This window comes from Esox lucius, chromosome 17 (genome assembly GCF_011004845.1).
Source record: "Esox lucius isolate fEsoLuc1 chromosome 17, fEsoLuc1.pri, whole genome shotgun sequence".
Classification (NCBI taxonomy): Eukaryota; Metazoa; Chordata; class Actinopteri; order Esociformes; family Esocidae; genus Esox; species Esox lucius.
Genome location: NC_047585.1, coordinates 913,198 through 1,057,376, shown reverse-complemented (window position 1 = coordinate 1,057,376; position 144,179 = coordinate 913,198). Strand labels below are relative to the sequence as shown.

At 40.7% G+C, this 144,179-nt stretch overlaps 2 protein-coding genes and 1 long non-coding RNA gene across 13 annotated transcripts; 1 reads left to right on the top strand and 2 right to left on the bottom strand.

Annotated features, from left to right (window-relative positions):
* Positions 1-4,487: 4,487 nt before the first annotated feature.
* On the bottom strand, positions 4,488-4,834 carry LOC109615552. Its single transcript, XR_002196546.1, has 3 exons — positions 4,802-4,834; positions 4,627-4,698; positions 4,488-4,528 (listed from the first exon to the last, which is right to left on the bottom strand). It is a non-coding gene; the product is annotated as an uncharacterized LOC109615552 (long non-coding RNA).
* A 21,649-nt stretch (positions 4,835-26,483) lies between these two features.
* rbpjl (recombination signal binding protein for immunoglobulin kappa J region-like) lies at positions 26,484-78,272 on the bottom strand. The gene is made up of 14 exons (XM_029114070.2): positions 78,227-78,272; positions 76,269-76,483; positions 75,960-76,146; positions 73,020-73,134; positions 63,327-63,464; positions 62,809-62,879; positions 62,609-62,724; positions 62,279-62,453; positions 59,761-59,898; positions 59,319-59,431; positions 43,410-43,550; positions 43,031-43,186; positions 29,858-29,961; positions 26,484-27,179 (listed from the first exon to the last, which is right to left on the bottom strand). The coding sequence occupies exons 1-14, from the start codon at positions 78,270-78,272 to the stop codon at positions 26,906-26,908; spliced, it is 1,989 nt and encodes a 662-aa protein (XP_028969903.2). The 3' UTR covers positions 26,484-26,905.
* On the top strand, positions 72,794-129,968 carry matn4 (matrilin 4). Of its 11 annotated transcripts, none has more exons than XM_020045008.2 (19): positions 72,795-73,066; positions 81,778-81,925; positions 82,036-82,214; positions 82,394-82,784; positions 83,327-83,449; positions 83,566-83,688; positions 89,866-89,988; positions 94,750-94,872; positions 104,184-104,306; positions 104,406-104,528; positions 104,776-104,898; positions 104,999-105,121; positions 105,370-105,492; positions 105,578-105,700; positions 107,621-107,743; positions 107,973-108,377; positions 108,693-108,845; positions 116,953-117,057; positions 128,947-129,968. In XM_020045008.2, exons 2-19 carry the CDS (start codon positions 81,853-81,855, stop codon positions 129,003-129,005), a joined length of 2,718 nt encoding a protein of 905 aa, XP_019900567.1. In that variant the 5' UTR covers positions 72,795-73,066; positions 81,778-81,852; the 3' UTR covers positions 129,006-129,968. The 11 variants fall into 11 exon arrangements, with proteins under 11 accessions (XP_034142944.1, XP_034142943.1, XP_019900572.1 ...); XM_020045009.2 differs by having other exon boundaries at positions 72,795-73,096; positions 82,039-82,214; XM_020045007.2 differs by having other exon boundaries at positions 72,795-73,096.
* Positions 129,969-144,179: the final 14,211 nt, after the last annotated feature.

The window sequence follows — 144,179 nt, the reverse complement described above, 5'->3', positions numbered from 1 at the left end:
ATGTGGCGGGGCCGGGAGGCCACACGCCCCTGACCGCTTGGCCCAGGCACACGCCGCCCAACCGTGGAGAGAGGCGTCTGTGAAAACCTGAACACACTCTGACACCCTGCCCAAGGGGGCGCCCTGAGAGAGAACCAAGAGGTCCCTCAAATAGTTCAGGTCCCCTTGTAGGCGAGCTGGCAGAGACATAGTCTGGTTGCGATGACGCACCAGGTCGACCCGCTGGCGAGCGAACCAGGCCTGTAGGCTGCGCATGTGCAGCAGGCCCAGGGGAACTACTCTGTGCGCTACAGCCATCATGCCCAGCAGGGACATGATGGCCCGAACCGGGCGCCTGCAGGGCGGGCGGCACAGGTTGAAGGCAGAGAGCAGATCGAGAGCCTGCGTGTCCTTCTTCCAATTCACCGCGAGACCCAGTCGCGTGAGAAGGGACACCACTAAGACAGTGTGTGTCCTGGCCAATTCCAGGGACGACGCCAGAATCAGGAGGTCGTCTAGATAGGCCAGAATCCTGATGCCCTCTCTGCGTAGGGGCTCCAGTGCCAGGGCTAGAGCGTAACCGAATGGAATCCTTGTATATTGAATCCTCAGCGGCGAATGCCAGCGTAGCCCAGCATTTGATCTCCTCATAGCGAGCGGGATGAGGAGCCACCACGGTTACGTCTTTAACAACAGATGAACTCACAGGATGCTCGGTAGTCCGCGAACGGCGGGAGAGAGATGAGCCCGGCATTTGCATATGCGGACGTTGCACCCTGAGCGGGGACGCGTTGCCAAGGAGACGCCGAGTAGGGCAGGCAGGACTGGGATGATCAGGGAGGACAGGTAGCGTGACGGAGGCGAAAGCCGGCGGCGTTACCTGGCGTTTGGTCTCGTCACAGCAAGCGGAATGTGAATCCACCACGGTTACGTCTGTAACAACGGTTGGAAGCTCAGTACACGCAAACGTTTTCCCTGACCGCGAGTGAATGTAAACACAATCCTGCCGAGCAGAACTCCGAGAGCGAACACGCTCCTGACTGGCGGGTAGCAGAACAGGAGACGCCTCCGAAACCGCTAGCCGACATTTATGTCTATTATAGGTGGCGGGTAGAGAGGGGAGAGAAGTTATACCTATAACCCCCAGAAAACACTCACTACCCTGAACGTAACTAAAAAAACTCTTATCCTTACACTGCCTAGGGAAAGGAATAGAGCGTGCACAAGCAAACACATTAGAAAACCTACCAGCTGCAGGGCGAGAATGAGGGATAAGCTGCTCATTTGGGCCACTGCTTATATCCAACAAGGCAGGCATGGAGACGGAGAGAGCGTTCACTGAGTCTCTATTAGCCACCGATGGAGGTAAACTAGGGCATGTGGAATTCACAAATGACTTAACAGGCTCAGACACCGCCTGAGTCTGCACAAAAGCACAACTTACGCCCGAGTAATGTTTGGCTTGTTTATTAACACGAAAGGATTTTCGTCTGCGACGCCATCAGACTCGGCCCGTGCTCTGTTAATGGAGGAAGAGGCAGGGGCCTTGAGGGCAACGTTGCTACTCACAGCCCGCTCCACACCTAGTCAGGATGGTCTGGGCTTCTTAGACGGCCATGGAACGTCGAGTCTGGGAGCGGGTTGTCTGCGACGCACAGGAGGAGGAGCAGGAGCCGCGGCAGCAGGAGGAGGAGCATTTGCTGAATAAAAAGGGAGGGAGTTCTCTGGGCTCACAGGTCATATATAGGGGCAGGCGTGCCCTGATTGGCTGATTCATCTTGCATAATGAGTTTTCAGTACGGCCGCGAATGCGGCCAGGGTAAACCACTAGGAGAAAAACCCCCTCTATGGGGCGGAGCTCCACGACATATAACTGTCATATACATGTAATTTCAGAAAGGCTGTAGAGTATTGCATTTCAGTAAAGGGCACTCGTTCAGACAAATGCAGGACCTTGAAATGCTTCTTACGAAGCAACTCCTTCGTTACCCGGGCGGTGTGTTTGGGATCATTGTCATGCTGAAAGACCCAGCCACGTTTCATCTTCAATGCCCTTGCTGATGGAAGGATGTTTTCACTCAAAATCTCACAATACATGGCCCCATTCATTCTTTCCTTTACACAGATCAGTCATCCTGGTCCCTTTGCAGAAAAACAGCCCCATGTGCAATTCGCTATAGCGCCATCTACGGACACGGCGGTGTTAAAACACAGTAAAGAATTGTCCCCCATGAAGCATTAACGTCAAGGCTATAGATGAGTTGAGCCGGTACCATGCAGTGGAAAATGGCCATTAGTTCGGGAAAATATTATGGTAAGCAATGGCGAGATGTGTTTACTGTACATGTCTACACAAAGGTCCTTTACACATGCAATAGTGAAATAGTCAAAATCTATTTTATTTATAAACTACCAATGTTGACCAAAATTCTGTATACTATGATTTTACAATATTAAAATAAATCAAATAATCAGTACAAGAATAAAAGGGGTACAATAGCATCTCTGCTGGAAAAAATGGCAACACAAGCAGACTAAAGCACACGCCCTCTTTTCGGCGGCTAGCCGTCAACGTAACGCAGTCGGGCTACTGGTGGAAGGCCGTCTGAGATGCAAATTAACTTATGCAAATTGCTCACTGGAAAAGTTTTTTTACATGGACAAGTGCGAACGCGTTGCAAGAGCTCTCAATCACTTCCTTGAATTTAGCTGCCATTGTTAACAAAACTGAGTTGGAACAAGTTGTGTGAGAATACTTTTGGGGGGACAATGCCAGGTATTTCTCTCTCAGACTTGGAAGATAAATCAGACAGTGATGAGGAAATCCCAGGCTTGGATACAGTTCAAAAGTTGTCAGAGAACTAGATGCAGTGTTGTCACAGATGTTGACCGAATCAGTGATGGAATCAGTGGAATATCCTGCAGCGTCCCAGATAGCAATGAGTCGGCGGACCGGAGGCGGTCCTCCAAAGACAGTAGAAGCCTCAGAATGTCTTAATCGCAAATATGTTTGTCAGCTCACCGCCAGCGGCAGCCGCTTTTTAAAAGCGGCAGCCGCATTCCTACCGCTTGTGTTCTGCGGCCGGCCCGTGGGCCAACCGCCGTTCCACCGCCGTTATACAGAAGGCGGACCTTCCGCGGCAAATGCTATTTTCGAGCGATCTGCCGCTTTTATATATATATTTAATATTTATAGCATGCAGTTTATCGAGAATAATGATTTCCATTTGGTGTTTTAATTCCAAATTTCAAAGTACAGTAACTGTCATTCAAACAAGATGTCAGATCACTGAAATAAATAACAGGCAGAAATAAATATACATATAAATACACACTACAGAACATGCAGGTTTCCAATTAAATTTTGGTTAAAAAAAAACAGCCATACAAGCAAATTATAACACAAACACAATAATTGTTAATAATATAAAGAGGTCAGCTCTGGAATGAAAATAATTACCAGTAAACATAAGTAATGAGGATATTTGGTACCAAAGAATGTGCAGGATACCAAATAAATCGAGGTATAACATCACATTTTCAAGCCATTTCTAACATTACGAAAAGTAGTAATAATTTTGAGTAAAGCTCTAGAGTAGAATAGACCATTATAATGGCATTGCTGACCTGGAGCACAAGATTTACACCGTGCTGCAATAAGATCTGTGTCTCTTGTAAAGCACACAGTTAAGCACACTGATGAAATGAAAGTAGAATTTTGGTACCAGTTAATGTGCAATATCAAGTAACAGGTATGAAATAGGATTTACAAACTATAATAGAATCGTTAAGACGGAATGAAATAAGCCAATACTAAAGTTAAAATACAAAAAACAAGGTGGATTTGGTAGTCTGGCACTTCTGGCTTCTTGATGTTACTGACTGCAGGATAAAGAAAGTTTTCCAGTTCAGTGATGCTGGGGTGTCAGTAGTCAGCCTAGGTTTAAGGGGTCGGCTGTGGGTCCTTCTCAGCTGTGCGGCGCCTTTTTCTGCCTTCACGGTCAGATGCTCCTTTCAGGTAACGTACCTACAGGGGTTCCCAGAATAAAAGAATAAAGTAGTCAGTCCTGGTCCCTCAAATACTAAACTACGACATTTATATCTAGGTCTACTACATGTACAGGTATTAAACTAACAACCACAGGTGTTGTTTGCAAGTTGTACCTGATTGCCCAGTAAGAGCAAACGTCTTCAACATTGTCCCTACTTGCTTCACCTGCTCTTGAAGTGAGCCGCTGTCATCCGAAGCTACAAAATCAAAGGCATATGGTATTTCTGAACCTACATTACACACAAAAAAATTACATTTAAGAAAGAGTGCCAATCTCACCTGCTTGTGCATTGCATTCCCTCAGGGCTTGGTTCTCCTCCCTCAGAGCTTGGTTTTCATTCTGGAGTCTCTGGAAATCTACATAAAAAAAATTAAAGGAACAATATTTTCAATACTGTTAAAACACTGGACAATAAGACATAGGCCTAGAATATACCTTTGTGCTGTACACGAGATGCAGGGGCGTCCAAGGGCCAATAACAAAGCGATGACTCTCTCCTATTGATAAACATTGACGTAAAAATATGTTTGAAGTAATTGCATACATTTAATTGGACTTAAATGTAAAACTTAGTTTAGCACAACGTATTACATACCTCCAGCGTTTTCACCAATATGCTGCCAGGATAAATCTGCTGCTGGTGGTGTAAAGCTTAGTACTTGACGAGCTGGGGGAACAAACATAACAGCTTTAATTTCACTGAAGAGATTGCATATTCAGTAATGAAACAATAATTGAACTGTGCAAAGCTAATGATGTGTACAACACACCTTGACACCTTTTATCCAGAAAGTCAAGTGCCCTAATGAAAAACAGATGATGGATAAAAGGATTCCTAATCTTAAATAGAAGTAATAGTTTCCAAGACAAAAAACATCACAAATAACATCACTTACTTGCACTCAAACTCTGTGAAGTGGAGTCTGGAGTACTGGGGAGAAACCTGGTTCTGAGAAAGAGGGAACAGAAATTAGAAAATCTAACAAAGTGTATAGTTTAGTTACAGGATCACAAATTAAGCATCACAGCAATACATTTTACATACCAGCTCTGAAGTCTACAGATGGCGCAACATTTTCCTGGTTTTCTGGAATCGTTGCAAATTCTGTAGCATGTAGTGATTCAAGTGAATGTCCTGTTTGTCCCTCTCAACTCTTTTCAATATTATTTTCCTTTTGGCCCAGTAACTAGACATTGTGACTAACAATGCATTTACCTTTAAAGCCAAAATGATCGACCGTAGGTTAGAACAGTAGGTCTCTTGGGTGAAGACAACCGATTATGCTCTGGCCAAGGTATCTGCAAGAAAACGTGAACAAAACCGGATTGTTAACCTTAGGAATATACAGTAGCTATGCTGTGGGAGGGAAACATTATCAGCCAAATGTGGAACAGTGAAATTGTTAAAAATAAAATGTATTCACCGAGTGTTGTGATTCAAGTGAACACAACTTTCCTCAAACATAAAAAGTACAGCAGTTCAGAGAATTAGAAATCATAATCGCCTTAAATCCAGTACAGTAGCAACACAGCACAAAACTTGCTAGCCACAGTGTGAAACAAAGGCAAAACACCATGTGCTAGCTAACACTTACTAGCCACTCTAGCTACTGGACTAGCAGCATACTTGTTCAGGCAAACAAAATAATTTAAACAACATATATACATCGTTATTTTTGTAAGAAAACACTAAAAGTTAAACTTAGTCTTTCTAGATGTAAAGCTTTTGCTACCTATTATAGTTCGTTAAAATTCTACATGTACTAGCAACAGCGTAAACAAGGCTACTTTAGCTAGTTAGGCAAGAACAAAGATGACTACACATTTTAAATATATAAACTAAAAACAATGTAAACATAATATTGCGTTACACAAAAAGGAAACATGTACTTACTTAAACGATGGTAGTCGATGACTTTGCTAGCTAGCAAACTGCAGGCTGTAACTCGCGATTGAGCGACGAACTGATGCGAATGTGTGTCCAAACCAACATGGCTGGTCGATTTTGAGAGTAGCCTTGTATTTAAAAGCATCTTGCCGCCGGACGACCGCGGTCCATTAGACCGAGGCAATCGCCAGAGAAAATGAAACAGGCATCTCGCAAGAAATGGGAGTGACGTATTCGGCGGCAAACGTTTCATCCCGCCAGCAGGACGCACCTATAGCCGACAGCTTAGGGCCGGCGGCAAAAAGAATCCGTGCGGATATTTTTTGCTATCTGGGGTATGAGAAGGAAATTGACAAAATACAGGCATTTCATTGCAAATGCGGAGATGGCCGAAATGAAAACGCTGGTTTGTCTTGTATTAAACAACTGTCTACGGATTACTTTTACAAACAAAAGGCAACCATGGAATCCATGACACAGACAATGGAATTCAAGACCAAACATAAATGATATAAGACTTTGTATGTAATCAGAGGATTATTCCGTCCGCCGCGAAACATTCCTACATATAAGTCAAACGTTTGCAAACTAGCTACCGAATTCCTTTTCAGAAAGTTGTCAAAGTCCTTTGCATTGCTAGTGATCTAGCTACAGCTACTGACTTTACCGTTAACGTTAGCTAGCTAGGTAACGACGTTAACTTACCAGCTAGCTAAAATGTCATGGTGTCTAGCTTTTTCGTTGGGTATCTAGCTTTGCCTGATGATTAGCTATACTTTGGTAAATACTACTGTAACATTTCTTATATGCTGAACCATCAATGCAGCTAGCTAGGTGTGTTTCAGGGGAGGGGTCATTATGCAGAGCTATTGCTATGTTTGCGTTGTCTTCAAAAGTGTGCAAGTCATGTAGGTGTTAGAGACTAACCAGACCAGTTTAGCACAAGGTCAGAGTGTCCCCATTTGAAGACTTAAATAGCTGGGGGTTAAGGCCTAAGAAGGTGTGAACTACGCTGAATGGGCGTAAACAAAGACCCTGTTCTTAGGAGGGATTATGGCCACAACCGAAGGCGTCAGGCCTCAGACAAATCTTATCTATGGTTTAGCTACAGATGGCTCCAAGGTGAAGTTGCCTGTGTCTCCTCTGTTTCTTCCATTTTTGTGGGACAGAGACTAGGGGTAGCTCAGATCAGGAGGTATGTTAACTCTGACCTAGTACTACGGTTACCATGAAAGTGCAGGGTCCTATCTTGTTTTCCTATTAGTATGATGACTTGTTTTTGCATGTATCTTATAGCATACAAGATAATATTTTGGGGGTTGACTAGGAGGGGTATAAAGAGATGAAAGCAATAATGTATGATCAGAAAAATTGTTGATACCACTCTGTACTTGTACTCAGTCTTTGTTTTAATGATTGTTCCCTTGGATCACATAATTAAACTGAAATAATCAACTGTTATACAAATGACTGTTGATTCTCTTCATAATAAATTGCGAACATTTTCCATCTTCCACAAGTGTATGTAAACTTCTGACCCACTGGGAATGTAATGAAAGAAATAAAATAATTCTCTGTACTATCATTCTGACATTTCACATTCTTAAAATAAAGTGGTGATCCTAATTGACCTAAAAAAGGGAATTTGTAGTAGGATTAATATTTGGGAATTGTGAACAACTGAGTTCTAATATATTTGGTGAACTTCCAACTTCAACTCTAAGTGCTTTCTGTCAGTAATTGGTCAACTATAAAGATGCACATATTATAAGCTCTGAAACACCAACTGAATGTTTTTGGCACCTATACATTTGGCATAAATTGCACCTTTACTTGAGCTCCAAGCCCTTTATTTAAACCAAATTGAATTTCATTATTTATTTCAGACTAAACTGATTTTATTAATCTGTTATGTTAAGAAGTTACATTAAATGCTCATTGTCCATCTTCAGTCTTGTTGTAATTATTATATTTTTTTAAAGTCAAAAGATAAAGGTAGGACTTATTCAGTATAAGTAATCAATTCGTAGCTATATGTCAATCAAACATATCTTGTTTTGGTGATCCCTGAATTCAGATTTGTGCCTTTGGGAGCAAGAAAGTGGTGTGTTGACCTGTACTTGACTGGGCTCCAGTTTTAGTGCGCATGTACTAAATTATGGCAGAAATGGTTTTGTAAAATGAAAGCTATGCCTGATGATATGAACAAATGAGATCTCTTCTGCCACTTTACACAGCTTTCTGTCATGTCCTGGCATGCCGCGTTAGTGAGATCAAACACCCTCTCTTCCCTCATTTGGAGCATAGACACCTGTTTAGTTTTGTTAGCGCCCTCACCTGTGTTCATTATTTCTCTTTTTAAGTTCCTCCTTTGCTGATGTACCTTGTTGGTCAGTGTTTGGATTCCATTCCTTTGTAAGGACCTCTCAATTTGCCTGCAATGTTTTTGTCCTCAATATTTTGTATCCTGACTCTAAAGTTTAGTGATAGGAAATCGAGGCTTTCTGAAGCATTTGATGTTTTCGTTAAACGGAAAAACATAAAATTCTCCAGAGGCTTTTGAACTCACTACACAGTGGTAGCACCTGCTGGTCCGGAATAAATAACACGTTTTATGTATTTTTTTTTAACACGTTTTAAATATTATCCTACAATACTTTGTGGCATAATGGTTATCCAAGGGCATTGTGAAGAGGAATAACAATGTGAGGTTTGTATCAGACATTCTTAGTTTTTAAGACAACATTTTAAAACTGTGCATCCATTCTAATGTTTTGGATTATTAAGGAAAGTGTGTCACAAGATACAGTGGACCATCACAGCACAATCATTTAATTGAAGGTGAAAGCGCAAGGTGATGTCTACAAAATCAGACAAAGATAATGTTCTGTTTTTCATGGAACACCAGAGAATAATGGCATGCTGTGCTTTTCTTATAGTTGGACTAAGACTGAACAGCTAAAATTGTAAAATATGGGCTCACTGATTGCAACGTGATAGGTGAGCGTTTCTTTTTGGTGCACATCCTGGGGTTTTCACACTCCAGATGAAAATGTGTTCCCTGAACCATTTTCCCTTTCAGGCTAGGCCCCATTAAAGTGATCATGTGATCTAAGTTAGCCCCAGGAGCTTTAGTTTTGGCCAAACTGGACAAACTAGGCTTGGGATTAGCCTTATGCTATTGGGTGGGTATTAATTTCAAAGAATGTGATTGGCTCATCTAGCAGCATCACACGTCAAGTTTAATCACATACATACACTGCCCATTACACACTGAGTAATACAGGCAAAGGGGCCACATGGCTCAGTGCTCAGAATTAGTTATTTGTCTAATGGGTTTAAAAGTGAGCACATTAAAGGCTCAGAATGTGCCTAAAAAAACAGAAACATTTTGATTTAAACCCTAGCCACTCATGAGGAACACTAGAGGTGTTCTGAGTTGATACTTAATGCACGGCAGCCTTTATTAGCCTTTGTTCGCCCAATTAGCTACAATAATTTAACAGTAAGAACTTTCGAGTCATTGACAGTCACTTTGTGCTTTTAGACTGTTTCTTGAAATCAACGATATGGAATAACACATTGAACTCCAAATTCATTTTTACTTAAAATTTCAGCTCTTTGGATGGGGTTTTCAGGGTGAAAAAAGTAGAAACTTCTTCAATGGCCAAGTAAATCAGTCAATCATAGTCCTATTGAGAATGCCTTTCACATGCTGAATATATGACTAAAGGCAAAAGTCCTTGATGCAAGCATGAACTAAATATGTCTGCAGTACAGGCTTGGCAGTGCATCTTCAGGAATGGTACCCAGTGTCCACTGATGAAATTGCCACATACTGTACTGCAATGGCTACAACTTATGTTGATCAATTAATTGGAGGTTACACATATGCAATTCAGTTTCATGAGCATCTCTGAGAATCACCTAATTTATTACATTTTTGTAATTTATCCTACACTTATTCAAAGTGACTTATAGTAAATGCATACATTTTAACCTTTTCACGCGAGTTTCAAATATTCCTTACCGACCCCCCCAGCGTGAGTTTTTTTGCACGTGACTTCAGTACTCTCCAGCATTTGAACTCACGCCAGCATTTGAACAGTCACCTTGCTAGGTAAGGAACACTACATGCATTGCATTGCAAGCTTCTCTCGTTGACTCGAATTCTAAGAGCTGCAAAAGTTGGTTGATTTATAACTATAGCTAGCTAGAAAACGTCAGCTAACCGCTAGCAAACGTCAGCTGCCCGCTAGCTAACAAATCGTGACCAGTGCAGTGAAAATTAATAAACTATATAAAATGCATACAACGGGGAACATAACTTCTAGAAAGTTTTTGCAATGGTTTTGATCGGTAGTAGTCGCTAATATAATTCACTTTTGTGTATTAGTGTTGGCTGTCTGTTGGTACGTAAGTAACACTTCTTGTCCCGATTTGAATGCTTTCTACCTGGTTAATATCATAGTATGGTCTTGAAACAATTACAATCAGGAAATAAAGTTATAAACACTGTTTGAGCTAAATGTGAGTAAATAATAGCGCCATTGTTTTACCAGCCATTGTTACGTTACTTGTAGCTAGGTATGCTAATGGTGCGTTCTAAACATGACGTTCTAATCACACCGGTGTGATCGTACGCTCCAGGGACCACTCTAGATTGATCACACCGGTGTGATTGTACGCGCCAAAGGGTTAAAAAGGATATGGGAGCTTAGGAGTGAGTGCGTTCTGATCAGATGATTAATTAACAGCAAATGTCAGTTCTGCAAAGAAGATCGTACAACAAATAATAAACATAATAAGCAACGTTTACATAAGACAACAGACATTGGTGGCAGTAGAATTATTTTAGGAACTCCTAAAAGGTACGGTTTCAGATGTTTCCTGAATATAGGCAGAGGTTATCCTGGCCTCCAGCTAAACCTGGTTCCATCATTGGGGTGCAAGGACAGGATTATGGGCTGGTCAGGAGCTGTCCTAATAAGGGCTGGAAAGCCAAAAGCCCAGAAGTACTTGAATGAAGATCTCGGGTATAGATATAGAGTTTTAGTATTGCCTGAAAGTAGGGTGAAGCTCCCCTTGCTGCTACAGCAAGCACCATGGCCTTGTAGTGGATGTGAGCTTCAACAGACTGTGGAATGCACAGAGGGGTTGGGTGACATGGCAGAACATGGGAAGAAAGAACACAGATGTGCTCCAGAGTTTTGGATGAGTTGCAGGGTTTTGGGACATGCCGGGAGTCTTAACAAACAGTTGTAGTAATCCAGATGTGAGATGACAAGTGCCTGGATTATTACTTGTGCTGCTTCCTGTATAAGGTCGTACTCTATGAATGTTATAGAGCCAACAGGATCTCACTTTAAAAACATAAAAACTCATCTGATACTCAGAATGCCTAAAACCACAACCCAGAATGGACGACAGCTAAGATAAAAAGTTGCCTAAAACAACGACCCAGGATGGACTAAGATTTAGAGAGCACTATAAAATACCAATGAGAAAGAAACCTCGATGTAGAGTACAATTTTGCCATTGCAAATATAGTTTTCAGAGCATGAATACTAAGATGTTGAGGTGGCTGCTTTATGTACAGTGGATATAAAAAGTCTACATACCCCTGTTTTGTGATGTAAAAAAAAAGAGACAAAGATAAAATATTTCAGAACTTTTTCCACTTTTCATGTGACCTATAATGTGAACAATTAATTGAAAAACAAACAGAAATCTTTGAGTGGGAAAAATGAAAAATAAAAACCTTACAATAACCGGTTGCATAAGTGTGCACACACTCTTATAACTGGGGATGTGGCTGTGTTGAGAATTAACCAATCACATTCATATTCATGTTAAATAGAAATCATTTCACACCTGTCATCATTTAAAGTGACTGATAAATCAATAATAAAGTTCAGCTGTTCTAGTAGGATTTTCCTGACATTTTCTTAGTTGCATCTCAGAGCAAAAGCCATGGTCCACAGAGAGCTTCCATCAGAGGGATCTAATTGTTGAAAGATATCAGTCAGGAGAAGGGTAGAAAATACTTTCCAAAGCATCAGATATACCATGGAACACAGTGAAGAAAGTAATTATCAAGTGGAGAAAATATGGCACAACAGAGACATTACCAAGAACTGGACGTCCCTTCAAAATTGAAAAGACGAGAAGAAAACTGGTCAGGGAGGCTTCCAAAAGCCCTACAGCAACATTAAAGGAACTGCAGGAATTTTTGGCAAGTACTGGCTGCGTGCTACCTGTGACAACAACATATGTTTGGTGCAAAAACAGCACTGCACATCACCCAAAGAACAGCATACACACAGTGAAGCATGGTGGTGGCAGCATCATGCTTTGGGGCTGTTTTTCGTCAGCTGGATCCGGGGCCTTAGACATGGTGGAGGAAATTATGAACAGTTCTAAATACCAGGCAATTTTGGCACAAAACCTTCAGGCGTCAGTTAGAAAGCTGAAGATGAATAGGAAGTTCACCTTTCAGCACGACAACGACCCAAAGCACACATCCAAATCCACAAAAGCATGGCTTCACCAGAAGAAGATTAACGTTTTGGAATGGCCCAGCCAGAGCCCATACCTGAATCCAATTGAACATCAGTAGGGTGATCTGAAAAGGGCTGTGGAGAGGAGATGTCCTCGCATTCTGACAGATTTGGAACTCTTTTGCAAAGAAGAGTGGGCCAATATTGCCACTTCAAGATGTGCCATGCTAATAGACTTCTAACCAAACAGACTGAATGCCGTAGTAAATTAATTTAAGGTTGCACTAATAAATTAATTTAAGGTTGCACTAACCTAGTTGCACTTATGCAAACAGGTTATTGTGTTAAAATAACCTGTTTCAGTTTGTTTTTCAATTGAATTGTCCACTTTATAGGTCACATTAAAGGTGGAAAAAGTTCTGAAATGATTTAACTTTGTCTCATTCTTTAACATCACAAGAACCTGGCATTTCAACAGGGGTGTGTAGACTTTTTATATCCACTGTAGACCAGCCATTGGTCTACCAAGACCAAACTACAAAACATGATTCATTGGCTGAATCTCAAATTGAATACTACTTACTGCAAATAATTTGTGGCTGATAGTGAAGTATGTACAGTTTAGTATATAGTTAACTAGTATGCCAGTATTGGGAATGATTGCATTTCAGCATTGGATAATTTCATTACGCATTAACACGCCAAGTTTGAATGTTTAGCTAGACACCATTAAGCATTGTTTTAAATTGACTAACGTTTTTCATGAAAGGTTTACTTCCACTACAAATGGCATCTATCTTTTGCCACTGGCTGTTTTAATATCTTATAAGTCAGTAATGCTAGTATCTTACTACTTGGAAAAGTCATAAGGATTGATCCCGTGCTAGCAGAAGATGAACTTTACACCACCAAAGCTATTTAATTTCATGGCCCAACAACGTCAATTTTTCTTTCATATATGAATGACATATTGCATCAATCAATATAGGTGATGATAACTGACTTTTTCCTGAGGTTAAAAGACGAGAGAATTGCACAAACCCTTCCTCTTTTTGTCAGGATTCCCCCATCCACCACGCCTCAATCACCCTCATCGGCAACTCCGCCCACTTGTTCCTCATCACCAGAATTCTAATCATCCCCACCTGGATCCCATCACCAGCTCACCCTTGATAAACCCCCCTCACCTTTCATTCATCGTCGGGTCTCGTCTCTACATAGACTCTCAGACTCACCTCTTACCTTCCTAACGCTTACTGAGATTTCCCGTTCTGATATAGCCTGTTTCCTGATCTTCTTCAACCTAGTTACCGTGTGCTTCTGTTCACCATCCGCTTCCCTTGCTGGAGAGGCTTTGATCATCAACAAGCTAAGTCATTTACAACTGTCATCGTTCTGTCTACTCACCATTATCTCTGGTTCCCGATCCATTCTTCAAAAAAAAACATTTAACCTCATTTACCTGGCTGATTCCCGTTTCAAACGTGACAGAAGACCAGACCGAAGATGCAGAATCCTTCGGATTCCGGGGATAACCAACTGACAGTAATTCCACCTACCGCATCTTCGCCTTCACTTCCGCAATCGTCCACTGCTTCGTTCTCTGTCTCTGCATGTCCCATGGCCCGACCAGCGACATACACTTGTGAGGCGGAGGATTGCAGTGGGTTCCTTCTTCAGGTATCGCTCTATTTCTCCATGCAATCTCATTCGTTCTCCACCGACTCAGCCCGTGTGGCGTTCATCATTTCCAACATTTAACCTCATTTACCTGGCTGATTCCCGTTTCAAACGTGACACTTTTATTGTGCAAGGGGTTGTGGTCTATATTACCTCAAAAAGCATGCAGGATGCGTACGTTCGTAGATGCAAATGGGGATCAAAATAAAAAAATATATAAATTAAGCAAATGAATGAGTAGGAGGAAGGAAGGAGGAGTAGGTTTTCCCCACAATTGGGCAATTTTTAAGGGGCTTGAGAGGGTAAATTTACCAATAGAGTTGTGTAGAAAACATAGCGACTAAGCATTTATTGTAGAGTACGCAGGTTTCACGGTTTAATGTCAATGATCTGGCCCAGTCACATGAGTAACGTTGGAAAAACAAGTGGATCTTAGTTATTTTACACCCAACCATGTCAAAATATTTTAGTGGAACTTGATGCATAATCTACATCCAAAACGCATTTAACAAAATGTAAAAGTTCAGATTACTTTTTTTTCCAATAGGGTTTGCGAGACAGACGAAGATGACTGGTGAAAAGATGATTAAATTAGGGGACATACTGTCGCCAAATTAATTATATATGCAGTGTACAGTGTAGAAAATACACAATTCACCAATAATATGTTAATTGTGTATTTTCTACACTGTACATTGCATATATAATGAATTTGGCGACAGTATGTCCCCTAATTTAATCATCTTTTCACCAGTCATCTTCACTAAGAATCAGTATTGGAATGTTACTTTTAATTACATGTCATTTGATTCTGCATTCATGTGGGGGTCACTTTTGCCCAGAAGATATTTATTGGGTCATTGTATAACTACATAGTTGGGTATTGCATAGTCAGTGTCACTCACCAGCATAAAAGCATACAGCATACAGCAAGAGTGACCAATGCTATTATCTCAAGTAATGATATACCAGTGAGAAACAAAATGTGGTTTTAGTACTTTGATCAAGAATCTGTTAAAGATATTAATTATTTTGTATTGCAAGTGTCTCTAAATTTTCAGGCCTAACTTATTCAACAGCCTATATGTGCAGACTTTAGTGCTAGATAGATCCATTGCAGTGAATAATGAAGAACAAAAGAATTGCTGTAGCCTTCTACACTGAAAGACAAACCTCAAAAAAGAAAATGTTAGCCACATTGCAATTTGAAATCTCTGTATTAAAGTGCATAATCCATTAATGTTTTATGACTATTTAGAGGAAAATAATTACTAAATCTGTTTTGCAATGGTTAAGAATAATCACATTTACAAACCCGATTCCAAAAAAGTTGGTAAAAAAAGGTATGGAATAATTTACAAATCTCATAAACTCATATTTAATTCACAATAGTATATAGATAACATATCGAATGTTGAAAGTGAGACATGTTGTAATGTCATGCCAAATATTGGCTCATTTTGGATTTCATGAGAGCTACACATTCCAAAAAAGTTGGGACAGGTAGCAATAAGTGGCCGGAAATGTACAGATAAGGAACAGCTGGAGGACCAATTTGCAACTTATTATGTCAATTGGCAACATGAATGGGTATAAAAAGAGCCTCTCAGAGTGGCAGTGTCTCTCAGAAGTCAAGATGGGCAGAGGATCACCAATTCCCCCAATGCTGCGGCGAAAAGTAGTGGAGCAATATCAGAAAGGAGTTTCTCAGAGAAAAATTGCAAAGGGTTTGAAGTTATCATTATCTACAGTTCATAATATCATCCAAAGATTCAGAGAATCTGGAACAATCTCTGTGCGTAAGGGTCAAGGCCGGAAAACTATACTGGATGCCTGTGATCTTCGGGCACTCAGACGGCACTGCATCACATACAGGAATGATACTGTAATGGAAATCACAACATGGGCTCAGGAATACTTCCAGAAAACATTGTCAGTGAACACAATCCACCGTGCCATTCGCCGTTAGGTCAAAAAAGAAGCCGTATCTAAACAGGATCCAGAAGCGCAGGCGTTTTCTCTGGGCCAAGGATCATGTAAAATGGACTGTGGCAAAGTGGAAAAGTGTTCTGTGGTCAGACGAATCAAAATTTGAAGTTCATTTTGGAAAACTGGACGCCATGTCATCCGGACTAAAGAGGACAAGGACAACCCAAGTTGTTATCAGCGCTCAGTTCAGAAGCCTGCATCTCTGATGGTATGGGGTTGCATGAGTGCGTGTGGCATGGGCAGCCTACACATCTGGAAAGGCACCATCAATGCTGACAGTTATATCCAAGTTCTAGAACAACATATGCTCCCATCCAGACGTCGTCTCTTTCAGGGAAGACCTTGCATTTTCCAACATGACAATGCCAGACCACATACTGCATCAATTACAATGTCATGGCTGCATAGAAGGATCCGGGTACTGAAATGGCCAGCCTGCAGTCCAGATCTTTCACCCATAGAAAACATTTGGCGCATCATAAAGAGGAAGGTGCGACAAAGAAGACCTAAGACAGTTGAGCAACTAGAAGCCTGTATTAGACATGAATGGGACAACATTCCTATTCATAAACTTGAGCAACTTGTCTCATCAGTCCCCAGACTTTTGCAATCTGTTATAAAAAGAAGAGGGGATGCCACACAGTGGTAAACATGGCCTTGTCCCAACTTTTTTGAGATGTGTTGATGCCATGAAATTTAAAATCAATTTATTTTTCCCTTAAAGTGATAAATTTTCTCAGTTTAAACATTTGATATGTCATCTATGTTGTATTCTGAATAATATATTGAAATTTGGAACTTCCACATCATTGCATTCTGTTTTTATTCACAATTGTACAGTGTCCCAACTTTTTTGGAATCGGGTTTGTAGAAACACAACATGCATTTTTATGTTAATTTGTATTTTTATGTTCATAACCTTGGTTCTTAATGCTGTGTATTGCCCCCTTTAGTATCGATGACAGCGTGCAGTCTTTTGAAATAGTTGTCTGTGAGGCCCCGAATTCTTCCAGGTGGTATAGCTGCCCATTCATCTTGGCAAAATGCCTCCAGGTCATGCAAAGTCTTTGGTCATCTTGCATGAACCACAGGTTTGAGATCTCCCCAGAGTGGCTCGATGAGATTAAGGTCAGGAGACTGTGCTGACCACTCCAGAACCTTCACCTTTTTCTGCTGTAACCACTGGAGGGTCGACTTGGCCTTGTGCTTAGGGTCATTGTTGTGAAAGTCCAAGAGCGTCCCATACGCAGCTTTTGTGCAGAAGAATGCAAATTGCCTGCCAGTATTTTCTGATAACATGCTGCGTTCATCTCGCTATACATTTTCACAAGATTCCCCGTGCCTTTAGAGCTCACAGACCCCTAAAACATCAGTGAGCCACCACCATGCTACACAGTGGGGATGGTATTTTGTTCACTATAGGCCTTGTTGAACCCTCTCCAAACATTGCGCTTATGGTTGTGACCATAAAGCTCTATTTTGGTCTCGTCACTCCAAATCAATCAAGAGATCCCCGAATTTTCAACTTCTTAATAAGTGATTGAACAGTACTGACTGTGTGATGGCAATTTCTAAAGTCCAAATATTTTACAAAAATGGTAGGTAAAACAGCGGAAAACTCAGTTGCACAATAAACAGTTTATTCTTGCAAGGAGAGAGTACACAGGATACCAAGTAACGGTGAATAATCTCTAAATTAATACAGGACAATCAATAGTACTTAAAGGGGAAAAAGGGGTGTGGTAAGATCCTGCACAGCTGTTGTATTTCAACAGAACACATTCCCTTCGTTCTATTACTACCTAGGTTTCACACAAGGGGCAGGCTGTCCTTCCCCACATGGGTAACCACTTCAACTCTGAAGAGGACTTACAGCATCTGGACAGACAATAAATGTTGTGATGAGTTATACAGGGGGGCAGATTCATGAGTCAATGATGCCCCCGAGGGCATACCAGATCCCCCACTCCCACATTCCTTTTCTAATTTGAACATGGGGACTCAATACTTTAATCAGGAAGAATACATCAGTTCGAGAAATGTCCCTGACAACTGGCATTTGCAAGGCTTTGGATATCTTTTACTATCCTTTTCCATCTTAATAAAGTATCATAAACGTGTTTCGCAGGTCTTTTGACAGTTCTTTTCTGCTCCTCATGGTTCAGTATCTAGCCTGCTCAGTGCATCCACATGAGAGCTAAAAAACCTAATTGACTATTTATACACGGACACTCATTGCAATTTAAAAAGCCACAGGTGTGGGAAATTCACCTTTAATTGCCATTTTCCCCTGTGTCTGTAACAAGGCCAAACATTCAAGGGTATGTAAACTTTTGCTCAAAGCCATTTGAATGATTTCTGTTATCATTTTGATTTTAAAATGAGCCAAACAACTATGTGATAATAAAAGGCTTCATGTGATCACTATCCTTACATTTTTTTTTTCATGATCATATTTTCAAAATCAATGCCAACATTTCACAATTTCTGCCAGGGTATGCAAACTTATGAGCACAAATGTATGTATGTCTGTATTTGTAATGTACTGTATATACAGGTCTGGAAAAAATTAAGACACATCCATACGTGCCATTGCAAGAAGGTTTGCTTTGTCTCTCAGTACAGTCTCAAGAGCATGCAGGTGACGCAATGATATGGGCCGTTTCACAAGAAGAGCTGGACAGGACTGTAAAAGGGCATCAACCAAGCAGCAGGACTGGTATCTGCTCCTTTGTGCGAGGAGCACAAAATGTCCTCCTGTGGGCTACTGGTGTGCATATTTCTGACCAAACTCTCAGAAACAGACTCCATGAGGGTGGTATGAGGGCCCAACGTCCTCTAGTGGGACCTGTGTTCACAGTCCTGCACCGCGCAGCTTGATTGGCATTCGCCAGAGAACATCAGAATTGGCAGGTTCACTATTAGCACCCCGTTCTCTTCACAGATGAGAGCAGGTTCACATTGAGCACATGTGACAGACGTGAAAGAGTCTGGAGACACCATAGTGAATGTTATGCTGCCTGCAACATCATCCAGCATGACCGGTTTGGCGGTGCGTCAGTGATGGTGCAGTGGGCTCTGGGTTCCTCCTGATATTCAGGCAAATTGGAACAGCCTGTGATTTCAATTGTTAACTTACATTTTCGGTGTGAGGTTGAATCCAGTCCTCGGTTGGTGATTTTTGGTTTCCATTGACCGTTGTTACATCATTTTGTTCTCAATGAATTACACAATGTACAGTAAAGATATTGATCTTTAATATATTTAGTTCATCAAGACCCAATGTGTGTTTTTAGTGTTCTCTTAATTTTTTGGAGCTGTTTATATTAAGCTCTGTTGCATTTTTAATGCTAGTCAAATTTACAAGAACTTAACGAAAATATACAACAATAGCATTGACTGTGATTAATTACAGTGATTTCATGTATTAGAGTGATTTCATGTATTTTTTATGTGATTCCTAGATCCTCTAATTAACAGAGCCAGTGGTTTTGATGCTCAATGGTTTAATGTTTTTGGGGGGCCCATACATAATGAAGAGGAAATGATATGCTTTGTATGCTATAAGCATAGTGGAGCCAATGTGTTTCGGTGCTTAGTGAAACTATAGGCTGGTTGCACTTAAATCCCATAAAATGTCTACTAGTCATTGACAGGCAGAGGAGAAGGAAAAAAATACATTTGGGTAAAAACCTACAAAAGATAAAATATGTAACGTCTGCCCTCTTTGAGTCAACCAATTATGTTAATTATTACCTTCGGGTAAATGTTTAAGGAAATAAAACTCCAGCATAGTTATTTCAGATCTTACAAGACACGTGTTTCTCTGTGAGCTGAGCTCTGGAAATTATCTGAAAGAATGTGTTGTTTTCCTCAGTCAGTTGAACGCACAGCATTCCGGGTGTTTATGGAACCGTGCTTATGTGAGTAACCTTATTAGCGGTAGGGAAAACGAAACGGTAAAAGGTGATTTGAGAGGGATGCCTCTGCACAGATTAACTGAGGAACATTTTGTGATTCTCCACAAACAACCAGTCTACTTGACATTGTTTGAATATCATACTTGATGCCTTGCTGAACTCTGTTACCTTACTGATGCCTTAAAAGTGAAATGTGCCATTACCTTATTTGACATATCTTCAGTTATTACTTTTATTAAGATATTGCCAATAAGGTCATTTTTGCATTGACAAAAGTGTCTCCCTCTGAAATAGTAACTACCACTGGTTTTTGAAATTATATACAGATTTGTCTGAACAGACATCTCTAATAAAATTTCCATAAATTAATTGTTGTTTTAACATTAGCTTGCTACACACCCTTCTGATTGAGAGGACCCCCCACACACCAGCACAGGTCAGCTTAGACTACTGCACACACACCCATCTGGCCCCCCTGGAGTGGAATAAGTAAAATGAGCTCAGGCTTAAATACCTTGTGGTCTTGAATAAATTTAGATGCTGGAGGTTTCTAATTGTGTCTAATTGTGATCAATGGTTTGTGTTTGTTTTTGCTTTGTGAAACAGTTTTACATGTTGCAATATTTATTTACCATAAATCCATAAAGCCATAACATTATGACCACCTGCCTAATATTGCGTAGGTCCCTCTTTTGCTACCAAAACAGCCCTGATCTGTCGAGGCACTGATTCCACTAGGCCTCTGAAAAAGTGCTGTGGTATCTGGCACCAAGATGTTAGCAGCAGATCCTTTAAGTCCTGAAAGAAGCGAGGTGGAGCCTCCATGGATTGGACCTGTTTGTCCAGCACATCCCACAGATGCTCAATTGCATTGAGATTTGGAGAATTTGGAGGCCAAGTCAACACAACAACTCAACGTTGTTGTGTTCCTCAATCCATTCTTGAAATATTTTTGCTTTGTGGCAGGGCGCATTATCCTGCTGAAAGAGACCAGTGCCATCAAGAAATACCATTGCCATGAAAGGGTGCACATGGTCTGCAACAATGCTTAGATAGGTGGTATGTGTGAAAGTAACATCCACATGAATGGCAGGACCCAAGGTTTCCCAGTAGAACATTGCCCAAAGCATCACACTGCCTCCCCCATAGTGCATCCTGGCGCCATATGTTTTCCGGGTAAGCGACGCACACACACCCGGCCATCCATGTGATGTAAAAGGAAACGTGAGTCATCAGACCAGGCATTCTTCCATTGCTCCGTGGTCCAGTTCTGATGCTCACATGCCCATTGTAGGCGCTTTCAGGAGTGGACAGGGGTGAGTATGGGCACCCTGTCTGGTCTATGGCTACGCAGCCCAATACGCAACCAACTGTGATGAACTGTGTGTTCTGACACCTTTCTATTAGTACCAGTACTAGTATTACTAGTACTAGTTCACTGTTACTCCACTCCCTGCAACTCAACGTATTTTCTTCAAAGTGGGTTTATTGGCATTGTCTGGATGGTGTGACACAGCTTCCACTTCCTGATTATTGATCCAACTGTGACCACTGGCATATCCATACTCCATAAAATCTGTATATCCATACAATCTCGATTTCTATGGAGACGTGCAAATGTTAAGGTCAGAATTTGGCATAACTGCATGGATCCATGCTGCCATACATCAATATAATAGGCTGGTGATGTTGTAATTATGTGGAGAATGTTTTCTTGGCACACATTAACTAGTTAATACCAGCAACATTTAAATGCCTCAGGGTACCTACCTATTCTTGATGGCCATGTGCTCCAGTTTATCATAGTCTACTCATTTAAAATGGATACTTCTAGCAGGACAACACGCCATGTCACAAAGTATGTATAATCCCAAGTTCATTTCACAGACATGACAGTTACTTCAAGTTACTCTTATTGCCAGCACAGTCCCCAGATCTCAATCCATTTGAGCACCTTTGTGATGAGGTGGAATCCATTTCAGCGTCTCCAGCACCTCGTTGAATCCATGCTCTGAAGAATTCCGTTTGTTCTGGAGGCAAAAGAGATACTAAATAGGTGTATCTAAATAGCCGATAAATATATCTCCAAATGTGTTCCTAAAACCCACATGATCAGGCAGATCATAAAAAATTAGAAGCAGCATAACATGGGATGTATCTAATATCTTATGAGCACTACACTTTAAACACTAGGCTATTTGCTGTCCCATCAAGTTTAAATCCCGTTGCTTAGACTGATGGACTGCCTTTTATATTCATCAGTTATGTATACATTGTTTAACAAATATAATACTTATAATACTTCTATGTTTATGACAATAATATTACACAATTACTTGTCATGTTTTAGAAATGTTCTAGTTATATCATTGGACATGGACTTTGTACTGTACAGTATTCATTACTGAGGAGTAATGGTGCCTGGTTTCCTTACTTCCTGAATGAAAAGTATATAGTTATTTGAATGTTGAAACAGACCAATGTTGAAAAGCCATATCAGACCATCTGCCTGTTTTTCCAGTAAAAAGTACAATATATTTTCCTTCCTGAAAGCTCACTATGAGCCCACCCATACCTAAAGGGGACACAAAGGTACCCCTTCACTTCGTCACATCAAACACATAGGAAAAACACACATAGAAGCTACAGTAGTAGCCCTGGAGTAAACCAATTAAACAAGGTCAATAGAAAAAGGTAGATAAAAAAAGAATATCAGAATTTCCAAATTCTTTACATAAGGTATGTACAAAGTTCAGTGAGCTTCCCATTTATTTTACACACACATCTATACATATACACACACACACACATCCCCGCTCCGGAAAGAAATTAGAGACCACTGCAAAGTGAACACTTCTGTTCCTCACTCAAAACTTTCCTTTTCAACTTTATTTGGAAAGGAAAGAAAAAGGTGCAGTGGTCTCTTAATTTTTTTCCAGAGCTGTATATATAAACATTTCTTGTTTTTTTTCTTTTGTGATCTTTAAATAATAATATTAGCAAATACATTTATAATGAACTTGCAGTGGATCTGAAACAATCTACCTATTGATGTCACTACATCCTTATACTAGAACAGGAAGGACTTTGTTCACTCGTGATCACAGTCACTCTCTGTCTGTACAGCCCTGTGTCGGCAGGGAAATATAAAAATGTGGTTTCCTCCACAGCAGCTCCTCTCACCAAACTTCCTCTGTGTAGCTTTAGGACATGGTATAGGATAAGCTAGCAACATTCATTCACAGATATTTCTGCATGAATGGTTTTTCTATACAGTTTAGCCAAATCACTTCTTTTAGTCAAATCACTACTTTTATAGATAGAATAATTGTTTTATTATTTTTGTTAATGAACCAGAATGTACATTAGAAAATGACAAATAATTTATTAAATGCATTTTTGAAAATGTGTACAGGTGTGAAATACTAAAACAAAGCCGTATTATGCCGAATAACATACAGAGAGTAGACGAGAGGCTCCCCTACCCTTCATACAAGTGCCTCCTGACAGCCCCTGCCTTCATTTCTCTGCCATAGATCACCAGATGGGAGCATATTTCCAAGTGAAGAGTGTATAGCTTTGTGTGTATGCCTGTGTTGTGTGAATGTGTATGTGTGTTTTTAGACTATATGAGTGATTGTGTCTCTTCCATTTTTTATGTGTTAAGTTATGTTCATATGACTTTGTATGTGATAACTATTTTTGAATGTAGATATCAACTCTTAGGCATATTGACACTGAAAGGGTCTACTTCCTGTCAGGAAAGGGTTTCCCTCAGGAATACTGCAATGCGTAGGAAGTTACACAACTGTATTTTCTGTGAGGACAGACTTACTTCCCAGTAACTCTTGCAGACAGCTCTATTACAATATTTTGTTTAAATCCCTTTGTTGTAACCTTAATGTATGTGTAAAATTTTTACTGTAAGCACAACAATTTAAATAGATCATAACAATGATTAATGTTTCATAATCTTTTAATTTCCTATATACAACTAACACATTTAGTTATAGTTTAGTGGATACAGTTACTATGTAACTGCCATGTTAAACATTGTAATTACAATAGAATAATTATTTATCGGTATAGGTTAATACTTTTGTGGAAAGAGGTAATTACAAAAGATCCTATATGATTTTATTCCAAATCAATCACTCAATCAAATGTATTTATAAAGCCCTTTTTACATCAGCAGATGTTACAAAGTGCTTTTACAAAACACCTGGCCTTAAACCCCAAGGAGCAAACAACAGTAGTGTTGAGTTTCAGTGGCTAAGAAAAACTCCCTAAGAATGCCAAAAATAGAGAGGACCCAGGCTCAGAGGGGTGACCAGTCCTCTTCTGGCTGTGCCCCGGACAGGGTCCAAAAGGCAGGAGGTCAATCCACCCACATTGCCAAGCATCAACCAAAGGGACACCAACCAACCGCAACCACCCCAAAATGAGGGCTGATTATTGCCAGCAGAGTTCACACCAATTGCACAATGGACACAAAGGAGAGACAACAGCAAACCTGTGATTCTGCCCCCGAATGGCTTGGAGAGAGGGCTTCCCAGTGGTGATGAGAGCCCACCTGGCAAGACAGGAAGGGTGGACCGTATTAAGCCTTTCCGTTCACCTTCACACCCCTGGACCAGACTACACTTAATCATAGACCATGCTGAAGAGATTAGTCTTTAGTAGACAATTGAAAGTTTCCACGAAGTCTGCATTTCTAATCTTAATTAGCAGATCATTCCACAGTAGTGAAGCTCTATGAGTGAAAGCCCTGCCTCCGGCTGTTTAGAATGCTTTCTTAGGTTTTGTATAGGTATGTATGGCTGGATCATTTCAGCGAGGTAATTAGGAGCAAGTCCATGTATTGCTTTATAGGTTAACAACAAAACCTTAAAATCAGCTCTAACCTTCACAGGCAGCCAGTGTACAGAGGCTGGAATAATGTGTTTTTTAGTTCTAGATAGGATTTTAGGAGCTGTGTTCAGCACTAATTTAAGTTTATTTATTGATTTATCAGGGTAACCAGAGAGAAGAGCATTACAGTAATCTAATCTAGAAGTGACAAAAGCATGGATAATTCTTTCTGCATCAGTTTTTTACAGAAAGTTTCAGATTTTTGCAATGTTCTGAAGATAGAAAAAAGCAGCTTGAGATATATTTTATATGTTCATTAAAGGAGAGATCTGGGTTGAGGGTAACGCTGAGATTTCTCACAGTTTTCTGGGATATGATCATACAACCATCAAAGTTCACTGTGAGCAGAGGTGGAAAAAGTACAAATTAAATGTACTCAGCTGTGTTCACCAGTTTTGGGAAGTCCCTAAGTTAGAGCAAAATGACCAGAGAAACAGAGTTCATATATAACAAGTGATGTTAATTGGACATTTACACTCTTCCCTTTTATTTAATTGATCACTGGTTAGTTTTGAACTACCTTTACCTGGTTACTTAGATCGTGATTAGTGGATAAAGTGGTGAACACAGCTGAACCAAGTTGAGTACCTGTACTTTGTACTTTCTCCACCTCTAACTGTAAGGTCTGCCAACAAAACTCTGTTTCTTGGGTCCTAAAATGAGCATTTATGTTTTTATTGAGTTTAAAAGCAAGAAGTTATCCGTCATCCAATTCCTAATATTTGAAACACATGCTTCCAAAGTAGCTAATATTGGGGCTTCTCCATGTTTCATTGAAATATACAACTGTGTGTTATCATCATAACAGTGAAAATTGACATTGTGATTCCGGATGACATCACCCAGTTTTGTAAGGTTTGATATTGGCCTATCACTGTTTAATATTCTGGATCCAGTTAAGATTTTTTCAGAAGAGGTTTTGTTTACGCTATTTTTAGAGAGTTTGGTACACATCTGGAGGATAGTGAGCAATTAATTACGTTCAACATTGGCTGACCTTGCACAGGAAGCTCCTTAAGTAGTTTTGTGGGAATCGGGTTTAGTTGACAATATATGGGTTTAGAACTCATCACTAATTTAGTGTCGCCCAAAACAGGGTCAAATTGACACCTATTGACACCAGGTCAGAAAAGTTCTGGGTAATCCCAAGGCAACAGATTTTGAGGACTATATCTATTTAAGGAGTTAGTTGTTTGTTTTCTAACTGTGATGATATGTTCATCCAAGTAGTTCATCTATTCATTACTGCTGAAGTGAAGACCCAGTTCACTTGTTGTGCAATGCTTTTTTGTTAACTTTGCAACTGTATCAAAGAGACATTTTGGATTGTTTTTGTTCACCGTAATCAGGTTGGAGAAATAAGCTGATCGAGCGGATGTGCTTTTCGATATTGTAGTATACTGTCTATCCAGACTAGTCTAAATACTTCCAACTTGGTGGAGCGCCACCTTCGCTCCAATTTTCTGGAGGCTTGCTTGAGTGCTCTAGTATTGTCTGTGTACCACGGAGCGAGTTCCTTGTTGCATATTTCTTTTGTTTTCAGTGGTGCAACCATATCTAAAGGAATTTGCAGTGTTGAGTTTGGATCCTCAATTAGAGCAAGTTAAATGTCATTTCCACTTACTTTTTCATGTTGAAGCATTATTCAGACAGTTGTTTTGGTCCATTTCTGAGATGTATCTGTCTAGTTGTGAACATTTAAATTGGCGTTATCTCAGTCACTCTGAACAATATTGTAGAAAAATATTATTTGAAACACTAACTGCAGTCTACAGATCGTTTTTGCTTTGTATTTATGCTAGAAGTGTAGTAAAAATCGTACATATGGCCCATTTAAATATTAGTATCAGGGCTACATTTGGAATCGGCAACTATCTCTGGAAGGCTGCCCTTGTACAGTCCTAATGGATTAACAAATTAATTAACTGGTGGTGTGTACCTGAATGCACCCTAGCTCCCTACACACTTATTCACATTAGCCTCTTACTAGCTCTGCATGAACAAGTGGAAGTTGGCGCGAGTGAACTCTTGATGGATTGAGTCTATAAGGGTGTCAGAGTCAGGGGCATTGCGTAGTGCCCCCCTGGCCTGTGGTGGATTGTTGTGTTCGGGTGTGTAGGTGAAGCTATAGGTGCTCCTGTAGATCAGACCATCCAGGCGGATGAGGGACAAAGGGACAGTGATGGGATGCTGTAGCCACCTCCACTCCCCACTGAAGACAGACACATCGGGGACTACACACAACATGGATTTTGGAGACCTGCAGCGAGACAACAGTGAGGTGTGTTAGGCAGCTATAACTATAGATTCCAGACAAGGTCAATTAAAGCAATTTCTACCTTTCAAAGAAAGATTTTTGGGGTTAGAACTGGTTTGAAATATGATATAGAGAACACACTGCCAGGGTCTAACTAATATTATACATAACATTATACAATTTACATTTTAGTCATGTAACAGAGGTTCTAAGCCAGAAACACATAACAGTAGAGATTGTGACAGCATTTTAACTTCTATTACTGGTCCCCCTTAAAAACTCAGACTCTTAAGCCTGATTTAGCAAACGCCATGCCAGCTAACTAAAACAGATTGCAAGGAACTGTGTCTTTAACCATTTCGCTATTTAAACAGCGGGAATGTAACTTTTGCCTCAGCCATTACATTTTTGCTGAAATAACGTGGACAACAGAACGTTTATTATCGTTCAACTAAAGTGTACTCTTGTACAAAGATTACTGTATATGGCTAGCTAATAGCTGGACAGTCTACCTGTAATGAAAACAATGACCCCAATCACTCCATGGCTGGTTCGTTTCTTTAGAAAGAAACAGTATGAAAGGGTCACATAATACAGTTATCCTCTTAATATCATGCCAAGTTTGAATATTCAGATAGACACCATTAAGCACTGTGTTAAATAGTTGCAATATAGCCTTAAACAGTTTTATTTTAGGCTTACTATAATATTACAACTAATGGTTGTAGCCAGCAAAGTTTTTGTCTATCCGGAACAAATCCTAATATAGCAGCCAGCAAAGTTTTTGTCTATCCTGAACACATCCTAATGCATAATTTGTTTTGGCTGTATCAAGGCCTCCCTGCATGTAAGTCTGCAACTCTAACCACTACACTATTTAACAAGGGGTATTTAGTCACTCACTCACTCACTGACTCACTCACTGACTCATTCACTCAACTCACTCATTCAGTAAGAGACATTCGCTCTTCTTGGCCGGCTCCACTTACGTGGTTCGGCAAAAATAATTCCTAGTTTGACAAAAGGCTATGTTCTCACCAAGTTCTCAACAAGGGCTCCAACCAGATTGTTGTGAAGTAGTAGAGAGAGGCATTGAAATTGTCATTTATAAAAGCTTTCCTCAAATTACATGTTGAATCAGACTGTGGTCGTCTTGAAGCGCTATTTGTACATGTACAATGGGAGAATCCATAAACATATTTATAGAAAAGAGGAACAGATGGCTATATTATGCTGGCTTAAGCCATGTGGTATATCATCTTAGGGGGTCAAGAATGATTGTCACATTGATGTTGGGTTGCTTATCACAATTAAACTACCTTCTCCACTATAACAAAGTAGAGGAGCAATCCAACATTTTGTGTGATTTTCTGGATCCGGATTTAATAAATAATATGCAATATCATCTTTTGAATTTTGGTATTATTCTATGCATAACTAGCTATCACCCAAAAGAAATCCAAAGTCTTTAGAATGTCTAAAACGTTCTAAATTGTTTTAAATATTGCTGAAAAACATGGAAAATATTTTGACAATCAACCACACGTACTGTGTAACAATCAACCCAGGGGTAAGACTACTGTAGTTGTCTGAAGACAGTGTGTGTGTCAAATGTTAAAATAAGATATGAGGATATAATGCAAGCCAAAAAGCAAATAGTGTATTCCAATGTTATGCAGACACAAATCTTGCACTGGTCAGGATACTTGCAAAATGTTTTAGAAAGGGCCTAGCATATGATACATCAGCATTTTGGGTGAGGTTTGAGGGCAGCGATGTCAGCACAAATGCTTATGCTTGAGGTCACATGACCTTAAACATGAGGGATACCTGATGCTGCAGGAGGACATTCCAAACACTCCTACAGCGAGCTGAAGAGTGGGAAAACTTAGCCTAGTGATACTAATGGTATTCAGGCCTCATGAGCTCCAGTACAGACCTTGGGTCCTATCCATTGGGTTAATTAAATAATGTTTTTTAAGGTTTAACATAAATCTGAATCTAAAAGGCTGTACATTCTGTTGGCAAGATGGACCCTTCTGTTCCGCTAAATAACCAAATCTGGATTTGGTTATTTCATGTACTTTTCAGATATTCTTTATTATATCAACACTACAAAACACATAATTGTACTCTTATACTGTGCCACGTAACATCTGGAAGTCATGGTACAATTAATTACAGCTTACGTGTTGAATCAGATTGTGGGCTTCTCAAAATGATATTTGCCAGACTTGTAATATTTAATTGCTGACTACGTTCACCTGGATGTGGCCATAAAATGCACCTAGAAAATCCAAATTAAAGTAGGCCAGAGTCATTAGGCTTACAACATTGATTACACAGGTATTATAAATTGAAATAACATGTTTGGACTGGGAATTTTGTGTGTCCGAATATCTCGTCCATATTTGGGCTAGTCTAAATGGCGGCCAGTGCATAAAAGTGAAAATATCTTAAGAGTTAAGAGTTTAAGTACTCACACTGTTAACCATAAGAAATAATAAATCAAGGAGGAAAAGTTCCAAGGTGCAAGGAACCAAAATAATAAAACAAAAAACAAGATAATATGCTCAGTGCCTTCACCCTATAGCACAATACCTTTTGTTACAGCTCGGTTGAAGCATTTACACTATTATAGTATGGAAGAAGAGCAATAATTGGTCAAAGGTCAAATTCACCTTAACATGGTTTCCGCCTCCACATTTCCAAACCAAACTTTCAGATTGGGGCCAAAGTTTTCTCCATGAACTTCTAGCGTTGCTACATGTCCTCCACCATTCACCTAACAGGGCACATTCAATAATAACTTCAATCAAACCATCATTGCAAAATCACAATTGTTTTTAAACAACTACTCTCACACACTTCTTACACCGGAAACTGGAATTATCTACTTGCAAGGGGAATCAATAGTAGTAGTTATATAATTTTGGTACTTTAATATACAGTCCTCATTTCCCCCTTTAATGTATGTTATAATGGCAATTTATGATAGTCTATCCCCATGAAGTATGATAAAGATTGTTTTTGTGGTTTTCCTGGAGCTTGGACCCTCACATCCCCCGGATATAAAAGCAAGGGATGACGCACTTACTGTACATAGTATTGTGTTTGGATTTTGTGTATTTTTTGTATGAGTATGTGTGATTGAGTGTGAAATTATGCATTAGAAAAAGAAAAAAAAAGGGAAAAAAGAGGGTGTGCTAAATTATTCTAATAATGACAGCATTCATCATTGACATTAATGACTGATCTGCACAAAAAACGTACAATTATTATATAAAGTCCACACTTCCTGTTTTGGTTCTATGATAATAAGACTGTGCCATAAAATATGTGAGATCAGGGGTGTAGATTTGATTTCAAATGTGAGGGGGACAAATATTTTTAGCAAAAGCCCATGGTATTGGAATAGGATGTCCAACAAGCTCATATAAGTGTGATGGTCAAGGGATCCACACAATTCTGGCCATATGGTGTACCTGAACTGGGTGGACACAACATCTCTTTGATTCTGCTAGAATAAACATGAAAAATACTACATTGTCATTTCATTTAATATTACTTGTCTGTGATGTGTGCTCTTAGTGAAGCGCTCCTACATATACCTCTGTATTTCAATGTATATGGCTGATATACTTTGATCTACATGTACATTTTGCCTGTACTGTACTTGCATTTCAAAACCTCAACTCCCAAGCTTCACCACAACCCTCTGGCATGACTACACTGGTCAAATCATTCATCCTTCTGGATTTGCTAATAAATATGAAACATTCAAGATATTTTGAGGTCCGTGACGTCACCCGGTATGGTGCAGCCGGGGCCCCACCCTGGAGCCAGTCCCGGGGTTGGGGCTCGTACGTGAGCGTCTGGTGGCCAGGCCTATCCCCATGGGGCCCGGCCGGGCTCAGCCCGAAGGAGCGACGTGGGGCCGCCTTCCCGTGGGCTCACCACCCACAAGTGGGACTGTAAGGGGCCGGTGCGGAGATGATCGGGCGGCAGTCGAAGGCGAGGGCCTAGACAACCCAATCCCCGGACGCGGAAACTAGCTCTAGGGATGTGGAACGGCACTTGGAGTCTCTGGGAGGGGTGCTGGAAAGTGCTCAGACTGGGGACTCTATCGTTCTACTGGGGGAATTCAACGCCCACGTGGGCAACGACAGTGACACCTGGAGGGGCGTGATTGGGAGGAACGGCCCCCCTGATCTGAACCCAAGAGGTGTTCAGTTATTGGAGTTCTGTGCTAGTCACAGTTTGTCCATAACGAACACCATGTTCAAGCATAAGGGTGTCCATCAGTGCACGTGGCACCAGGATACCCTAGGCCGCAGGTCGATGATCGACTTTGTTGTCGTTTCATCTGACCTGCGACAGTATGTCTTGGACACTCGGGTGAACAGAGGGGCAGAGTTGTCAACTGATCACCACCTGGTGGTGAGTTCGATCCGATGGCGGGGGAGGAAGCTGGACAGACTCGGCAGGCCCAAGCGTACTGTAAGGGTCTTTAACTCCCACCTCCGGCAGAGCTTCGACTGGATCCCGAGGGAGGTTGGAGATATTGAGTCCGAGTGGACCATGTTCTCCACCGCCATTGTCGAAGCGGCCGCTCGGAGCTGTGGCCGTAAGGTCTCCGGTGCCTGTCGAGGCGGCAATCCCCGAACCCGGTGGTGGATACCGGAAGTAAGGGGTGCCGTCAAGCTGAAGAAGGAGTCCTATCAGGCCTGGTTGGCTTGTGGGACTCCTGAGGCAGCTGACGGGTACCGGCAGGCCAAGCGGACTGCAGCCCAGGTGGTTGTGGAGGCAAAAACTCGGGCCTGGGAGGAGTTCGGTGAGGCCATGGAAAAGGACTATCGGCTGGCCTCGAAGAGATTCTGGCAAACCGTCCGGCGAATCAGGAGAGGGAAACAGTGCCCTACCAACGCTGTCTACAGTAGAGGTGGGCAGCTGTTGACCTCAACTGGGGATGTCATAGGGCGGTGGAAGGAGTACTTCGAGGATCTCCTCAATCCCGCCGTCCCGTCTTCCATTGAGGAAGCAGAGGATGAGGGCTCAGAGGTGGACTCGTCCATCACCCGGGCTGAAGTCACAGAGGTGGTCAAGAAACTCCTCGGTGGCAAGGCACCGGGGGTGGATGAGATCCGCCCTGAGTACCTCAAGTCTCTGGATGTTGTGGGGCTGTCTTGGTTGACACGCCTGTGCAACATCGCGTGGCGGTCGGGGACAGTGCCTCTGGGATGGCAGACCGGGGTGGTGGTCCCTCTTTTTAAGAAAGGGGACCGGAGGGTGTGTTCCAAATATAGGGGGATCACACTTCTCCGCCTCCCCGGGAAAGTCTATGCCAAGGTTCTGGAGAGGAGAATACGGCCGATAGTAGAACTTCGGATTCAGGAGGAACAGTGTGGTTTTCGCCTGGGCCGTGGAACACTGGACCAGCTCTATACCCTCTACGGGGTGTTGGAGGGTTCATGGGAGTTTGCCCAACCAATCCACATGTGTTTGTGGATTTGGAGAAGGCATTCGACTGTGTCCCTCGCGGCATCCTGTGGAGGGTGCTTCAGGAATATGGGGTCCTGGGTCCTTTGCTAAGGGCTGTCAGGTCCCTGTACGACCAAAGAAGGAGCTTGGTCCGCATTGCAGGCAGTAAGTCAAACTTGTTCCCAGTGCATGTTGGACTCCTGCAGGGCTGCCCTTTGTCGCCGGTTCTGTTCGTAATTTGTATGGACAGAATTTCTAGGCGTAGCCAGGGGCCGGAGGGTGGCAGGTTTCGGGACCACACGATTTCGTCTCTGCTCTTTGCGGATGATGTTGTCGTGTTGGCCCCTTCAAACCAGGACCTTCAGCATGCACTGGGACGGTTTGCAGCCGAGTGTGAAGCGGTGGGGATGAGAATCAGTACCTCCAAATCCGAGGCCATGGTCCTCAGTCGGAAAAGGGTGGCTTGCCCACTTAAGGTTGGTGGAGAGTGCCTGCCTCAAGTGGAGGAGTTTAAGTATCTGGGGGTCTTGTTCACGAGTGAGGGAAGGATGGAACGGGAGATTGACAGACGGATCGGTGCAGCTTCTGCAGTAATGCGGTCGATGTATCGGTCTGTCGTGGTGAAGAAAGAGCTGAGCCTCAAGGTGAAGCTCTCGATTTACCGGTCAATCTACGTTCCTACTCTCACCTATGGTCATGAGCTTTGGGTCATGTGGCAGTATGCTAAACAAAATTGTTTCTTGGAACATTGAGCCCCAATATTTTGTATTTCTGCCATATTCAATTTCCTGTTTAAGTTCCAAAAATCTTCACAGGTTGCAAATCTTGTCCAATCTTCCCGAAATTTAGCAGAGATGATCTACAGGCAAAGCCTAAGAAAACATACTTGGTGGATTTTTGATCTGTAAAATCGTTTGCCCATTGCAGCTGATCAAAAATGGCGGCGAAGCTGCCTTTCAGGAAGTGAGTGAGTTTCACAGTAACCGTTTTGGGATTGTCAGCAAACTTGGTTTCCTTGGTTGGAATGGAGTGCATGAGGAGTCTGCGTATGTCATGTGCCAACAACTTCATGTGTCCGAGAATTCCACAGGAAGTGAGGGCATTTCTCAGCAACCGTTTGTCCGATTGTCACCAAACTTGTTATCCTTGGTCAGAATGAGGTTCCATGGACGTCCGCGTATGTCACCTGCCAACAACTTCCTGTGTCCGAGAATTTCACAGGAAGTGAGGGCGTTTCTCAGCAACCATTTGTCCGATTGTCACCAAACTTGGTATCAGTGGTCAGAATAGAGTGCATGGGTGGTCTGCATATGTCATGTACCAACAACTTCCTGCAACTGTTTTTCCGATTATCACCAAACTTGGTGTCTGTAGTCGGAACGAAAAGCGAAAGAGGCCCGTGGTGTGAGGCGCTGATCAGCCATGTTTCAGAAAATCGGATTAAACGCTCATTACCGCCAAAAATCTTAGAGGAGGATGAGGATATCTCCGCTGTGCTGGACTCCAGTGGGGACAACGATGAGATGTCCGAGGACGAGGAGGAAGGTCCTACGCAGGGCCCAACTCCTCTGAGTCAGAAGGACCCGCTCCCTCCCCACATGGGGTGTGGTAGCGGGTTTCCTGCTCCTTCCTCTCTCCCGGGAGATTTATAGGACGACCTCTCCTCTGCCACTTCCCTCCGCCCGCCCCCTCTCCGTGTGGAGTGGATGGCCTAATGGTTAGAACTCTCTGTTCTCGTTTTGTGGATCCAAGTTTGCCTCCCGGCCCAGCTCTTCTGTTTTCTCATCCCTTTCTCTCTCTGCCCACCTTGGGCCGTGTCTTCCTCTCTTGCTAAGGTGCTAGGCGCTCTCTGAGCCTCCATTCAAGCCCTTTCAGCAGTGTTCTCTTAAGTTGCTTTCCCTTAAGACTGCCTTGCATCTCGCTCTATGCTCTGCTAAGCAAGTGAGCGAGCCATTGATCGATCAATCTATCTATCTCCACCTGCTCTCTGTGTGCCCACGCTGTCTGGCTATCAGAGAGGACTTAAGCTGCGCTACGCTGAGACCTAACCTGTACTTCATGCCTAAGGTTATCACCAGCTCTTTTCAGTCTAGAGTTATGAAACTACAGGCCTTCTCCCATCCTACACAAACGCGTGAGGAGGAAGAAATGCTCCACCCTCTATGCCCGGTACGCGCTCTCGCTCTGTACTTGGATCCCACCAGGTTTATCAGGCTGACTCTTGGGGGGTTGTCCACTTTCTAAACAGCGTCTCTCCCACTGGCTTTGTGACTGCATCACCTTGGCCTACTCTGTCGTTCCGGAGGCTGTCCGTGCACGCTCTGGGCGTGGTGTCGCAGCCTCCTCTGCCCTTTATCACAGGATCAGGGTAGATGACATTTGTGCCGCAGTGTTGTGGTCGTCACCTTCTGTGTTTGTGTTTGTCCGTTTCTATTTACAGGACGTCTCCCCCATGTCTTTTGTTCATTCGGTTCTCGGCGTGGCTGCCCAAGACCTCTGAACTATTCTATGGAATCTTGTGCTTGATTCTATCACTGCTTTAGACGCTGCAGAATTCTGTGGGCTGCTTGGCTCAGGGGTATTGTCGATACTCCGCTCCACTCATATATCTGGAGTTACATTCCCGGTAACTAACGTTTTATACATTAGCCTAATGTAGATAATGTCCTTGGTACGTTTATCAAGAAAACAATGAGATGAGATGTCAAGATTCTATTTAGCATTACATGGGCTAAATTTAGATACAGACAGTTATTGTGGTAAGTTATGTTCTGACTGTATGTACAGTCGAGAGAACAAGTATTTGACACACTGCCGATTTTGCAAGGTTTTCTCACTTACAAAGCATGTAGAAGTCTGTAATTTTGATTATAGGTACTCTTCAGCTGCGAGTGACGGAATCTAAAACAAAAATTCTGAAAATCACATTGTATGTATTGTATTTTATTGCATGACATCAGAAAAGCAGAACTTAATATTTGGTACAGAAACCTTTGTTTGCAATTACAGAGATCATATGTTTCCTGTAGTTCTTGACCAGGTTTGCACACACTGCAGCAGGGATTTTGGCCCACTCCTCCATACAGACCTTCTCCAGGTCCTTCAGGTTTCGGGGCTATCGCTGGGCAATACAGACTTTCTGCTCCCTCCAAAGATGTTCTATTGGGTTCAGGTCTGGAGACTGGCTAAGCCACTCCAGAACCTTGAGATGCTTCTTAGGGAGCCATTCCTTAGTTGCCCTGGCTGTGTGTTTTGGGTCGTTGTCATGCTGGAAGACCCAGCCACGACCCATCTTCAATGCTCTTACTGAGGGAAGGAGGTTGTTGACCAAGATCTCGCGATACATGGCCCCATCCATCCTCCCCTCAATACGGTGCAGTGGTCCTGTCCCCTTTGCAGAAAAGCATCCCCAAAGAATGATTTTTCCACCTCCATGCTTCCCGGTTGGGATGGTGTTCTTGGGGTTGTACTCATCCTTCTTCTTCCTCCAAACACGGTGAGTGGAGTTTAGACCAAAAAGATCTATTTTTGTCTCATAAGACCACATGGCCTGGACATGCGCTGGCTTGAGCAGGGGGACCTTGCGTGCGCTGCAGGATTTTAATCCATGACGGCGTAGTGTGTTACTAATGGCTTTCTTTGAGACTGTGGTCCCAGCTCTCTTCAGGTCATTGACCAGGTCCTGCTGTGTAGTTCTGGACTGATCCCTCACCTTCCTCATGATCATTGATGCCCCTCGCGGTGAGATCTTGCATGGAGCCACAGACCGATGGAGATTGACCGTCATCTTGAACTTCTACCATTTTCGAATAATTGCACCAACAGTTGTTGCCTTCTCACCAAGCTGCTTGCCTATTGTCCTGTAGCCCATCCCAGCATTGTGCAGTTCTACAATTGTATCCCTTATGTCCTTACACAGCTCTCTGGTCTTGGCTAATGTGGAGAGGTTTGAGTCTGTTTGATTGAGTGTGTGGACAGGTGTCTTTTATACAGGTAATGAGTTTAAACAGGTGCAGTTAATACAGGTAATGACTGGAGAACAGGAGGTCTTCTTAAAGAAAAAAGAATAGGTCTGTGAGAGACGGAATTCTTACTGGTTGGTAGGTGATCAAATACCTATGTCATGCAATAAAATGCAAATTAATTATTTTAATATCGTACAATTAGATTTTCTGGATTTTTGTTTTAGATTCCGTCTCTCAGAGTTGAAGTGTACCTATGACCTCTACATGCTTTGTAAGTAGGAAAACCTGCAAAATTGGCAGTGTATCAAATAATTGTTCTCCCCACTGTATGTCTACTGTATGAATGGTACATACCAAAGAATATTCTATGTACATTGAATGTACATGGAAAGACATCCGAGCATTTGGAATGTTCATGTGTGATCAGTATAATCATAGATCAGTGTTGCTAGCTGAGGAGCCTTAAGGCCTGAGGGAAAAAACCTTTGAGTCTGGAAGTGCTTGACCTGATGCTTCGGTAGCATCTACCGACGGCAGCAGTGTTAACAGTCCATCGCCTGGGTGGCTTTCATTTTTTATGTTTTGTGCTTTCCAAAGGCATCATGTGTGGTAGATGTCTTGAACAAAGGAGTGATGGCAGCTGATGACGCTCTCCGAGGAGCCGTAGAAGAGCCGTACCTTTACAGCTAGTAGCTCCAGGTCTGGTGAACAGTGTGTTGAAAGTACTGCAACATCCGTGCCCCAGCGAGAGTTAACCTTAATGCAGACCCCTCCGCCCTCATGTTTACCTGACTCCGAAGTTCTGTCAGGTAAAAGTAATCGGTAGATAGAAAAGACAGCAGGGGTGATGGCCAAGACAGGCACTGTGGGATCTAACTAGCCCCTACAAATGCTAGCACACAACAGTACGTAATGTCCTGCTGAAAGTTCTGTGCGTGTAGTTTGTCCATTTTATTGTCCAGGGATTGAACATTTGAAAGTACAATGCTTGGTAATGGCGGATTGCAGTATCTCATTCGAGATCTATGTAGGATACCAGCACATTTGGCTCTCTTCTTTCTCCTCTGTCAGGGTATTAGTAAACAACTTGACGGCAGGACAACGGAATCACAGCAAGTGCTCCGGTAAGTAGTGTAGATGTCAGTATACAAGGATTTACAAATTTCAAATGTGCTAGTCGATCGTACTGAATGAGCGACAATGTAGCATGAAGAAAAATAAAAACAATATAAAGAATGTACACAGTAATAAGCAAAAAATGGCATAGTGAACACGGATGCGTTGTCATTTTCTCAACAGTGCCCCGGAGGTTCCTTAATGCTATAAAGACATTAGAAAAATTACTGGCCAGAGGAGAATTCATAACACAATTATTCGAAAATGGAAGAAGTTGATGGTCAATCTCCCTCGGTCTGGGGCTCCATGCAAGATCTCACCTCGTGGGGCATCAATGTTCATGAGGAAGGTGAGGGATCAGCCCAGAACTACACGACAGGACCTGGTCAATTACCTGAAAAGAGCAGGGACCACAGTCTCAAAGAAAACCATTAGTAACACACTACGCCGTCATGGATTAAAATCCTGCAGTGCACGAAAGGTCCCCCTGCTCAAGCCAACGCATGTCCAGGCCCGTCTGAAGTTTGCCAATGACCATCTGGATGATCCAGAGGAGGAATGGGAGAAGGTCATGTGGTCTGATGAGACAAAAATAGAGCTTTTTGGTCTAAACTCCACTCGCCGTGTTTGGAGAAAGAAGAAGGATGAGTATAACCCCAACCGTGAAGCATGGAGATGGAAACATAATTTTCTGGGGATGCTTTTCTGCAAAGGGGACAGGACCACTGCACCGTATTGAGGGGAGGATGGATGGGGCCATGTATCGCAAGATCATGGCCAACAACCTCCTTCCCTCAGTAAGAGCATTGAAGATGGGTTGTGGTCAATAACTACAGGAAAAATATAATCTCTGTAATTGCAAACAAAGATTTCTGTACCAAATATTAAGTTCTGCTTTTCTGATGTATCAAATACTTATGTCATGCAATAAAATGCTAATTAATTACTTAAAAATCATACAATGTGATTTTCTGGATTTTTGTTTTGGATTCCATCACTTGAACAGTATATATGATAAATATTACAGACTTCTTCATGCTTTGTAAGTGGGAAAACCTGCAAAATCGGCAGTGTATCAAATACTTCTCCCAACTGTACTTCTGCAGATTGCCTACTAACAAATGCTTCTGACTCAACCTGTTTACAATCCCCTCATAATATATAGTACCAGTCAAAAGTGTGGACATGGGTCATGTTAGCTACATTTAGTAGCTGGCAAAGTGATTCACATTTCTCAAGATAGAAAACAAAATAGCATCTGCATACCAGCATATGGTCTGGCCAGTCTGAATGTAGAGGATACTGCATCTAGCCTGCGAAACATGAGATGGGAAGAGAAGAAAGTAGCCTACCATTTCGCTAATAAGCTCTTGTGTTTTTAAGCTGATGATAAATAGTTAGTTAGCTCTGTTATTACTGATTTATGGTCATGACTAAACCTACTTAACATTCCTAGCCATATGTTTATCGTTAGGTAGTCAATAAAATCCTGAATCATTTTAACCAAAAAAGTCCTTAATACCAAATGGTGGATAGAAGCAGCAGAAAATATAAAAGTATTTGATTTATAGAATCTTGAGTCAAATAGTACCTATTTTAAACCTCATATAAAGCTGATTGTACAGCATAAAAAGTAATTTGATATATATGACATATTGTATTGTTACCTGTTTCTTCATATGTGCAAAGTACTTAATATGATGTCAGTTCCGCTTTAAGTTTTAGATTTTTGCTGTGTGTGCACATGATATTCCAAACATAACATGCTTACACACTGAAGGTTAAATTCTGGCATTAGAACAATAGCAGACTCTAGCAATTGATCAAGACATTGCTAAGCAAACTGTGTTACAGCAGCATATTCTATATATGCAGGTTTAAGGTTGGGCGTGGGCTTCAGAATTTCACTTCATACATAGTACATTAACCAATAATCCGATCAAAGGTGACACTACATTTTTGGAAGGTCTCGCCCCAGCACAACGTCTAATAGCCAATCCATTTCACAGGTACTACATAGAGGCCATTCACAGAGGATAATCACAATTAATTTGAGGTTTCTTGAGTGTTTTGTTCACTCTTAACTGAAGCCATGAGGCTAGCAGGCAATCTTACAGAAGATAAATAAAAATTTTACTTTGAAAATAGCATCTAGATATTCAGCACAGCAGGCACCTGATATGGTCTTGGTCCCCACTCTGGACTGAATAAAAAAAAATCTTATGAAGATTTATGAAGATCTTGGGTTAGCGGATTAATGCAATTAACGGTTTGGTGCCCAGCTCTTTCTAGTTGACACCATCTTCTGAATCCAATTGTAACAAAATGTTGTGTTATTATTGGTGTATGAGGCAATGTCAATTACAAATAGCAATACAAATGTATATCATCTCCTTTAGAGTAGTACAGACTAAAATAACTACATTTAATCCACTTAACTCCACTTGTAGCTTCATTCAGATGATTTCAAGCCACTTTGGTCAAATGTTCCTTGCTAGCCTCTTCCATTTCCTCTTCTCCATATCTGCTTTCCTTTACTCCATCCTCTGGTTCATTGTCCTTCCTCCTGTCTCACTATCAACACTCCGCCTCTTCCCTACCTAGTAAAGTCATACACTTGTGGACAATACACTAACTGAGCTTAAGCTTTTAAATATATTACTTACAATTTCTTCAAAATGTATAGGGTTATTAAGGTTAATTGCTGCTTGTATAATCACACACAGCTAGTGTTAACCTAATGGCTGAAAACGTAATTCAGATTGTCATCAATCTATTTGTTACCTGTCACTCCCCGCTCCCCTTTCTCTTTTGCTGCTGCAGTTTTAAAAATGATCTGGAGAAAGAATATTTTCTAAAACAGGTACATTTGTCTTTTACCTCATGTATGAACACCTGGCTAGACTGGCAAAATAACATCCTACAGCACAGTTAGCTAAGCTTTCTTTCACTAACATCTGTATTTCTATCTCAATATAACTTTCAATGCAATTGTGGCAGCAATATCAACACATCTAAATGAGGTGAGAATAATGTGTATGTTTAAGTAACTAGCTTGTCAAGCAAACAAACTAGCAGCTCCTTTAATGTACGTTTCTCTAGTGACTGGGGTGCTATCTCCTATTTTGCTGCATACACTCTGAATCAGGGAGAACAATAGTTACCAGAATTCTGTAACTCCTTAGTTCTATGAGTGGAACTGAGCCCTATAGGGGAGATCTGCTACTATTGGTTTAGGACACTACCACACCAAACAAGCAATCCTCTGAGAGTGCCAAATTCAGGAATGAGGGCTTCTCATTATCCTTGAGAGCTGTCAACGAAAGCCTAGGAGAGCCTGTACAGAGAGGCCCCCAGCAAAGCCATATTATTTCTGGACTGGCAGCCTAGGCGCCTAAAGATTAGGCCTTGTTAGAAACTGAGAGGTAACTCTGTTCCTAGACACCGGGAGAACTGGCTTATTGGCCAAAGGACAAGCACTGGCTCCTGGCACCAGGTATGCAGCAAGGGGGGCCTCCAACTGAGAAATACCCTCTGCCAACCCTTCAGCCCAGTGAAGTGAAAGTGAAAAAAAACTTTACCGTGGCCTGTACCTGAATGTGGCCCACCAGAAATGAAATGGCATCACCAGAGTGTTCCTTTGCTGTCTGTGGGTGGGTGTAAAAATCAGCGCGCACTGTGTTTCTCAAGTTGTGAATGCAAACATTAGCACACTGAGTTCAATAGCCTTAATAGGGCCCTATAATTTCCATGTTGCGGAGAATGTGGATGGAATCGTGGAATCCAGACATAAATATGTATTTCAGATATATATTTACCCTATTTTTCCTCTCATATGTCGGTGTTGTCAATGAATGAGTGTTTAATTGTTTGAGAAGATTAACACTGTTCATTGGTCATGGGCGTCAGGCGCTTAAGAGTTCAACACATTTCTAATTTTTATAATTATAAAAATATATAATAATTTTTTTTACCAAGCTGAGTGCAGTTTACATTCACATAATTCACTATCGCATGAGCATCAGAGCTGCGCAACAACGTCCTGCACCTCACATCCAGGGTATCAAACTAGCGAGAGTGAGGTCTGAGAAACGTAACTGGCTGTGTCTGTACATGCACACGTTTGTGTTGAACTGTCAATAAGTGGCTGTCACATCGATATAAAAAAGGTATCCATCGTCTGAGCGACAACTTAAGGTAGCTAGCTAGCTGTCACAACTTGATAGTTCCTGCAGCTACAGTGGATTAGCATCATGCAGGGAACATTAGAGATTCGTCCGTAAGACTTCCAATTTTATGGTATTGTGCCTTCAAAATAAATGTCTGCGGTGTATATAGCGTGTATTCAGTACATTTAAAAATTTTTTACAATGTTTCTCAATGTGGGAAAATATAAACGACAAAAAATGACTTTTTAATAATACTTCGCATAATGTAAAGAATATTATAAGGCGGAGCACAATTGAGAAATTGTTAGAGCTCAAGTAAGTTAATGTAGAGGATATTACCAATGTAAATAAAAATATTGTTGTCATTACATTTGGAGACGGATTGTGTATATAAATCCAAACACATTATATTGTTCCTCCCCGCTGTAATATAGAAGTGATCCTTTTTGAGAGCTCGCTCCCAAAGCTCCACCTCCAAAAATAAAATTGAATTTATGTAAGTTTACTAGTTGTACTATATTGTGGTACTTTTTCTGAAAGCACTTACAAAAATAAACTTCAGACTGTCTTTTTTTATTCATTTTTTGTTGTTTGTGTATGTAACAGAATCACACAAAAATTAAATGGAAAAAAATGAATTTGAAAAGAATAAAATGGAATTGGCCAAAAACTAAAACAGATTTTATAGGGCCCTACCTTAGGAACAGTTTTCCTGTTAGATTTTGTAAATACCAAGCAAATGTAATTAATGTGTCTAAAAAAGCATTGAAGCCGGGATTTTTGTAGTGGTTCGCCATTGAATGAATGCTGCAGAAATGCTGGATTGCTCTGCAGATCTGTGGATAACCAATCATAGACTCATCAACAGCGATATTGAAAAAAAACTATCTGTGCCATGTGTGATGGAGATCGTTCATCTACAACCAAGCAGAAGTTGGAGTAAAATGAACTAGATAAACCTGGTAGAGGTCCCCTACTGACTGTAATAAACTTCTGACAATACAGTATAATATGATGATGTTCTGCGCTGTAATTTGCAACTGAAGAGCCAATGTATTTGAAACAGAACTACAACTCTTTAATAAGTCCTATTTTTTTATTATCAGATTCAGCAATGACTCACCTCCAGTCCAGTGATGACAGGAATTGGGCTGACAGAGCCCTGAACACAGGCCAAACCCCCACAGAATGTGTACTCCACTGCCTCTGTACCAATTATGGTCCAACAGGAGCCATCGTTCAGCATCTCTCTGCTCTGTTCCCTCTGACAGGAGGAGGCCTGGGAAGGAAGTTAAATAGTTGGACACAAAGGGTCATTGACAGGCTTCAGTTTTTGGGTCCCTCTCAAAGGCACTTTTTATATTACTGAGCCAAACTCAGAAAGGCCTGGTTACCCAAAACGACTAACTGTTGCTAGAACCGTGATGAACCATGTGATCAGAACATTTCACAGTAATCACAAGGTTGCATCAGCGCAAACGGGTGAACAAGATATTATTAACCTGAAATTGTATGATTCTCTCATTAGACAGACAGAGGTACATCTGGCTGTTGTCCTTGAACTGAAAGGCACACTTGTGGAGCTGGGAGACAGGCTCGTCCACATCCAGGATAGCGTGCTGATTGTTCACCTTGCGGATCACCTGGAGGGAATCCAAAACCCACAAAAAAAACAAGATCCATTATGCATTTGTCTGATCATTGTCCCTATTCTCTATTATTTAACTTGTTTATTAATTGGGATAATAATAAATGTATACACTAGTATTAGAGTAACGTAATGAAATCAATTCAATATGACACTTACACAATTTTCCATGTACTACTGTAGCTTTGTAAGTAGGTTGTGGCTATGGATAGTGAGTTGTTGCCCACATCTCTCCTTCCCCTCTGGAAATGTACCCATGCAGTCACATTTATTTTTCTTGGACAAGCACTTTCTTGAAGTTATTTTCTGACCGTTGGAATGATTGTCTGACAGATGAATAGTGGTAAAGCATAGAGACTTTTTTTGCTACACCAGAGTTTTTGAACCCTGGTCTCCAGCACAGAAACCATATAGGACAGAATTCCTGAAAGAAGCTGTATTTCACATGTCACTAAATTTCAGGAGAGCTGTTTTTAAGTACATTTTGTCTTTTGTGCAGAAATGCCTTTGTGAAGATGTGAAATTTAATGAGACTTAATAACAAATTCGTATGCGAAGTTTAAATGAAACAAAATATATAATTGCATAGCAACAATGGACGGGGTACTCCAGTATAGTGAGTATAGGAAAATTGTCTGGTGGGGTATCTGACACAGAATGAGACTGTGTCAGATATACATTGAGAGCAAGATGTTTTTATGAAGAATTGTATTATTGACAACGTAGATGTCATTGTTCAACACATGACACTATATGGGGAGATGTATGAGGCAAAAGACTAGAGGGAAGTAGATATTTACTAAACAATTAAATAATAAAAACAACAGGACATAGAACACCACAGAAACTGTACAAAAAAGTGTTAAAATGTGTATGAAACAATGAAACCGAATAAAAACAACAGGAAGTGCAACATAGTAGAAACTGTATGAAAGACTAAAAATCTATAGATGAAACAAAATAGAAACAACAGGAATAGAAATATACTACACACTATTTAGAAGTAGTTAAAAAAACAAACAGGGAATAGTTGAGTGAAATTAAGCAGAGAAGTCAGTGGAAAAACAACAGGAAGAATAAACAGAGCGTCTGCAGAGTAACCCCCAAATGGTGAAGTAAGTGGATGTAAGTAATTAAGCAAAAGTAAAATGTGGGCAAACAAACAATATAAAAAGGCAATATAAAACTAGCAGTACATTTCCTGAAGAAAATGTGGTGTGCTTACTAGATACCCAACTCCTTCATTTTGCCTCGATTGCAAAATCAGAATACCATTGAGAATTGCCACTAGTACCCACAGAACTATTTGCCCCACGTGTACATACATTTTCCATTTCCTGTAAATTTGTGAATTTTCCACTGCGCATTTAGAATTTCATTTGCATTAATTGTATAGTGGGGGGAACAAGTATTTGATACACTGCCGATTTTGCAGGTTTTCCCACTTACAAAGCATGTAGAAGTAATTTTTTTAGTAATTTCTATCATAGGTACTCTTCAACTGTGAGTGACGGAATTTAAAATAAAAATCCAGAAAATCAAATTGTATGATTTGTAGCATTTTATTGCATGACATAAGTATTTGATACATCAGAAAAGCAGAACTTAATATTTGGTACAGAAACCTTTGTTTGCAATTACAGAGATCATATACGTTTCCTGCAGTTCTTGACCAGGTTTGCACACACTGCAGCAGGGATTTTGGACCACTCCTCAATACAGACCTTCTCCAGATCCTTCAGGTCTCAGGGCTGTCGCTGGACAATATGGACTTTCAGCTCCCTCCAAAGTTGTTCTATTGGGTTCAGGTCTGGAGACTGGCTATGCCACTCCAGGACCTTGAGATGCTTCTTACAGAGCCACTCCTTAGTTGCCCTGGCTGTCTGTTCTTGGGGTTGGGATTGTGTTCTTGGGGTTGTACTTATCCTTCTTCTTTCTCCTAAAACAGTGAGTGGAGTTTAGACCAAAAAGCTCTATTTTTGTCTCACCAGACCACATGACCTTCTCCCATTCCTCCTCTGGATCATCCAGATGGTCATTGGCAAACTTCATGCCAATGACCATGCGCTGGCTTGAGCAGGGGGACCTTGCGTGCGCTGCAGGATTTTAATCCATGATGGCGTAGTGTCTTACTAATGGTTTTCTTTGAGACTGTGGTCCCAGCTCCCTTCAGGTCATTGACCAGGTCCTGCCGTGTAGTTCTGGGCTGATCCCTCACCTTCCTCATGATCATTGATGCCCCACGAGGTGACATCTTGCATGGAGCCCCAGACCGATGGAGATTGACCGTCATCTTGAACATCTTCCATTTTCGAATAATTGCGCCAACAGTTGTTGCCTTCTCACCTAGCTGCTTGCCTATTATCCTGTAGCCCATCCCAGACTTGTGCAGGTCTACAATATTATCCATGATGTCCTTACACAGCTCTCTGGTCTTGGCCATTGTGGAGATGTTGGTGTCTGTTTCATTGAGTGTGTGGACAGGTGTCTTTTATACAGGTAACGAGTTCAAACAGGTGCAGTTAATGCAGGTAATGAATGGAGAACAGGAGGGCTTCTTAAAGAAAAACTAACAGGTCTGTGAGAGACAGAATTCTTACTGGTTGGTAGGTGATCAAATACTTATGTCATGCAATAAAATGCAAATGAACTACTTAAAAATCATACAATGTGATTTTCTGGATTTTTGTTTTAGATTCCGTCTCTCACAGTTGAAGTGTACCTATGATAAAAATGACAGATCGCTACATGCTCTGTAAGTAGGAAAACCTGCAAAATCGTCAGTGTATCAAATACTTGTTCTCCCCACTGTACATCAATACATTGCACTTGTCCATTATACTTTTTCTGCCCTCCTCTATTTGCACTATTTGCAAACTGCATTTTGTTGTACTGTACTTACACTGTTCAATGACAAAGTTGAATAAAGCTGTTTAAAAAAGTTTTTACGGTTTAAAATAGTGTTTACATATCGAAAGGTTTGGAGTCTGTATTTTTTAAGGTTCAAGAGATACTTTTGGTAAGCGTAATCCATAAGTGTTGCCAATGACAGGTCTTGTGTCTGTAGCTCGAACGGTTAAAAATATACAGCCTAATAGTTAATTAACGCTAATTGCACTAATTACCATTTGCAATGGGGATAGCTTGAACGTGTGAAACATTTTGTTTTCGTGTCTGTCACAAACGGTTCAAAAGATACAGCCTAATAGTTAATTAACACTATTTACGCTAATTAGCATACTTAAAATTGATAAATGTTTTGTCATATGAATTGGGGATAGTCTAAATGTGTAAAACAAAGTTGGTTTACGGTCTGTAGCTCGAGCGGTTCAGAAGATACAGCCTAATAGTTAATGCTAATTAGCATAAATAAAATCAATAAACGTTTCATAATTTGAAGTGGGAATAGCTAAACAGGTGAAACAAATTTGGTTTCCAGTCTGTAGCTTGAACGGTTCAAATGATACAGCCTAATAGTTACTTAACATTATTTACTCTAATTAGCATACTAAAATCATCAAACATCTCATCATATGAACTGGGGGTAGCCTAGACATGTACAATAAAAGTAAGTTTCATTTCTGTAGCAGGACTAGGACCTTTTTGGCCAAGACTGGCCCGCTACAATCGATCAAACATTACCCACCAGTACACCATCCACGAAATCCCCTTAAATACACACTCACCTAAAGGATTATTAGGAACACCATACTAATACTGTGTTTGACCCCCTTTCGCCTTCAGAACTGCTTTAATTCTACGTGGCATTGATTCAACAAGGTGCTGAAAGCATTCTTTAGCAATGTTGGCCCATATTGATAGGATAGCATCTTGCAGTTGATGGAGATTTGTGGGATGCACATCCAGGGCACAAAGCTCCCGTTCCACCACATCCCAAAGATGCTCTATTGGGTTGAGATCTGGTGACTGTGGGGGCCATTTCAGTACAGTGAACTCATTGTCATGTTCAAGAAACCAATTTGAAATGATTCGAGCTTTGTGACATGGTGCATTATCCTGCTGGAAGTAGCCATCAGAGGATGGGTACATGGTGGTCATAAAGGGATGGACATGGTCAGAAACAATGCTCAGGTAGGCCGTGGCATTTAAACAATGCCCAATTGGCACTAAGGGGCCTAAAGTGTACCAAGAAAACATCCCCCACACCATTACACCACCACCACCAGCCTGCACAGTGGTAACAAGGCATGATGGATCCATGTTCTCATTCTGTTTACGCCAAATTCTGACTCTACCATCTGAATGTCTCAACAGAAATCAAGACTCATCAGACCAGGCAACATTCTTCCAGTCTTCAACTGTCCAATTTTGGTGAGCTCGTGCAAATTTTAGCCTCTTTTTCCTATTTGTAGTAGAGATGAGTGGTACCCGGTGGGGTCTTCTGCTGTTGTAGCCCATCCGCCTCAAGGTTGTGCGTGTTGTGGCTTCACAAATGCTTTGCTGCATACCTCGGTTGTAACAAGTGTTTATTTCAGTTAAAGTTGCTCTTCTATCAGCTTGAATCAGTCGGCCCATTCTCCTCTGACCTCTAGCATCAACAAGGCATTTTCGCCCACAGGACTGCCGCATACTGGATGTTTTTCCCTTTTCATCCAGATGTGTGTGATTATGCCTAATCTAATCTATAACCCTATAACTATTCAGTTGCTGTCCACCTGCACTCCAACTGCACTTACATTGCTGCTACTCTTTATTATGAATCCTGCTGCTAAGCTACTTTACTTTTCACTGTACTGTTTATACCTGATGTTTCAAGTCCATTTGAAAAAACTTTTATTTCATTATTTTATTTACCGCACTATTCATGTTTTACTTTTTTTTTTTGAGGGAAAAGAAATAGATTATCTTGTTTAAAATCAGTCAGTGACTTCTCAATAACTACGTGTCAACATTATGAACATATCTAGTAGAAATATAGTCAAAGTTTGACAAAAAAAGGATGTGCTCAGCAGTTGCAACTAGGTTAAGGAAGAACTCTGCCATGGATAATGACAAATGAAGAAACACAAACAATTTTCCGACAGATCAAGAACACTCTTCAGGTGTTTGGCTTGGATGTATCTGACATTACCATCCACAGAAGACCTATCAAGTAGAACTAAAGAATATATACAGCGTATAGGTGCAAAACTGTAGTCAGCTTCAGTGGGGTGGTTACAATGCACTAATAAGTACCTAAAAGAGCCTGCAGAGTTCTGGAAATATGTGGACAGATGAGACAAAAATGATCATGTACCAGAGGGATGGCAAGAGGAAAGTGTGATAAAAAAGGAAGGAACTGATTACGATCCACAGCATACTACCTCATCTGTGAAATTTGATGGAGGCAGTGTTTTTATGTATTGGTCATGTTTTCATGTATTCAATTTAGGTCTGTCAAAGTTGTGATTCATTTAAAATACTTAATAGTTTTTATTTATTACAAAGTTAACGTACTCAGGCGATTAAATAATTAATTGCATTTGCTTTTGTTGCCGTTAATGCAATTTTATTTTTGTAGCATCTAAAACATCTAAAGTCAGTGCTTGATTTAAGCATTAACTGTCTGGATTGCGAGAGTTGCACTTTCAGTTTTTTTGCAACAGTGTACCAGTTACTTGGCTTTTAACCTGTGTTTGAGCTGTACAGAGCACTTCACATGTCTTTTGTTTAATACAGCAATAGAGAATATTAATATTGCAAATTGTACTTCCTCGCTACTTCTCTGTGATTCCTGCCTAACAGTGTGTTATTACACATCCGACAGTACATAGGTTGCGCTGTCCCAACTTGTTAGAAATTGAGTATTCCTCCTTACATCCTCCATCCCGGTCTCCCTCCAAAAACCCAGCGAACAAGGACAGCAGCACATCCACTCTAAACCAGTTCTCTAGCTGGCCCCAAGACTCTGTTTGCATGGAAATCCACCTGCAATCAATTTGCTTGTAGCATAGTAAGTTGTCATTATTTCATGTTTTTGCTAGCCTAAGCTAAGAATTAATCTTGTCGCCACTCGCGTTTCCACCAAAAGATATGCTAATAGTGGAATTAACAAACAACTTCCATGCTCTGCATAAATCACAGATCTCCCCTGATTTATGTTTGTATATAAACACCACTAGTCAACGTATGCCTTTGCCTATCCAAGCAGCCTACCTTACGCCTTTCATTGAAAATTATTTTGGTATAATTTAATGAAGACACAAGTATTAGGTTGTGGCCAAACATCCATCAGGAAATCTACTGTTTACTGTGTACTAGCCTCAACCTGAACCCCATACTAACCACATTTACCCTAAACATCAAAGGACAGTACATTGAAAAGTGTGTTTTAGTGTTGGATCTAATGCCTGCACAGCTAGCAGCTCTCCAGATAAGAGGGGCTGATATATGTTTTATACTGTAGCCTAATGTAGCAGTTATTGGCAGTGGTAGGAGATGGTAGAACTATGTGATCAGACACATGCAACCTTCTATTTAGATTTACATTGGCCAAGTGTGGGGTCACTTAGAAATGTCCTTGATTTTGAAGGAAAAGCAATTTTTGCGCCATTAGAAATACAATGTAGACATTGTTAATGTTGTAAATGACTGTTGTAGCTGTAAACGGACAATGTTTTATGGAATATCTACATAGGCATACAGAGACAAGGCAAGTTTATTTGTACAGCAAATTTCATACACAGGGTAATTCAAAGTGCTTCACATAAAAGGACATTATAGGAATAATAGAAATAAATTTAGCAGAAAAGACATACAAATAAAACCATCACATGGCTAAAAGATTATTAAAAGATTAATTAAATGCAGAAGAATTTTTTTTTTGCCTAGATTTAAAAGTGGTCAGTGTTAGAGCAAGTTGAAGATTTTCTGGCAGTTTGTGCCAACTGTGCACAGCATAATGACTAAACTCTTTTGTCCTTACTCTTATCCTTAACCGTTAGCAGACCAGAACCTGATGATCTGAGGGGTCTCTAGGGTTCATATTGAAAGAGAAAGTCTGGCCCTGAAGCATCTTAAACTCTATTCTAGGAAATACAGGGAGCCAGTGCGGAGACCTAATAAGTGGTTTAATGTGTTCAGCTTTCTTAGTTTTAGTTGGAACTCGAGCAGCAGCATTCTAAATGAGCTGCATGTTTTTTTAGAGAAACCTAAAAACAGGCCATTACAGTAGATAAAATACTGGAGATAAAAATGTGTATACGTTTTTCTAGATCTTGTCTGAACATGAATCCTCTAATTCTCGCCATGTCTTTAAGGTGTTATTAATTTTGTGTGTCTATTGAAATTCCATAATTATTACCCCCAGATTTTTAATTTAGATTTTAGTCTTAAGGGAGGGTGTTTCAAGGTAATTACTATCATCATAGAAAATCATTAGAAAACCTTTTGCAATTATGTTAGCACAGCTGAAAACTGTTGTGCTGATTAAAGAAGCAATAAAACTGTCCTTCTTTAGACTCGTTGAGTATCTGAAGCAATTAACAATTTTGGGTTCGATTACAGGTTCAAAATGCCCAGAAACAAAGAACTTTCTTATGAAAATCCTCAGTCTATTCTTTTTCTGAAAAATGAAGGCTAGTCCATGAGAGAAATTGCCAAGAAACAGAAGATCTCATAAACGCTGTGTACTACTCCTTTCAAAGAACAGCACAAGCTAGCTCTTACCAGAATAGAAAGAGGAGAGGCCCTGGTGCACATCTGAGCAAGAGGACAAATACATTAGAGTGTCTAAAAACAGATGCTTCACAGGTCCTCAACTAGCAGCCTCCTTAAATAGTACCCACAAAACACTAGTATCAAAGTCAACAGTGAAGAGGTGACTCCAGGATGATGGCCTTCTAGGAGTTGCAAATAAAAATCTATATCTCAGACAGACCAATAAAAATAAATTAAGATTAAGATGGACAAAAGAACACAGACACTGGACAGAGGAAGATTGGGAAAACATGTTATGGACAGACAAATCTAAGTTTGAGATGTTCAGATCACAAAGAAGAACATTCATGAGATGCATACAAAATGAAAAGATTCTGTCAAGCATGGTGGAGGCAATGTGATGTTCTTGGGGTACTTTGGTGGTGGTAAAGTGGGACATTTATGCAGGGTAAAATGAATCTTGAAGAAGGAAGGCTATCACTCCATTTTGCAATGCCATGGCAAACCCTGTGGATAGCGCAGGACTGGAGCCAATTTCCTCCAACAACAGGACAATGACCCAAAGCACAGCTCCAAACTATGCAAGACCCACTTAGGGAAGAGGCGATCAGCTGGTATTCTGTCTATTATGGAGTGGCCAGCACAGTCACCGGATCTCAACGCTATCTAACTTTTGTGGGAGCGGCTTCACTGTATGATACATAAGAAATGCTCATCAAGCCAATCGAACTCATGGGCGGTTATTCAGGAAGCATTGAGTTAAATATCTTCAGATTACCTCAACAACATGACAAGTAGAAGACAATTTTTATTTTTTTTAAAGAAACATTTGTTAGCTGGCAGGACACAAAGTATATGGTGTTTTGCTCCACTCAAAAAAAAAATACATTCCCAGTAACTAACGTTAACCGTTTGACGCATACGGTCACACCAGTGTGATCAGGCTAGAGTGGTCCCTGAAGCGTACGATCACTGGTGTGATTAGAACGTCTTGTTTAGAATGCACCATTAGCATGCCTAGCTATAAGTAACGTAACAATGGCTGGTAAAACCGCGCTATTATTTATTCACATTTAGCTCAAACAGTGTTTATAACTTTATTTCCTGATTGTAATTGTTTCAAGACCATACTATGATATTAACCAGGTAGAAAGCATTCAAATCGGGACAAGAAGTGTTACTTACATACCAACAGACAGCCAACACTAATACACAAGAACGAATTATATTAGCGACTACTATCGATCAAAACCATTACAAAAACTTTCTAGAAGTTACGTTACCCATTGTATGCATTTTATATGGTTTATTCATTTTCATTGCACTGAATTACTGGTCATGATTTGTTAGCTAGCGGGTAGCTGACGTTTGCTAGCGGTAAGCTGACGTTTTCTAGCTAGCTACAGTTATAAATCAACCAACTTTTGCAGCTCTTAGAACTCGAGTCAACGAGAGAAGCTTGCAATGCAATGCATGTAGTGTTCCTTACCTAGCAAGGTGACTGTTCAAATGCTGGAGAAAGTACTGAAGTCACGCGCAAAAAAACTCACGCTGGGGGGTCGGTAAGGAATATTTGAAACTCACGCGTGAAAAGGTTAAACATCAGGAAACGTTTGACCAAGGGGTGGCTGATTACAATCCTGCCCCCTAGACCCTAATGAAAAGCAGAGATCCCAGACGCAGAATGTGTTTCTTTTCCACAGGGCAGCAGACCAGATCCACATCCGCACTGTCACACTAGCATACAAACATAGAACATCTGTTCCATTGAGCTTCGAAGTCAGGCCGTTGCTCACACCCTGAATGGTGTAAATGACTGCATCTGACAGCCCACGGCAAATCAGCCTGTCTTGCTACAAGCCAGGCCTTCAGAGGTCTGTTCAGCGTAGGAGGGCGCATGATCATACCCTTCGCCTGAGACAGCGCATCTTTGTGATGAGGAATCGGCCACGGCTCTGAATCAACCCCCGGACGATCCAGGGGGATGAGAATCACATTCAATCGATCCACCCCAAACCAGCACCAACAGGCGTGCCAAACACACCTGTGGGGGAAGTCGTATAGGAGACCTTGTATTTCCCCAAATCTCCAAATTAGGGAGATGATTTCAGGATGAAGACACCAGTCGACATCAGATCTGCGCCCACATTCTGGCTTCCTTGGACATGTGCTGCCGACAGGAAACATAAGTGGTTGTGAGCCCACAAGCGCATCGCCACCTGGTGGAGTGAGGGAGACCTGTAGCACAGGAGCATACTGTGTCAACACCAATAGAACATTATTCAGTTCTAAAGGTTGATGTGGTGGTTGCAGTGAGGCCACAGACCCCTCACAGCTTGATTCTGACACACACCACTCCAACCAGTCAATGAAGCATCCATGAAAACCTGAGTGAATTAGAACTTTCTACCCATCAGAACACCTCTTCTTAGCATGTCTACGTCTCTCCAATAGGCCAAGTCACTTTCCAGGGAACCATAAGGAGATGATGCTGGTTATGCACTAAGAATATTGTGTGCCAAGGAATGATCAGAACATGAAAGTAGGCATCCTTCAGGTCTATGCTTGTGCAGAAATCATCTAGGAGAATGCATTCCAATACGCGTTTCATAGTGAACATGCGAAAAGGCCTCTTGGTTCTGCACTTGTATGTAAATCCAAATTCGCCCTGTCTTCTTTGGAACCAGGAAGTAAAATCCCATCGCTCTCCGGTCTAAAGGAGTGGCCTCGATAGTGCCCTTCTCCAGATGTTCCACTATCTCCGCCACCAGGGCTATCACCTTCTTGTGGGAGACATCGCCGTCTCCAGCAATCCTGATGTGTGGGCTGAGGAAGGTGGGTGCTGATGAAATGAGAGTGGGAGTGTGCAAAATTGAGGGATAGCTGTGAGAAACTCCTTGTATTCCAATCTCGCCCCTACTGCCACTGACCTGTCCATTGATGGTAAAGGCAGTGCCGTTTTTATATGTAAAAAATTGGTGGGGCACAAACCATTTCAAAATAAAGGACACATACCAGTAAAGCTACAAAACACCCTCTTGCTACTGATGTGTTTATTTGACACATCAACAAACAGCATGGCTCCACAAAACACTTTTAATGACAGAGCAGCTTGCTTCTACCAGGTGTTGTAGTACACATACTGGAGAGAGAGAGAGAGAGAGAGAGAGAGACCTTCTTGTGTAATTGCTCTCCTTCTCTCTAACACACGTAAAATTACCACTGCCACATTTACAAACCAAAATTAGTAATGCAACCAAGCTCAGAACCAATGTGCCTACAGGGCCGTACGCGAACAGCAATAAGGTCAACACCACTGAAGGCCACAACAAAGCAGAAATAATTACTTTTTAGGGATACAGATCCATTCTATGACAACAACCTTAATAGATTTGCATGGACACACTGACATTCGTCACCATCTATATCAATCAAACCAGCACAAAAATATGACCAATGTACAGACCAACACCACTAAGGCAGGATGATAAAATATGCTTTCACTCACCATGGCTGAGGGCTCCTTTGAAGAGAAAGGCCATAGTTTCACCACACAGTCAAACTCAGATGTAGGGATTGACAGGACAAATTGTGGGAGGAGCGAGCTGTCAACCAGCTTGGCAGCGATGAAGTGGTCACTTTGTGAAAACCTAGGCTCCACCTGGGAGATGACTGTGTCGCATGCGTCCTTCATCACCGGCGCTGTGTTGGTTACTCGTCGGCCAGGCTCTTCTGTTCCATCATGAATGGTGGCAGCCCATTCATCAGTTTGCTTCCGCATATTCTTGACATTTTCCTTGAAACGGGTGAGCTCACTGCTAATCCCAGATGCATTGATGTTCCATTTTTGCAGATTGTGTATAGAACATCAAATTCAGGCATAAGGAAGAAAAAAATTCCAGCAGCTGCAGAAAGGCTCAGTCCAGGAGTTTTTTTGACAGGCCGTATGTCTCACTTATGGTGGCCTCATCACATCTTGGTTGTGCAGCGCGGTTTTCCCAAACTGCATTGACAGTTCTACTTTTAAAGTTCCATCATACAGCGGGTGGACTTGGAATGAGTCTCTGTGTTGCCTCAGCAAGGGCCGCAACACGTTTTGGAGCACCAGAGAAAAAGGTGGCAAAAGCAGTTAAATCTGCAAAAAACACCTTCAGGATGCTTATCCTTGCTGGACAAAGTTGCTACAAGGTCAGGTTCGCCTGGTGAGCTTAGCAGTGAACAAACTGGGCATGTGGGTATGTCCCTTTCATTAGCCTCTGATGTTTCCACTCATTACAGCTGCACCATCATAAGTCTGAGCGATCAGCTTTTCTCCCAGCTTCAGTGGTTCCAGCACCCCCTTGATGCTATTAGAGAGGCCGAGTCCAGTTTTATCTTTGACTTCCACAAACTCCAAAAACCTCTCTGTCACTGTATTGTTAAGCAACATGTATCGTAACACAACCACCATTTGTGATTTACAGGAGACATCAGTTATCTCCAAGCAAGTGTACGAGACAAAAGATGTCGCGTCCACTTGCTTGGCTATCTCCTCCCTGTACACTTCATAAATGCAGTCTAACTGTTCGTTTTGTACAGTACTAGATGTCCTTCTTTGAAGATGGGCTGAGCGTCATGGTTCCTCTGAAGTCTCGAATCGCCTTCACACATAGTCTTGAAAATGCATCTGAATATTCCAGGATTCAGGGATTTCACCGACTCGTTGTGCCCCCGCGGTGCGGTTTCACATTTTCCACACAGTTTAATACGTTATAATCCAACTGAGAATGTACCTGTTTTCCTCCACCTGTTTGTTATGCTGCTCAATGGAGCGCCTGTATGCACTCTCAACTTGAGCTGCGACATTTACCCTTCCAAGTAAGCCCAATTTCACAGCATTGTCCAGATGACTCCTGTTTTGCAATCCTCTCAGAAAGATGTTTCAAATCTTTGTAACCTGTCCTCGACCAAGTACCATCTACACCAAATAGCAGACATGGAAAACAGAAGAGTGCCTTCTTTTGTATGCTAACCGTTAGCCACTTTTTCTTCAAAACCCACTCCACATTAAACTTGCGGTTACTTTTACCAGCAGTTTGAGTGATGACAATATTCGGTTGCTGTTTGGCACCAAGTCACTTTACTTCAAGTATCTCCTCCAAATTAAGGGTTTCAAACCGATGCTCTAGTATGAAATCCACTTTATTAATTTTCTCAAGTTATCTGGAGTTTGTGAATCTAACAAGCTAGCTAAGACAATCTACCCTCCTCGCTCTTCTTGGCGACTAATGTTGGCGCCAGTCAGCCAGACAGCCAATCATGTCTTAAATATGAAATTATGCTGCAGTGGAGCTGCCAGCTGTCAGCCCCACTTGGCATCAAATTTGTATGATCTACATTGATCACAGTAACATTCTGAGCATGCGTATTAATATTTTCACACGTACAATGTACATTGCATTGTGAGAGAGGGGCTAGCCCCACATTCACGCTTAGCCTATGGCCTCCTACTGCGAACTCGAATCGGCAGAACGCAGTCTGAAGCAGCAAGGCAGGGACCAATGAACATGAAATAAGATCACAATAAGAACACAAACGATATGCAATTTAGGAAGATGTTATATTCATAGATAATAAATTATAGGAAGTAATCTTCGAGAAATAAAATTAACAATTTTGTTGCAGTTCTTTCTGTTGACAACAGGTGAAGCTGTAGAGGCACAGCCCATGGGGGGTCTCAAAAGAGATTACAACAACGATAAAGCCGGGGCAGCAGAACAAACAATTGTCACCCAACCGGGAAAGGAGACACTTCATCTCACAGTTTGAGGTGTGAGAGCAAATCTGTAATTATCAGCCATAGCTTTATTATTGCCACCCTGAGATACAGATATGTGGATATAATGAACGCCCTCACCAAGACTGTGCTTTTAAGTGACAAGAAGGACGAAAGGGACGATGCAGCAGCACCGGGGGAAAAAGGGGAAAATATAGTTGTATTTTTTTTGTCGTTCTGTAGAGAAATGGGGAGCTCACAACGCATTTGAAGACACTCAGAGAAAGAAAGAGAGTTGTCATTTTGATAAGCTATGCGAAGAAGAGCAATTATCTGATGGGGAGAATAGTTTTAGAGTCAACATCTTTAATGCAAACCTTGACATCATTATCCACCAGCTGATCAACAGATTTAAAAGTCTTCAGGCAACATTGAGTCCGTTTGAGTCCATCCATTCTACTACCCTGGCCAACGCAGATGATGATGCACTTTACAAGACCGCCAGCTGGCTGGCTGAACATTACAGCAAGCTTCCCTGGCCAATTACTCTCTTTCAGGGCCTGTTTTAAGAAGGAAATAGCAAAGTACACTAGAGTGGGAGACCAGGCCAAAATTGCTTATTGTGGATCACAATTCAGTCACTGCTATATTTGGGGAAGTAGTTACAGTGATTCTTCTTTTTATGACTCTGCCTGTAACGGTGCCGAGCGCTCCATTTCTAAACTGAAAGTAATTAAATCATACCTGCGGAGCAGCATGGGACAGGAGAGACTGAGTGGGTTGGCCATTCTGTCCATTGGAAAACACCAGGGCCAAGACCATGGATTTGAATGCCATAGTCAACTACTGCACAGAGCGCAAGGCCCATCAAATGCCAATCAAATGATTGAGCAAGATTCCCAGGACAGGCTACCCAGACAGCCAATATAAAATAAGCTTTATTGAGATTAATTTACATTGCTTGTAAATCTACGACTATGCTTGATCTGTCTTTGGAAACCATATATTGGTTGCGATAGGGACCCATCATTTCTTTGGCACCTGGGCCCCTCGTGATTCTTCTTGACAAATATTCAATGGGGTTTAGGTCAGGGGATTATAGGCAATTACAAAAAATTGATGCTGTGGTCCATGTACAGCATTATTTTGTGAATCTGGAGGAATGCTTTGGATGATTATCCTAATGGAGGATCCAAATACAACCCAGCTTTTAGTAGAGGCTTCCCAATTTTGCTCTAACATATTCCGATGATAGTTTCTAATGTCATTTATCCTAACTAGGTTCCCAGGGCCTGTAAAAGCAAAACAGCTCCACAACATATCCACCAATATAAATCAAAGTGAGGAGGAGGGTTTTTTCTTCATTACCCACCTCTGATGCTTGTGGCCAATATCTCTGTCTCACCTGACCAGTGAATCCAGTTCCAGTAATATTTTACAGTGATGTTTGTTTTGTTAAGACTAGAGGCTCTTCTCTGGCATGACAACGAAATAGCTTGTTGGCATGAAGATGCCATCTATTTATTATTTGGGGAGATTTGGTGACCCCACATTTAGCCAAATTCTGTGATCTCCAACTGTGATCTTTGGAGAATGTTTTACCTCACCTCACTGTTAATTGGGGCAAAGTACTGTTGGGTTCTCTGCCAAGCCGGTTCATCACTCAAGTTGATTTAGGGGTCAGAGTTAAAATCTGAGTTTTCTTCCCAGTGTTGGACGTTAGTCATGATTCAGACACAGAATTTCTATACAGACCAAGAAAAGTTTTTTTGCCAATTCTTTAAAAAAACATGCCATATGTACAACTATTCTGCAACCAAAACATTTTCAAGGTGCCACAGTTGAGATATCTCTTAAGGGTATTACAGATTGGGTTCATAAGAATTTCAGTTTATACTTTTCACCTTTTCTAACATCTCCAAAGACAGACAGTTGGCTTACGCAGTAAGCACATTTTGCAGGAATCACAGTTTGAAAGAAAGTAAAGAAACTGCTTGATTTTCTTTTGAAGTACATTTTCAGCATAGCTGTATTGAGCTGTATTAATCAAACAGCAATTTGTGTTACGTAGAAGGGATTTGATCAGCAAATTGCCATGAGAGGCCGTCAAAAAAAAATCCCCTCCCATTTCTATGTACATACACAGGAAAGAAAATAATGACAAAAGAAAGCTGCTGTGTAGCAAAGCATATAACATCTGCTCAGACTTCTTAGAAAAAGACTGTAATTGAGGTGGTCAAACTATTATGGCAGACAATGCCATGTGAAGAACACTGATCTGCAGCTATCAAGGCCAAAGTGTACATGTGTGTGTCTGGAATGTGTGTGTGTGTGTGTCTGTGTGTGTACCATGGGGGGCAGGGCCACTCCAGAGTCGGTGCAGACCAGCTGAATCACACAGCCGTAACAGATGAAGCCCTCACAGACCGGGAACTCCCCTTGGTCAGCATGCTCGTCCTCCACTGCGCACAAAGACATACACGTATACACACACTGTTAATTAGGTAAAACAATCTGAATGAGTAGCAGTAGGATGGAAACACAAAGTACAGATGAGGTACTTTTGGGGCTCAACCGTTTGGAATAGGTTGGAAACCATAATTTGCAAATGTTTTCTCTTTAAAGTTGAAAAATAAATATTATCCTAGCTTTACCACTAGTTTCAGGATTGACTTCTTCCTTTCATGGGGCTCCGATAAGTCATTCTACCCACTGCATGGGGAAGATGTTGAGAGACAGAGTGTGGATGAGGTACTGAGCAACAGCGGCTTAGACAGCGGTGCATACATACCTAGAGTGACCATAAATGCTGTCCACTGTCTGGCACTGGCAACAAATGCCCCTTGTTCTACAGCCAGGTAACGTGTGCTGACGGTTTGGGACCGCAATCGGTTGAATAGGGCCACCCTTGACCCTGCATAAATACACACTGCAAATGGACACACACATACATACAGTCACAAACACAGGCACCCACAAATGTTCAGTTTGGCTAAACAGGGACAACTAAATGTATTTCCCTTCAAAATCTGTTTTCTAACACTAACGTTAGTGTTACACTTTACCTTAAACCTAACACCTTACCATAATTTTAACTTATCCCTAAACTTAACACTCAACCCCCAAAATATTATAATTTTCTTGATGAGGACATTTTAGGACCAATATAGTGAAACAAGTCCACATACATAAATTTCCAAAAAAGTTGGGACGCTGTGTGAAATGTAATTTCACTGTATTCAATGCCAGGCTGGTTCATCACATAGTACAAAGACAACATATCAAATGTTGAACCCGAGAAATGTTATTGTTTCTTGAAAAATATATGCCCAATTAGAATTTTCTGCCAGCAACATGTTTCAGAAATGCTGGAACAGGGGCAACAAAAGACTGGAAAAGTTTTTGAATGCAAAAAAAAAAAACTGGTAGAACATCTCACAACTAATTACACTGAACAAAATTATAAACGCAACACATTAAAGTCAACCAATACAGTGAAACTGCACATTTTAGAGTGGCCTTTTATTGTGGCCAGCCTAAGGCATACCTGTGCAATAATCATGCTGTCTAATCAGCATCTAGATATGCCACACCTGTGAGGTGAATGGATTATCTTGGCAAAAGAGAAGTGCTCACTAACCCAGATTTAGACAGATTTGTGAACAATATTTGAGAAAAATAGGCCTTTTGTGTACATAGGGAAAGTCTTAGATCTTTGGGTTCATCTCATGATAATAGGGGGCAAAAACAAAAGTGTTGCATTTATAATTTTGTTCAGTGTAGGTAAATTGACAACAGGTCAGAGAGAATTGGTCTGTCAGAAGAAAAGATGGGGAGGGGTTCACCAATCTGTGAAAGACTGCACAGGCAAATAGTGCAAACATTTAAGAATAATGTTTCTCAACATGAAATTGCTTTGGGGATCTCATTATCTATGGTACATAGATATAATTAAAAGATTCAGAGAAATCTCTGCACGCAAGGGACAAGCCCGAAAACCAATATTGGATGGCCGTGATCTTCGGGCTCTCAGGCAGCACTGCATTCAAAACAGACAGGATTCTGAAGCACTTCCAAATACCACTGTCTGTAAACACAGTATATCACTTCATCCACAAATGCAAGTTAAAAATACCATGCAAAGATGAACCCATATATAAACAAGATCCAGACTTGCCGCCACCTTCTTTGGGCCTGAGCTCCTTTAAGATGGACTGAGGTGAAGTGGAAAACTGTCATGTGGTCACAGGTGTGTGAGTGCTATGGCAAAAACAAAAACATGCACCCCTTTGGGTCCCGAGGTCCAGGATTGGGAAACACTGGCCTAGATAACAACACATTCTCTCTCTGTAGGTCACAACTCTGCCAACCTCAGGAATGTGGAATATTTACATTGACCATCTGGCATGGGGGTTCTTGTGGAAATGTGATCTGTGATAGGTAGACACACCCTTCAATGTAAATTATGGCTTGCAACCATCTTTACAGTGAGACAATTTTAGAATGTTCTTTTCAGAAGGACAACTCTACTGTATTTTTCCAATAAATACTGAATGATCTCCCTCAATTTTTGACCAAGTACATTCTTACTAAAGTAACCACTATATGAACGATATATTCCAATAAGGCCTTGCTTATTTCAGAAAAATACAACAAAGGAGAACTTGAACTTTTGAGCTGCTGAAATCCTATATCAAACAAGAATGGGAAAACATTTCATTTTCAAAATTATAGCATTTGGCTTCCTCAGTTCCCAAATGCTTACTGGGTATTGCTAAAAGAAATCTAATTCAAAATTGGCATGTATTTTTCCAAAAACAATACAATTTCTCAGTTTCAACATTTGATATGTGGTCTTTGAATTATTGTCAATTAAATATAGGGTTAAATGATTTGCACATCATTGCATTCTCTTTTTATTTGAAATATACACAGCGTCCCAACTCTTTTGGAAATGGGGTTGTACAAAGTCATACTACACAATTAAGCATGCAACCATTTGTAAAATAATACTACTATCTCTCCAGGATGAGTAAACTAGGTATTTTTACATTATAACACAATGCACCTTGTCCATTGTCCCACGACAATATGAGAAATTCGACGTCACCCCACTTGTGATATTAGCTGTCAAACGTCTCTGGTGCCTTTCCTGGGGCCCATGTCAACACAACAGCTCTTGTAGTGTGTTTTTCTGCATCATGAGTTCAAATGTCTGGTGTAACTAGGAGTTGCAACCTGCCCTGGACCTCCACCCTCAACCTACCATGACTAGGGACTGTGGCACATTAAGATCACTTGTCACTCACAGTCAGCATTCTTCATTGACTGCCTCTTCTGGGACGGCTTGGAGATCACTTTAATCAACTTGCTTTGGAAGGAGCCAATTTCCTGCCCACTGCTGAGGAGGAGCTTGAGGACCAAGCGAAAGTGCTTTCTTTTATCTGTGTCGGAGATGTACAGGGACTTGGCACAAGCAAACATCTGAAAACATTTTTAAATCAGAAGATGTTTGGCCTGTCAACAGTTTCCTGTATTCAAATGTTTAGAAATGTTGTCTTGTTCAATTTTGTCTTGTTTTTTTTTAACAAAAAAGGTGTCCCTATTTCCCTTGATCTAATTGTATTTAGATTTCTCACCTTGGCATCAGGTTGGTCCTCAAAGGTAAGTTTGAAGCTGTCTGCCTGGGCAACAGAGGAGCTGTCCAGGCTCATATAACCACAGAGTCTGTAGCAGGAGTCCACTGCACCAGCAACTACGTAAGATTACAGACTTCAAGTCAAATAGTGCATAGAAAATGTGAATAGAAAATGTGGGGAACAAGTATCCTTAGACTCACCATTCAAAAGGTCTTCTTTCAGTTTCCATCCTGAGCCACTGATGTAAACACAAGGAGGTGGGCAGAAAAACCTATGGTATGAAGACAAACAACCCTGTTATATCATTCCTAAAGCATGTAGCTAAGGTATTTCAACAACATAACCTACTAAACCGCATGTGATTTATTTTTATTAGGATCCCCATAACATAATGCAATTGCAGCAACTACTCTTCCTAGGGTCCACATAAAACATAAAAAAAACGATTATCCAGACAACATATCACTGACCATAAAACATTCCTGATGGATGAATTGTGTTCATGTTTTTTTTTTACCAGTCAGTGCTGTGTTACAAACCGTATCATTGACCATAAAACATTCCTGATGGATGAATTGTGTTCATGTTTTTTTTTACCAGTCAGTGCTGTGTTACAAACCGTATCATTGACCATAATACATTCATGATACAGTCAGTGCTGTGTTACGAACCTGAGGAATTCAAGACATTGAGAGGATCTTCAACCTTGTCGACTTACCGTTTCTCATTGCCATATGATTTCTGTGCAACCTTTGCATGAATTATCCGCACCGACTGATCAGAGCGATACTGGAGATACTGTCTCACTGATTCCCTGGTCACTTTTGGCAGAGGAGAGAAACATTGATCTGGTCTGCTGAATGAACAGAACAAGACACAAAAAGAGACATAAACTCTATTGATGTTTTTCTTTAGACTGAAGTACAGAAAATGAATAAGAAGATTAATAAAATGTATTCCAATGTAGGATTCTACTCAGAATTCAAGATTCTTGTACTAAGGGCCTATTAAGACCTATTAACAGGGCTAGATAGTTGGCAGCTTGATTGTAGCATGCCAACAGCCAGTCCAACATAATAATAAACTAAAGGAAAAAGGGTTGGGTGTAACGAGTGCAGCACCTGACAAACAGTTCCTTCCATAAGTATTGGAACATTAAAGTCAAAATGATTTGTTTTGCTGTACGCTGATGGTAAATGAAAATGTGTATGGGTACAGACAGTCACCTTTTATTTCTAGCTGTTTGAACACGTGTTTTACCAACTAAGAATAACATTACTGTCAGGGTTTCATCCCCCAATTTTAAGTGACCATAAGGATTGGGACATTTGGCTCACAGGTGTTTCTAATTTGCCTCTCTGGGAGCCATCACCTTATCGTGGTGGAGAGGTTTGTGTGTTCCTATGAACCTGAGGGCTGTGTTGTCCGGGCCTTAGTGCTTCTGGTAGGGTTTCCCATGGCAAAGTGGTCTCAGGGGATGAGCCAGACTAAGAATGGTTCAAAAATACTCCATGTATAAACGAGGAAGAGGAGGAGTTACCCTGCCCGGAGGAAGCCCGGGGCCCCCGTCTGGAGCCAGGCCCAGAGGGAGGACTCGCCGGCGAGCGCCTGGTGGCCGGGTTTTCCACGGAGCCCGGTCGGGCATAGCCCGAAAAAGCAACGTGGCACCCCCCACTCCATCCTATGGGCCCCATCCTAGTGGTGACTCATGGGAGGAACCGCTGGGGTCGGGTGCGCTGCCATATGAGTGGCAGTGAAGGCCAGGGGCTCTGGGGACGTGGAACATCACCTCTCTGTGGGGGAAGGAGCCGGAACTTGTGAGGGAGGTGGAGCGCTATCAGTTAGATCTGGTGGGGCTTACATCCACTCACAGTCTCGGTTCTGGAACCATACTCCTGGATAGGGGATGGACTTTATTCTTCTCTGGAGTTGCCCAGGGTGTGAGGCGCCGGGCGGTGGTTGGGATACCCCAGGCTGAGTGCCACTATTTTGGAGTTTACCCCAGTGGAGGAGAGGGTCGCCTCCCTACGCCTACGGGTTGTGGGGGGGGAATCTCTGACTGTTGTTTGTGCATATGCTCCGAACAGCAGTTCGGAGTATTTGGCCTTCTTGTAGACCCTGAATGGAGTCCTGTATGGGGCTCCAGTAAGGGACTCCATAATTCTGCTGGGGGACTTCAACGCACACATGGGCAATGATGGAGACACCTGGAGAGGCATGATAGGGAGGAACGGCCTCCCTGATCTGAACTCGAGTGGTCGTTTGTTGTTAGAGTTCTGTGCTAGTCATGGATTATCTATAACGAACACCATGTTCGAACATAAGGATGCTCATAAGTGTACGTGGTACCAGAGCACCCTAGGCCGAAGGCCTTCAGCAATCACTGGACCGGTTCGCAGCCGAGTGCGAAGCGTTTGGGATGAGGATTAGCACCTCTAAATCTGAGGTAATGGTTCTCAGCAGGAAACCGATGGAGTGCCTTCTCCGGGTAGGGAATGCGGCGTTACCCCAAGTAACGGAGTTCAAGTATCTCGGGGTCTTGTTCGCGAGTGAGGGGAAAATGGAGCAGGAGATTGGCCGGAGAATCGGAGCAGCAGGGGCGGTATTGCATTCGCTTTACAGCACCGTTGTGACAAAAAGAGAGCTGAGCTGGAAGGCAAAGCTCTCGATATACCGGTCAATTTTCCTTCCTACCCTCACCTATGGTCATGAAGGCTGGGTCATGACCGAAAGAACAAGATCGCGAGTACAAGCGGCTGAAATGGGTTTTCTCAGAAGGGTGACTTTGCATCGAAAGGAGCCAGCTGAGGTGGTTCGGGCATCTGGTAAGGATGCCCCCAGGACGTCTCCCTAGGGAGGTGTTCCAGGCATGTCCAGCTGGGAGGAGACCTCGGGGTAGGCCCAGGACTAGGTGGAGAGATTATATTTCGACACTGGCCTGGGAACACCTCGGGATCCCCCAGTCAGAGCTGGCAAATGTGGCTCGGGAAAAGGAAGTTTGGGGTCCCCTGCTGGAGCTGCTGCCCCCGTGACCTGATACAGATAAGCGGATGAAGATGAGATGAGATGTTTCTAATTTGTTAGGTACTTCCTGTTGCATGGATTGTTCACACATGAAAGAGTTGTGAATGTGTGGTAGTTCTGTCCTTTGCTTTTGCCTTTGAAGTCTGTGTTTGGTGTCTGTAAATGTAATACAACTTGAAGACTAGTTAGCTGCTTAAAGAAAAGAAAGAAAATGCAAGCAATTTGGATGCTGAAAGAAAAGATGAACTAAATTAGATCTATAACACAGAAGTTGGTCATAGTCAAATCAACAATTTGGAATGTGCAGATAAAGAAAGAAACCACAGGTTTGGGAATTGGAAATTGGAATTGGAAAAGACCAGGTCGGCCAAGGAAAACACCAGCAGTTGACGACAGAAAAATGACTCTGAAAAACCATCCTAAACTAGGTGTCAGTGAAATCACCAACAACCTCCAGTACACTGAGGTGAAAGTGTCACAATCTATGGTTTGCAGAATGCTGGCAGCAGAATTACGAAGTCTACAGTGCTAGATGCAAACCTGTAATCACTAAAAACAGAAAAACTTATCAAATTAGAATTTGCTATAAAGTACAAAGATCAGCTGGTCCAGCTTGGGAACAGAGTTTTATGGACAGGTGAGACAAAAGTGAACTTTTATCATAATGATAGGAAGACAATAGTGTGGAGACATGTGGAACCTCCTATGTCACCACTCACATATCTAGAATTAATGTCATGTCAGCACGCAACGAGCACAAGCCTCCAGTTCCACAGTTTCACAGTTGCCACGATCATTGTCTCCCGTTTATTGAGTGCACCTGTTACATTTGTCTTCAACATTATTTAGGCACACCTTTGTCACTGGTTTATTGTTGAGTATTGTTTTGGTCGTAGCCTAGATCACTCTCTGTTAAAGTAAAGTCTCCTTTTTGTTTTCTTTTGTATTACCACTCCTAGTTATGTTTATTTTGCCTTGTATTTTGCTTATTAAACGTTTGACTTTCGTCAACGAGGTGCTTGGGACATGTTTACACTAGGACCGCCAAATGTCTATGGGAATTTGAGTTTGTAATTAAAATAAAACTGCCATTTTGAAAGCTACACCCTCCTCCTTCCATGACTTTTCCTAGATGAGCGTATATTACATTGATCCAGTGTCAGAATTTTAAACAAAACAAAACAAAATCGCATACACATCCTATCATCTCTCTTTGAATCACCAATTATCAATTCAGCAAATATATAACACGGTACTGTTTTTCATCAATACAATCGACAAATAACTTTTCTATATTTTCATTTAGGCTACTGTAAATCATTCTTTGAAATTGTGTACATGTTGTTCACATTCTTTTTACATTATTTTTAAGACATGTTGTTTACATTCTGTTAAAAGTATATGTCTACTTTGGGAACCTCATTGCTGCTATCACTGCATTTCAGTTGCACATGCCACCTTGCACCTTCAATTTGCACATTTATACATCCCACTTATAACAAACTGTTCTTAATTGTTTCAAATGTAAATTTTTTGCACTCTTCTATTTGCACTTCTGGTTAGATGCTAACTGCATTTCGTTATACTGTACTTGTACTTGTTCAATGACAAAGTTGAATCTAATCTAATGAATAGCAATGAAATAGCAATGACATCAATGGATGAATGGGCAATAACCCCCTGATCAACCCAGACACACCTATGCATGTGACTGAAGTGTAATGATGAAGAATGATGATGAGGGTAGAAATTGTAAATAATCTGAACTCAGTGAGCAAGTCAGACACAACTCAGACACAATTTGCAGTGTTTAGTTCATAATGGCAAACAGAACCCAACGATTTGACACCCTGACAGCATTGCAGATGCTGCAAAATGTAGATGAGATGGAGTCAGATAGAAATAGATCCTGAAATCTATGTGTTGGATGTCGGGTCATCATCTGATTCTGATAATAAGCTGCCACCTCAAATGCCTGAGCCTCCTCGCAAAAAAAAAAGAAATGAACAAACAGCGACCGCAAATGCCACTGTGAGACACTACTGTAAGTTATCCTGTAATGATACTTTTACTCTACTCATTGAATATATATTTGTAAATTTTGTTATTCATGTATGTCACAGTGTGGTAAGCAAAGGAGACCGGGCGCAGGATGAATGGTGAAACAAACGTTTACTACACAAGGGCAGTTATAGGCTGTAGTAGTGAACTAGTGTAGGCTACTGTAAATCATCCTTTGATCATGCTTTTACTTTGCTAATCAAATTTACAAATAGAATTAATTGAATAATACACTGCAATGTTATTTGGAGAGGCTACATATCCTTGGATCTATCAATTTTATTTCTATGAATAGGCTGTAGTCTATGTGTGTTATTCATTCTTTGAAATGTTTGGTGTTCAGGCAACCGTGCTTTAGGCCTATGTACTGCTATTCATGTGCATATCCTTTGATCGTCGCAAACTGGTCGATAATGTCACTTATTTTACCTTGTACATCATCAAAATGAGATTAAAATTATAACTACATTCTAATAGATTTATTTTGAATAATTGATGCGTTGTGTCATTATCATTTTGTACATTTGTAGGGCCTAATAAACAAATGAAAATACTATAGCCTGTGTTGTTGTAAATGATCGTTCTATGCATTCTTTTTTGTCTATTTTTTCTGCAAGTGGTAAGACCTTCAATACAAACATATTCTTTTATTTTCAAATTATTTAACTATTTAAAACTAAAAAAATCTGTAATTCATTATTTTTGACTATTCTATACAGTTTGATGATGACCCAGTAGATGAACAGATGCTCTGGCTGGAAGGTGATAATGCAGAGGAGAATGTGTATGCTAATAGGGCTGATTCGTATGCTAATTACATGAAACAGCGTTTGGCTCTGGCTGATAGTGTTTGTATGAAAGGCTTGGCGGTTCTAGTGTTACATTGGTTTGTGATTGTAGAATGTAGGCAATATACTTGTCTGTTCCTCTACCTCTGAGTCACATGTCCAGCAAGTTAGACAGGTCTGGCTCTGGTTATTACAGGACAATCTTTATGTGAATTTAGAGAAGTGTGAGTCCCATAAGCAAACCATCTCCTTTCTTGGTTATGTAATTAGTCACAAGGGTCTTTGCATGCCGTAGTGCAATGACCACGCCCGTCCACAGTGAAAGAACTGTAGCGTTTTTGGGGATTTGCACATTTCTACTGCCATTTTATCCACTCTTTCAGTTCTGTGGCTGTGCCCCTGACAAATCTCATCAAGGGTGCTTCCTATAGCCTCCCATGGAATCCGTCTGCTGAATGGGTGTTAATGGAGCTAAAGAGGAGATTCACTGAGGCTCCTGTCCTATGTAACCCTGATCCCTCTATCCCTTTCTTGGTGGAAGTAGATGCCTCTGAGTGAGGTGTAGGTGCTATCCTTTCCCAGCCATCCTTTGCCAGGCCCAGGCTTCTCCAGCCAAGCTGCACCCAGCCAAGCTGCACATTTTCACTTAGGGGTGTACTCACTTTTGCTGCCAGCAGTTTAGACATTAATGGCTGTGTGTTGTGTTATACAAGCTGTACACTCACTACTTTACATTGTAGCAAAGTGTAATTTCTTCAGTGTTGTCGTATGAAAAGATATAATCAAATATTTACAAAAATGTGAGGGGTGTACTCACTTTTGTGAGATACTGTATGTGCCAGTGGGTGTGCAAGCCACTCATAACTTGGGCACATACAACTCTGGCGTCAGGCCATCCAGGGACCATGCACACGCAACAAATCCTATCTGCACATTATTGGTGGCCCACTATGAAACGGGATGTTCAAGAATTCAATACTGTCATGTTCTGTTTATGCACACGCGAGAACTCCTCGACACCTGCCCGCTGAAACCCTGGAACCACTACCCTTCTCGCAACATCCTGGGTTCCATGTCCTCGTGGACTTCGTTACAGACCTACCAGAATCAAAAGGTCATACCACAGTAATAGTTGTGGTGGATAGATCTTTTAAAGCTTGTCGGTTAATACCCATACCAGGCTTGGCAACTGCTCCACAGCTGAAGCCATGTTCGTCAATGTGTTTTCCAGCGCTATGGGATCCCGGAAGACAGTGTTAGTGACTGGAATACACAATTCATCTCACAATTTTGGAGGGAATTCATGGAAAGTTTGGGGGTGACAAATAGCCTTACCTTGGGTTATCACACACAATCTAACAAACAAGTAGAATGGATGATTCAAGAATTGGGGAGATATTTACACATTTGCTACAACAATCAACAACTAAGCAAAAAGCTTAGCATGCAGTTCATTGGTTCCTTCAAGATTATCAAACACGTCAATAGGCTAACCTACAGTTGTGCTCAAAAGTTTGCATACCCTTGTAGAATTGGTAATATATGGACCATTTGTAAAGAAAACATGAGTGCGCAGGCAAAACAGATTTTATTTCTTATGGGATTCATATTCAACTGTAGGTTATAACATGCCCTTACTTCTTAATACTGTGTATTACTGGAGGGTCAACTTGGACTTGTGCTTAAGGTCATTGTCGTGCTGGAAAGTCCAAGAGCGTCCCATGCACAGCTTTCGTGAAGAAGAATGTAAATTGTCTGCCAGTATTTTCTTTCTTGCCATCAATTTTCACAAGATTTCTTGTGGCTTTAGAGCTCACATACCCCCAAAACATCATTGAGACACTACCATGCTTAACAGTGGGAATGGTATTCTGTTCACTATAGGCATTGTTGACCCCTCTCCAAACATAGCGCTTACGGTTGTGACCATATGGTTGTGCCAGAAGCTGTGAGGCGTGTCAAGGTTTTGTCGGGTATATTGTAACCAGGCTTTTTTGTGGCATTGGTGCAGTAAAGGCTACTTTCTGATAACTCGAACATGCAGCTCATTTTTGTTCAAGTATCGTCTTATTGTGCTCCTTGAAACAACCACACATTCTTTTTCCAGAGCAGCCTGTATTTCTCCTGATGTTACCTGTGGGTTTTTCTTCGTGTCCCGAACAATTCTTCTGGCAGTTTTGGCTGACATCTTTCTCGGTCTACCTGACCTTGGTTTGGTATTTTCTACTTCTTAATAAGTGATTGAACAGTACTGATTGGCATTTGCAAAGCTTTGGATATCTTTTGTTATCCTTTTCCATCTTTATAAAGTTCCCTTACCTTGGTATGCAGGTCTTTTGACAGTTCTTTTCTGCTCACCATGGCTCAATATCTAGCCTGCTCAGTGCATCCACATGAGAGCTGAGAAATTAATTGACTATTTATACGCAGACACACACAATTTAAAAAGCCACAGGTATGGGAAATTCACTTTTAATTGCCATTTTCACCTGTGTGTGTCACCTTGTGTGGCCAAAACATTCAAGGGTATGTAAACTTTTGCTCAGGGCCATTTGGGTGATTTCTGTTATCGTTATGATTTAAAAAGGAGCCAAACAACTATGTGATAATAAATGACTTCATAAGATCACTATCCTTAAATAAAAGACTGATCATGCAAAAAAAACGGTCATATTTTTTAAAATCTATGCAAATGAAATCATAAGTTCACAATTTCTTATGAAACATATGAACAGAACTTTATATAACATGCATGCTTCTTGTCTGTCCTAACATTCTCTGGATCCTGTTTACCATGGTGCTTTAGGGTTAATTAACAACTGTAGTGCGCTCACTCATCACTGTGTTCTGTACAATAGAGTAGGCTGGCCCATATTTTTGGGACGTTGGCTCTCTCATTGGTCCTTTTTAATTTACAAAACTTTTCTTTGACAACATATGTTTTTGTTTGTTGGTACCCCTCTTTGCCAGGACACTCCTGTAAAATAGATTTTTAATCTCAGTGAGTCCTTTTTCAGGTTAAAAAAAGGTTTTATTTTATTTTTAACTCTAAACACATTTCTCTTTCCAATAATCTTCAAAAGATGAAAGACAGAGAGACAGGGAGAGAGAAAGACAGCGGAAGAAAGTGGGAGGGAGAGAGAACTATTTACTTATTACCCATAGAGCTAAAGTCATGAAATGTGCCTCATAATTTGAAGTGTTGAAAAGGTTCTCTGACACAACTGGAAAGGTGGACATAGAGACAAAAGAAGAGGGAAAATGAACCAAACAGCAGGATACTAAATTGAAATGGGGTATCCATAATTGGCACTGGCACAATCTTGCTCTGACTTTTGTGTAAACGGCCTAAGTAAAATAGTTTCTGTGAAGACAGTGGCACAATGGGCACCTACTCTGTAATTTCTCTGTGAGAAAACTCCAATAGCAGATCAGAATAATGAATGTGTACTTAGCACACTGCACAACTATTATGCATCACGTGTATTTAGGGTAAATTTTTAGCTCTGACTCATATCGTATCAGTAAAATACAGCCTTACGGTTAAAGCATTGAGCCAGTAACTGAAAGATTTCTCCTTTGAATCCCAGTGCCAACAAGGTCATAATCTGATGCTCATGTAAGTCAATCTTGATAAGTGCGTCTTGTTAATAAGTAAAATGTCAAATATGTTGGTTTTATATTCAGGTCGTTTTTGTTGACATATAGTACAAAAAAGTTTGGACACACCCAGTCATGAGTAAGCAAGTCCAAACTTTTTACTTGTACTGTAACTATTCATCTTAAAATGTGTCATTCCATACTAGCATGTTAACTGTAATTGTGGGCTTGCAGACTAAGTGCTGAGTGGAGCTCTAATTTCAGGGAATGTTCAGATCATGGTACTCTTTTTTGACCCTGGGTCGCAGTTGACTTGAGCTGTCTGCCGAAACACCACAGTGCCAGGAGTTTAAATTAGACTTTCTCTTGGAGGTCACTCTGTCAGTAGTAGCACAGATATATTGGTATTTCACACCAATGCTATATAGGGCTGACATAAACTAAATGCACACAGTTATGTTGACTTAAACCAAAATGACTGTCACTGTTGTATTTGGTAAATGTATGTTAATAATATTGTCTATTTAGGAAAAATTGTACCCCAATTAATGACATACATGCAACTCATTGTATTGATGAATCAATGCAAAAAAAAAATAGTATTGACTCTACACTGTAGAAGAGGCAGCCGCAACCCAGTCCTGGCATGTGTGCTTTGCCTTCCCAGCTGTTCTTCAAATGGGGGTAGGGTCTACACTTATACTCTCTTTGCCAGGATTTGAATACCTGCACAACCCCAGCTCCTTCATTCCATGACAGTTGAGATCAGGCTACAACTTCTGGAAAATACAAAAGGAAAAACTGTTCCTTCCCTATTTGTGACTGCACGTTGTTTTCTCCAAGCTGGTGACTGTGGAGAGGCTGGAATACCACTGTTACATCCTGGTTATACATTATTTCTCATTGTGGGTTTTCGTGAATCGCATTTAACCTAGTACCTGTTCCATTCCGACGGCCGAGGTTCCGTCCATAGCAGCGTTCCCAGGTGCGTGAGGGGATCCCCGGGAGGATTGAGGTGAGGCGCATCCAAGGAATCCCTTATCTGCTGTGATGCTGCAAATGGAATATAGACAGGGAGTTTTTATTAACTGATAGCATGTCAGTATTTTTGTTTCGTTTTTCTACTCGTCTATAGACTAATACAATGTTTGGTTAAATAGGTAATACTACCCAATTGGGAAATGGCATATGTCGTATTCTTTATTAGCGTCGCAATCAGATTGGTTGTTCAGATGTAATTATTAATGTTGACACCATAGATAATAGCTCAGTTTCTATTTATGGTTGCTGCTTCCCATCATAGGAAAATATCTAGCTCTGCGCTGTACTGTAGGCTAATTTATATAATGTAAGCTACTGATCAGTAAATAAAGATTGGCATGCGCTGGTATAACTTAATTTTAATAAATTAAGATATATTTTTTTTACTTTGACATCAAAACTTTTAAATTATTATTATTATTACAACTTATCTTTGGAAAGTTCCTTGTAATGGATAAGAAAATAAACTGCTTATTAGCCAAAAATAGGCTATTATTAAATAGCTGTTTTAAAAAACGTGTCTTACACTACATCAATCTGTAGAATTCGTTATTTAGATTTAATCAAACACTTAAACTGACTATTCTGCACCAGGTTCAAACAATTGAACTATTTTTCATTTTATATATTTGTGTTGTATGAATGTGTAATAATTTTGTCTATTACAGAGTGCGAAAATATCTATTAAGTTATTTAATTCAATTGTGATTTCTAGTAAGGTTTCAGAGATTGTTTGTCCACTCGTAACTGCCCCCTAGTGTGAGTTATGAAGATTGTATTTTAAGGAACCAAATAAAATGTGTTGGAGTTTTGTTGGCATGTTCTACAAAATTGTTAAAATCTAATCCTTAACATCCTCCATAAAGTCCATCAAAAGGGATATGAAGCTTACAACACAAACCTTACATGAGATAATCTCTAAACTTTATCTGTAAAGCTAACTTACATCGATATTGTACTTGGTCTACAATTTCTGTTTTTTCATTATCAGTAAACATGGCAGTAAGTAATTTCATATACAGCTCCAGAAAGAATTATGAGACCACTTGCAACTGTTTCTTTCCTTTTCAAAGAAAGTCAAAAAGGAAGGTTTTGAGTAAGGAACAGAAGGGTTAAATTTAAGAGACCACTGCAAATTGAATGCTTCTGTTCCTCCCTCAAAACCTTCCTTTTCAACTTTTTTGGAAAGAACAAAAAGGTGCAGTGGTCTCTTATTTTTTGCCAGAGCTGTGTGTGTGTGTGTGTATATATATATATATATATATATATATATATATATATATATATATAGTTTTTGTTTTTACATCCATTCCAGTTTGTTTCTAAAACAAAAATGTTGAATGGTTATTCATCATTGCAGGTCAAGAATATCTTGTAGGTGCACAGTGGTTACATGGAGCAGAAAAAAATACTATCAGTAGCAAAGTTCACATCTGCTTCCAATTGAGCAGGAACAAGAAGCTGCAGTGTTTCAATGTGAATATTGGCACAAGCTGTCACTCAACTTCCTAGCCACAGAGCCAGACACATACCTTTCTTTTCTTTACTCTCCCTCCCATTCCATCAAAACTACCCCTGGCTCCCCTCTTCTCTTTCCGTCAACCTCTACCTTGCACCCGAGCCCCCTGTGAAACTCAAACAGGGACAAATAATTGTCAGGACCTCATCCATTGGAGATAATGATTTGGGTTTCAGGATATTTTATAAAACATAAACAGATATACTAGGGAGAAATGTGAGCATTAACACTAATGGAATAAAAACCATGGTGTTTGGAAAGGTGGGCAAAGTTAATGAGAAATGGTGTCTCTCTGGATATGGGTGTCAGCTAAATTAATAAAATGTACAGTACTCTGAATGACCTAAAACAAATAAATCCTTGTTATTATCCTACTAATAGTGTTCCTCAGTGAGGCAAACCCAAGTTGTACTCCAGTAATATTTGTGAGCCTACAATTTAAATTAATGAGGCAGTGATCTTTTAACCTCTGAAACCTTAATGGGATCCACTTTCAAGCATTTAAAAAAAACAATTTGTCTCATTTCATCTCTGTTTCTCGTCATGATAGATGGGGGTTTGACGTGTATTATTTCATAATTTATGCACCAGGGAAACAGGCAGTTATTTATACAAACTTAAGAGTTTCCAATGACTCAGATGAACTTGAATAAATACATTAACATTCAAAAGTTTGTCCAGTCCAATTTCTTATTATTGGCCAGTCTGATATGTGGCTTTTTCTTTGCAACTCTGCCTAGAAGGCCAGTATAACAGAGTCGCCTCTTCACTGTTGATGTTGAGACTGATGTTTTGTGGGTACTATTTAATGAATTTGCCAGTTGAGGACCTGTGAAGCGTCTGTTTCTCCAACTAGACAATATAATGTATTTTTAGCCTTGTGATCAATTAGCCTTTTAAAATGATATACTTGGATTAGCAAGCACAATGTGCCATTGGATCACAGGAATGATGGTTGCTGATAATGGGCCTCTGTACGCCTATGTAGATACAATGCCCTCCACCATTATTGGCACCCCTAGTAAACATGAGAGAAAAAGGGTTATGAAAAATTCCCCTTTTGGTGAATTAGCTTAATGTCACACTGGAAAAAAATTAAAAACATCCAACCTTTAATTGAAGTGAATTTATTCAGGGAATTATTTTTTATTTTGAACAAAACTATGTGTGCCACAAGTGTTTAAGACATTTTCAAGCACTAATCCATGACTTCCTTTTACACTGGGGCATAAATATGAGGTGACACATAGGCCATATTCCCTTATTCATAAAGGTAAGAGAATACGCAAATCAAATGAGGGAAAAGTGTGATTGTCACAGTGCCAATGAGGCAGGGGCACCGGAGCTATGCGAGGATCCGCCCCTGAAGTAGGAAGGGGCGCTGGAGCAGAGGGAGGCTCCACCCCTGAAGCAGGAGGGGGCACCGGAGCAGAAGGAGGAGGTGGGAAAGCCAGGGCCTCGTCAGACTGCCACTCCGGAGGCGGCAGTAGCCCATCGTTCCACCCCTTCAGGGGTGGTAGTAGGGGCCCCTTTTCGAGCCACTCCAGAGGCGGTGGCTGCAGTGGCTCGTCATCCCACCCCTGGAAGAGTCTCTTCTTCCTCCTCTTTCAACTCTGGGTATTCCTACTCCCAAGGCTGCAGGGGCTTTCTCAAGAACCCCACGAGTGAGGCGGCAGGGGCTCTCCTGAGCCCCCATGAGTATGGCAGCAGGGGCTCTACCTCCCACCCTACCGAGGGTCCCCATAGTCCTAAAAAATCGTATGGGGGCTCTTCTGGGCTGATTGCTGGGCCTGCCTCCTGCCATCCTCTGGTCGCTGGGCCTGCCTCCTGCCATTCTGCCTCCTGCAGGTGAGGCAGGACATGTGGAGTAGGGCAAAAACGTAACATAAAAGGGTCCAACAAAAATAACAAAAGAAATTGGCACACCGCAAACTGAAGGCTAAAGCATAAACAATGAACCACAAACTAAAGCAAAACCAGAGCAACCTATAACCACAGGGAATGGCTATAAACAAATAGCTACTCACCTGAAAATGCCCATATCTACAAATAGAATGGAAGAGGAACAGGACCCAATTTTGCCTCCATGCACAGTGAGGCAAAACAATCCCCAAAGATCACTATTGGAGATTTACAGAGGAGGGTACCATCTTGGGGTTACAAAGTCTACAAAACTACCATTAGACGTCACCTCCATGCCAACAAATGATTTGGAAGGCATGCCAGAAAAAAGCCATTCCTCAGATTCTCAGATTCCTTTCTCTGTATACCTTATTAGATGTTACAGGAGAAGACTCAGTGCTGTTTTATTGGCAGAGGGAGTTTGTGCAAAGTATTAAATGCAGTGTTGCCAATAATTGTGGTGCATGTTTTTTTCAAAACAATTATTTCTTGATGCCAGATATTTTTTTTCTTGATACCAAATAAATCTACTTCAATTAAAGGTTGGATGTTTCTAATATTTCTCACGGTGACCAAGAGGTGAAATGTTTTACTCATACTGTACTAGGGGTGCCAATCATTGTGGAGGGCAATGTATTCCATTGAAAATTAGCCATTTTCAGCTACAATGGTCATTTACAACATTAACAATGTCTACACTGTATTTCTGATTAATTTGATGTTATTTTAATAGATAAAAAATTATTGACAAGGACACTGACAATCTAAGTGACCCAAAACTGAACAATAGTGTTATGAGGAGTCTTATCTAGTTTGGGTGTAGCCAAGCTCAAATCTATATATATATAGACATTTTAATGGACATTTTAATGTTATTCATTAAATATAATTTTTTTGTGGTTACCACAATACAAGACTCTGAATTGCCTCCATTTGCTAAGTACATTTTCACAATCATATTTACTTGTGTACATTGCTGCATTTAAAGATGCATTTGGTGATGTTTGGCAACTGGTTGTAGAAGTTGGTGAACCAAAACAAGTCCCTGAAAATTCTATACTATGTAATGTATGTGTCCAATATGTGCCGCATGTCATCAAAACAACTCTCTTTCAAACTTTGAAATGTATTAATCAAAGTAGAGTATGAAAGTGTTTCTACTTATAGATAATGCATAAATAACTAACATAAAACACATTGAAATAATAGTTATGTATTTGTAAAAGTCGCATCTTTAAATTAGCAGGAATAACAGTTCATCAACATTTCAGGCTAAACATTATATTTCAATGTCTGGATTTTTTAATATGGCATATTCTCCTGCTACACTACTTTATGTGGCATCCATGGACAGGGACAAAGAAGTAAATAGCCAATAAGCGATACCCACTGAAAAGGAGGGTTTACGGCATATGCACAACTGTGTACTCTCTTCATCCAAATCCCCCACCCCCTCTTTCCCTACACATCTCCCCAGTCCCAGGTTTATCTAAGGCCCAGATCTAGGGACAGACCTTAGGCACAGATCAAGTGACTGCCATGTTTTCCCAAATCCAGATCCTGGTGATTACAGGGAAATACAAATATATTTATTTAACCATTATTTAAACAGGTAAGTTGCTTGAGAACCAATTTGGTTCTCCTGGGAACTGAGATTAGTGTCTTATGAATCTATGAACTCACCTTGTCTCCTCTGTTCCTCGGTTTCTGCATCTCTGATGCTCTGCATGGTGTGGGAGCAATGCTAGTCCTGAAAAGAGGTAATCTCCCTTATGGCACGCACGTCCCAACAATAGGGCAGCAACTGTGCTTCACTTCCCCAGAGAAGCCATTTGTCTACAGTACCACTGCTTCTTTCCTTCTGACTTTCCCTAATATGAATAATGTGTCAATGTTAGTGTGTTACTGTTACCCACATCCCTCACTCCATTCTGGATCTATCTGCCCAGTAGCAGTGTGTCTGTCCATACACCAACCCCCCGCTTGTTTGTCTTGAGAGATTGTCACCTGTTGCTCATGCTCTGGGTTCTCAGCATCTGCTTTCTTCCACAAACACTGCAGGAGATAGCAAGAGAATGCCCAGAGACAAGAATAAGGTCCAACCATAGAAGGCTTGGTTAACTGCTATGCAGTAGCTGCTAACTGCATTAAACATGGAGTGATTTGTGTCTGAACATAAATGGCAAAACAAGACACCAGTATTTTATATCATGTAGGAAGTCAGAGTAACAGTCATCTGCACTTCCATGGAGCCACATCCCACACAGTACAATGGAAATGATGTTTTTGTAAACTCAAGGGATCTGGAGCAGTGTAAAGGAAGTATGGAAGTTGCATTAGAAGCATTGCATTGCTGCCTAAGGGCTATTTTCTGGGCTTGTCTGAAACATATGCTACAGTGGGGAGAACAAGTATTTGATACACTGCCGATTTTGCAGGTTTTCCCACTTACAAAGCATGTAGAAGTCTATAATTTTTATCATAGGTAGTCTTCTACTGTGAGGGACGGAATCTAAAACAAAAATCCAGAAAATCACATTGTATGATTTTTAAGTAATTCATTTGCATTTTATTGCATGACATAAGAATTTGATCACCTACCTACCAGTAAGAATTCTGGCTCTCACAGACCTGTTAGTTTTTCTTTAAGAAGCCCTCCTGTTTTCCATTCATTACCTGTATTAACTGCAACTGTTTGAACTCGTTACCTGTATAAAAGACACCTGTCCACACACTCAATCAAACAGACTCCAACCTCTCCACAATGGCCAAGACCAGAGAGCTGTGTAAGGACATCAGGGAAAAAATATAAGACCTGCACAAGGCTGGGATGGGCTACAGGACAATAGGCAAGCAGCTTGGGGAGAAGGCAACAACTGTTTGCACAATTATTAGAAAATGGAAGAAGTTCAAGATGAAGGTCAATCTCCCTCGTTCTGGGGTTCCATGCAAGATCTCACCTCGTGGGATATCAATGATCATGAGGAAGGTGAGGGATCAGCCCACAACTACATGGCAGGACCTGGTCAATGACCTGAAAAGAGCTGGGACACACTACGCCGTCATGGATTAAAATTCTGCAGCACATGCAACGTCCCAATGCTCAAGCCAGCGCATGTCCAGGCTCGTCTGAAGTTTGCCAATGACCATCTGGATGACCCAGAGTAGGAATGGGAGAAGGTCATGTGGTCTGATGAGACAAAAATAGAGCTTTTTGGTCTAAACTCCACTCGCCGTGTTTTGAGGAAGAAGAAGGATAAGTACAACACCAAGAACGTGAAGCATGGAGGTGGAAACATCATTCTTTGGGGATGCTTTTCTGCAAAGGGGACAGGACGACTGCACCGTATTGAGGGGAGGATGGAGGGGGCCATGTATCGTGAGATCTTGGCTGACAACTTTCTTCCCTCAGTAAGAGCATTGAAGATGGGTCGTGGCTGGGTCTTCCAGCATGACAACAACCCGAAACACACAGCCAGGGCAACTAAGGAGTGGCTCCATAAGAAGCATTTCAAGGTCCTGGAGTGGCCTACCCAGTCTTCAGACATGAACCCAATAGAACATCTTTGGAGGGAGCTGACAGTCCGTATTCAGAATGTCCGTATCCAGAAGGAGAAGGTCTGTATGGATGAGTGGGCCAAAATCCCTGCTGCAGTGTATGCAAACCTGGTCAAGAACTACAGGAAACATATGATATCTGTAATTGCAAAAAAAGGTTTCTGTACCAAATATTAAGTTCTGCTTTTCTGATGTATCGAATACTTATGTCATGCAATAAAATGCAAATTAATTACTTAAAAATCATACAACGTGATTTTCTAGATTTTTGTTTTAGATTCCGCCACTCACAGTTGAAGAGTACCTAAGATAAAAATTACAGACTTCTACATTCTTTCTAAGTGGTAAAACCTGCAAAATCGTCAGTGTATCAAATACTTGTTCTCCCCCACTGTATATAGTATTTGAAATGTTTGTAAACAGAACATCTGTAGATTGCTGTAGACAGAATATAGTGTATTTTATATTTATCCATACTACGCCTATAGAGTAAACACTGCATAAAAATGTTTTCATTGTGCATCAGCAAACCTTATAAACTAATATTTTTTCCCAGAACATAACTATAACAGTTTTATTGCCTTCTTGAAGAAGCATATGCTGTACAATCTGTACATTTTTGTTCCGTGGTAGGCTAAAATAGACTAGAAAGTTCCTTCTAGGAAGAACCCCTATTTTGTGTCTCGAAAATCATTCATAACCAATGTCAACATGGTAATAACGTCCTTCCATCTTTATTGTTGGCCATGTGTGCTATTAATTGTATGGTTAATTCAATTGCATTTAGCATTTAACAACAAATGACATGCAATTCACAGCTAATATATACATTTTAATTCCACAACTCATGTAGGCATATTATCATTCATTGTGGTGGGTTAATAGGGGAATAGTAAAGTGCACTGAATGTAGCGATAATTTGCAGTATATTGTGCAGTGACCCTTGGAGAGTAGGAGGCCTGGTAGTGAGGGCACCACTCTGTCGGGGTTGTGGTATAGTGAGGGACAGTGAGGCTACTTTGTACTTGCATACATGCAGGGATTTAAAGGAGACTACTGAGACATTTGCTTGAGACCCCATCACTTGGTCTCAGAGAAGACTAATCTAGATCACAATGCTGGTCTCTCTGAGCAGGATATGGCCTCTTTGCAAGGGCCAGATCTCTGTCATCTGTACATCTCTCTAAATGAATCCTCTTGTTTCTCTACTGCTAAATATTCTCTCCACCTCTCCTCTCATCTTACCTTTTTCTGTCTGTATCATATTCTACTTTAAATTGCTATCTTGCTGTCTTGCTGTCTTCTCAAATTGAAAAAATGAAACCAATAAATAACAACAATATCTTTTCAAACTGCATTTATCTGAGCGATAATTATAAACCTCACCAGGACCCCACTCTTAGGGCCCAAGAGAAGTACTTTTTATAATGCTCAGCTTAATTAAAAGCATTGCTATCGCATTAACAAGTCCCAGACATTTTCCAGGGATTACTCTTGCATCCCTTAGCCTGTGGTATTGTGAGAGATTATGGGTGGCCGATTAGATCTGTGTGCACCCTTCTATAAGGATAGGTGGCTCCTTTGTAGCTCCACCATCTGTTTTGCATCAGGGCAGGAATGTGCCACTGGGAAAGTGTTGTAGATAACCTGTTTTGTTCTGTGTTCTTTTGTTCCAGTAAACTGTGAAGCCGGCTTAGACCCAGTGTAAGCCCAGCACAGAGACATCCGGCTCTTAGACCATTATCCTGAACATGAGTCCGCTGTCTGTCTGTGTGTCTCTCCTGCTAGCATTGGCGGCCCTGGCTGGAGCTAGACCAAAAGCAGGTTAGCCAAGACCAATTGTGAAATAATTCATGTTTACTTGTCGGAGATTCATGCAGCTAATTCATGCAGGATTTTCACTCTGTCTTCTTATATATTCTTATCTACCAAAGCAGGACTGGAACAGAAGTGCAAGTCTGGCCCAGTGGACCTGGTTTTTATTATTGACAGCTCTCGAAGTGTGAGGCCCCATGAGTTCGAGACAATGCGCAAATTCATGATTGACATTATCCACACGCTGGATGTGGGGATGAATGCCACCCGGGTGGGCGTGGTGCAGTACTCCAGCCAGGTGTACTACCACTTTTCTTCTCAAATGTCATGGGTGTTCATACACATTATTGAAGAACTACGCATGGAAAGGGCAGACCATTCTTGGCATGAAATTTGTAGTTTGCCTACCGCTCCCATTCCTAGTTCTTGCAAATCCATGAACAAGGTCTAGATGACTGATGGCTTCTGTGATTCTAGGTCAAGAACGAATTCTCCCTGAAGACATACTCCAAGCTGCAAGGCATGGTAAAAGGCATCAATGAGATAATTCCCCTGGCACAGGGCACTATGACCGGCCTGGCCATCAGGTATGTTATGAACAATGCTTTCACGGCAGCTGAGGGAGACCGACCCAACGTGCCCAACGTAGCAGTCATCGTAACAGATGGCCGACCCCAGGATCGTGTAGCGGAGGTTGCCGCTGAGGCTCGGGACAAGGGAATTGAAATCTACGCGGTGGGTGTAGCACGGGCAGATGTGACCTCACTGCGTGCTGTAGCATCGACGCCCTTCGAGGACCATGTCTTCCTGGTTGAGTCATTTGACCTTATCCACCAGTTTGGCCTGCAGTTTCAGGACAAGCTCTGTGGTGGGTACTCTAACCCAGATTTACTTACAGATAGTGCATGGATATATTAAGATATGATGGGACAATCACTGAAGTCAGTAGCAGTAAATACTCTTTACTCAAAAAGTAGCAAAGTTACTTTTGGTTATTGATGACCTTCACACACTTCAGCAAAGAGCAGTAAAATGGTCACAAGAAAAACTAAAATAACTCAAACCTTCCTACCCGTCTGCAACTAATGCTTGCAGTATTAATTTTGTTTTCCTGTTGGTGCTCTTGAAGTGTGTGTATCAATGATGAAACATTTGTATTCGTACATTAAAAATGAGTAACACTTTCCCTAATCCTCAAACTCAGAATCGAGCTCAAAGTAGGATTTACAGCTCTCGCTATTAGTTACATCCGTGGCAGCACAAAGTCAAGCATCTAATTCTTATTAACGTGCATCACTTGATTTTGGGAACTTGATAATCTTTCAAAAGAGAATGAGAAAATCCTTGATAATACCAATGTTTTGAGAGGGATTAAAGGTTGATTTTTTTGCTCTTCTGCTGGGGTTCCAGGAATGGATTTGTGCCTGGAGTCTGACCATGGCTGTGAACAAATCTGTGAGAGCTCCCCTGGTTCTTTCCACTGCTTGTGTCGTCCAGGGTACACCCTTAACGAAGATGGCAAGACCTGCACAGGTAAAGACTATTATTGGGGCTGGACATATACAAACTTAGCACTTAGTGCTTTAATTCGATAACAGTACTTCTAAATAATTGTACCTGGTTATGTTTCTTTTTTCTGCCTTATACAGCCATAGATCTGTGTGCTGAGGGGAAACATGACTGTGGGCAGATCTGTATCCCCTCCCCTGGAGCCTTCACCTGTGGCTGCAACAGTGGCTTCACCCTGAACAATGACAAGAAGACTTGTACAAGTTAGTGAAGCTAACATCAGCCTAACAATATGATGTAGTAAAACCACCAGTTAACATCCTATATCCAACATTGCAATCATAAACTTCATAGTATATGGACAATACACACACGCATTCGCACACAGAAACACATTACCATAGTTTTTGGCTTCAGCTTAGATTCTAGAAAACTAAAATCAATCCTGTTAACAGTTTTCACTGTTGCAATGCTAAACAAAATATATATATATTCCTTTCTTTCATTATTTTTGTCAACTGTATTTAAACAATGTCATAGCTTAACAATGGACAGGAGACAATGCTTGTGCAAAGTTTGGTGGGTAACAAAAACTAAATTATTGGACACTACATCACTCACAGTTGATTTGTCCACTCCTATATTGTCACCAACAACTTGGTAGAAAGTCCCAGATGCATAGAAGTGCAGACCAATGAGGACCTGTTCTTCTACAGACAGACTGTGACTCCTTCGGGTTCTCCGTGGAAGTTTTGGTCTTCAATGTACTTAATATCAGCATTCCCCAAGCGAAAGCGAGCATACAGTTCTTCAGTGGTGTATTGCTCCAGTGGTTGTGCACGCTCAACATACACCCTTTGACGGTATCCTCTTCCACCAAAACGGTGGTAGCGATGGACAATACCTGCCATGTCAGTGCCTCTCTCTAAGTCCACTGAGAAAGGCTGAATATAAGATGGCTGTCAAATACCCACACACTAATTGGCTGACGTGCTGTGACTTGTGTTCAATTAAATCAAGCATGCCCAAGGCCTTCAAATACTATGTTCACTACAACAGATGAAGTGGAACCATAGACTCAAAAGGACCACATTTCACTGTTGCAGAAACCAATGCACTGCTGGAGGGTGTTAAGTGCCATTATGCCTCAATAGTAGGAAGTTCTGTTGCGGGTGGAATGGTGACTAACAAAAGGAAGAAAGACATTTGGGTTGAAATCACCCAGAATGTGAATGCAATGGGGTCTGGCAAGAAGAGGACCTTGGAGCAAGTGAAATTCAGATGGAAGAATCTGAGGGCCAGAGCAACAAAGGACCTTGCTGAAGCAAAAAATACCCAAACAGGCAACAAACCCTTTAAGAAAGGTGAATACACTGATTTGGTTCTGGACATTATTGGAGGTGAGAACTCTAAAGCCCTGCACGGGATTCAAGGTGTTGTAGGGGATGGTGAGCCTACGATTGTAGAGGAAAGTGAGCCAGTTCCTCCTAATGCAGAAGAAACATTTATTCTGGATCTCAGCCCTATTATTGAAGAACAACCTGGATCCTCACTGGTAGAGCCAGCAGTCACAGGAGCTCAGAAAAGAGGCTTAAAGCGTCCTTTGCCGAATAATAATGATGATGCCTATGAATCACTTCTTAAACGAGAAACTGAAAGAGCAAAAGCACAGATACTCCTGGCAGAGGAACTAATCAAGCTGACCAAACTGCAGCAAACCAAAGCGAGACTTCAGATCCGCCTCCTAAAAGCACGGCTTGGAAATGCTGGTCTCTCCTCCTCAGATGAAGAAGAACGCTGAACATTCTTTATTTTGTTAACCATTGGAAATTTGGCCTTTTTCTTTTCATTTTATTTTTAAGACGTTTTCAAAATATCCACAATGTATTTGTTAATGTATATTTGTTTTTATTTGTTGTGGCTCAGATGAGGGGTAATAAAATAAATTGTGAATGGAAGTGGATGTTTATATTATTTCTGTGTTTTGTCTCAAAATAAGAAACACTTACAGTGACCCCATGTTGGCTCTTCTACCTGTTCTTTACATAGCTGGTAGCCCACATTGTGATATGTTGTCCAATTTAGAGCACTGGTAATCTTGTGAACTGTGTATCTGGATCAGGGTGATCCAGTCCAATGTTGCTTTGAAAAACCGGCATAAAAGTAAGACGGATTACCTGATTCTGAATAGCAAAAAATGGGATTTCCAAATCTGGATAATTTTGATCCAGATTAAATGTTTTGAACAACTGGCCCCTCAGTTTCATGTGTTGAAGATCTCAACAAAAACAATTACAGTATTGCCTTAATACTAATAAAATAGAAATGATGTCATGATGGGCATTAACTACAGTAATCAATATGCCCTTATTACATGAGTGGTGGTCACAAGTGATTCTACAGATACCCAGCATGAAACCACAAAAAGCAAGCAACAACAATACCTTGAAGCACAGTGGTTAGGAAGAATTCCCTAGTAGGGTCAACATTTAAGAGATACCAAGACAAGAGCCAGACTCTGAGGGGTGGCCAGTCCTCTTCCACATAAATATTTTTGCATGTTCAGATGACCTGTGGATCAAATACAGGTTGGTTGTACACAGAGTCTTTTTCAGATCAGCTGCCCAACTAAGTGGACTGGGAAAACCAGGTGGACAAGGACAGGGAAGACCAGGTGGACTGTGGGCAGTGACACCAGGAATCATCAGGCAGAAACTAGATCTGCAACACAACCAGGAGGACTTTGGACAAGGACAGCCAGGGGTCGTCAGGACAGGTTGTCCTGTGGGGTGGTTGGTTCAAGGGCTCAGGTCCTCCAAAGATTCAACAGGACACCAGAAAATTTGGAAGATCATTCCTGGATTCAAACGGATACCTCAGCATGGAATTCAGGCTGACCCTTGTCCCCCATCACATAAATTAATGGAGAGGACAGACTGACTCTAGTCCCCAGTCACATGAACTAATGGAGTGGACAGACTGACCCTTGTACCCCGTCATACAAACTAATGGAGAGGAAAGACTGACTATAGTCCCCCACCGGCACAATGTTGCACCATAAAACTAGGGACAAAGACCAGGGTGTCTGGACATATTGTGGCCCCATCCAAAGATGAATGACAGGTTCAACCAGGCAGTAAATAGTTCACCATCAGACTTTAAATAAACCATGAATTACTGCCACACCCTGAATCCCACTGCTGGCTGCCTTTTAACTTATGAGGGTGGAGTGGAGAGCAAGTAAGACAAGGTGCAGCCACAATAATGGCTAGAAAAACAGTCACCTTCAAAAACTGTTAATATTGTTTATAGCCTTCATCAGACACGTAATAGTAAGCAGTGTTATGTTTTACGTGTCCTTGTTTCTTTCTTGTTTAACTGAGTCTCTTTTAGTGTTTTCCACAACAAAAGTCTATACCAGGCAGAAAGAAAATTATTAGAAAAATTGAATCTGACAGTAAACTTTAACGAAAAATGGCACAATGAAGCCTGAAAACTGGAATAATGTTTATGTATGCGGGACAGAAGAACTTGATTCCACAACAGTTCAACATGACAGGTGCAGATCACCTATACTGTACAGCAGGGATGTCACTAGAAATTCATGGATGGAGGGCTAAGACTCAGTTTGGGGGGTATGGGCATACTCTCCTGAACATATTTTAATAATGTATTTTGAGAGTAACTGCAAAAATTTTGGTCAAGATTGGTCAAGAAACTTGTCTCATAGTTAGTCTTAGCCACTAATGATCAAATGACTTAAATTCTATCCAAGTAAAGACATTTAAATCCACTCCATCCAACACCAACAAAGAAAGAAACTGGCAAAATACCAAAATACTCTTGTCAACAAGGCCTATAGTTTATAGAAATTGAAGCTTTGAGCCTGGTTTGAAGCGTAAAACGATTCAATCAGTATCTGTATGGAAACAACTTTACCTTGGTTACAGACCATCAGCCGTTGTTGTCCATCTTCAGTCCTCAGAAAGGAGTTCCACTGACAGCAGCAGCACGGATGCAAAGATGGGCGTTGTTTCTTGGAGGACATAGATACCAGATTGAATTCAAAAGAACACATAGACATGCTAATGCTGATGGGCTATCACAGCTACCATTGGATGGGTGTGATTCAAAGACAGAGAACGTAAGCACACCCTCTGATGTTTTTACAATTGCTCAGCTTGAGAGTTCTCCTGTTACCGACGAAATGATTCGAAGAGAAACCAGGAGAGATCCTGCATTGTCTCATGTATATTTAGCTATACAGTCTGGCTGGAATGCAGAGCGCCGTGATGAGCTAACTTTGGATGGTGGTTGCATCATTTGGGGATTAAGAGTTGTTATACCTCCTAAGTTGCGAACTCGAGTCTTGGAGGAGCTTCATGTTGGGCATTTAGGAGTGGTAAAGATGAAGTCACTTGCTAGAAGCTTTGTATGGTGCCCTGGAATTGATCAGCAGATCGAGCAGATCATCATGCATTGTTCAGGATGTCAACATGTGCAAAAGATGGCAAAGACTGCACCGCTACATCCTTGGCAGTGGCCTGCGTTACCATGGCAAAGGATCCATGTTGATTTTGCGGGTCCTTTTATGGGCACCACATTCCTTATTGTGGTCGATGCGTGTTCAAAGTGGCCAGAAGTGCTCGGTATGACCTCCACAACTGCCGGCCAAACTGTGACTTTTCTGAGAGAACTTTTTGCAAGGACTGGTGTACCCGAACAGCTGGTGAGTGACAATGGTCCCCAGTTTATATCTGAGGAGTTCCAGATCTTCTTAAAGAACAATGGAATCAAACATGTGACCTCAGCGCCCTACCACCCAGCTACAAATGGTTTAGCTAAGAGATTTGTGCAAAGCTTGAAGAATGCACTACAGGCCATGACATGTGAAAAGATCACACTGAACCAGAAGCTACACAATTTCTTGTTTACAAATCGAAATGCAACTCATTTAACCACAAATCGAACACCTGCCGTGTTGTTCCTTGGTAGACCCTTACGTTCAAGGCTGGATTTGTTGAAACCTAATTTGAGGAGGACTGTACATGACAGACAGATAAAGCAATCGCAAGGGGGGAAAAAAAACAGAGAGTTGGAAATAGGAGAGCGTGTGCTTGCTAGGAACCACAGAGTAGATCACAAATGGACACCTGCAAAGGTCAAAGAAAGAACAGGACCACTGTCATGTACAGTTGAGATTGCACCAGATACTATCTGGAGACAACACATTGATCAGTTGAGAAGATCAAATGTTCCTCTGGAGAGTGTTCCCTCGAGTGTTCCATTCACCACTACTGATACTGTTTCTAGTGGAAGTGATACAACAACACTTCAAGATGACACTATACCTTCCAGTGAAGTGCCACAAGCACTAACTCCAACCTGTGAAGAGAAACGTTACCCTACAGGTGTACGGAAACCACCAAACCGTCTGGATTTATAAAAAAAAAACAGCGAAGACAGTTTGTGTTAACAGAGAAATATTGTTTGTTATGATTTTCTTATCTAGGTGGGAGGAATTGTAGTGTATTGAATAGAATACACTGTGTAAACTCAGGAATAAGTACTGCTTGGCCACGCTAGATTAACTCGGGGGTTAGATTTTGGTTGGCCAGTTAATTGTCTAAAAGAAGAGAAAGTGTTCACAAGTTGTTTATTCTGATATTGCACAGTAAAAGAAAGAAGAATTGCCATCGGTGTCTCGACTCTAATCTGTGTTGTTTAAACTAGACAAACACAACACCATCGTACAAAGTTTTTCAATGTCATTAGATGTGTTTTCTACTCTTCCCTTTCCAGATGAGAGCTTATATTGTTGTTGCAAACAATAATTGTGGTGGTGGTGTTGTAATGTGTGAAGGCAATTCATTCAGAGAGAGAGCCTACATGATGGTTAGGTCAGTTAGGACTATACTGTCAGTTAGGACTATACTGAGGTATTTCAATTTGAAACATTAAAATTGGTATATGTAAATGAAATATAATTCAACCTTAAAAAATTGTCAACTGATTGTAATGAGATTGAATGGTGCTTAATCTGCATCAGTTCAATATTAAGCATTATAATGTATTATAAGTTGGGTGGTTTAAATCCTTAATGTTATTTGTCTGAAAGCCATGGTACATGAGACTGTATACCATGGTTATGACATTGCTTATTACTATTTTTATTTGGTTGGTAACCGGTTAATAATAGCAATAAAGTATCTCTGTGGTTTGTTGTATAAAACCAATATGCCCCAATTAAGTGCTGCATCCAGGAATAATGCACCATCCCTAAGAACAGATCTTAGTTGTGGTATATTGGCAAAATACAACACCCCATCATGCCTAAATGCTTAATGTAATTTCTATAAGCATAATACATTTTTGAATGAAATATTTCAGTTGCTTTGCTGCATTTGCATATGATTAGCTTGCGTTCTTCCTTCCTTTAGTGATCGACTACTGTTCGTTTGGGAATCACAGCTGTCAGCATGTGTGTGTGAGTGTCCTCAATGGCTATTTCTGCAGTTGTTATGAGGGATACACACTCCAGGAGAATGGCAAGAACTGCCAGAGTAAGTTTTTTACGCTTGAAATGTTACAACACAATGTAATAGTTTTTTGGCAAACAATTTATCTAAAATGTATTTATAATTTTTAATGGTTATTTCACACATTGATTCAATACATACAGGCACACATACAAGCAGACATGAATGTGATTATTTTCAGATAAAAGTTGCTCTAATTAATATGTAATTAATACAGTAATACAAACTCTAGTACCAACATAATACGGTGTAACGAATACAGTAATACAGACTGTAGTACCAACATAATACTATGTAACAAATATATTAATATAGACTGTAGTACCAAGAAAATACTCTGTAACAAATATAATACAGACTGTAGTACCAAGATAAAAATATGTAAAGAACAGATTGTAGTACCAAAGAAATACTATATAATTAATATTTTAATACAGAGTTTAGTACAAGCGGCTGGTTTTCTCAGAAGGGTGGCTGGCTTCTCCCTTAGAGATAGGGTGAGAAGCTCAGTCATCCGTGAGGAACTCGGAGTAGAGCCGCTGCTCCTTTGCATCGAAAGGAGCCAGTTGAGGTGATTCAGGCATCTGGTAAGGATGCCCCCAGGACGTCTCCCTAGGCAGGTTTTCCAGGCACGTCCAGCTGGGAGGAGACCCCGGGGTAGGCCCAGGACAAGGTGGAGAAATTATATTTCGACACTGGTCTGGGAACGCCTTGGGATCCCCCAGTCAGAGCTGGCAAATGTGGCTAGGGAAAGGGAAGTTTGGGGTCCCCTGCTGGAGCTGCTGTCCCCGCGACCCGATACCGGATAAACGGATGAAGATGAAATGAGTGTAGTACCAAGATAATACTATGTAGCGAATGCAGTATTACAGACTGTAGTGCCAACATAATACTATGTAATGAATACGGTAATACAGACTGTAGCACCAATAAAATACTATGTAATGAATATATTAATATAGACTGTTGTATCAACAAAATACTTTGTAACAAATATAATAAGACTTGTACCAAGATACTACTGTGTAGCGAATACAGTAATACAGATTGTAGTACCAACAAAATACTATCTAACGAATATACTAATGCAGACTATAGTAACAAGATGATACTATGTAAAGAATACAGTAATACAGACTGTAGTACCAACATAATACTATGTAATGAATACGGTAATAAAGATTGTAGTACCAACAAAATAGTTACATACTAACACAGGATGATAAGGCTCGCTAACTAGTTGGTATTCCCCTGTCATAATGTCAAGACGTTTATGTCTCAGTTAAGAAACCTCACAAAATCACCTGTAGAAATAATACTATTTTGCGCTTTTGGCCAAAATGATTGATATACAAATCACCTTCCATCTTAATTAATGTCAAATTCTTATTGATAGATCAGTCTGTTATAATTGACCAATGACACATGTTTTTTAAACACAGAAATAGTATGTGGCTTCAATATTGACTGCAGAGGACAGTGTGATGGGTCAGTGTCACATCAATTTCTGGATATGTCTGATATTATTAAAACATGTGTTCACAGTGACAAACTGTAATTTTGCTTGTTCAAAAGAAGAACAGTAAGAAGCCAGAATACTCCTTATTGACCTCTCACTCACCTCTCTAGCCAAAATGGAAGCCACATGATATTTCTATTTATTAATTGGTTTTTAACTGATAATTGGCTATATTTCCTCTCATATAGGAATATGTAATTTTTTAACTACATTTTTTATATATTTTCAGCCAATTTTGGGACTTTTATTGTCCAAGTTCTAAAAAACAAAAGTCAGTGTTGTGTCATTGCTTAGCTAGTTAGCTACATTACCTAGCTTTATCAGCTTGTGTCAGTATATTTACTAACTAGTAAGTACAAACCCGATTCCAAAAAAGTTGGGACATTGCACAATTGTGAATAAAAACAAAATGCAATGATGTGGAAGTTCCAAATTTCTATATTTTATTCAGAATACAACATAGATGACATATCAAATGTTTAAACTGAGAAAATGTATCACGTTAAGGGGAAAATAAGTTGATTTTAAATTTCATGGCATCAACACATCTCAAAAAGTTGGGACAAGGCCATGTTCATCACTGTGTGGCATCCCCTCTTCTTTTTATAACAGACTGCAAACATCTGGGGACTGAGGAGACAAGTTGCTCAAGTTTATGAAAAAGAATGTTGTCCCAATCTTGTCTAATACAGGCTTCTAGTTTGTCAACTGTCTTAGGTCTTCTTTGTCGCACCTTCCTCTTTATGATGTGCCAAATGTTTTCTATGGGTGAAAGATCTGGACTGCAGGCTGGCCATTTCAGTACCCGGATCCTTCTTCTATGCAGCCATGACATTGTAATTGATGCAGTATGTGGTCTGGCATTGTCATGTTGGAAAATACAAGGTCTTCCCTGAAAGAGACGACGTCTGGATGGGAGCATATGTTGTTCTAGAACTTGGATATAACTGTCAGCATTGATGGTGCCTTTCCAGATGTGTAGGCTGCCCATGCCACACGCACTCATGCAACCCCATACCATCAGCGATGCAGGCTTCTGAACTGAGCGCTGATAACAACTTGGGTTGTCCTTGTTCTCTTTAGTCCGGATGACATGGCGTCCCAGTTTTCCAAAATGAACTTCAAATTTTTATTCGCCTGACCACAGAACACTTTTCCACTTTGCCACAGTCCATTTTAAATTATCCTTGGCCCAGAGAAAACGCCTGCGCTTCTGGATCCTGTTTAGATACAGCTTCTTTTTTGACCTATAGAGTTTTTGCCCGCAACGGCGAATGGCACGGTGGATTGTGTTCACCGACAATGTTTTCTGGAAGTATTCCTGAGCCCATGTTGTGATTTCCATTACAGTATCATTCCTGTATGTGATGCAGTGCCGTCTGAGGGCCCGGAGATCACGGGCATCCAGTATGGTTTTCCGGCCTTGACCCTTACGCACAGAGATTGTTCCAGATTCTCTGAATCTTTGGATGATATTATGCACTGTAGATGATGATAACTTCAAAGTCTTTGCAATTTTACTCTGAGAAACTCCTTTCTGACATAGCTCGCAGCATTGGGGGAATTGGTGATCCCCTGCCCATCTTGACTTCTGAGAGACACTGCCACTCTGAGAGGCTCTTTTTATATCGAATCATGTTGGCAATTGACATAATAAGTTGCAAATTGGTCCTCCAGCTGTTCCTTATCTGTACATTTATGTTTTCCAGCCTCTTATTACTACCTGTCCCAACATTTTTGGAATGTGTAGCTCTCATGAAATCCAAAATGAGCCAATATTTGGCATGACATTACAAAATGTCTCACTTTCAACATTCGACATGTTATCTATATTCTATTGTGAATTAAATATAAGTTTATGAGATTTGTAATTTTTTCCATTCCTTTTTTACTCACAATTTGTACAATGTCCTAACTTTTTTGGAATCGGTTTTGTATATTTCCCAAATGTAATGCTTCAAGTCAGAATAACACTTGAATGTTTTGAATATGTTGAATGCTTTGAAGTGTTATAAGTGTAAATGTATCCACAATTATACTCACCTATGCATGATATGTAATACAATAACACACATGAAAAACTGCCAAAATCACTTAAGGTGCATATGCATAATGCATTACTGCTGTAGTTATAAGCATGTATACGCTAACAAGAATGCATGACCATATATTGTCTTCTTGTCAACACTTCATATATCACATCAATTTTCTCAAACCAACTTCAAACAAATGTGGGTCATTAGGGGATAAGTCCTTTTAAGTACACAGATCAGCGATAACATGATGACCATTGACAGGTGAAGTGAATTACATTGATAATCTCATTATCATGGCACCTGTCAGTGGGTGGGATATATTAGGCAGCAAGTGAACATTCTGTCCTCAAATCGATGTGTTAGAAGCAGGAAAAATGGGCAAGCGTATGGATCTTTGCGACTTTGAAAAAGGCCAAATTGTGATAGAAAGACAACTGGGTCAGAGCGAATCCCCAAAACTGCAGCCCTTGTGGGGTGTTCCCGGTCTGCAGTGGTCAGTACCTATCAAAAGTGGTCCAAGAAAGGAAAAGCGGTGAACCGACAACAGGGCCAAGGCTCATTGATCTATGTGGGGAGCGAAGGCTAGCCTGTGTGGTCCAATCCAGCAGACGAGCTACTGTAGCTCAAATTGCTGAAAATGTTAATGCTGGTACTGATAGAAAGGTGTCAGAACACACTGTGCATCGCAGTTTGTTGCATATGGTGCTGATGAATCACATTTTCTTTTACATCCCGTGGATGGCCGGGTGCATGTCGCTTACCTTAAGAAACCATGCCACCAGGATGCACTATGGGAAGACAGCAAACCGGTGGAGGCAGTGTGATGCTTTGGGCAATGTTCAGCTAGAAAACCTTGGGTCCTGCCAATCATGTGGATGTTACTTTGACACAATCCACCTACCTGAGCACATGTGCACCCTTTCATGGCAACAGTATTTCTTGATGGCATTGGCCTCTTCCAGCAGCAAACATTTTTCAGGAATGGTTTGAGGATCACAACAATGAATTCAAGGTGTTGCCTTGGTCTCCAAAACCTAAAGGACTTAAAGGATCTGCTGCTAATGTCTTGGTGCCAGATACCATAGCAGTCTTAATGTTATGGCTGATCAGTGTATGTCATACATGCTTACAATAACTGCTTAAAAAAGTGTAATGTGTGTGTCTGTGTGATCTGAAACCTTTTCCATAGCCTTCCCCTCATGCAGTAATCAGACTTCTTTTATGATGCAGTGATTGACCTGTGTGCTGAGGGGAAGCATAACTGTGGGCAGATATGCATTGCCTCGCCTGGCTCCTTCACCTGTGACTGCAATGATGGCTACACCCTCAACAATGACAAGAAGACATGCACAAGTTAGTGAAGCAAAATGGCAGATTTAACTTTTGTTGGAGAAATTAGACTGTATCTAACATGATTTGGATAATGTGGCTGCTGGGAAAACATAAAATCTACATTTTGCTAAATTAATGTACACTCACCTAAAGGATTATTAGGAACACCTGTTAAATTTGTCATTAATGCAATTATCTAATCAACCAATCACATGACAGTTGCTTCAATGCATTTAGGGGTGTGGTCCAGGTCAAGACAATCTCCTGAACTCCTAACTGAATGTCAGAATGGGAAAGAAAGGTGATTTAAGCAATTTTGAGTGTGGCATGGTTGTTGGTGCCAGACGGGCCGGTCTGAGTATTTCACAATCTGCTCAGTTACTGGGATTTTCACGCACAACCATTTCTAGGGTTTACAAAGAATGGTGTGAAAAGGGAAAAACATCCAGCATGCGGCAGTCCTGTGGGCGAAAATGCCTTGTTGATGCTGGAGGTCAGAGGAGAATGGGCCGACTGATTCAAGCTGATAGAAGAACAACTTTGACTGAAATAACCACTCGTTACAACCGAGGTATGCAGCTAAGCATTTGTGAAGCCACAACACGCACAATCTTGAGGCGGATGGGCTACAACAGCAGAAGACCCCACCGGGTACCACTTATCTCCACTACAAATAGGAAAAAGAGTCTACAATTTGCACAAGCTCACCAAAATTGGACAGTTGAAGACTAGAAGAATGTTGCCTGGTCTGATGAGTCTTGATTTCTGTTGAGACATTCAGATGGTAGAGTCAGAATTTGGCGTAAACAGAATGAGAACATGGATCCATCATGCCTTGTTACCACTGTGCAGGCTGGTGGTGGTGGTGTAATGGTGTGGGGGATGTTTTCTTGGCACACTTTAGGCTCCTTAGTGCCAATTGGGCATCGTTTAAATGCCACGGCCTACCTGAGCATTGTTTCTGACCATGTCCATCCCTTTATGACCACCATGTACCCATCCTCTGATGGCTACTTCCAGCAGGAATGCACCATGTCACAAAGCTTGAATCATTTCAAATTGGTTTCTTGAACATGACAATGAGTTCACTGTACTGAAATGGCCCCCACAGTCACCAGATCTCAACCCAATAGAGCATCTTTGGGATGTGGTGGAACGGGAGCTTCGTGCCCTGGATGTGCATCCCACAAATCTCTATCAACTGCAAGATGCTATCCTATCAATATGGGCCAACATTTCTAAAGAATGCTTTCAGCACCTTGTTGAATCAATGCCACATAGAATTAAGGCAGTTCTGAAGGCGAAAGGGGGTCAAACACAGTATTAGTATGGTGTTCCTAATAATCCTTTTGGTGAGTGTATATCGAGCATGTGACCTGCCTATAAATTAATAATAGTGAAAAACCATGTTCAAATTGAAATCACCGAAATACTGACTGTGGGTTCGAAGTTCGGGTGGTAGAGATCACACCTCACCTGTATGCACTGTTGGGGTTGTTGGCTGGAGAATTTGTTTTTGGCTGAAATGTCCCTGTTTGTTGTGAGAAGAAGCAGAACATTATTTTGGGGGAAATGTGGCTGGTCAAAATGTATGAAAAATAAAAATGTAATTGATGCCCCCTCCTTTGCAGTTAAGAAAGGTAACACAACTTACAGGATGTTACCAATTACAACATTATTTATTGTAATAAAATGACTAATTATAATAACATTTGACTTGTTGTCAAAATAATGAGCTGGCTAGCAAAAAGGGACAATCTATTTTTCCCCCTACACTGGGGGGAAAAAAGGATAGATAATAAAGTGATATTCAGTTAAGCGAGTTGAAAGAAATGTGAATCTTTACTAGCTAGCTATATTTAATTTCATTTAATCCAAATGGATATTATTGTCATGGATCAGATGGGTGCCACAGTTACAAAAGGCAACTTCCCATTCAGTTGTCATGTGGATTGGAACCAGGTTGGGAAGGAAACATGTATTTGCAGATGGGATGCAGAAATGGGAGTGTAATGTTGACAGCTACAAGCTAAATAACATTGAAAGGTTTATCTACAATCCTTGGTTTATCTACAATCTAAATTTGTCAGATTTTAGCTAATCTTGCTCTGGCCAGTTGACACTGTTGTTGATATGTGCAACTGGGTGAGAGAGAGCACACCTGTTAATGGTTGTTTGTTCAGGACTTGTAAGTTTCCAAATGTACAATATATTTTTTTTTTTGTAAGATTCTATGCTTTAAGATAACAAGCTTGTACAGACATGTAATAAAAAAACGACTAATATACAGAGACCCATTGCACATACTCAAACCACAATTGTCAGACCAAACCCAGATCCAAGAAATCTCAGAATTGTGAGTCTGGTGGACCAATGAAGACCACTAATGTGGATTGTGCTTGAGGTAACATACATTTCTAACACTGTTACTCTCATACTCTAACCAGTCAGGAATGCAGCACAGGGATGATCTACATATTGGATTAGATTGAAATGTATTGTCATTGAACAAGTACAGTACAATGGAAGGCAGTTAGCACCTAACCAGAAGTGCAAATTGAAGAGTGCAACAATTTTTACAAGTGAAACAACTAAGACCAATGTATAGCTTGGTCATATTGCATTGATGCCACTAACACTAATTTCAACAAAAGAATGTGCATATTAAGTTGTGAGGCAGCAAGTGAGGGGAGATGAGTACATTCAGTAATACATTCTTGAACATTATAGATAGAAATTCCAAGAATACAGCAGACATGTTTGTTGTTCTTAATGTTGTACCACGTAACCGGAGCCGGCCAAGAAGTGCGAATGTCACTGAGTGACATTGTTAAATAGCTCCCCCTTCCCAGTGAGCGATTGCTGGCGCGCCGCCGGCGTTTTGCTGCTGGCGGGCCGCTGGCAGCTATAATGTCTTACAGCCAGCGGGCCACCAGCTATTGCCACTTTTCTCCTGATCTCAATTTGCATAAACTAATCTGCGTTACGCTGGCGGCTAGCCGCCGAAAAGAGGGCGTGTGCTTTAGTCTGCTGTATCTGCTTGTGTTGCCATTTTTTTCCAGCAGAGATGCTATTGTGCCCCTTTTATTCTTGTACTGATTATTTGATTTATTTTAATATTGTAAAATCTTAGTGTACAGAATTTTGGTCAACAGTGGTAGTTTATAAATAAAATAGACTTTGACTATTGCACTATTGCTTGTGTAAAGGACCTTTGTGTAGACATGTACAGTAAACACATCTCGCCATTGCTTACCATAATACTTTCACAAACTAATGGCCATTTTTCACTACATGGTACCAGCTCAACTCGTCTATAGCCTCGACTTTAATGCTTCATGGGGGACAGTCCTTTACTGTGTTTAAACACTGCCGTGTCCGTAGATGGCGCTATAGTAGTGAATTGCACATGTGTAAGACAAGACCATATGTCTATGGGTAAGACAGTTGGATTCCACGCTGTTGTACCGTGCAAACTATGCTATTGTTAAATAGCATAGTGGTTAGAGTCCCGGACTTCCATGCAGGTGGACTGGTGTTTGAGCCTGGACACAGCTAAAACAAATTATGCGTTAGGATTTGTTCAGGATAGAAAAAACTTTGCTGGCTGCTACATTAGGATTTGTCCTGGATAGACAAAAAAATTGCTGGCTACAAACTTCAGTAGCTACAGAATAGTAAGCCTGAGTTATCGGCACCTATATTGGTAGTTATTGTGTCAGTGTTATTCAAGAATTACGGTTATATTCCAACTATTTCTGGTGGATTTTCGAAGTACGCATCAATACATGTTTTTGGGGTAATATAGGCTGGGGCAGTAGAAGCGGAGGGGTTACCACGGTTCTCTCATCTTTTCACTTGATGAAAAAGTCAGTTATCGTCATCCTATTTTGGTAGTGTCATTCACGATTGAAAGAAAAACAAACATTGTTGAAATGAAAGAACTTTGGCAGTGTAAAGTTCATCTTCAATCTCGCTAGCAATTGCTCAGTTCTTATGATTATTCCAACTGCCTAATAAGCTGTTAAAATGTCCAATGGCAAAGGCCAGTTCATTGATGCTATTTGTGGTGGAAGTAAACAAAACCTCTTCATCACTAGGCGCCATGTAAAAATATGTATACCCATTGAAATCAATATATTTTCAAGTGGTTTTATTCGATCAGCCACTACTTTTGGTAACAAAAATAAGAAAGGTAAGATGCAGTTTGTTTTTATTGTCGTACTTCGAAAATAGTTTAATGAATGTTGGTCACAGAGGAACATGGCTATTACTGTTGTAATCTGTGAAGTAGCAGCTTTGGAATGTTGTATCGTTTGTGTAGATAACGTCTTTTTTTCAACTTATCTACATACATATGGGCATGCACAGTTTTAAAATACAGTATTGGTTTTGCTATATGCTTATATATTTGCTTGGAGTCGGAATATTATTTCATTTGGGCAACAACAGTTTTGATAAATTCACAGTTGAGACGCTTCTCATTCCAGTAGTGTATCACATTCAGGTATTCACATGTTTAAAAACTGTACGTCATTGTTTTTAAATGGGGGAACCTAGGGATGAAGAGGTTAATAAGAAAAATGTGTTAATCAGTTTAACACAATGCTTAATGGTGTCTAGTGAAATAGTCAAACTTGGCGTGATGTTAATGCGTGACAAAATGATCTAATGTCGAGACACTATACCAACATCCAGCATACATATAGCTTTGTGATGTAGTGGTTAAAGACACTGCGTCTCACATGAGAGACCCAGGTTCAAATCCGGTGAGGGCTATAACATTCATCCTTTCCAATTGTGGGCTGGCTGAACTAGGCATGCCTGGTTCCTTTTCTTGTTTTTGAAGTGGCATGTTTGTACTACATAGCATATTTCAACCTGAACATTGATAACAGCGTATGATTCTGAATGCAGTGCAGATTCTTCCAATATTGCTCAAATATAAGGAAGTACCATAACACAAGAAATGGGAAAGAAAGATTATATTAAGAAAACCTGCAAAACATCTTTAAAACCAGCCTAAAAACATAAATTCCACTCCCCTCAGCCACCCCAAAATACCTACAGCCCCCCCAATTTGGACCAGCCCCCCCACTCTAATAACAATGAACCTGTCCCTTAGAGTTGGGAGTTGCAGCGACGAGGAATGGCCAAAAAAAATTTGGACTTTACGGAATTGGAAAGGGAGAAAAAGTGAGGAACATTGTACATATCTTTTTTACATTGAATTAATGTTATGGATCAATAGTCACACAGTGTTTTTTTGCAGTGGTGACTCTGCTATACATTTCAAACTATTGAGATTGAAGAGTCTGCCTGCAAAGTGGATGGCTAGCATTGCTGGCACCAGACCATGTGGTATTTCTGGACAAGCTGTTTCTTTTCTGTAATTCAATACCACATGTATCAATCATTCAATGGATGTTTTTTGAGAGATCACATTGATTTGTTAACCCAAAACAAATAGGAGTAAAGGGGGAGATCCATGGAGATGTGTTGGTGTTTGCGTGAGATAATTATGCTGTTGGCACAGCTTGCTCTCTAGATCAAAGCTTCTTCCTAGACTTTGAAGGTAGCTTTAGCCAGGCAAAAGTGGGGCAACAATGAAGATTGCAAACAGTGCTGGTGCAATGATTGTTGCAATGATTGTTTCCGCACCACTATTATCTACATGCTTCAGTCGCAGTACCCTGGTGATTTCTTCAGAGTAGAAAAAAAATTTCTGTTATATTTTCCTGGTGGTGGACAGGACAGACAGGCTTTGGTAATTCCCACAACATTGAAAAAAAGGTTATTAGGTTGTCACTGGGTTCTGTGGAGTTATCTTCCTTTTGCTAAGTCTTTAGTTGGAGTGCATTCGTTAAATTCTTTTATTTATTTGATAAACTAGACAGAATACATTCTTATTTATAGCAATGACCTGGAAGCAAATTAGGGTTAAATACATTGCTCAGGGACAACAGAGGTTCAATGAGGTGACTTATTAAATCATCAATTTGACAGTGGATTTCTACAAGATCACTTGCTTCATACCCGGTCCTCCAGCTCAGTTCGCCGATCAATGTCGTTTTACATTCAAGAAATGTTTATAACTGATAATTGAACGCAGACTATAATAATTAATGTTGTTAGTTAATTATTGATTTCATGAAAAAAAAACAGATGTAAACAAACATGGAGCACTGCCTTTGCCTAAGTAAAAAAGAATATTGTTGACTTTATTGTTCAATTGAACGTCTGGCAGCAGAGTTCTACCCAACCACGGAATGCACTTAGTTTTATGTTCACAAAGAAAAATATATCAAGACAGTAGCAATATAAAGACACATGGTAGGCCTAAAACAATTAATGTACAGTTGTGCTCAAAAGTTTGCATACCCCAGAAATTGATAATATATGTACCATTTGTTAAGAAAACATGAGTGAGCAAGCATAACACATGTCTGTTATTTCTTATTGGATTCACATTCAACTAGGTCATGACAGAATGGCACAATCATATAACAAAACATGGCAACAAAGAAAAAAATTAGCTGACCCCCTGTTCAAAAGTCTGCATTCCCTTAGTTCTTAATACTGTATATTGCCCCGTTTAGCATCAATGACAGCGTGCAGTCTTTTGGAATAGCTCTCTATGAGGCCCTGAATTCTTGAATGTGGTGTAGCTGCCCATTCCTTTTGGGAAAATGCCTCCAGCTAATACAAAGTCTTTGGTTGTCTTCCATGAACCGCACTTTTGAGATCTCCCCAGAGTGGTGTGATGATGTTAAGGTCAGGAGAATGTGATGGCCACTCCAGAACCTTCACCTTCTTCTGCTGTAACCACTGGAGGGTCAACTTGGCCTTATGCTTAGGGCCATTGTCGTGTTTGAAAGTCCAAGAGTGTCCCATGCGCAGCTTTTTATGCAGATGAATACAAATTGTCTGCCAGTATTTTTTGATAACCTGATGCATTCATCTTGCCATCAATTTTCACAAGATTCGCCATGATTTTCGAGTTCACACACCCCCAAAACAAGATCCCCGAATTTTCCACTTCTTAATAAGTTATTGAACAGCACTGACTGGCATTTGCAAGGCTTTTGATATCTTTTTATATCCTTTTCCATATTTATAAAGTCCTTGTTACGCAGGTTTTTTGAAAGTTCTTTTCTGCTACCCATGGCTCAGTATCTAGCCTGCTCAGTGCATCCATGTGAGAGCTAACTAACTCATTGACTATTTATACCCAGACACTAATTGCAATTTTAAAAGCCATAGGTGTGGGAAATTCACCTTCAATTTAATTACACATTTTCACTGTAACATCTGTAACAAGGCCAAACATTCAAGGGTATGTAAACTTTTGATCAGGGTACGATTAAAAAAGGAGCCAAATAACTATGTGATAATAAATGGCTTCATATGATCACTATCCTTAATTCTTTTATTTTTTTGCATGATCAGTCATATTTTCAAACTCAGCGCCAAAATTTCACAATTTCTGCCAGAGTTTGCAAAGTTATGAGCACAACTGTAGTAGATAAATGATAAACACAGAAGAAACCCTGAGCCTTTGCCAAAGTAAAAAAGACTCATGAATGACTGACTTTTTCAGTTTTATCATTCATTTGAATGGTTAGTTTGTTAATTTGAACAGCTGCCAGCGGGTTTCTACCCCAATTGCTGGCTTCCAGCTCAGTAGCCTACTCTTCGTCCAACAGTTGTTAGTTTGACGTTCTCAACAAAAAGTTGATCAAGAAAGTAGCATTGTATACACGTTTGTAACAGATGATTGGACGCATGGCCTACAGTAATTAATATAGTATTTGATTTTTGATGGTAGAGTATAACAAGTGTTTGCTTAAGTAGAAAAGAGACGTAAACGACATTGTGATGATGAGCATTTGTTGGCCCTAGGTTGGGGGCATTACTAACTCAAATGAAGAAAATGACTCGAAAGATTCAAACATTTTACTGAACGACTCAACGAGATCCGAGTCAGTAGAAAGAATCAAACTTCCCATCAGTAACAGAAACAAAAATGCCAGCATCTTCTTAGTTTTTCGGTAATGACAATAATTTTCCTCTCAGATAAATCACTGGGTTTCAGGCTCCAAAGATTTTATGTTTCTTTGTTTCTGACTGTGAACAGTTGACCCCTTTGGCAAGTCAAATATAAATGCCACCACTAAAGTCTACTCACTATCCTGGTACATTGTTCTAGGAAGCTGCTTTTTGCACCAAAAAATTTATTCAACTGAGGTATTCAGGAAAATACTTGTATTTACTGTAGCACCGAACATCATTTTAAAGATCAGGGTGCTCCAATGTTTGAGGGGATTTCCTCCTTATTCAAGTTCTTTAAAAGGTAATGTCACTGCTTCTCTATGTATTTATATCAGTTAAAATGGTATTAACATCAAGGGTTAAAATTAAGAGACCACTGCAAATTGAACGCTTCTGTTCCTCGCTCAAAACTTTCCTTTTCAACTTTTTTGTAAAGGAAAGAAAATGCAGAGGTCTCTTAATTTTTTACGGAGCTGTATATTATCAATTCTCCATGGGTATGCAAACTTTTGAGCACAACTGTAGGTTAGATCATCACTTAGAAGCTTCTGTCTCTGGAGCAAAACTGTTTCTTTACTGACAAAACAGTGTGTTGCTGATGTTAAGGTCATACTGTATGTGACACATTTGGTTTGAAAGGCACAATTTTCTTTCAAGTTTTGTGATCAAATTCCATTATTTTGCTTGTTTAACATTTTCAGAAGAATAATTATTTTGCTTCGTAATAATGCAGCACCATCCATTCTTTGGGGAGTGCAGCACTGTCGATCCAATATCTTCTCACTTTTCTTGCAATGATTCCAGTTTGGCTCTCAAATGGATCACTGGTTGCGCTGTCCATCAAGGATCACATACTTCAAGCTCCAACAATAATTGACAAAACACTTTCCTTAACATGTACTGTCCACTCCAACAGCATGGAGGCCATGATGATCTGGGAATTCTTACTGCAGTCTTCCTCCACATTTACAACCATTGTGACCAACATATTCTGCCTACTCCCTGTTTGCCTGAAACCTCTGATCTTCCTATCATGGTTGACTTTTCCAGGAGCTTAAGCATGAGTATTACTTGGGGTCTGAGAAACTAAAATGTATGTCCCTGGTGATTATTTATCCCTGGTTATTATTATGGGATGATACAGAGATATTGTCACAAGCTTACAATGCTTGAAGGATGAGCTATTTTATGTGTCTTTCGGTGTGGTGTACTCTGAACATTAATCCATAACCTTGTCTTCAAGCGGTAATCCGTGTCTGTGTTTCTTTTCAATCACACAGTGATTGACCTGTGTGCTGAGGGGAAGCATGACTGTGAGCAGATCTGTAACGCCTCTCCAGGTGCCTTCACCTGTGATTGTAACCTAGGATTCACCCTCAACAAAGACAAGAAGACCTGCACAAGTTAGTGAGGCTAACATTAGGACACACAATAGAATAAGTCTGCACATTAAAAAAACATTTACACTTCAAGCCTTAATCAGTATCTGTTTTTTCATATAGTGATTGACCTGTGCGCTGAGGGAAAGCACGACTGCGAGCTGATTTGTATACCCTCCCCAGGCACCTTCTCCTGTGGATGCAACAGCGGCTTCACCCTCAACAATGACAAAAAGACCTGCACAAGTTAGTGAAGCTATCAGGCCAAACAGTCAAAGAAGCCTAGACGTGTCTCAGTCTTGCGTGGTAGTTGGCCAAACTGGTTCTTGGGCCAATTCCCCCTTTTTCCCCTTAACTTCCCTACTGTTCTTTCAATTAATCAATACAAAACTATTACAGTAGATTTGTCCTCGAACATTCATTTTCGTTTTAGAAGTGGAAATCTTTTCTTCAAGCATTAACCAATGTGTTTCTTTTTTTCTTTATTATGCAGTGATTGACCTGTGTGCTGAAGGGAAGCATGACTGTGAGCAGATCTGTAACGCCTCTCCAGGTGCCTTCATCTGCAATTGTTACCCAGGATTCACCCTCAATGAAGACAAGAAGACCTGCACAAGTTAGTGAGGCAATCATTACAACATACAATAGAGTAAGTCTGGTCCTTAAACTAGTTTTGCCTTCAAGCTTTAATCAGTGCATCTGTTTTTATTACACAGTGATTGACCTGTGTGCTGAGAGGAAGCATGACTGTGAGCAGATCTGTAATGCCTCTCCAGGTGCCTTCACCTGTGATTGTAACCCAGGATTCACTCTCAATGAAGACAAGAAGACCTGCACAAGTTAGTGAAGCTAACATCAGGCCAAAATGTGTTAATAAACCTAGAAATGTGCTTGGTGGATGTATTTCTTGGTGGTTGACCGAACAGAATCATGCGCGGCTTTGCCATCCTTGCCCCTCTTAACTTTCCCATTGTTCTTTCAGTTACTTCTTACAAAAAGATTGCTGCGCCTATCTGCTCTGGACATGAGGCCGCAACCTCTTCTTCAAGCATTAACCAATGTGTTTCTTTTTTTCTTTATTATGCAGTGATTGACCTGTGTGCTGAGGGGAAGCATGACTGTGAGCAGATCTGTAACGCCTCCCCAGGTGCCTTCACCTGTGATTGTAACCCAGGATTCACCCTCAACAAAGACCAGAAGACCTGTACAAGTTAGTGAGGCAATCATTAGGATAGAAAAAAGTCTGAACATAAAAAAATTGTTAAACTTTAGTCAGTGTCTGTTTTTTCATACAGTGATTGACCTGTGTGCTGAGGGAAAGCACGACTGTGATCAGATCTGTATACCCTCCCCGGGTGCCATCACCTGTGGCTGCAATGCTGGATTCAAACTCATTGATGACAAGAAGTCCTGCACAAGTTAGTAAGGCCATTATCAGGCATGAAAGCAGATGTATCCAACCACATATTTACTGTTTGAGATTGTCATTGAACCTTGTGGGCACAACAAACCCACTGTACATACTATTACATATTCATCTAGCTTGAGATACACACCTGATCCCTAGAGTTTGGTTATGTACACTAAAATAACTCCCACCAATTGTACCAGTAAAATTTATTTTACTCTGTTTAAAAACATTTTTACGGTTACTTCATCATTCCATATGTGTCATTTCAGTTTTCTTTATTGTTAGGGCTGGGTAAAAAAATTGAGATTTTCTGATTAATTGGGATTCTTGTTTGGATGATTTGAGATCAATTCTTAAAATCCAGAAACTATTATAAATCCATGTATTTTCTCTTTAGATGTTTTTAGAAAGTGAGAGGTTAGAAAGAAGAACCAGTCATTATGACAGACAATGCTGGTAATATGATACGTGTTGTAGCATTGATGGAGCTGCTTCATGTTGACAGTTTCACACACAAATTAAACTTACAATCACAGGTTGCACTAAAACCTCCTGCAATCGCATGCTAGCTTAGGCCCTTGTAGTATGTTGTAACCTTTTAGTGACTCGTTGAACTGTATTGTTCAGTTGAACTTTTTCCAGTGGATTTCTACAACGTCACTGTTATCATATGCAGTCACTTCGAAATTACAAATACGTGTTTCTGATACACTGAGATTTTGTTAAAAAGATACGTAAACAACTGACTCAATTTAATTTTAATGTTCATTTGAACGACTGTTTCATTATTCAAACCACACTTTTATGGAATGACTTGCATTGTTTTGAAAGACATGTCAGAGTGTTAGCTAATTTGTCCTTATTTCAGGGTAGTTTATAAAAGGTACTTTGATATTTTGTAAAAAATAAATAAATAAAAAACAACTTTTTCTTATTTATATTTGTTATACAAAAAACTATTAAATGTAAAATGTTGGCCCTGGTCATCCATGGTTAACATTAATCTTTAGTAATCTACCATGTTATAGAAACTAGAGGGTTTCTTGTGCAGTTCATAGCCAGTTCAATACCATATAAGTGATTTTGGTATTATAATTATCACTATATCCAAATTAAATCAAAATCTGAATTTAATCAGGACCTTGTGAATCAAAATCGAATCATGAGATCAGTGCCAATACCCAGCCCTATTTGCAATGATTCTACTATTTGAAAAATAGTAAAAATAAAGAAATACCCTAGAATGAGTGTCCAAACATTTGACTGGTACTGTTACCAAGGCTGAAGTTCAAATCAGAATTTTCTGACTATTTTAAAGTATCTTACTTACAAAAAGAATATTGATGAAAGACATGGGTATGAATGATCACTGTTTCTCCGAAATTGTATGATTTAACCTAGTCTGTTCTACAATCTGCAATTATGATGTAAATTAAATGTACCTTACATAAGTTAAAGTAAATATGTTTTCTTAATATTTCAAGGGTTTTATAGCCCCTTCTATGGGTATCTGAGGTGCAGCATTTACCAATACATTAATGTATTAAAAACACCACATACTATTTCAACTCTGATCGATTTACAATAGAAACAGCAGTGCTGTTGATCACAATGAAATTACATTGTTGCCATGAAATTACATGTCCTGTTTAACTACAGTGTTCACCAGAATGCTGGCCAGCTATGTAACCAACTTATGCAAACAGGAGTTAACATTAAGCAAAAATTTTACTCCTAATTATTATGCATCCAATGCAATTTCAGTTACCACATTGCAAGCCCCTTAAAAGTTTTATAAATGAGTAATTTGTTAAAAATGCTGTCTTTGATCAATCCCCTAAGGCATTCTATTGATCCTTGTCCTAACCTTTGACACCATGCACTTCTCACTCACTGGCCCTAACTTTGTGTGTGTGTTCCCACGTAGATATTGACTTGTGCAACACAGTGGAGCATGGCTGTGAGCACCAGTGTGTCAGTACACCAGGTTCCTACTACTGCGTCTGCCCTGAGGGACAACAACTGGCGGAGGATCGCAAGGGTTGCGGAAGTAAGTCTGCTTCACACACCAACTGAATACAAGTATCTCCTGTGGTTAATATGGATGCATTGTCTACTTATTACATTGATGTTCATTCAGTTATCCCTCTATGCTACTGTAGAACCTGGATTACTGGATTATATGACAGTTCAACATTCCACTGTGTTTTAAGACTTACATTTTTTACATGAGAAATAAAAGCATGCTGCTATATAAAAGTGCCCCATGTCCCACGTAGCCTGCAGATCGGCCAATATCGACCTGGTCTTCATCATTGATGGTTCCAAGAGTGTGCGTCCCCAGAACTTTGAGCTGGTCAAGCAGTTTGTCAACCAGGTGGTAGACTCACTGGACGTGTCGGCCGATGGAACTCGAGTGGGACTAGTGCAGTACTCCAGCCGTGTGCGCACTGAGTTCTCCCTGAATACCCACCAGACTGCGGATGACATCAAGAAAGCAGTGATGAATGTTTCCTACATGGAGAAGGGCACCATGACGGGCCTTGCCCTCAGGCACATGGTGGAGAACAGCTTCTCAGAGGCTGAGGGCGCCCGAAAGAATGTCCCTCGTGTGGGCCTGGTCTTTACTGACGGACGCTCTCAGGACGACATCACAGAATGGGCTAAGAAGGCCAAAGAAGCAGGTGAATGGAGGGCCTGGGATTGTTCATTAGCTGGTACATAATAAAACTCCAGAAGTATGGTTTGCATAAGACAAGGAGAAAAAAAATTACAACATTAAGATTACCTTCCTTTCCTGAGATATCATTACATGGTTAAGGTTGTATTACTATGGAATGACTTGGTTCCTTCATAAATAGAGTGGCCTATTATTTACTGAAAGAACATTATATCTAAAATAATTGCCATTCACAGCATTCAACATATTAGTGCAATCAAATACAATTCAGTACTTGAACCATCACTTTAGTGAAATACTGTATTGTCCTGTGTGCCAGATATCACAATGTATGCTGTTGGTGTTGGGAAGGCCGTGGAGGATGAGCTCCGTGAGATTGCCTCGGAGCCACTAGAGAAGCATTTCTTCTACACCACTGACTTCACCTTCATCAACCAGATAGCAGAGAACCTCAAGCTAAATGTCTGCGCAGGTAATGTCTTGTTTTTAAAAGCTAATTTCATGTCCCCAACCATCAGGAATTATTTTAGAGCACCATCTAGAGGTAGCAAAGAGAATTATGAAAGGATTTCAATTAATTATTTTCACCATGCACTGAGACAATTTACATCTAGTGAATAAAATGGAGTGCCACACAATAAAGGGTAAATTAGTGTACAAATCTAAACATCTAAACCCCTCCTGACTCCCCAAAGATTAATAGAGAAGGTTAGAGGCCATCAGGGGCCCCAAGGCATTTTTAGGATCTGTATATAAAAGACAGATGTCTTTCACACGATCATCCATCTGAAATCTTTTAAAAATTCAAACTTGCAAACCATTAATTGATTTAGAAGACAAATTAAGAGAGACAGCCTGTTGTCAACAGAAAGAACTGCAATAGAATTATGTTATTTTTATTTCTCGAAGATTACTTCCTATAATTTATTATCTATGAATATAGCATCTTCCTAAATTGCATATCATTTGTGTTAGGATATTATTTCATGTTCATTGGTCCCTGCCTTGCTGCTTCAGACGGCATTCTGCCGATTCGAGTTCGGAGTAATAGGCCATAGGCTAAGCATGAATGTGGGGCTAGTCCCTCTCTCACAATGCACTGTACATTGTTTGTGTGAAAATATTAATATGCGTGCACAGAATGTTACTGTGATCAATTTAGATCATACGAATTTGATGCCAAGTGGGGTTGACAGCCAGTAGCCCCACTACAGCGTAATTTCTTATTTCAGACATGAATGGCTGTCTGGCTGTCTGTCTGTCTGGCGCCAACAATAGTCGGCAAGAAGAGCAAGGAGGGTAGATTGTCTTAGCTAGCTTGTTAGCTTAACAAACGCCAGATAACTTGAGAAAATGAATAAAGTGGATTTCGAGCTTGAAACCGTTACCTTGGAGGAGAAACTTGAAGTAAAGCGACTTGGTGCCGATCAGCCACGGGATATTTCCATCTGAAATCTTTTAAAAATTCAAACTTGCAAACCAATAATTGATTTAGAAGACAAATTGAGAGAGACAGCCTGTTGTCAACAGAAAGAACTGCAATAAAATGAAAGAGACTGTGATGGTAATTCCAGCGATCAAACATTTAAAGGAGTAAAGAGACAATATTCACTTGGCACAATTAAAAGTTTATTTGCAAATAGAGAGATGCGTCAAACGCTTACAAAAAAATAATCAGAGGAGTCTCTAACTCAATACATGACAATCATCAGTACTTATAGGGGGAAAAGGGGTGTGGTAGGATGCTGCCCATCTGTCTTGTGTAACACAGTTTTTACCCAAAGGGCGGGCTGTCCCCCTACCTTATCCTTACTGCCATAATGTTTACTGTTGTGTTTAACTAAACAGGCCCAATTGACCCTACTTCTCCCCAAGGGCCACATTCCTAAGGAACAAAGGACTGATACCCTTCTTGGTCTAGGCAGAAGAACAGAGGGTCAGAGTTCCTAGTGATACTGATATTTATACAGACGTGTGTCACAATCAAAGAAAATAGTTACCTACCAGGCAATAGAAAATTTCTAAAAATACACCTTAGTTCAAAATTTCCATAATAATCCATCCTCTTGATACCAAATCAACCCTAGGTATCAATCCTTAAACAGTTTACTCATTAGGGTGTAGACTGCAACAAAACAGTACTCTTTAACAAAATGACCCTGTCAATATCATTACCCTAATGATTAGAGAACGGAACATATCTGAAATGTCTGCATCCACAATTACATGCTAGACCATTACCTTAGTTGTAACTCCAAGACCACACATTTTCATTACACAGAACTATGACATAGTACAGCAAAACCTTTTATGTTAAAATCACTGGTCAAAGGAAATGAATTCAAGTGACATATATATTTAGAGTATGGGGTATGTAGCATCGACACGTAGGTGTGCAAACACCTATCACTGAATACATCCTTCAATTTGTCACTGGTACAGTCCTCTTATGCCAATTGCTTGATTCACTGAAAAGACCTCTCGTGGTTCCAATTAGGATCATAAATGTTCTGCTCCTCCAAACGTCAGTCAGTTATGAACCATTTCTTGGCAGACCATTGTAACAGAACGTGAAAGTCAGATGTATATTCCAAAGTGTTGTCCTTCATAGCTCAAATGCAGGTTAACGTGACAGCTCTAGTTGTCTCCATTCTTGCTGCTTTATCAGCCAGGTCAGGAGAATCTGTGTGCTCTCCTTTGAAAATGCTAAAATGACCTGTTTTAGCCAAGGGCTCTATAGCTGCAGGCCGGGTCGGAAGTGATGGTTACCAGAACCAGAAAACTAACTTTTCCTTTGCCTAATCTTTTTAACACCGAAGCCCTCCTGTAGCATGTCGTTGACCCCAGGTTACTCTCTCAGCTACCTGGACAGCAGATGAGATGTACCTGGCATGGACCCAATCAGCGTGGCATGTTGTTGTGCAGTTGGTCTTCCGCGCCCCAGTAAACGTTGTCCAGAACCGGAGCTTTCCTTAGCCTCCATCCTCTCGGTTGGAGGTTGCCTTCTCCATCTCATGGCAGAATCATCTGGACTAGAATTAGTCCAGCTGTCAGGAACCAGGCATTACTGTAGAGTAGAATCCGCTTGTAGCTGTGGGACAGTCCGTGTGTGTGTGTGACATCCATCTTCTCAGCCCACCTCACATTTGTCCTTTAAGCCAAACTCAGTCTCTCTGGGCTCCAACCAGTCCTCTATCGCTGAATTGCTTTCAAGTGTCCTGTACCTGTCTGTGAATTCTCCTTGAGAAGATTAGTTCCAACTGCACAGTACACAATCAAAAATATGTCCATTACATTAGCTTGTTGCATCATGCTAATGCATTTGAACCCAGTCCTACCTAACCTTAAAATGTTATACCTGTATATCCAATATCTTTCTGTTTCCTTTGTCGAAATAGATTAGAACAGTTGTGAACAGTAACAGTATAGTTAAGACATTAACATTTCTGATGCTTCTGTTCTGCTAGTGTAGCAAACCAACAATTAACAAAACAACACAAAGAACAGAAGAACACAATTTTCAATTTCCCATTACTGTTCCCATTACTCATCATCAGTTAAGAAAGTTTGCTTACATTGAAGTATCACTTTCAAAGAGTGAACAATTTTCAGTTCATCATCTAACTAGATCTCAGTAGATACAGTGGGGAGAACAAGTATTAGATACACTGCCGATTTTGCAGGTTTTCCTACATACAAAGCATGTAGAGGTCTTTAATTTTTATCACTTCAACTGTGAGAGACAAAAATCCAGAAATTCACATTGTATGATTTTTTTATAATTAATTTGCATTTTATTGCATGACATAAGTATTTGATCACATACCAACCAGTAAGAATTCCGGCTCTCACAGACCTGTTAGTTTTTCCTGTTCTCCACACATTACCTGTATTAACTGCACCTGTTTGAATTCGTTACCTGTATAAAAGACACCTGTCCACACACTCAATCAAACAGACTCCAACCTCTCCACAATGGCCAAGACCAGAGAGCTGTGTAAGGACATCAGGGATAAAATTGTAGACCCGCACAAGGCTGGGATGCGTTACAGGACAATAGGCAAGCTGCTTGGTGAGAAGGCAACAACTGTTGGCACAATTATTAGAAAATGGAAGAAGTTCAAGATGACGGTCAATCTCCCTCGGTCTGGGGCTCCATGCAAGATCACACCTCGTGGGGCATCAATGATCATGAGGAAGGTGAGGGATCAGCCCAGAACTACACGGCAGGACCTGGTCAATGACCTGAAGAGAGCTGGGAGCACAGTCTCAAAGAAAACTATTAGTAACACACTACGGCGTCATGGATAAAAATTCTGCAGCGCACGCAAGGTCACTCTGCTCAAGCCAGCGCATGTCCAGGCCCGTCTGAAGTTTGCCAATGACCATCTGGATGATCCAGAAGAGGAAGGTCATGTGTTCTGATGAGACAAAAATAGAGCTTTTTGGTCTAAACTCCACTCACCGTGTTTGGTAGAAGAAGAAGGATGAGTACAACCCCAAGAACACCATCCCAACTGTGAAGCATGGAGATGGAAACATCATTCTTTGGGGATGCTTTTCTGCAAAGGGGACAGGACGACTGCACCGTATTGAGGGGAGGATGGATGGGGCCATGTATCGCGAGATCTTGGCCAACAACCTCTTTCCCTCAGTAAGAGCATTGAAGATGGGTCGTGGCTGGGCCTTCCAGCATGACAACGACCCGAAACACACAGTCAGGGCAACTAAGGAGTGACTCTGTAAGAAGCATCTCAAGGTCCTGGAGTGGCCTAGCCAGTCTCCAGACCTGAACCCAATAGAAAATCTTTGGAGGGAGCTGAAAGACCGTATTGCCCAGCGACAGCCCCAAAATCTGAAGGATCTGGAGAAGGTCTGTATGGAGGAGTGGGTCAAAATCCCTGCTGCAGAGTGTGCTAACCTGGTCAAGAACTACAGGAAATCTCTGTAATTGCAAACAAAGGTTTCTGTACCAAATATTAAGTTCTGCTTTTCTGATGTATCAAATACTTATGTCATCCAATAAAATTACTTAAAAATCATACAATGTGATTTTCTAGATTTTTGTTTTAGATTCCACCACTCACAGTAGAAGACTACCTATGATAAAAATTACAGACTTTTACATGCTTTGTTAGTGGGAAAACCTTGCAAAATCGACAACCCCACTGTATTTAGTTTGCACTTAACGTTTAATTAACCCAAAACGGAACATACTCATGTTGGGGAAATTACCACAGGTGAGAATAGTCAGAACACTCTAATTTAACCCTTATTAATAAGCTACTTATTATTAAGGGTTTCCGTATACGGAATCGGTGCGCATGAATATACAACAATAAGGCCCAACCATAACTGCATATTTTAACGATGAGGTACAACCTTAACTGCAGATTTTGACTATAAAGTACAACCTTAACTGCATATTTTAAGTTCTATACTAAATTGCTGATTTTCCAGCAGTCCAACTGCCGCAGTCCAACTGCTAAAAATCCTGCACGAATCGCCCCACAATAGGCTTTACTAATTGTGTGTTACTTGTGCTATCAGGACACAGAACAATGGCGGTTACTTAACTACAGTAGTTATAACTGAAACACCATGAAAACTTTGATTAACCATACTCTCAAATCTATCAATCCTGACATACCGAAACCATTCACCTAGTTTACTAAACCCTATGAAATGGAATAAAACCTGTATACTCTAAATATGTCAGAGAAAAAACAGGGCTGTGTTAAAGAATGATCTCACCGGTTGATGCTCTCTGGTCCGTCACCTCTGACCGTCAGCACCCCTCCCTCAGTTCCTGCGTGTTCCCGTTGGATAGCTCACAGCGAGGCCAAAGAGGCAGCCGGAACTGTCTCTATTCTTGCGGGAACAATACATTTAAACAGCCGTTGTCTTGATTCCCATGGGTATCTTCCCAAACCCAATAATCCAGTCAAATGTCAAGCGGTAGCTTCATAAATTTAAACGTAGCAGTTCGCATAGTTTCATCCTCAACCCCGAGCCTGTAGTCTTGTTTGGTCTTAGCCGCTGCAAACACCGGCTGGGCCAACAGAGATCCTTCTCCCCCCTTTTGGACCTTTTCTTGACCCGCATAGACTCTCCCAACACGTCCAAAGTGGAGCAAAACGGCCTCCAGACGGCCTACTGCATCACCACGTTCACAACAAAAAGGTCCATAGAGAGAAACGAGTCGGGGGCTATCTCGGTCACCAGCAGGGTTGGCTACGTCGATTATAGGAAAAGGTTCTCCACCGATGCAGTGTCGCCGGACAGGATGGGACCACGCAAAACTCCAAGGAATCCCAACGATCGGCCTGGCGGAACACCCCAGGAGGTTGGGGGCAGTCAGAGGGACGATCCATCCAACCTGAGCGAAAAGAACTACAACACAGAGATCAATAAACCCCACACAAACTTCCCTAAAGCTTCCATCTGTCACCAATGACTACATCTACATACCGTAACCTATGCCTTCCAAACAACTTCCTATTATGCTTTCTGCAACTCCCACACTTTATCTCATCCATATTCCTCCAATCTGCCTGGTAGGCCATGCATTCGTCACCAGATGAAAACGCCATTAACCGGAAAACCTGGTACCTCAATTAACGTGCCCAGCATGCGTTAATAAGCTTGTCAGCCCTTTTGCGTGATATTCCTTACACTGGTGTTTTATACAGTGGTCCAACCATCGTACTGTTAATAGTTTACTATAAGGTCCAACCTTAACTGCAGACTGTTTTACCCCACGGTCTAACTGCAAGTGTATTATGCTCTTACCTCCTGAGTTCAAAATTTCAGCCTGGGTAAGAGATCGCTGCACCTTTTTCTTTCCTTTCCAAAAAAGTTGAAAAGGAAGGTTTTGAGTGAGGAACAGAAGGGTTAAAATTTTCCAGAGCTTTATACAAGCCTGTCCAGACACAATCAGTGTCAAAGTGCACCAGTGAAATGTCAGAAAGAGACAGAGAAACTTGGTCTAAATGGGAGGTCAGGAAGGATAAAGCCTCTGCTCAGAAAAAATGTATCAAGACACAATGACTTTTGCCAGACTATAACTTGGTATGGACCAAAACTACTGCCATCCATGAGTCAGCCATGTGTTCCATATTGTACCAGAGATTTGTTAAGGAGAATGAGAGGCCATCTGTAAAAAAGCTGAAGAGGAACAGAACATGGATATTGCAACAGAACAATGATCCAAAACACAGCAGTACAACAACAGTATTGCTCAAAAGAAGAAAAAAAAAGAAATCTTCTTTTGAGGGTTATGGAATGGCCGAGCCATAACTTGAAAGTGGGCCATGCATGGATGAAAGCCCTTGAACAATTGAAGCAGTACTCTAAAGAACAGTGGGCTAAAAAATCCTCCTAGTTGATATAATAGACTGATAGTTGGTCACAAGAAATGTCTGCATTCAACCCAAGTGGGCAACACAAGCCACTGAAGCTTTTCAAACTATGAAAATGAGTTTTGATGAATAAATAACTGCAAAGTATAATCTTTCAGTGTCATTTGTTAAAATTAGGTTACATTTATCTGTCAATAGTTGAAGTAAATGTTACATATTCATACATTCAAATATGGGAAAAAAGACAACTTTCCAGGGAATGTAGTTATTTCTAATGACTGTATGTGATATGTGATATATAGAGAAAAATCAGTTGGGAACTGTCAGGCAAATGTATACAAATACCTTTACCCACATTTTCTGACCCTGGCCAAGCTTTCGGTTTCTGGGACCAACCAGATGGTTTGATCTTTTTTGTGACAGGAGTGTCTGTTCCAATCCCGACTCCTTAAGATGAATAAATTAACTTCTGTAGGTGTGGTGTAGCATTTGGCTGGAGCAAGATGTTTGGATAGCCAGACAACTTAACTGTATGCCAGAAAGTTTTTTTTTTTAAAGATGGGTGGCTGGGATGAACAGGGTCAGTGTTGGTCTTTCCTGTATGCTTCCTAGTCCTGGAGGAGTGCAGGTCCTTGATGGAGGGAAGGTGAGAGCTGATTCTGACCATTTCTACAAATAGGGTGTAGCCTAATTATTATAAAGTATTAATTTATTTACTTAATTCACAAGTAAAAGTGTGTTTAAAATGATCCTGTTTTTTTATGTAGGAGTGGAACCTAATTTTGTTGGTATTGTGAGCATGGTAGAAAGATGTTTTGATCATGGTTTGTTGATAACAGTCGTGCGCCAGGTGGTATTGAAAAGATATGGAACAGACGGTTGATGATTGCCCGTGGGCCATAAATCTTGCAGACCAACAGACGGTCTACGGATGCACATTGGACGGGGACAGAAACTCACATTTCATTTTGGAATCTTGTCACAGGGGGTTGCTGCACCCCCAGCACCTCCTGTGACTTTCCTGCGACTAAGACTGAGTGATTATATTCTGCTGGAGTCTGGTGTAACACTCTAAGCTCTCTGACCATACATCCCACCTGGCACGGCCAACAGCCCTTCCCCTGCCTCTATTCACCTGTCTCCCTACATTCTACTTCCTTACTGTCCTGTCTAAATGTGTTTATTTTTCCACAATTTCTATCTGTGTGTGTGTTTCAGAGGAGAGTCAAGGAGAGATTGAGGTGAAAGATCCATGTGCCTGTGACAGTTTGGTTGAGTTCCAGCAAGCTACAATGACAACTCTGGAGCAGCTGACAAGAAAATATATCCTTTTATCCACAATAGCTGTTCATTAAAGGTACCCTCTGTAGCTTGTGTATGTACAGTATACATATACTGTACACACTTATAACAAAAACTATAAAGTGCATTCCATAATTATTTGGAACTGTTAGGGACTATGTGCTGTAATTTCTAAATTAATTATGAATGGAAATACCCTGAAATTAAAGCTGACAATTTCTAACAATTTCTAACCCTATTGTCATTATAACACAAATCCAAAGTGCAGAGCCAAAACAACACAACTTGTGTCACTAAAAATCCTTATGGAATGCACTTCACACCATAGAGTTGTTCATTAATACAGTTTTCCTCTGTTTATGAAATTGGACATCGTTTTTGGACTGTTATGACAGAAGAATGTGGTTGTCACGTTGACTTAGCATGGCTCCTGTGATGGGGAATTACCATGTATCATGAAATGTGTCTCAAATATGTGCAACATTGTTGTTGTAGTAAATCACATTATTTAAACCAGAATCACAATGTAAATATAAAAAAATGGAACAGTGGAATTAATTTAAAATAACACTGCATACACATTACCCAGATTTATATTCTTATAATGTTGCATTTATTAACGTGCTTAGACACATTTTTATATTGCATTGTAGTTCATTAGCAAATGATGATTCAGCAGTATCTGATTCTTGTCTCCGTAACGAACATGATCGGGAGACATATGGATGAATCAAGCACAGAGCACACACTTAATAGTATATCACAGGGATTCAGGCAAAAGGGAAAAAATTAAGAGGGACACAAGTCGGTACACGAGGAGGCTGGAAGGCTGGGCAGAGGTACCGGACAACAGGCAAAACGGGTACTCCAGGAAAACAGCTCAAACAGGTCCAAAAGGCTGGTAGAAGGCACAGGCAAGGTAAGACAAAAGGTTGGTTAGCTAGCAATGGTCAGGAAATCCAATAAACAAAGTAGAATATTTAAACAGGAAATGGGGGGAAAAGGGCACAGCATATATTCATGACAAAAACAATACCTCACAAAGATCAAGTGAGAGGAGGAGAACAAAATAGGGACCCTAAATGGGGAACAAGTGTTAGGTGATTGGGATCTGGGGTGTGAGCTGTGATCAGGAGAAGGAGGTTGTGTGTGGTGTTCGAGAAGTAACTGCACGCAGGGGGTGTGCATTTGCAGGTTGGGGATGTGAGGCGTGAGAAGACCTTAAACTCTCTAACAAAATAAAGTATATTAAAAGAAAAACTGTTTGAAAAATAAGGCCACATGTAAAGAAACAGAAACGTCCCGTTTAAGCATATAGTCAATAAATATAATAAACGATATAATAAATGAATAAAACTATATAATTATATGGACATTTATAAAGCAGTTTTATTCCAGAATCAGGCAGAAATTGTGTCTAGGATATTGACTCCTCTGTATACATTTATTTTGGATTTATAATGTTTCATGAACATCCAAAGGTAACATTCATCCATGAAAATATTGTATCATCTCTAAACAAGTTAATAATGACCATGTCTGTCCAGGTCTTCATGGGAAATTCTATTTTAACTTGATCATAAACCAAATTATTCACTGGCCTCCAAATCATCACTGTGGAAAATGACTCCTAGTCTCCTCAGGTGATCCAGAAAAAGATTGTTCCAAAGAGGTTATTCTTGCTAAAAGGTGAACTTCAGTTTTTTGTTTGGTAAATTATTTGGATTGAAGATGGTAGGGAGGTACAATGGCACTTCTGTTGCAGTGGAATAAGCCCTTCATCATACTAGGACATGAGGATCTTTTGATTGATTCTGCACCTTTAAGTGGTTATTCCACTTGTCAGGCCGCCATTGTAAATAAGAACGTGTTCTTAATGACTTGCCTGTAAAAATAAAGGTAAATAAATAATTATAATTAAGCAAACGGTGCAGAAACTATAACTCCTGTAAATATAGCCAATTCATCATGAAATACATGAATACATTTCCACATGTCCACTGATCCAGATGGATCACATTCCAGTATTAATTTGTTTAACTGAACACTTCGTAGAAGACTGTTATTCAAATACTAAACTATATTGTACACTCCATAAAATTGAAAACTTCTACAATCCTGTTTCCAAAAAAGTTGGGGCGTTGCGTAAAATGTAAATAAAACAAAATGCAATAATGTACAAATCATTTATCTCTATATGTATTTGAAATTTATACAAAGACAACATCAAATGTTGAAACTGAGAAATGTCATGCCCATTTTGAATTTTATGCCAGGAACACATTTAAAAAAAGTTGGGACAGGGGCACATTTATTATTGTGTTGCATCTCTTCTTTTAACAACACTCTGTAAGTGTTTGGGAACTGAGGAGACCAATTACTGTAGTTTTGAAAGTAAAATGTATTCCCATTCTTGCTTGATATAGGATTGCAGCTGCTCAACAGTTCAGGGTCTCCATTGTTATATTTTTCATTTTAGAGCACGACAGATGTTTTTAATAGGGGACAGATCTGGACTCCAGACAGGCCAGTTTAGCACCCGGACAATGTTACTACAGAGCCATGCTGTTGTGATACATGCAGAATGTGGTTTGGCATTGTGTTGAGGAAATAAGCAAGGCCACCCTGAAAAAGTTTGCAATTTTACGTTGGTAAATAATTATGTAGCCTAATGCATTTGTAGAATCTTAAAACTAGCCTAATCCTGGGGGTTGTAGTGGGGCTATAGAGTCAACTTCAACACCAATGCATAGCTTGAGGCTCCTGGATTATTGGAATATATGATTTATCTATAGGTGACATGAATAAATTATCTAAAAACCTGGAGGAGTTATTAGAAAAAAATGAGGTCCAAAACGATATTGTTGGAATTCCGTTTTGTTAATATATATTTAGCCTAATACATTTGTAGACTTTTAATCTTCAGTAAAATAAGCAGAGACATTTCAAAGAGAGACAATAGGGTGTGTGTGCGATTTAGTTTCTCTTTCCCTTCTAAAATAATGTAGATTTACATTTTCGATTTACATTTGATTAAGTAACCTGCACAATAAACTGAATCTCCTATTGAAAAATGGTAACTTGTGATAAGTTGACACGGCTCAGGGGATAGACCCAAATGCAGACACAGGTATGAAGATCCAACACTGTTTATTAGAGGGGAGAGGCAAGGGGAGGTCAGGGGCAGGCAGGGCAAGTGAAAACAGGCTCGTGGTCAGGAATAGGCAGAAGGTCAGTACATGGGAACTCTAGAGGTAACACCGGGAGCAAAACAGGAAACCGCAAGGACTCTAGGCAAAGACACATGACGAACTGGTACAAGAACAAGGGAAGGGCACAGGGGATAATGGGATGATGAGACACACCTGGCGGGGGTGAACCATAAAGACAGCACAGGAGGAAGGAATCAAGGTGTGACATACACTCACCTAAAGGATTATTAGGAACACCATACTAATACTGTGTTTGACCCCCTTTTGCCTTCAGAACTGCCTTAATTCTACGTGGCATTGATTCAACAAGGTGCTGAAAGCATTCTTTAGAAATGTTGGCTCATATTGATAGGATAGCATCTTGCAGTTGATGGAGATTTGTGGGATGCACATCCAGGGCACGAAGCTCCCGTTCCACCACATCCCAAAGATGCTCTACTGGGTTGAGATCTGGTGACTGTGGGGGCCATTATCAGTACAGTGAACTCATTGTCATGTTCAAGAAATGATGCATTATCCTGCTGGAAGTAGCCATCAGAGGATGGGTACATGGTGGTCATAAAGGGATGGACATGGTCAGAAACAGTGCTCAGGTAGGCCGTGGCATTTAAACGATGCCCAATTGGCACTAAGGGGCCTAAAGTGTACCAAGAAAACATCCCCCACACCATTACACCACCACCACCAGCCTGCACAGTGGTAACAAGGCATGATGGATCCATGTTCTCATTCTGTTTACGCCAAATTCTGACTCTACCATCTGAATGTCTCAACAGAAATCGAGACTCATCAGACCAGGCAACATTCTTCCAGTCTTCAACTGTCCAATTTTGGTGAGCTCGTGCAAATTGTAGCCTCTTTTTCCTATTTGTAGTGGAGATGAGTGGTACCCGGTGGGGTCTTCTGCTGTTGTAGCCCATCCGCCTCAAGGTTGTGCGTGTTGTGGCTTCACAAATGCTTTGCTGCATACCTCGGTTGTAACAAGTGGTTATTTCAGTCAAAGTTGCTCCTCTATCAGCTTGAATCAGTCGGCCCATTCTCCTCTGACCTCTAGCATCAACAAGGCATTTTCGCCCACAGGACTGCCGCATACTGGATGTTTTACCCTTTTCACACCATTCTTTGTAAACCCTAGAAATGGTTGTGTGTGAAAATCCCAGTAACTGAGCAGATTGTGAAATACTCAGACCGGCCCGTCTGGCACCAACAACCATGCCACGCTCAAAATTGCTTAAATCACCTTTCTTTCCCATTCTGACATTCAGTTAGGAGTTCAGGAGATTGTCTTGACCAGGACCACACCCCTAAATGCAGTGAAGCAACTGCCATGTTATTGGTTGATTAGATAATTGCATTAATGAAAAATTGAACAGGTGTTCCTAATAATCCTTTAGGTGAGTGTAAGTAGCCTATATCGTTTGTATTATGTTTCAATAATAATAATTTAATTCAAATTCAACCAAGGTCTGATCATTCATCTAGGAGTATCACACATTCATCCATTGACTTCATGCATTCAGTGAGGGGTGATTAGCGCCTGAGTACCATTTGGGTACCAACTCAAAGTGTCGTGGGCTGATGGCGGATTAAGTCGGAAAACAGGGTAAAAAAACAGGTAAATTGTCTCTACATAGTTGTCTGTTTGTCAGTTAAGAATTCAGACAATGGAACAATGTAATATACACCGATTTAGGAAAGGTCATGGAGGAAGGAGGATGTAGGTTTCAAAATGGCAGTTCTATTACAAACTCAGACATCAATTGGCTAGGCATTTGCCATTTTTTTGTGTTAAAGCCTATGCCATAATGAACTCTATAAGTATATGTTTGCCAAAAACCTAGTTGTCTCTGTCTGGAGGCTTAAACTTGGCCATAGATTGATCTTCCAGCAACATAGTAACCCCAAACAGATACAAACATGCTGATAAAACTGTTAATTGGACACTAAATTAAGATCTGGACACAAAATACAGTCATAACAGAATGGCACAATCATAAAACGAAACATGGCAACAAAGAAAAAAATTAACTGACCCCTGTTCAAAAGTCTGCATACCCCTAGTTCTTATTAGTGTGTATTGCCCCCTTTAGCATCAATGACAGCGTGCAGTCTTTTGTAACAGTCAAATTTCAATTAATTTATTTATAAAGCCCTTTTTACATCAGCAGATGTCACAAAGTGTTTTTACAAAACACCTGGCCTTAAACCCCAAGGAGCAAACAACAGTAATGTTGAATTTCAGTGGCTAGGAAAAACTCCCTAAGAATGCCAAAATGTAAACCTGTGCCAGGTGAACATATTAAGATTACAATTTTAATAATAAATACATGTGGGCTGAGTCTAGAGTCTATTTAAACTTAGTCCAGGTCGGAAGCATGACCAGATGGACAAGGACAGGGACAACACAGGGGAGGGGGAGGTGTCAGCACAGTGGCAGCTGAAATCGTCAGGCATTGTCTCGATCTGCAACACTACCAGGAGGACTCTGGACAGGGGACACCAACGGGTCTTTCAAGCCAGGTACTCCGCAGATGTGGGCCAGGACTTCATGCCCTCATAAGTTCAAAATGGGTGGAGACTGGGAAAATTCAGAAAATGCATTCCTCATATCAACAAGGATTTATAGTGGAGAAGGAGAATTAATTGAGAAGGAGAACTGACCCTGCCTACGGTTCTTTGGTTAGAGATTCTAGGTACAATTAAAAGGCCTGCATCTTGCAATTGTAGGTTACGTGTAGGTATGTATGGCTGGATCATTTCAGCATGGTAAGTAGGAGTCCATGTATTGATTTATAGGTTAACAATAAAACCTTAAAATCAGCTAGTAAAGGAGTAATGTGTTAAAAAAAACATTCTAGTTAGGATTCTAGCAGCCGTGTGCAGCACTAATTGAAGTTTATTTATTGATTTGTCAGGGTAACCGGAAAGTAGAGCATTGCATTAATCTAGTCTAGAAGTAACAAAAGCATGGATTCATTTTTCTGAATCCGTTTTTGATAAAATGTTTCTGATTTTTGCAATGTTCCAAAGATGAAAATAAGCAACTCTTGAGATATATTTGATGTGTTCATCAAACGAGAGGTAAGGGTTGAGGGTAACACCAATGTTTCTTACAGTTTTTTGGGATATGACCATACAGCTGTCGAGGTTCATAGTGAGATCTGTCAACAAAGCACTTTTTTTCTTGGGTCCTAAAACGAGCATTTCTGTTTTTCTTGAGTTTAAAAGCAAGACGTTCTCTGTCATCCACTTCCTAATATCTGAAACGCATGCTTCCAAAGTAGCTAATTTTGGGGCTTCTCCATACTTCATACCCGATTCCTACAAAATTACTTAAGGAGTTATTTCCTGTGCTAGGTCAGCCAATGCTGAACATAATAAATTGCTCCCTTTCCTCCGGATGCGTACCAAACTCACTAAAAATTGCGGAAATTAAGCCTCTTCTAAAAAAATCTAACCTAGATCCCGACATATTAAACAATTATAGGCCAATATCGAACCTCCCGTTCCTCTCAAAAATCTTAGAAAAATGTGTTTCCCAACAACTGAATGCCTTCCTAAAGACAAAAGACATTTATGAAATATTCCAGTCCGGTTTTAGATCCCATCATAGTACTGAGACTGCACTCGTGAAGGTAACAAATGACCTTCTAATGGCCTCAGACAAAGGTTCCGCATCCGTCCTGTTGCTTCTTGATCTTAGTGCTGCTTTTGACACTATTGATCACTCCCTTCTCTTAGAGAGACTGGAAACCAATATTGGGCTACGTGGACATGTTCTAGCCTGGTTTAAATCTTATTTATCTGAAAGATATCAGTTCGTTAATGTGGATGGCATATCCTCTGACAAGTCAAAGGTATGCTTTGGAGTTCCTCAAGGCTCGGTTCGGGGCCCATTATTGTTCTCACTATACATGCTCCCTCTGGGCGATGTAATCCAAAATCACAATATTAACTTTCACTGTTATGCTGATGACACACAGTTATATATTTCTATGAAGCATGGAGAAGCCCCTAAATTAGCTATTTTGGAAGCATGCGTTTCAGATATTAGGAAGTGGATGACAGAGAATTTCTTGCTCTTAAACTCAAATAAAACAGAAATGCTCCTTTTAGGACCCAAAAAACAAAGAGCGTTGTTAGCAGATCTCACTGTGAACCTCGACGGCTGCATGGTCGTATCCCAAAAAACTGTAAAAACCTTGGCGTTACCCTTGACCCTGACCTCTCCTTTGAAGAACATATAAAATATGTCTCAAAGGTTGCTTATTTTCATCTTCGAAATATTGCAAAAATTAGAAACTTTCTATCAAAAACTGATGCAGAAAAATTAATCCATGCTTTCGTTACTTCTAGATTAGATTACTGCAATGCTCTTCTCTCTGGTTATCCAGACAAATTAATGAATAAACTTCAATTAGTGCTGCACACAGCTGCTAGAATTCTGACTAGAACTAAAAAAAATTAACACATTACTCCTGTCCTGGCATCCTTACATTGGCTGCCTGTTAGGGTTAGGGCTGATTTTAAGGTTTTACTCTTAACCTATAAATCAATACATGGACTTGCTCCTACTTACCTTGCTGAAATGATCCAGCCATACACACCTAAACGTAACCTTAGATCGCAAGATGCAGGCCTTTTAATTATACCTAGAATTTCTAAACAAACAGTTGGCGGCAGGGCCTTTTCTCATAGAGCTCCACTCCTGTGGAATGATCTGCCAATTAAGGTTAGAAATGCAAACTCAGTGCAAACTTTCAAGTGTCTACTAAAAACTTTCTATCAAAAACTGATGCAGAAAAATTAATCCATGCTTTCGTTACTTCTAGATTAGATTACTGCAATGCTCTTCTCTCTGGTTATCCAGACAAATTAATGAATAAACTTCAATTAGTGCTGCACACAGCTGCTAGAATCCTGACTAGAACTAAAAAAATGTAACACATTACTCCTGTCCTGGCATCCTTACATTGGCTGCCTGTTAGGGTTAGGGCTGATTTTAAGGTTTTACTCTTAACCTATAAATCAATACATGGACTTGCTCCTACTTACCTTGCTGAAATGATCCAACCATACACACCTAAACGTAACCTTAGATCGCAAGATGCAGGCCTTTTAATTATACCTAGAATTTCTAAACAAACAGTTGGCGGCAGGGCCTTTTCTCATAGAGCTCCACTCCTGTGGAATGATCTGCCAATTAAGGTTAGAAATGCAAACTCAGTGCAAACTTTCAAGTGTCTACTAAAAACGTATCTCTACAGCACGGTTTATAATTAGGTGTAGCCTGGCCCGGGGGCGTGAAGGTGACCAGTAGGCTTGATACCGTCCACCCTTGCTGTCTTGCCAGGTGGGCTCTCGTCGCCACTGGGATGCCCTCCCTCCAATGCCTTTCGGGGGAAGAGTCACTGGCTTGTTGTTGACTCTCTATTGCGCACTTGTGCAATTGGGCTGTACGCTGCTAGCAATACTCGGCCCTCATTCAGGGTGGTTGCGGTTGGTGGGTGTCCCTTTGGTTGATGCCTGGCAATGTGGTTGGATTGATTTCCTGCCTGTTGGGCCCTGTCCGGGGCCTCCCTCGGGTAGGGCCACAGTGTCGCCGGACCCCCCCCGTCTCAGTTTCCAAGGTGTTACGCTGCTATATTATTGTGCTGGGGAACATGAGGGATGTACTACTAACTTTTCTCAGTTTCCTCCAGTTTTAAATTTTAGAAGGAGATGAGGTCCTGGTCCACACCTGCGGATTACCTGGTTTGGGGGGCCCGTTGCTGTCCCTGTCCTTGTCCACCTGGTCATACTTCTGACCTAGTATAAAATCAAATAGACTCTGGATTTAGCCCAGAGAAATTTATTTATTATTCCAATTGGACTCTTAATATCTCACCCGGCACAGCCAGAAGAGGACTGGTCACCCCTCTGAGCCTGGGTCCTCTCTAGGTTTCTTCCTAAAATTCGACCTCCTTAGGGAGTTTTTCCTAGCCACTGAAATTCAACACTACTGTTGTTTGCTCCTTGGGGTTTAAGGCCGGGTGTCTCTGTAAAGCACTTTGTGACAACTGCTGTTGTAAAAAGCGCTTTATAAATACATTTTGATAGATTGATTGATTGACTTCATCTAAATATATTGGCCTATAATTGTTTATTCTATCTGGATCCAAATTAGACTTTTTTTTTAGAAGAGGCTTAATTTCGGCAATTTTTGGTGAGTTTGGTACACAGTTTTGGCCCACTTTACTTTTTGAGCATTGCTTTTTTGTTGACTTTGCTGTATCAACTGTATCAAAAGAAATCTTTGATTGTTTTTGTTCACCTCAATCAGGTTGGAGATAAGCTGATAGAGCAGATGTGAGTGCTTTTGAGTATTGTAGTGTACAATCTATCCAGGCTAGTCTGAATACTTCCAACTTGGTCGAGTGCCACTTTCACATCAATTTTCTGGAGGCTTGCGTGAGTGCTCTACTATTGTCTGTGCACGAGGGAGCAAGATTCTTGTTGCGAATTTCTTTTGTTTTTAGTGGTACAATCACTAAAGGTTAGATCCTTGATTAGATCCTTTGCAGATTTATTAACTCTGTCATTGATGAGCGAGTCTGGAAGAATATCAAGAAATGCATTTGTAGTCCGAGAATTTCTAGTATGGCTTTTGAAACTCATTGTTTGCGGAGCAAGTGGATTTCTTGTTTTAACAGTAAATGTAGTAAGACAGTGATCCGATAATCCAGCATTTTGGGTGGAAATTATTAGATCTGCAGTATCTATTTCTCTTGACAGGACTAAATCTAAGGAGTGATTGTGGCACTGTGATGGACTTGAGACATGTTGGGTAAAACCCAATGAGTTAATTATGGCTTCAAAGGCTTTTTGAAGAAGATCATTGGATCAGTAGCTATGTAAAATGATTTATCAACCTGGTTAACCTTCATGAGTAAAACTTCAAAAGAATGAAAATCAGTGATGTGTTTGAAAGCAAATGTATATTTAGTGTCATAAATATTAGCAACACCCCTTCCTTTTCGGGATGCACGGGGGATATGATCACTAGTATAGCCAGGAGGAGAGGCCTCATTTAGGGCAGTTAATTAATCAGGCTTTAGCCACGTTTCACACAAGCCAATAACATCTAGTTTATGATCAGATACTAATCCATTCACTGCAACTGCCTTTGGAGCAAGGGATCTAACATTTAGGAGTCCCATTTTGAGATGCTAGGTGATACAGTCATTTTTATTTGTGACCAAGGTGGAGGAAAGCTTTATCCTAATAAGGTTGCTATTGTTAGCACTACCTGGTTTAACTTTTCTCAGCCTGGAACAAGTCACAGTGGCAATAGGTAAAACTGTCTATGAGGCCCTGAATTCTTGCAGGTGGTATAGCTACCCATTCGTCTTGGCAAAATGCCACACGGTCATGCAAAGTCTTTGGTTGTCTTGCATGGACCACATGTTTGAGATCTCTCCAGAGTGGCTTGATGATATTAAGGTCAGGAGACTGTGATGGCCACTCCAGAACCTTTGCCTTTTTCTGCTGTCCCACTGGAGGGTCAACTTGGTCTTGTGCTTAGGGTCATTGTCGTGCTGGTCAAAGTGCAAGAGCATCCCATGCATAGCTTTCGTGCAGAAGAATGCAAATTGTCTGCCAGTATTTTCTGATAACATGCTGCATTCATTTTACCATACATTTTCACAAGATTTCCCATGCCTTTAGAGCTCACACACCCCCAAAGTATCAATGAGCCACCACCATGCTTCAAAGTGGGGATGGTATTCTTTTCACTATAGACCCATCTCCGAACACATTTTGGTCTTGTCACTACAAATTACAGTGTGCCAGAAGCTCTGAGGCGTGTCAAGGTGTTGTCGGGCATATTATAACTGGGCTTTTTTGTTGCATTGGCGCAGTAAAGGCTTCTTTCTGGCAGCTCGTTCAAAAATCGTTGTATTGTGCTCCTTGAAACAACCACACCGTCTTTTTCCAGAGTAGCCTGTTTTTCTTCTGATGTTACCTGTGGGTTTTTCTTAGTATCCCGAACAATTCGTCTGGCAGTTTTGGCTGAAATCTTTCTTGGTCTACCTGACCTTAGCTTGGTATCAAGAGATCCCCACATTTTCCACTTCTTAATAAGTGATTGAACAGTACTGACTGACATTTGCAAGGCTTTGGATATCTTTTATATCCTTTTCCATCTTTATAATGTTCCATTACCTTGTTACACAGGTCTTTTGACAGTTATTTTCTGCTCCCCATGGCTCAGTATCCAGCCTGCTCAGTGCATCCACGTGATTGCTAAAAAACTCACTTACTATTCATACACAGACTCTAATTGCAATTTAAAAATCCACAGATTTGGGAAATTCACCTTTATTTGCCATTTTCACCTGCCTGTGGAATCTTGTGGGTCTGTAACAAGGCCAAACATTCAAGGGTATATAAACTTTTGATCAGGGCTATTTGGGTGATTTCTGTTATCATTATGATTTAGGAGCCAAACAGCTATGTGATAATGGCTTCATATAAAACAGTTTTTTTGCATGATCAGTCATATTTTCAAAATCACTGCCAAAATTTCACAATTTCTGTCAGGGTAATGCAAATTAATGAGCACAACTGTATATTAAACCATGTTTCAAAAGTGTCCTGAGAACATCATTCAACTTCTGCAGGCCATTTGACAATAATTTCCTTTACCACTTTCTACTGGCGGGGATGACTGCACGATTGGAGGACTTAGAGAACCAGCTGCTGTCACGCAAATGATGGACGTGATCTGCATAAGCCAACAAGATGTGGAGATGCATTGAATATAGAAGATGTACCATCAAGAATGTGACAGGAAAAATAGTTGTTCTGTCAATGTTGAATTTTCTAAACAATATTTAATGTAAAATATCTCATTTCAGCGCAGTTATGTGCACATGCACTGGACTTAAGTCATGTCAAGCACATCCATAGGAATAGATTGCACCTTACTTACTGTAAGCACAGGCAACGTTTTTTACCTTTAATATTTGGTTTCATTTACAAAACAAACAGTTTTCTTTGCCATATTTATACATGGTGTGTTTTGTATGGTTCAATAATGTGGCATATTATATACCAGCAAGTTAAATTACAATGTTCTACTCCATATGATTTGGACAATATCTTTTCAAAACCTACAACAATGCAATATTTCTAAAGGAATAAATGATAGGACAGGTTTCCTGCATTCACAGACATGAAACTGAGCATAACAAAATTGTCCAGTTCAACCAAAACATTACTGGCAAAAGGAAGTAATCAAATACGTCCTAAATAAATCACTAAGATCTCATTGATCGTCATACAAGTTAACTATGTATATAAATGAATGAGTAAATGAATTGATTGTCTTACTGGGTAACTAACTATAGAACTTAGTACGGTAATGTGTTTACTGGTATATCATGTGGAATCAAAATACCCCCAAAAGGAACCTGGATTGTTATGCACCCCTATTGATGTGGATAATTTTATTATGAAAATATTGCAGTTAAAATAATTTGCCACGTTTATGCATTTTACTGCATGTTTTAAGAACAGAGAGGGTTTTTTAGTTTCTCATTGTTCATTGTTTAGTTTTGTATTAAACAACCATATGATGTCATGATTTATACCCTTATATTTGGTAACCAGTACTTTGTGTATTTTTTCTAATAACCTTTTTTGTAATGTTTGAGGACTTTGTATTTCTGTGGCAATAAAGACTGAAGTGTTTGTTTGTGTTATTTCTTCCTAACTCTGAAATGGTTAGTATGATCATTGCAACCTGAGAGCAAGCTCTCTGACAGCCTTCACCAAATAATTGGGCAGATATCTAATGTAGGGTGTACGCCAGAGGTACAAAAATGGCAAGTCATGTGTAAGAGGATCTTGCTTCATTAATGTTTTAAACTCATATTTCATAGTGATTAACTGTCTGTTTCCATCTCCATAGACAATCTAATATGTCTCTGGGATGCCATTTGGTCTTTAAACAAGTGTACCATCATAGATGACCTTTCTCAGTGGCTTCTAATTAAGGCTAATGGTAGGGAGCTCGTCTTTCCATTGTTGTGTTTGCTTACTCCAAGACTCTGTGGAGAATGTGAAATGTCAGACAGTCCCCTAAGCCTTGGTAAACACATGTTAATTGTCCCAACAGACAGTCTGACCTTTGACTTTCGCAATGAACAGTAGAAAAACATAAACAACTGCTTTTCAACAACAAACTGCCTCTAAAGTTCTCAGTGTGATGCAACATTGCCATGTGGACATAGAAAACAAATGCTCAGACATAACTGTTGTTAGAGAATAGTTTACCTTGTAAAAGCACTTCCTGAGACCTCTGTATTGATTCAGTTGTACATAGAGGTGTCTAAAGGTAAAAACACTTGCTGAGGCATCTGTCTTGGGTCAGATGTCCTGTAGTCCATGCTGCACATTGTAGTCTATTTGCATGATGACTGCTGCTAATGTACTACATATATCATTCTGAGACTTCCTTTTCAGTTGTTTAGGTAACATCAATACGAGCAGTGTTGTAAAAAAAACTGTAATTAGCAACTGGATCATTTGGAACCACTCAAAGTCTCAAAGCAATATAATTGTTGCTTAATCCCAGATTAGGACAATTATTTTATCTGTATCTGTGATGTCCAATGAATAATGAGTCCCATATTCACATCAGTTTTCGTTGACAGAAAGTAGACATTTCTGTTTAACGTATAGAAGTCCAAAAGTCACATTAGCCAATCAGTACATTCCTCTTTCACAGTGACGATTTATCGTAAGTCAACCATTATAATTGGTGTCCGTTGCCAGTGGTTGTGTTTGAGATGATCAAAACTGCAGTTTAGAATGGATAACTGTTACTGACTAACTATACTACAAATACTATCAAAGTATTACTTATGATGCATGGTGATGTGTAGATAGCCTGCAATTACAGTTTTTCTCAAATGCCAAAACACAAAAGCCAATCCTCTAAACCAAATGACCAGTTGTCTAAACACATTTACTAAATCATTGTCCAATATCATAAACACATTTCACATGAAGACACAATTCACAAAACACAATCCTCCATTCTCATAAATCTTAACACATTTTTCCTTGCTAAAACACAAGTTGCAAAAGAACTCTGCTCATATTCTCAAATGAAAGCTCATGTGATGCAAAATGCTTGCCACAGTCAGCAATATTTGAACACAATGAACACACCTGGCGTCATTCATTACACACAACGACTCAAAATTGAAGACACTTGTTGCTAATGCTGTGACCACATGTATAAAAGCAAGTTCAGAGTGCACAGTTTGCTGAAGATTCCAAACAAACACAATGGATGAAGGCAGAGTCAGGGGAAGATGAATTTGAGTCAGAGGAGGGAGAAGAGCTGGCCATGGAGGAAGAGGAGCAGGCCAATGAGGAAGAGGGGTTCAAATCAGAGGAGGAAGAGGAGCAGGCCAACGAGGAAGAGGAGCAGGCCAACAAGGGAGAGGAGGAGGCCAACAAGGGAGAGGAGAAGGTCCAGGAGGGAGAGCAAGACAACCTCGCACCATCATTACGGACGAGATGCGAGCAACAGTCATTGACCATGTCATTGTCCATGGCATGACAATGGCTGAAGCAGGACTAAGAGTCCGTCCAAACCTGAGTAGGTTCACCGTGACCACCATTATCAGGGCATTCAGACAACACAACCGGTATTGTACTCTATTGCTTTCTTTGTCACGATACAATTTTACAAGCCTGTGAAAGTAGTCTATTGGTTTCAAATCAGTTGTTACTGTATTGTAAAACGTGTCAATTGACAACACGTTTCTTTCTTTAGAGTTGAAAGAATGCCACATAGAGGTGGGAAGGTTGCCATATTTACAGCGGCACAAGAAACCCTAATTGTGGATATGGTTCGTGAGAACAACCTCATCAGACTCCGGGAGATCAGAGACAAAGTAATTGCCGATAATGTCAGCGAGTATGTGCAAGTAAGTATACATTGTTAGATTCTGTCCAAGTTTGATCCATGAACAAAATAAATGCAACCAGAAGTCAGGGGAGAGCCATCTTTATTCAGCATGAGTCTATGATGTTTTCCTTCCATTTCTCATTTCTCTCTCTCCAAAATTACAGAGGCAACACTGTTTTTATGCCAATTTCCCATCAGTCCCCCCTTCAAACATGTGATAACTAATCATTACATGTTGATTAAATTAACAAAATAAAGGTACAATCCAATTCCTAATGAACTGAAAAGGTCCAAACACTTCTGTTAAAAAAACAATAAAGAAAAATAATAAAAAGGATTATCTGGCCTATGAGGCTTTATTATTCCTTAAATGAAATGAAAATAAGATGCAGTGGACACAGCTTGCCCTGACACATAGCACTGTATGGTACTGCAATCGTAGTGACCATCGTGATCAATCTTTACCAAACACATCAAGTCCCAGGCTACTATCAGTCTAACCAGTGTCCAACAGAAACAGACCTAACATGACATATTAATGAAATGCATAATTCATTCCCAATAAACCCTTTAAACAATCAAAGTCCCCCCTTGTCCATATCATGATTCATGCATCAACATCATAGCAACAACCCAACATATCCTGAACATAACACAACACTCAACTCCAATGAATGTACTAGTGATAGTTTCTACCTTTGAAACGGAATATGGCACTATTAAACATATCAGGATAGTTGTTGTAATTATGACTATTAAGCAACTTCACAAAAAAACAAGTATCAATGACAAATGTTTGGGTATTGATCATATGTAGTCCTCTACCTGCCTTGTGAGGAATGAACATACATAAAAGATCAAAATACCAGTTACTTTAGGAAAACTATTGATTGTTAGGAATGACCCTAGATTCTCATCAAATGTCCTTTAGTTCTTGTCTTCAGTCTTCTCTGTCTTGCATCAGTGATATAAAGTTCCAATATCAGTTATTGCAGTCAGTGTGATGTGGACCCAGCAAATTGCCTGGTTGTCCTAACAAGTCAGTGTAGGTGTATAATGGAACAGTGAGTCTCCAAAACTTCACTAATTCAAGATAAACACCACAACAGTGTCTTCCACTGTGTTGGGACCATGTGACCTTTCCAGTCAACTGGCCCGTGGTACTCTGACCTGTAGTATGTGGAGTCCCTCAGGACTCTCCTCTCATCTTGCTGTCGAAAATTAATCTGGAAATGCAATGTGAAGCCAAGTGATCTGACCCTGGCATCGTTCTGCCATGTAAGTGGTCAGGAGGATTTGGAACAGATGCGACCCATGTGGTTGTAGAAATCCTTCTTGAACATCCTTCTTGCTGGTACTCACACACTCAGTTGTCTGTGTCCAGTCAGTGACATGATGTATCATCAGAAAAGGGTTTGTGATGTCCTGATCTGTTGAAAGTATAACTACAAAACAACGATTAGTGTGGTTCAACAGTCCATCGGACTTTCATCCACTGGGTATGGTTCTGTCAACTCCCAACAATGAAGACAATAGATCAGTCCTGAAAACTTGTGGATCTCAGAAAGTTCCATCATCAGAGTGAAGCATACACCCTATTCAGACAAGTTTCCATAAAAGTCTATGTCAAATTTCCTTTTCCATCCAGAACTGGCTTGGTTGATGTTTCATTCAATGTGCTATATTTATGCTCGAATAGCACCTGGCAGTGGAATGAGATTCCGTTGTCTGATCAGACTTGACTTTGCTTAGCCAAATCAAAAATGGTTACATCTATGCCATTCCACCATTAAAATGTTAGACCTTACGTCAAACAAACAGTTTCCAAATAAACAATTAAAACAAATCCTAAGAATAGAATATGTTAAACATAGCAGATTCCAATGCACCATTATAACTATGCAAACAGAATTTTTTTTTTTTTCATGTAACTCCTTTTAAGTACCAATTTAATTTGCTTTGAGCCCTAAGCTCAACTCTTTCCAATCATACTCAATTATCATATCATACATCCCCCCTGCTTTCACTTCATTAAGCCAACGGAAAGCGACACCATGAGTGAAAGCAGAATCATGGCGAATATGGCCGCAGGAGGCGCCCTCCTGAGCCCACACTGGCCATCATTTTGGGATGGACATGTAAAAATAGAGAACTGGTAACAGGGATGGATCTAGAATCCATTCAATATGGAGTTGCATACTGTATATTCATCATAAACAACAAAGTGAAAATGTTAAAAACACAAACATTCACTAACATAATCAAAGACATCAATGTGCATCAGTCTTGTGCAAAGGAATTATAAACCATATAACCCAGTGACACATTTGTCTTACAGAGCTAAACAGCTCTCATGTTCTTTAAATGGCTATCATGAATTGAGAATACCCTGAAGTTTCTTGGCACATGCCTAACTAAATTGGTTTGCCCACTAGGGGATAAGCTGCGCACCTAAATTGTAGGAGAAAAAACTCCAGCACATGTTCCAGTGGTATACCTACTGCAACCACCAGGGCAATTGTATTATCATATCTACAGCACCCAAATTTAGCATTTTCAAAGGCAACGACCAAACTACCTTGTGACAAACAATGTCTTGATTAACCTTCTACATTTAAGTAAAATTCTCCAACTTTGATTCATTTTTATTCCAAATAGTTGCATTCAGCCAAACACTAAATCACAAATTATATTTTGACCACTTCTGTGGTTCTATTGACATCAAAATTATTCATCAACAATGGAGGATGACTTTTGGTCAAAAGTCATACATTTCAATGTTAAAGCTATTGAGTAGAAAATGTCTCTAACCTCTACTCAATGTTTAATCATCCCAAAACTGAATTTTTATTACGTTGAGGAAATTACCACAGTTGAGACCAGTCTGAACATTCAACTTTAACCCCTAGAAATAGGCTACCTTGATTTAATGGGAGAGGTTGTTTGGGGTCATCCTAGGGGTCTGCCCCCCTTCCTGGAGCCCTTGGTTTCACCCACTCATGGCTAGCCATAAATAAAGGCCAAATGGATTATTTAAAATGTATATAAAATTTAGGTTTCCACATATTAAAAATCCGTACATGGTCCTCAGACTGTCTGTAGCAAAATATGTTATTCTTTCAACTTAGCCGATATCCTTTGTTAAGTGAAGGTTCAAATTTACTGTCCTACCCATCTCTAGTTTTGTGTGCAGTTTGTAAAAATATGCTTGTCATATCTATACAATAACTTAACATTCTGGTGGACATTCCAAACATTGGTGAAAATTATGACTAAACCAAAAACAGACATGACCACCCAAGTAAGCCTATGTTACTCTCGTTATCCCAGGGTGTGGGAGTTTGTGGGGGTGTTGGCTCAAGCACTCCTCCCCCCTGTGCTGCTCTCTGAACCAAGGGACCATTTTAGTCAGTCAATTCTTTAGTATCTAACTTGTTCTATAAAACACAAATGTCATCTTAGTTGTAAGAGAAACACAAAAACTGACAAATTAAAATGTTCCTAATTAACCAAAGCCAATTCAACATTCAAAATAAAATATAACATTTTATTGTAGGGGATAAACTCCCTTTTGGCAGTTTTCACCCTTTTTGTCATAATTTGAGACTTGAATCTCAATATTTTGTCTAAAACCAATGTATAACATATATTAGAATCAAATTCAGTGCACATGGAAAGCCATGTGTCTACTTAAAAAATTATTACCCTATGTGTATTGTTTCCCTCTCACCAGTTGTCCTGTGACAAGGCAGAGAGAGAGAGAGAGAACACACACACATTCCAACTTGGGGGAAACCCTCTGTAAAGGCTTATGGCTGTTTTGGATTCATATTCAGTCCTCATGGGACACAGCGTGTCTTCTTAACGTTAAAGATTATCACCATGTGGATTCTTCATTCTATCACTGATATAATATATAAGGAAAGAGAACACACAATATTTTAACCTTTTTTAAGAAAACCATGAGACTAATTTACCAGATTACAAAATCATCATTGTACCAATTTCTAATTTATCACTAGGGTTAGATGTACCCACGTGTTAAAGCCTGTAGTGAGACCCTCCTTGAGGCCTTACGGTTTTAAACATTATCATCAATGCAATAAATACGTTTGATTTAAATTTACATAGTGAACATGACAAAGCACAACAAAACAGGCTATTCCTTGAATACCTATTAAAACATGTTCAAGCATGACAGAACAGAACAGGCTATTTCAAATGCTTTTTAAAACATGCTATATAACATCAAAGTGCTTTCGAATTGATATTCACTTGAATAAGCATGGTCATTTTCAAGGGAAGTGATCAGGTTTCCTTGATAAGTTCCAGCTCTACTCAATATTTAGGTTTGATACATTTTTGTAAACATATTTAAAACTCTTAATCAATGATTATAAGCTCACGTCAGTTCCCGGTATCACCAGGAAATCCTCTGTCTTTGATTCCTGAATTCCATACATGGGAGATTTTTTCCTTGCTGCTTATCGGAATGTGGGTAGAATGTCCCATGTTCCAACTGTCTGTGCATCCTGTCCTTTTCCTTTGGTTCTTCTTCTTCTTCTTGCGACACTCATCCTGCCAATGTCCAATGATTCCACAATAGTGACATGATCCTGGTTTCTTTTTCAATGGGCTTTGAGTGTCTTTAGATGTTGTTCCTGCTTTCAACATTTCCAGTTCCTTTTTCCATCTTATCCAGTTCAGCCATTTGTTCAGCCAACGCCCAAAACACATCTTTGAGAAATTTATCATTTCATTTTTCAATTTCTGATAACACAATCAACGACCAATGTGTTTTTTGTTATTCATCAGGCATTCTTTGAATTTCTTCCCATATTTTCTGTATATCAAAAAAAACTTCTGGAACAATGGCATATTTTTGAATTATCTCTTGGTGACAGTCATCTATTTTCAAACTCTTTTTAATCTCATAGGCCAAGGATTTCACCATTTTCTAAATTACAACGGGAGGGCTGCAGTCCCTGTATTTACCACGTTGTTTAAAGACGTATTTTTCTTCCCCTTACTTGTACAAGATTTAAATTATTACTACATACGCGTCAACCTGCTATCCAAATAACAAGGACTTCTAGATGAATACCGAAGCTTTGCACTAAACAGTGGCCTATATTAGGACTTTACACATGTGTCACTTACTACTCAGTCTAGTAAGAACTTCCCATCACAACAAGGAAGATTTAGCAAGAACTTCTAGATGACTTAACAAAGATTTATCTTCTTCTGTGGAATCTCTGGGCTAAGACTAAGAACACATCTTTCAGTGTCAACGTAAGTCTTGCATGTCCTTACCACAGGTTTCCATTGCCTAAAAAATGACATTTCTAGGTCTTCTTATTGTTCCAGATGTGTTCATCTGGATACTCATGCTGATTGAACTGACTTGTTCTTTTAGAGTGGTTTGACTCACCATTCAGAGTGCAAATCCATCTGTCCGGCTCACGGCACCATGCTGTTAGATTCTGTCCAAGTTTGATCCATGAACAAAATAAATGCAACCAGAAGTCAGGGGAGAGCCATCTTTATTCAGCATGAGTCTATGATGTTTTCCTTCCATTTCTCATTTCTCTCTCTCCAAAATTACAGAGGCAACACTGTTTTTATGCCAATTTCCCATCAACATCCATGTTCACAGTACAGTTAGTGGACATACTGTGTTGCTCAGTGGCCTACATTACTTCTGGACAATACTGTGCTACCCAATTGACTGTTGTTCTGAACACCTGTGCACTTTCACTTTCACATTTTCACAGAGGATATTACAGTTGGACGCGATGGCCAGACCTCATGAGTACCTCTTCCTGGATGAGGCTGGCTTCAACCTGCAGAAACGAAGGCAAAGAGGCCGTATCATCATTGGCCAAAGAGCCATCACTGAGGTTCCTGGCCAACGGGTGGGTAATATTACTGTTTGTGCGGGCATGGGTTTGGAGGGGCTTGTGTGGACAAGCATGCTATCCTTGGGTCTTACAACACCCAACGTCTCCTCACCTTCCTAGAGGAGCTAAAAGACATCCTCCTGGACCGCCAACAACACCATCCTGGGCCCACACATCACATTTATGTGATCATTTGGAACAATGTACGCTTCCACAGAACAAACCAAATTAGAGAGTGGTTCACCACCAATAGTAACCACTTTTTAAACGTCTGTCTGCCACCCTACTCCCCTTTCCTGAACCCTATAGAGAAGTTCTTCTCATTGTGAAGATGGAAGGTTTATGACAGACAAACATACACTAGAGAGAACCTCCTAAGGGCAATGGAGCTGGCCTGTGTTGACATCCCAGTGGAGGCCTTCCAAGGATGGATTCGCCATTCCAGGGCGTTTTTCCCGCGGTGCCTGGCAAGAGACAATATAGCCTGCGATGTGGATGAGGTGATGTGGCCCGATGCAGCTTAGCGACATGATGCCGCACAGTGATTTTGGTGTGTGTGTGGTGTGAATAAAGTAAATAAAAAAACTTCACACCCTGATCATGTTTTCAAGAGTACTGTTGTGTGCAATAGATTCTGTTTTTGCATTGAGTTGCATTACAGTAGTGTACATCCAGAATTTACTATAGATTTATACTCTTCATATGAAACTCACAAATCTAAATGCCTAATCCTCTGCAGAGATCTAAGATCCATTACTGTAAAGTTTCTAAAAATATGCATTGGCAGTTATGAAACAAAGAACCTTCTCACAAATTGAGCATTGTGTTTTCAATTGTTTTGCTGTAGTGTGTAATGATGTGTATAGTGTTTACATTTTTGAAAGCTTCGAGCTGCTCTTTTGGTTTGAAAGTTTGAGTTTTGATGTGAGAAGGTGTGGTTGTGTTTATGTAGCTTTAGAAAAGGGTGTTGTGTTTAGACATTGGGGAACATGGTGGAAATGTTTGTGAAATGTGTTTTAGCATTTGAGAAACTGTAATTAGTTTTCTTGTTGAACACAATCAGTGGCTCAGTGTGGCCACAGCCTTCCCGACATTTATTCTGTCTCTGACCAAATTCAACGTTTTCTGGGACAAAAGGTGGCATCCACTTGCAGGCGCAACAAAATCTGAAAAAGTATGATATTCTTGTTTTTATACTTATTGTCAGGGCAAAGTGGAAAGGTCACTGTAATGTCATTGGGAGACCAGGGTTTGAATCCGTGGTCCAGTTGGCCAGCACTGTGCATGGTTAGGGGTATCCTGTCAACTTACCTTGCCTCCTCAGATTCTAGTGACACCTTGTGGCGGACTGGGCTCCTGTAAGGAGTAAATCCTGGGAATACGTTTCTTTTGACAAGGATTCTGTTTTAAACTGTCTGGTTGAAGTTATTAATTGTGAATTTCAAAATGATTTGTTTACATATCTGATTAAGATTTGTGCACATACACTACCGATTAAAAGTTTAAGAAAACCTCAAGTATTCCAATTTTCATAGAAATGTAATCAATTTAATGTCGTAATGTACTCTGAAGTTAAAGCATAGATCAAATAAACAACTGGAGACAACAAAGAAATCATGGATATTTATCAAAATATAGTCTACATGTTTGACTCATCAAAATAACCACCTTTTGCAGACATAACAGCTGAACACACTCATGGCATTCTTTTTATAATGGAAATTAAATATTGTTCAGTAGGTTCTTCCCAACACTATTGCAGAAGTTCCCACAAATGTGTTGCACTTGTAGGTTGCTGGAGGCAATGTTTTGAGTCATTATTTTGCTGTAGAATGTACCCCTGACCAACTATGCAAGAACCCTTGACCAAATGTTTCTTATTTTGCCATCTTAGTAATGGCTTTCTTACTGACACTAGACATGTCAAACCTGCAGCAAGAGATCTTCCTGAGACTTGCTTACTTTGACCAGTATTTAGTTGTGCATGAAGCTGTCGTCCTGTGAGCCACCTATCATGCAAGCTGTTGTCTCTCGAAAACTTGCCTTTTGATTCTGTTGTAGCTTTGGGTCTGCCAGACCTCTTCCTGTCAGAGTTTCCTCCAGTTTCCAAGTGCCTTTTGATGATGTAGGAAACTGTACTCACTGTAAACTTGGCATTCTTTTGCAATTTCTCTAAAGGAAAGACCTATACTTTTATAATATTCTGTCTGATTTCCTTTGTTAATTGCCAGTGTTAATTGCCATAGGAATTGTTATGATCAACTTTCAAAAATAAATGTACTTCCATTAGTCCAGCTCTATGATAAGATTAGATTTATTGTCACTGAACAGTACAAGTAAGGCACAACGAAATGCAGTTAGCTTCTAACCAGAAGTGCAAATAGAAGAGAGCCGAAAACTTACAAGTATAATATACTGTATGTTACAAATGGAATTTATAGATGCCACTTGTAACATGGCCTGAATGACTTCCGACCTGTCGCACTCACCCCCACAATCATGAAGTGCTTCGAAAGACTGTTCATATCCCACCTTAAGTCCTGCCTGCCCCCAACACTGGATCCTCGCAGCATGATGAACTGACAACAACCTGATCCTCCCAAAAAAAACAACTAATTGTGGATTACAAGAAGTCTAAAGGCTGCAGTCACGCCCCAGTTCTCATTGATGGCACTGAGGTGGAGCGTGTGCTCAGCTTTAAATTCCTGGGTATTCACATCTCCGAAGACTTCTCCTGGACCCTCAACACCTCAACCCTGGTCAAAAAGGCAGAGCAGCACCTGTACTTTTTGAGGAGGCTGAAGGCCCACCTGTCCTCCAAGATCCTTGTGAACTTTTACCACTGCACAGTCGAGAACATTCTGAAAAACCCTGCCACAGTGTGGTTTAGCAGTTGCTCCGTAGACGAGTGGAAGGCCCTGCCCAGCACATCACTGGTGCATCAGGCAGGCGATACAGGTCTCTTCGTTCCAGCACCAGCATGCTGGAACAGTTTCTTCTCATTTCCTGTAACCTTGCTGAACTCTGTGACCCATCACTAACCATACCCCCCGCCTCTCACAGACCTTTTTGCACTACTCCCTTTCTACTAACAGAATCTGACACTGCCTTGCAAAGTCTGATATGGTAGTTTTCAGTTGTTAATTGCCATTTGTACCCATACAACTATTTATCCCATGTGACATACACTATAAATAATAAATTGTCTGCCCTGCTCTATTTGCGATAATTGGATATTTATTAATGCCATTTGTACTGCATTTGCCTTATATGCACATCTATACATTCCACTTGTAACACTTAATACTTTTCTTAATTTTCTTCCCTCTTCTATTCACACTTCTGCTTAGATTCTAACTGCATTTCATTGTACTGTACTTGTACTTGTTCAATGACAATAAAATGTAATGTAAACTAATTGTATTCATATAGAGAAAAGGAAAACATTATTTTGAGGAATACAACACTGACAGGTTCTTTGAGATAACACCTCTAGTCTCAGTTGGAAGTGTTTTGGAGTAGGTTTCCACTTGCAATGCAGCTTTTGTTGATCGAGACGCACAGTCTCAAGTCATGAATTTGGACAATGCTAAAAATGCTAATTCCAGACTGGGACAAAGCTGAATAATGGCTTGTTTTGAAAAATTACTCCATGGGCCGCTTACCCTGAACAACTCAGGGTAAGCGTTATTTCACCATAATAAGAATCAAGGTCAAACTATTCCTTTAAGGCTGTAAACTGATTGAATCTATTAAACTTTGTTCCCAAGGTATTGTCATCATCTTTTATGAAGCAGAATACCTTGACCTAAAAGAGGTTGGGGGAATGAAAGAGACAGGACGACTCGTACACAACAGCTTTGTGTGCTGTCATTTTGTTGCTTTAGTCAACCATTTTCTTTCATAGTGTTTTGTTTGTGCTCTGTGTTACTTTTGTTTGATTAAAAATACTCTACACTGACTACTCCTGCCTGCACCTGGTTCCTTGCTCTCGCAACACCACCATTCATTACAGAATGATCCATCAAATCTGGAACAAGCAGGAAGTCCCTCCAGAGGGGGTTTACAACTGGAGGGGTGATTGGGGGTCTGACTCCCTCTCCGCTGACGACGAGGAGACAGTGTACGGTAGAGTGGAGGAGGATCCCCTAGCAAGGTTGGGGGTTGCCCCAAGAAGAGTTTGGGGGGTCGCTGTGGGGCATGGGACATGGACCAATGGGGTGTGGTCAAGCCCCTTACCAAGCAGGAGGAGGAGCTGGTTATGGGCCTCCTGCAGGATGTAGGAAGGACTAGACACAGGAGGGGAGGCCAGAGGAAGAGGAGGGCGAGATGCCCAACACCTGGTCCGCGGTCCCCTCCTGAACCGAGGTCCCCCCAGGAGGGGTCGGTAGCCGGAAGAGCCAACGGAGAGTCGGTAGCCGGAAGAGCCGATGGAGAGTCGGTAGCCGGGAAGAGCCGAAGGAGGGTCAGTTGCCGGGAAGAGCCGACGGAGGCTCAGACGGCCGAGGCCACTCCTCCTCAGGCTCAGGCGGCCGAGGCCACTCCTCCTCAGGCTCAGGCAGCACGGGCTGCCGCTTCTGGCAGGTAGGAGGCGCTGGCTGGTGCTTCTGGCAGGTAGGAGGCGCTGGCTGGCGCTTCTGGCAGGTAGGAGGCGCTGGCTGGCGCTTCTGGCAGGTAGGAGGCGCTGGCTGGCGCTTCTGGCAGGTAGGAGGCGCTGGCTGGCGCTTCTGGCAGGTAGGAGGCGCTGGCTGGCGCTTCTGGGAGGTAGGAGGCGCTGGCTGGCACTGGCTGCAGCTCCCGGGCAGAAGAGGGCGCTGGAGCTGGCAGATTTTTCTCGTGGTTCTGTTATCGCTTACTGTGGCCTGTCTGCATGTGCCTTTACACTTGTGTTTCTTCTATCCCAACTTTTTTTTAAATGTGTTGCTGGCTTCAAATTCAATGTGTGCATATATTTTTCAAGAAACAATAAATGTTTCAACATTGGATAAGTTGTCATTGTACTATTGTCTATAGAATTTAAGGTTTAAATGATTTCCACGTCATTGCACTTAGTTTTTATTTACATTTTATGCAGCATCCCAACTTTTTTGAAAACAGGGTTGTAGATCCATGAACCTCAGGCATTAATTCATTTATTTATTTATCGTTTAAGTTGGTTCCGTTATGGCCCACGTAACTACGAGGGACGATCAATGGCATACTGCCACACTTACCCATGTTCCCGATGTACCCAGTAAATCTAATTTAAAAAGGTCCAACCTTTACTGTAGATCGAAAGAGATCTAATCTCTCAAAAGGCCCAGCCTTTGCTACAGATTTTAATCGATAAGGTCTAACTTCAACTGCAGATTTTAACCTTTGCGGTCCAACCACAACTGTATTGCGCTCTAACCTTCTTAACACTAAATTTAAGCCCGGGTACCTGTACTGATGAATCCCAAAAATCATACAAGCCGGGCGCTCTCGCACTCACCCCTTTTGCAGCCAGTCCATGAGCGGGGGGGATTTAAGGCTCCAGAGACCTAGTCTAGGACCAGCTAGGATATGATTAGAGACGCCAGGTTAAGGAACCAAGGACGAGCTCCCAAAATGTGAAAATGTAAAGAAACAGAGACAAAATTATCTTGGCACAATTTAAGTTTATTAATTATTATTTGTAAATAAGAGAGACGCGTCAAACGCTTACAAACATAATTGTCCGAGGAGTCTCTGACTTAACACATGAACAATTCGTATTTATCAGAGGAAAAAGGGGTGTGGTAAGTTGTTGCCCATCTGTCTCGTGTCACATAGAATTTTACCCAAAGGGCGGACTGTCCCCCCACCTTATCCTTCCTGCCTTAATGTTTACTGTTGTGTTTACCTAAAGGGGCCAACTGACCTTACTTCCCCCCAAGGACCACATTCCCTTTGTTCTATTACTACCTAGGCTTCACACAAGGAAGGGGAAAGCTATCCTCCCCCACATGGGTAGCCTCATCAACTCTAGGAGAAGACTCACAGCATCTGGACAAACAACAGATCGACACTGATGGGTTATACAGATTTACCGATTAACGAGTA

Excerpts from the sequence above, each read along its gene's own strand:
- rbpjl (XM_029114070.2), bottom strand. The coding sequence starts at position 78,272 with ATGCAGAGCATCAGAGATGCAGAAACCGAGGAACAGAGGAGACAAG. Across the intron at positions 59,899-62,278 it reads GTCAATGAAGAATGCTGACT|TGTGTATTTATGCAGGGTCA; the intron begins GTGAGTGACAAG and ends GTCCATTTGCAG. Across the intron at positions 43,551-59,318 it reads GAGTGGCCCTGCCCCCCATG|GTGATCCGCAAGGTGAACAA; the intron begins GTACACACACAG and ends GATTCCCTCCAG.
- matn4 (XM_020045008.2), top strand. The coding sequence starts at position 81,853 with ATGAGTCCGCTGTCTGTCTGTGTGTCTCTCCTGCTAGCATTGGCGGCC. Across the intron at positions 105,122-105,369 it reads AGACAAGAAGACCTGCACAA|TGATTGACCTGTGTGCTGAG; the intron begins GTTAGTGAAGCT and ends TTTATTATGCAG. Across the intron at positions 105,701-107,620 it reads TGACAAGAAGTCCTGCACAA|ATATTGACTTGTGCAACACA; the intron begins GTTAGTAAGGCC and ends GTTCCCACGTAG.